This window comes from Perissodus microlepis, chromosome 20 (genome assembly GCF_051167445.1).
Source record: "Perissodus microlepis isolate ML-2025 ecotype Zambia chromosome 20, ASM5116744v1, whole genome shotgun sequence".
NCBI classification, from domain to species: domain Eukaryota; kingdom Metazoa; phylum Chordata; class Actinopteri; order Cichliformes; family Cichlidae; genus Perissodus; species Perissodus microlepis.
In genome coordinates, this window is record NC_140480.1 from 15824082 (window position 1) to 15939199 (window position 115118).

Genomic DNA, 115118 nt, shown 5'->3' on the forward strand with positions numbered 1-115118 from the left:
TGCTGTTGTAAGGAGTGAGGGAGAGGGAGGGAAGGAGAGGTGGTGGTGGGTTGGGGGGGTCTGAAGGAGAGAGTAGAGAGAGAGGCCTGGCAGACTGTGGGGGAGGCGGAGGCCTCATCTGCAGTGCTGTGTGCAGAAGGAGCGTTTAACAGCCTTTCAGAGGGGGGAAGGGGAGGGGAAGGGAGGCGAGAGGGAGAAGAAGGGAATGGAAGGGGTGGGTGAAGGAGCTGGGGGGAGGGGATGTGAAGAAGAAAAAGAGAGTCACAGAGGGAGGAGAGGAAGGGCGAGGGTGGTGGAGAAGTGGGAAGTAGAAACAGGGTAGGAAGTACTGGGGGTGTTGGGGGGGTAGCAAGGCAAGGTTATGCTGCTGGTGGTGGTGGTGTAGTGACTGGCGCCCCCTACAGCTGGAAGAGAAAGAGAGGGAGACCCTGTTTCTCTCCTCCAGCTGTCAGACACAAAGAGGTACTGGCTTCTGAGACAAAAAGAGCCCATCTACTGAACAGGGGGGAGGCTAATTGGCTGAACTGGCCACAGGTCAGTGGAACATTTTGCTCCTACCTGACCTGCTGCCCACATCCACCTGAGCGGTGAGAGCATGAGAGACAGGAGAGAGAAGGAGGGAAAGGTGGGACAGGTTAGAGGTGGTGAGGTGAGGAGCAGAGGAGAAGGAACACGTGGGCAGGTTGGACTATAACAATAACTGCGATGAAGTTGTTAATGGTGCACCCTGTGGGAAACCTGCAGGAGCCAGCATGAGATTCCCGACAATGAAAACAACATAGAAAAAGAAAAAGAGGTGGGCTGCTAAATAATAGCAAAATATGTGAATATGCCAGTGGAAGTGATGCTCTTGATGTCGTGGGTGCAAGGTTTCATCTCGTTCATCCTCTGAATATTGCATGTTGCTAGAGGTCATCTGGAGCAAGGTGCCACACAAACTGGGACAATAACACCAGCAGATACAGAAAGAGAAAGAGAGAGAGGAGGCGGTGGAGTTGTGTGGATGGGAGGGGGGGCAGGCTCAAGAAAGGCCTTGCAGACTGCGGGGGAGACAAGAGGCCTCTTCTGCAGTGCTGGGTGATGGAGGCAGGGATGCGGGTGGGGGCTGGGGGGAGGACTGTGGGGTGTGAGAGACACAGAGAGATGCTTGCAGACTTGGCCCACGACTAGCGCCTCCTGCAGTCAGAACAGTTGTGCTACACCCACAAACACACACACACACACACACACACACACACACACACACACACACACGTGTACTGTAAGAGATTCAGGGAAAGAATACAGTGAAGTTATTGAGTAAGCAATGAGAAAACAAATCAGACGAAAGCTCCCTGTTAATGAGCGAGAGAGGTCATCTACGCTGAGGCTGAGATCCGGAGTGACACGGATACAGGTGGCAAAAGAACAGCGAGTCAGCTTATATCTCATCTTGTCTTCCACTCTCTCTGTTGGATTTTCTCTCTTCTACGGTGGCCCTGAAAGGTCAAAGGTACTCTAACTTTAAAAAAAAACCCCAGCAAACAGAAAAACATTGAAAAAAGGGACACAAAACACAGTGGAAGGGAATTTGGGGAGACAGCTGTGGTAAACAGCTAATAGCGTGCATCTACAGTAAAATATCAATGGTGCAATTAAAACAGATTATTTTGCGTTGTCTTCTCCCTCCCAACACTTCTTCTTCTGTAATCCTTCATGTATTTCACCTCCATAGCTTTTCCATCATGTTAAAATCACTTCCGTTGTATTTTGCATACTTTTGTGGTGTTTTTCTGTTTGCCAGTTTCATCCCTGTCCCAGCTACAGTACTTTCCCCTGTTGTGTCCCCTTGTGTCTTGTCCCTTTAGATCAGATATGTCAAAAGCACTTCACATACAGCCCACTTTGATCTTAAATGGACTGAACCAGAGACACTTCCCTTTCTGTTAGTGGAAATGCTTTTAACTACGCATTTAACACCAATTAATAAAGTAAAAATCCAACAGTACTTCTCAGTTTTCCTACACAATAAAGAAATGTTGCTGTAGTAAATGAAAGAAATATTTTAGCAAAAATAAACGTTTAAAATTACGTTTCTCATTGCTCAAACTCCTTGAATATCAAAAGAGAACATTTTTGTTAATTCACAGTCTCTTTATTTTTCTACTGTGGACACATTGTAAAAAACTGAAATTTATATAGTCCATCACGGTGTCATATGAATGGCTGTGGGGAGGTCCTTACTGAAATCTATGCAGTCTTTCACATATTCCAAATCCATCAAGTGGGACATAATGGGGTCCTTCCCAGGCCGATTCTGGCCCATGGGCGTCATGTTTGACACCCCTGCTTCAAATGAACCTTTTGATAATAAAAGTTCACCATCGTTTTTTTCCCCCATGGAGTTACTCTGTCTCCTTTTGGGTTCTCTTTTAATCTTATGAATAGTACTTTACAAAGCCTGCACCACCGAAGGCCCAAGGATATTTAATCATTACTTATGTATAACTTTAAGGATTTATAGAAGGCTGAAGAGGTGAAAAATCGATATCACATAAAAATGAGAAAACAGACATCTTTTTTTCCTCATTCTTCAACAAACTGAAGTTGATGCTCTATGACATCACAGTTGTTTGTATAAAGAGAATGAAGAAAAATGTGCAAAACAGTGATTGTTTTTTTCTTCATGATTTCACCTCTGCCCAATAATAATGGTTATCAACAGTCCACAGTGGGCATATCGGGATTTTACATGACTCGTAGACACAAAGCAATCATAAATTCCATTCCCACTCAGAGTAAATGAATCCAAATTGTTCCTATATTAAGGAAGAAGGAATTTTCCTGGAGTGTTGGGCAGATTATTGCAGTGTATTGCAAACAGCCTCCAATTTGCCTGTCAAAACATTAATGAAACTTTGCAGGATGTTGCATGAATGCAGCTGCAGAAACTCAGCGGATGACATCATCATCTCCCCTGAGAGAGGGAGAGAGAATCAGAGAAACCCAGCAGGCTGAGGGTCTACTGCTCTGCGGTGGCGTGTGCACTGAAGAGACTGAGAATGCCCTTGCTCGTCTGTGGGCCTCCTGCACAGTAAGACTTAAGTGGAGGAGCGGTGAGGAGCTTTTCTGCTCAGCGACAATGAGGCAGCTGCTGGCGCTGCTCGGCGGTGTAAAAAGGATGTCGGCTGCATCACATGGCACATGTAGGTGCACGGGAGGGAGATGGTCTTTTGGGAGGTCTGACACAAAGATCTGTACACAGCTGGCAGGGGAGAGGGAGGTCCAAAAGGAGAGGGGTGATAAATAGGGCAACAGTCTACTGCTGAGTGTCTAGGGATTGAATTTTCTTAGCAAATGGGCAAGAAAATGCCTCCTTTTTTTAATTGTAAAGATGACATTGATTTCTTTGTTTGGTAACCAACAGTAAAAAGGTCAGAGGTCACAGCTTCCGGTCCTTATAGCAAGCAGCAGCAGAGTACAAAAACGGGACAGGGTTAGAAATCAGTAGGTCAGCTCAGGTTTGGAGAAAAAAGTTAAGATAGGAACGTGAGCAGAGGATAGAAAGTGGTTATATGAAACAATAAAAGCTGAACAGGGAGCTGCCAGGCATGAGGAGAAGAGGAAGAGCTCAGAGTAAAGGAGGATATGGAGAGAGTTGGTGTGACAGAGGATGACGCTAGGGGTCAGGGTGAGATGGAGACAAATAATCTGCTGTGGCAAACCCTAAAGGAATCGTCTGATCGAAGAAGAAAAAGAAGAAGCCTGTCAATGTTACTATTAGCTGTATAAATGTTTTTTAACATCCTTTTTCTATTACTACTACTACTCAGTAGTAGGCCAATCGCTTGGTAATTTGCCTTTGTATTTATGAACCTGTGGAACTAAAAAAAAAAAAAAAAAAAGATTAATCATTAAATTACATTAAGAAAGGCCATTTAAAAATGAGGTTTAAATGAAAATTAAATTAAATGGAAAAGTTTGCCAAGAGTTTGGGCTAGACCGCAGAGATATACCACAGTTAACATACTGCCACAGCAGGCGAAGAGCTTGTTCCTAGCAGCAGGTTGTAATCCGTTGTTTGCATCCTTAAGAGCGATCCTGTGGTGCCTTTGAAGAGTCAGATCTTTTTTTGTTGATGGCATTATGTGCTGTAGATGATAACATATTAAAAGTCTTCACAATTTTACATTGAGGAGCATTATTCTGAAACTGTTTCACAGTTTGTACAATTTTTGTTTGTTTGTTTGATGAACCTGTGCCCAGCTTCAATTTGAGTTGTTCTTTTCATTGATGTTAATGATAATGTTAATGATAAGCTAATAATGGCACATCTTGTTAGCTCAAGATGATGTTTTCTGTTCTATTATGAATTAAATCTGAAATTATTACTGTAAATCAATGTGTTCTGTTTTATTTACATTTTTAACTATTAATTTTAACTAAATGTTAACAAAATAAATAGCTCAATAAGGTAAAACTAATCCAAACCAAAACAAATACAATAAAATAAAATAAGCCCAGTACTGTACAAAGGTTCTGAGCCACCCCACATTTCTCCACTTGTTTGGAAAGCCAGAAATAGCAGTATTGACTCTACTGAAGCGTCAAAACCTCACAAACAACTGTATGTGTCAAATATGATACTGTGGGCGTCAAAGGCATTACGAGATTAAATAACAGATTCTATGTTATGGGTTGCAATGTAGAGAGTTATTGCACAAGGTATAGAAATTTTCCTGTATCTGTCCTTGTTGCAGTCAGTCAGTTAGAGAAAGTGCAGCACTAACTGTCCAGTAATAGGTGCAGAGGGTGGCCAGGATTGTCCATTATGGACAGTTTGTTTGCTGACTGCCTCTGCACCATACCTGTCCAGTTTGCAGAAATAAACAGTGGCTGAAATACACGTTGATTTTTTTATTTTTATTCTTTACAGTTAACAGTAAATTCTGAATTGCTTTTCTCTTTGTTTAGCAGTAATTTAACTGATCTCTTTTTGGTTTGACCTTTTTAGCAGGTCAGAGCTAAAACCATAACAGGGAGTGATTCCCTGGTTGCTCATTCCTCCTGATCTCCAACAATAAAGTCAATGTTGAACTGGTATCAGCAGGTGTACGATGGGTCAGGCAGTGAAACTCCTGCTGTCCTCCTCTCTGTCCCAACACGCACACGGGTTGTCCTGTCCTCTCCTAGCCTGCAGATGTCGCTGTTGAGACTACTTTCCAAAAAACAGAGAAATATTATTTAATAAATTAAATATTTAGTATTCCTCTTGTCTCTTCAAAGATAGCAGAATAGTAACTTCCTGCACCTTGTTGGACCCATCAAAGTGTTACATCATTTACTGTTTACTGGCTAAAAAACAAGATATTTTGACCTAATAGCTATGCTAATATCAGCTAATATGATATGACAATATAACAGGTAAGAATGCTTTCTACTTCTTGTCAGTAATCTTGTTCTTACCAATAGCAACAACAACAAAAAAAGAAGGAAAGAAAAAGTACCTGACATCATATTTGTCTGTAGTAGTTGTATTTATACAGGATCTTGATTGTCTTTAAAAATATATTTTCACCTATAAGAGAAAATGTTTTGTGTGACTTGCAAAACAGTCATGATAATCAGGAGTGTAGCACAACCCTGGGCTCTGGTCTTCATAGGCCCTCTATTTTTATTCACATTCAGTCATGCATCTCTCTCTTTCTCTTTCTCTTTTTTAAACAAATAATTGAGCATGTACAACAATCTGTAATGGTCCTTAACGTAGCCAGAAGTGAACTTTTTACTGTCATGAACTGCAGGACTGACAACCCACATACAGACATATAGAGGCAGACTGTAATAATTAAAGTAAGTCTTTGTTATGGCTGGTAAAATTCCACCGGGAAAATAAACTAACACAAAACACAGATGGGAGGTGAACAGACACACAAGGGCTGAGGAGAAGACAGCGGTGTTTATGTGCGAAACTTATGAAAGGGTAATCAGGGAATTGGAGCTGGAGGGTAGCAGGACACAGGTGAAAATAATCATAGACAATAAGATAGGGGGCAGGAAGTCAAATTAAACACAAAACACTAAAGTTAAGCAACTATAAAAAAAAAACCAAAACAGGGTTATACAGATACATGACAAAACTTAGAGGGAACTGACAGGAGGGTGAGACAGGGAACAATGATCGGAAAATGCAAACTGGAACTAACACTTAAAAGCTCTGCATAAATAAAAATCAAGGAATAACCAATTTTAAAAAAATATATGAATCAGTTATTTTTAGATGTTCATTCTTTGATTCTCAAAGTCCAAGAAAGTCAGGGACCGTGACATCTACAATATGCTCAGAAGTGAGAAGACTTCCCTCCACATTTGTCATCAGATTGAAGTCTACAATTACTGTACTCTCCTCATTCTCCTCATCACCCTCAGGGTAACCTCCATTATGTTCTCTCTCTCTTTTCACTTCCATCATCCTCTATCACATCTTCTTGTTACACAGACAGACCCTCTACAAGAAGGAAGCACACAGGACTGTTATTAGTCTCGTAACCTGCTTATGGCTTCATCCTGTTTTCAATCTTTTTGGTGCTAAAACATCAGAGGTCAAACCAGGTCATCAGAACACATGTAGCCACACAGTATTTCAGTAATACAGTGTGACTCAGTGGCTAGGAATACATTTAAATAACCTAAATGGTCTCTTTGAGACCCAAGACACAGCACAGCACTATTTCAAGGTGGTAGGAAGGAGATAGGAAGTTAAATATAACCACTTGTTACAACCAAAGTTTGCAGAAGAGCATCTATGAATGCACAACACATTGGACCTTTCTGGACTATTGCAGCAGAAGACCGCAAACTCATGTCAGCTAAGAACAGGTAATGGAGGCTACAGTTTGCATGTTTTCATTGTTAAAAAACAAACATTATCTGGTCTGATGAACCATGATTTCTGGTGAAAGGTTCAGATGATAGGATCACAAATGTGGTGTAAATGACATGAAAGCATGGATCCATCGTGCTGTGGATCAGTGGTTCAGTCTGCTAACTGTAGTGGTGTAATAGTATGTGGGGGGTTTTCTCGGTGCACTTTAGGCCCCTTAGCTCCAGCTGATCATTGTTTAAATACCACAGCCTCCCTGAGGGTTGTTGATGACCATCCCTTCACGACCACAGTGTACCCATCTTCTGATGACTGGTTCCAGAGGGATAGTGGTCCACATCACAAAGTTTAAGTCATATTAAACTGGCTTGTTGAACCTGGCAGTGAGTTCACTGTACTCAAATGACCTTGGCAGTCACCAGTTCCCAGTCCAATAGACCACATTAAACTGGGATGTGCTGAGTTTAATGTGGACCAATATCTCTGAGGAATGTTTCTGGACCTTTTTGAACCAAAGACACAAAGAATTAAGGCAAAATGAGGCTGCAGCACTACTAACAAGATATACAGACAGTGTGGGAGTAAAACTTAGGTAGCTGCTCTCTGTTGTGTGGGAATATGTATACGGTTAAACCTATGATGGATCCAATGAGGTTACAAGTGTGCAAAAGAAGAAAACCCATGTTTCAATAATTTTGATTTACAATTTTTTGTTGTTTTTAGTGGAACACCATCTGTACTGAAAAGCACATGACTGTATCAACATAAGCTACCCTGTATTTGCCTTCTGTTTTCCAGTCATGTGAAGAATCCTTTACCTGCATGAAGCAGGATATTATACAGAAGGGGGAACTCCAACTATTTCTTACACACATATAAGCCTTGAAAAAAAAAGTTGTGTTTTGTGTCTTTCGGAGGAAGATAAATCATTGCTGCTTTTTCCACTTAGTCAAATATGTGTATATTTCAGCTTCAAATCGAGACATTTGTAGTTTTTAAAACAAGGACATGCATCTCCCTTCGCAGTCTCTGTCTCCCTCTAGTGTCTACATGTAATATAGGAGCAAACGTCGAGATGCAAGTTTGTTATATGCTTAGTACAACTGTGCAACTTATCATTTTTTTTTAATTTTCTGAACTAAAGTGAGTGCTTTTAGCTGAAAGCAGAGGAGCAGAGGGAGGCCTTTTTCTTGTTATTTGATCAAGTACATGTGACTTCTGAAGTTGTTGCTTTTTTGTTTGTTTGTTTTTTGAAAGAGAGAAGGATTTTATTCATAGTGAAAATGTTACTCTGTAAAGTAACTTTAAAGGAATATTTTAGTCGTTTTCACTCACTGATAATAATCCTGCTAAGATTCCTTTTGCTGTATTCAGCTAAAATAGTTCTTTATCTGTTTATACAATAAATTCCAAAAGTTCCAGAATGCCAGTTTCACTTTCAATTAAATAATTATTTCTAATACGTTTTTATGTCTTATGTAAAAAAAAAAGGGAGATAGCATTGCGTGATAATAGATGTCATTCTCCAAAGATGAATGTTGTAAAATGTAAAAGCTATGCTTTATCTTGGAAACAATAATAAAGCATCACTAAGCCATGTAATAACGTCAGATGGGCTGTTTATACATTGTAAATTGATATGTCTACAACAACAAAACCTTGTAGACATTTATTATGATGGAATTCTTGGTCTGGGTCAAAACGGACCCGAAACATACCAGGTATCGAGTTTGAAAGGGTTAAGTATCTGCATTTACCGGGCAGGTAGCCAGCAGCTGCAGCAGGTACATATTGCTTTTGGCCATAAGATGTCACTATAAAATTAAAACAATCACAAGATGTAGCCAGTGCAGGAACTACAGTTTATTTTTTGTACCCATACAAATTTTACATACGCATGTAACACTTCATTCAACTATCATAAAATCTCTGTTACACACTATCTATTAGTTTTTACCGGGTACAGTATAACTGTTTAAATGATTAATGCAAACGATTTTAATTTAGGGTTTTTAGAGATATGGTCATCATTACGTTAATAGAGTGAGAAAGTGCAACATCAGTGCTTCAGTTAACATGATGGCAAAAAAACACTTAAAATGGGTATTTTATTTATGAATAACATTAAAAACAAAAAATGAGGCATTAGTGTTCATTATTGTTCGAGCTATTTGGAGCATGGTTGGCACACCGTGCCAGGACAGAGTGGGCTATTCCTGGTGAGGTGGAAGGTGCTCTTATTTTGAAGCCACAGAGTATTATAGAAACCATGCCTTTTATTTTGAAGTTCCGTATCTCCGGCTCTCCGGGCACGGGCAGGGAGAGAGAGTCGCAGGCAGAGGTAAGCCAGAGACGGTACGGTGTGGGGCTGTAGCTACGGTGTCAGCGGCAAGTATGAGAGGAGACAAGTTTACGAGCTGAAGCTGGCTGATTGACAGCCTCTGTCGCATTCTGTGGAGGGACCACTCATACCGGCGGACGTCGAGAAGTCGCGGTGTAGCCTGTGCGACTAAAAAACCCCACAACTAAAACATTAAAAACAACTGGTGGACACACGGGGTTTGTGGATAGACGTTGGCAGCGGCGGCGGCAGGAGCAGGGAGAGAGTGTGAGTGCTTTGGCGGCGTTCCCGCTGCTAGAGAAACATGAACAAAAACCACCGAGTGCCGAGCAGCCGTTCTCTGAATGCAGTGGAGGTGAAGAGCAAGGTGGGTACGGACACTTATTTGTCAGGTATCCTTCCAGTGTTTGTACTCCAGACAACCTTCGTCCTCATTAAATCCACTCTTGCTAATTTAGCCTGCTAAAGAGGCTTGATAGCGGGTTATTATGAAGCAAGGCATATAAACTTTAAGAGGAGCTAACAGTTTTGGTTTTTTCCACTGTGACCACCCGAGAATTTGGTTACAATTCTTAAAACTTTATTGGTAACCGTGGCGTAGTTTTTTGGTCGTTTTACGTCTAAAGGCTAGCTAGTTTGTGGCAAGGTGGAGGGTTTTTGTCAGCTGACTGCGCAGTGAGCCAGTGTCACCTGTCACAGCCTTCTCCGCCGTACTCTCCTGCTCGTTTACCGAGTACTGACTTCAAGTTTGACCCAACTCTTTAACTTAATCAAATCTGCGTGAAAAGTTTACTCAAATTACCAAAAGTTTATGTCAAATTACCTCGGTTAAAGGTGACAGTCGTTGCCTGTCGCGTTATTTGCCTGCGGTTACAGGTGTCACACGGCCTGCGTCAGGCTCGTGGCTCCATCCGCGCCCTGCTGAGGCTTGATCACACATAAGTGTAATGAATAATGACTATATTGTTCTAGAAGTTTTTACACGCGTCGACAAAAGCTGTCAAATATTTTCAGCTACAGCACTAATTTTGCCTCCCTACAGTAGTGCAATAGCTATTGTTATTATTTACTCAGCTATCCCGGGTTATTTAAATTCTTTTGACTCTTCTGAGTTAAGATTGTCTTCCTTATGTCCCCAACCACTTATTAAATTAACTCTGCTTTGCACTGATGTATAAAATAACTGATTAAGCTGGGAGATCATCTTTTGTCAGCGCTGAGCAACAGTAACCACAACAGCTGGTACCTCTCACTAACGCTACCAATGAGGCATTGTGCTCTGTCTCAGCTACAGAGCTGCCTAAAGATTAGGCGTCCAGAGCCATTGATCCAGTCAGTCCACAGGCTTAAACGGGTAAACCAGCAACATGTTTGTGGGGATTGTACATATGCTGAAAGCACACTGTCTTTGTAATAGCTGCATGATAAATATTCTGTGAGGTAGCTTGATAAAAGCTTTATCTGCAAACCTAGAGATACACAAAACACGTGAATAATTTACCACACGTGGTGTGCTTTGGCTTATGCATCAGCACAAAGTAGGCTTATCAGGCACTGTTTCATACCCTGGTTTCGGCCATACGTCACACCTGTGTGTGTATTTGTGTGTTCATTTGCAATCACATGTGAACGCCTTTCTGCCCCATCCCAGTTTGGTGCAGAGTTTCGTCGGTTCTCTCTGGAACGGTCCAAGCCAGGCCGCTTTGATGAATTCTACGGTCTCCTGCAGCACGTGCATCGCATCCCCAACGTGGAGCTGTTGGTGGGCTACGCTGACGTGCACGGTGACCTGCTGCCCATCAACAATGACGACAATTACCACAAGGCCATCTCCACAGCTAACCCTCTACTCAGGTTGTTCCTCCAGAGGAAAGGTATGCACAGAGGAAGTGTTTGGACAAAGTGTCCCAAGTTTTCATTTGTTCGCTTGGTTACATCTGCTTTGCATTGGAAATGCAAATACAGTCATTAGCATTGAAAAGCACAGCTTAAAAATATGGGATAGGCTATTGACTATAGCTGTGACAGAGTTATAAAAACTTAAGTGTCACTTTACATTGTCAGTTTTTAGGCTACTTGTTGTATGTTGCCATGTTCAGCTAAACAAACTACTAAACCGCTAGCCTCTTTTTTTTTCCTTATTGATTTCTAGTTAACTAAGGTTAGGGGCCTTTTCAATTCAATTCAATTTTATTTATATAGCGCCAAATCACAACAAAAGTCGAGAGGAAGAATGCACTTGAAATGAGGAGCTGAGCAAAACAACAAGAGTAGACGAATGGAGTTCACTTTGAGTTTGTCCAGTAGACTGTTCTGTATTGCAGCTTGGTAGCTGCATGGCAATTGTTTTTTTTACGTGTCTGACTGTTTTGGAAATACGGGTTTCAAGTATTTCGAGCAGTGTTTCTGTAAACACTGCTGCTGCAGTTTCTAACTTCCTTTGCTGGCTCTGGTGTAATCATTGCCAATATTTCTGCCATAATTGCTCTGCTTTTGCAGTTCCCCTTGTAGTTTTTTATCTTTTAGCTAATAAGGGAAGAAGTTGTGGCTGCTCTAAATTCATGCTCTCGAGTGTGGCTTACCTTTATTTCATGTGTATGATTACTGCAGGTCTTACTATATCAGCCTTGGTGTCTGATATTGGCATATTGCCCATTAACATGGCATTTACTGATGTCAGTAGTCAACATTAATATGTTCTGTCTCCAAGATTTCACACGAGCTAAGTGATTGTGTTACAAAAAGCTGAAAGGGTCAGGTTTTTTTTTTGTTATCATGGAGTAAATGAGGTATAAGCAAGAGCAAAAGTAAAGTAAATAGATTTGAAAACAAAATGCTGCTGTTGGCCCATAATTTCACAATCAGTGTATCCATAGTGATCACATAAACATGTTTCTGTCAGAGTATGCGTACAAAGGTTTAACCTCTCCTTTGATTTTGGAGTGTATTCCTAATCACTAAGTTGCTAAATGTGACCTGTTGAATGTGGGGAGGACCACAGGGTCTGCCTGTGCCTGTTGTGTTTAAGCCTGTGCCATATGACCCTATAGAAGCTAAGCCACTTTGTCAGAAGAAGATTAGTGGGGTCAGTGTGTATCGCTGCATGGGACTGTGTTTCAATTACATGCTCCAGACACTAGCCCCACACTGGGCTCACTGCTGCTCACATGAAAAACGCATGAAAACACTGCCTCGGCAGGCATCCCAGCCAGAACAAAAACAGAAGACAGACGCATTAATGCAGCCATAACCCCCTGCAGACCCCCTGACCTGAAACCCTGGTTTCCCTCCTGATTTGTCAGTAGGGAAACCCCCTTACTTTACCGTTAAGCACCAGTTGGTCTGAACATAAAAAGCCGTGCATTGTGTGGAAGCAGCAAATTCACAGCTTATAGATAATTTATTAAATCATATATCTGCAGGCACTGGATCTCATCTCTGATGATGGCTCTATAACAGGTTAATGGCTTGTCCATGTTGGAGCCAATGCGGAAGCTTTTTAACACTCAGTGCTTGTTTATCTGGAAAGCTTCTTACATCTTTTAGAACCCCGATCTTTTTGAAATAAGATGTCTTGTGTTCCATTTTGGATAAATAGTATTACTGAACTTAAACTAATGATCTTGTTACCATATCTGCATGTGACCCAACAGCCAAATGAAAAATCTTCATATGAACAGGTAGTTATAAATAGCATAAGGATCATGAGGTCATGATCCCTACCACAGTGTTTAGTTGTGTTTGTGTTTAGTGTACCTCACTGCATCAGTTCAGAAGTTTAGCAGTCCAGTCATCAGTTCAGTTCGAATGCTATTAGACTTCTCTGTCCTTTAAGACTGCAACTGAGTAATTATGTAAATGTCTCAGTCAGATGTGATGTGATTGGTCATTATTGCATAAGAGCAAGGCTTCAGACAAAGTAGCAGTGGGGGCCAAATTATGTTCCAACTAGGCTGGTGTGGAATAGTGCAGTGAAATCCTGCTGAACTTGGACTGGGAAAGAAAACTTGGAGCTAAAAAAGCAAAAAACTGCCCACAATCTCCACATTCAGTGATTTGGATGATTTGTGTGTTTATTTTAAAAGTGTGTCTAGTCTGTGCACTGTAGAGCTCATGCGTATAATGAGGGTTATTTTTGGCACTGAATTTTATTTGTCTCAGAGACTAAATCTAGGCTGTGCATACCCTAGGCTGGGTGCTTTAGGTTTCATCCACTCGTCGGCGTGCAGATGGTTCGATGGATACTAGGCTGCAACTGTATGTTGTTGTCTGGTTGTTAAATAATGCCTACATTGTTGTTTTTCTGCCTCTGTGCTATTCAGCCATTAATGTCTTATTGTTCACTGCTGAGAAATGGCTGAAATGTTTGTGCCTCTGTTTTTGACTACTGGTCATTTTTGAAATCGCTTCAACGCACAACACATACAACCCAGCAGCACTGGGTATTCCCTGACACCCTCCACCCCCACCCCTCCATCTGTGAACAATGTGTTGATGACTGTTGGGCTGGCAGTGAGTTGTCCACTGTTTACTGGTTGTCATGGCACCCCTAAAGAGGCCTGCTCATAGGTGGATTAATGCTGCAAAGCATGCTGGGAGCATGATTGCTAGCATTTGCAAAGACTCTTTTTGTTGAGGGTTTTTGACAACTTCACTTGTTATTAATATATCTCATGCAGTTGTAACTACTTAGAGGTGTGTCTCTCTCTCAGAGACTATGTATAAATGATAATGGGTAAAGTTGGGTTAAAGTGAGTGAGTTAGTTATTAATGCTATTAGTTGTTCTCATGTAAGCAATTTCTGTCTTGGTTGCTGACAAAGTGCAGCTTTTGGTTTCATTTAGGCTTTTTGTAGCATGTGCAGCAATGTAGGATGGTGCACTGTTCTGCTGGAGGAGACAGCTGCCATCAAGGAGTGTTGCTGCCATAAACAGGTGTGCCTGGTATGCACAATAATTAGATGGGTTGTATGTGCCAAATTAACAGTTTTATGAATGCCAGATTTCCCAGCAGAAACATTACACTCCAACCAGATAATCAACAAGATAATCAGCCTGTTTCACGTCACCTCTTAGTGGTTTTAATTCAGTGTGTAGCCTAGCCTGTACTACATTATTAACCTAATACCACCACTCTTATAAAGTAGTAAAACAAATTGTGCACTGATGTAGTTGTATTTGCAGTAAGACCGTTTTAGCCAGTACATCTGCCTCATTATTGTAGCTCTGTTTTACATTTTCAGAAGCCCCAGGATGTTTCAGTCTTGAACTTCTCCAGTTTATAGTTGGGTTGCAACTTGCTCAACAAAATGATGTGCTATTTCAGTGGTTTTGTTGGCCTGTGTATATTGAGTTAGCATTAATATTAAATACTTCTTTTCAGGGAAACAGGAAAATGAGACACACGTTCAGCCTTGTGTTTAATTGTCTTTAAACATGGCTGACAGAAGAAGTTCTCCCTCAGTTTGACAACGTGTTTGTCTGTATCAGTCATCCAGAACGCCCTTTGTGCTTGTATGCACACAACTTTCAGAGTGTCCAGGTCGTCATCCATGTAGCAGTAGCAGCTTTCAGGCAATCCCAGGGTGTGTGTTTGTTCAGTGATGTTGCTCACTGCTCTCACAGTTTCAGCTCCTAACTCTTATCCATTAACGTAAAGGGGAAAGGTATAGGGAGGGACAGAAACGACTGTATTTGTGTTTCCCAGCAGGGATTGCCTTTTAATTAGTAACCAGTGAATGAGTCACCCAGCCAGAGATGGAATATGTTCAGTGTGAAAGTACACCTAGCCTGCAAAACATGCAAAGTCTCTGAGTATGATAAGAACTTGAACCTGAATCTGCTCGGCACTGACTGGGAGTGATAATGAAAGTGCACTGAGACAGACATGGAGTGGGAATGTGACATTCACAGAAGAAGAAGGGTGAGATAGACTAAGCATAGGATTTCAGATTAAGTAAGGAGACCACAACTAAAGAGATGCACTTTTACTGTGGGTTTGAATAGAATGGATATGCTGAAGAGAGATATGGTGGCAGGTGTGAAGGATGCCATTTCCCTGAGGAGCTCTTTCTGTAAAAATAACAGAAATTAGCCACCCTTGATCTGGATGTGAGGTTTTCTACAGTGCATGATGTATTCCCCATGATGCTGTTTGTGATGAGTGAGGGGATGATGAATTTGTAGATCTTAAGGAAGAATGTGTGGAGGAGGAGCAGAGCTTGAGCTTAATAAGAGATTGGAGGATGAAAGAGAGAGGGACAGTAAACAGTACTAAAGAGGGAGTAATGTATAAGGCTTTGTTTGGGCAATGCATGTAATTAGAGATGTGGGGAGACGAGAGGGAGTAGTGTTAGTGCGATCGGAATGCAACAAGAGGTAGCAAGAGAGGGAATAAGTGAGTGAGGGAAGAGGATAGCGGGAATAGTATTAGTGAGGGAGGAATGTAGAGTGAGGCCCACGCTGGGGAGGGTGGGCGAGAGAGAAAGAAATGGAAAGGAAGAAGGGAGGAAGATTGAACGGAGGGGGGTTTGGTGGAATGTGGCCAGCTTCTGATCACGTCTGCTGGCTAGATTAGACAGGACAGCAGGCCAGGCTGGACCCTCAGCTCCACAGCTCAGCTCAGTCAACAAGGTAGACAGAGGAAGAGCAGAGAAAGGATAAGGAGATCAAATAAAAGTAAGCAGGGACATGGAGGACAGAAATGAGAGAGGTGAGCCAGATCCCTGCTCGGTCTCTCCTTTGAAACCTGACTGAATGAGACTCTATGCAGGCTGCAAGCAGATGGAGGAAGAGCAGTGGTGACAGTGGGAGGCCAGGCTCTGTTATATAGAGGCTGTCAGAATTCTCAGCTTAGGGTTGGTTAAGGAAGATGAATGAATAAATGAATGGGTAGAAGGAGGGAAGGAAATGTGTTGACTGCATGAGAAATATGAAGAAGGGAGAAACCGCACATTCAATTAGGAGAAGGAGTTGGATGACGGGGAGGGTGAGGGTTGGGCAGTTGGGAAAAGTGGACTGTTTACTGTTACAAACCACGAAGAGTAAACTGATATGGAGAGGTTATAACTGAACTGTACTAGTCGGAGAAAAGATCAGGGAGATACGCACACTGTGTTATGAGATGTGATTGAACTTTGTCGGCTTGGCACATTTTAGAAGTACGTGATGATATGTTGTAGTTGTTCTCATGAGTTGAAACAGAGAAACTTTGGACACGCGTGTTTGTTTCTGGTTTTCAAATAATTTACACAAAGAGAGAGCAGTTATTTTTGTTATAATGTGAATACCATGGATGTACTATGAAATATGTTGTTTTCCACTCAGTGTCAAGATAATTTCCTGGATAATTTATGATCTTTAGACTTTTAGTTTCACTTGCAAGCAGAAAGATGTGCTTTCCCGATTTTTAATTAAGCCATGTGTCCCCCTGGGCTTGAAACTACAGAGATATTGATCTGAAGCGTGATAACCAATATGCTTATCTGTGATTATTATTATTATTTAAAATCTCACCATTGTAGCATATTTACCCTGGCTATGTTCTGACATGCAGCTCCCAAAAGCTGTTGCCTAACCACCTTCACTGTTTGTATTTTTTCTTTCTTTCTTTCTTTCTTGCTTTTTAACAGAGTTATATGGAAGTGTTGATATTATAGGATAGGTATGAGTCTATCCTAAAATAACACTTGAATGACCATAACATATATATATATAATGGAAGATTACATGTAATTTTTTCCCTGCACATGCTGACTGTAATGAGATCCCTTTGTAACATGATTCCAGCACAAACAATATTTCCCACAGATTGGCTTTGAAAGGAGGTAGACTCACTTTTTTAAATGAGTTATGAAATCATTCCATTTTTAAGTTTCTCTTTTAAGTAAATAGTCGCTAGATAACACTCATCTGCTTCTCCAGTGAGTCTCTGACAAGCAAATTCCAAATCTCCACGTTTTGTCCTTGAAATGGTTTGTACTTTGTCACAGCATAGATTTTTGGCTTGTCATAGTAGAGAAAGTAAAATCATGACTAAAATTATTTGTGATTGGTCCCTTATTTTCATTTGAGCCAGCATAAACAGTCCCCAGACTCTGAAAGTGAATCAGCTGAATTCTTCACTTATTTTTCCTACAGTGAGATCTAAAACAGTCATCTGTAGAAAAAAGTCCCATTTGAGGCCCTTATCTAATTTGATTCTAAGAATATATTCTGTTTATATGTTTATATATCCGGAACAGTCCGGACCTCCTCCACCCCCACACCGTTGAGGAACGCCGGTGGGGGAGGCGGCGGTGTCGGCCAGGACCGTATCCCAGCTGCCAGCTTCTCGATATGACGCTCAGTCTGGTCCTGCTTTTCTTCCCGCCGGCGACGTGACACCACCGCCTGCTCCTGTTGTGTGGCCGCGAGTTCAGCCACCATTCGGGCCAGCGCCTACCCTGGCTGACCCAGTCCTGGGTCTGCCGTGCCCCCTTCCTATGTTTCGGCACCACTGTAACAATCACACAGCAGACATATCCATAGTTTCATGCTTTTCAGTGTCTTGCTTTTGCTTGTTTACACACTGGCTGTAGCTTTTTAGCTCACAGCCACACACTCCAACAACAACAATAACCAGACCTTTTATGCTGGCGAGGCACGATTGCAGATGCCATGCAGGTGTGTCCATCGCCCCTGCAGCAGCACCATGGCCCGCCACAGAGACAAAGAAGGACTCAAGCTGAGAGATGGGCTGCAGTGACTAAGAGACATGTTGAGTGAGGGTAACAGGAATAACATCTGGAGGACAAGGTCAGGAGGTATTACAGGAAAGAGAGAGGCATCTGTGTCAGCACAAAATAAATTGATGGAATTGCTGAATGCTGCAGGGACAAGACCGAAGCACGCATACATGCATACTGAGAGTGTGTGAGCTGGCAAATAAAGTGTGTTAATTCTGCATTAAACCTATTAGCAAGCTGTAGTTGTTGTACAGGGTGTGGGCCATTTATATGGATACACCGTAATAACATGGGAATGGTTGGTGATATTAAAGTCCTGTTTGTGGCACATTAGTATATGTGAGGGGGCAAACTCCTCAAGATGGGTGGTGACCATGGTGACCATTTAGAAGTCGGCCATCTTGGATACAACTTTTGTTTTTTCAATAGGAAGAGGGCCATGTGACACATCAAACTTACTGGTAATGTCACAAGACAAACAATGGTGTGCTTGGTTTCAACGTAACTTTATTATTTAGTTATTTACAAGTTTACACACTTATAAAATGTGTTCAATGTGCTGCCCATTGTGTTGGATTGTCAATGCAACCCTCTTCTCCCACTCTTCACACACTGATAGCAACACCGCAGGAGAAATGCCAGCACAGGCATCCAGTATCCGTAGTTTCAGGTGCTGCACATCCATAGACAATTGAATGAATCTGAATGACCACCATGGTCACCACCCATCTTGAGGAGTTTGCCCCCTCACATATACTAATGTGCCACAAACAGGACTTTAATATCACCAACCATTCCCATGTTATTACGGTGTATCCATATAAATGGCCCACCCTGTAGATTGCTTCATTACAGCTGATTCCCCCTCCAGTTTTGGTCTTTTTGATAAATGGCTGCTGTCAAGACAGGGTAATAAAGCAGGGCTGATGTGTGTAATGGAGAATTCATGACAGATCGTATGAAAAGGCTTAGGAGCAGGCTAATGTTCATGACCGGAGTCTTTTAAATAATGGATCTAATAAGCAATTACTCAAATTGACAGCTCAATTCTACACGAAGACTTCCTTTGCTCAAGCTCGCCTCATATCTCTACAAGTCTGCACAGCCTCCCTCCTTCCATTTCTTTCTCCTTCCCTATCAGCAGAATTAAGGCACTTTTTATCTGAGTTGTGCCAGGAAGGTATGCTCACCACACCAGGAATAGCAACCCTCTGGGAATTTACTCCTTTGAAAGTATTTTTTTTTATCACCTCCTGTCCTCTTTGTGTTTTTTCTTCTCTTTTTCTGCATTTTGTGTCTCTCCTTCCTGCTTCTTTTTTCTGTTTTTGGCACCATCCCTGTTTTTTCTCATCTGTCCAAGTTCACACTGACACACACATCACGTACTCCCCCTCTCCTCCCCCTCTCTTGTATCGTTCTGTGTCGGGAACAACGCAGCACCAGCTGTGTGGTGAACATCCAGGCTTGTCATCAACAAACCTGACTGTTTCCAGAACACCACAACCTTCATCTGCTCGTCTTTTTCTTTGCGCTGTTCTTACGCCTATCCTTGAGACATGCCATACGTTTTATATGGAGGGCTGGCTTGATGGACAGCACTTGTTAAACAGTTTTACTCTCATCTGAACCACTGATGAGTGTACAACTATCCTTTTAAAAGAATATAAACATAGAGCCAAAAGTGTTGGCTACAGTAACTGGACTAATGATGGCAGCTTTCGTAGCTCCTTCCTGATCTTGTTCTTCCACCAGAACATGGTATCAGGTTTCCCTGACGCTGCACCTGGGACAACTAATACAAGGAAGTAATGGATTTAATGTCACTGTTGTAGCAGGGAAAGCCTCTTGTCCTCCAATAATGCTGGATAATCATAAGTATAGTCACTACTGAACAGGTCAGCATCATTAGAATAAATGCAGTAATGCTTTACTAAAGACAGAAGTACATTAATGTCCATAGAAAAAGGTGCAGCTCAACAGATGCACCGATGCATAATTGTGTAATATAGCCTATTGTTTTTCATCTGTTAGTCTATAATAACAATAATAATAAAGCTGGAAATTCTGGTGTGAGCGGCTATGGCATGTTGTGATTGCCCACACATATCACTTCTTCTGTGCGAGTAATACGGTCAATTTGAGAGTACAAAGGTGGAGCATGATAGATCCAGGGCATTTAAAAGTAGTAGTAGTAGAGTGCTGAAGGCAATGATGCATTTGACCTGCGCGTGCCATTTGAAATGAGTGACCTCCTCTCCATAGGCAGAGATGTCATAGTTCTTTCAGTGTCAGGATGAAATGCATTCGTTGTTCACCCTGTGCATGCTTGTGTGCGTTAGTTACGTGCTACGGAGAGGGGTGACTGAGCATCACTGCATGTGTCCTCACTTGTGGCTATGTGCTGCTGGGTTGTCATTTTCTCCTCCACTGCTTCGCTTCCTTTGCTCCTCACTAACTCCATTCAGAGTGTGGGAAATCAAAGCAGCCACTGCATATTTGAAATACCTAACCTGTTCAGAGCCATGCCAAGTGTGGGGATAGCGATTATGCTTTCTATTCAGAGTTTGTGAATCATATCTCAAATATGAGCGCTGATACCAGTTAAACTGCATGATTACTGAGCGAGGAATAAAGCTAGGATAGCACTGGTTTGAAATTCTGGACCGAAACTTGTCATACATTTCTAGTTTTGAGCCAGGGGAAGCAAAGAAGCTAGTAAAGAGCTGTTTTAAAATCTTGAACTTGTCTATTTATTTTTTTTATTTTTTATTTTTATTTCTTTTTAAATCATGTGTGACGAACCCAACTGTTACCTTATGTTATGGAGAGAAGCAAAAAGGACTTGGGAGAACATTAAAAGAAACATTTTGATAGTGATGACTTAACTGGAAGTCGACAAGCCTTCACAAAGCTTTGATCTGATATTTTTCATAATGGAACCATAAGCAGCTATAACTGACATCTTCCAAACATTTTCCCAGTATGGTTAGTGTTGGAGTCTGTCTGTGTAGTTCTTTGGCTGAGAATAGAAGGAGATTGTGGGAAACCAACCAGTGCAGAGGCTACAGAAGCCCATTTACACACAAAATCTTCCAAAATCTAATGGTGCAGCTCAGTGGCCATGATGTTAAGTGGAATGCTGATTGGTTTAAATGGCTGGCTTGAACAGAAGGTGGAGTTTACCACAAAAATGAAGAGTTCACTTCACTGGCTTGTGTCCTCTCTGCCTACAGGACCACCAAATCACAAACATCAGAGTAGCTCACATTACTGGTTGTTCCATGTATTTGTCACACGGCCACAGATGACAGCACATAGCTGCGTATGTTGATGTGGGTCTGTATGGCTTTGTGTTGCACTATGATGCAAGGACCTCAACTTGATGCAAAAAAGAGTGTAGTGCCTAGAATATCCTCGTAGTTGAAAGATCATTCAGTAAAAAGCTAATATTCCTAGAGCATGACTGATATCAAAGATTTTTAAGCTCCATAATGATATCTGACGATTTAAAAATCACCAAAATCCAATATGTCAGCCAATGTTCCCCCCCCCCCTTCTTTCAAACATACCACAAAATCCCAAAACAAATTTCACTAACATTTTTTGTGTTTACTTTTTTAAGCCATATTAACATAATATGAGGAGTTGCAATAGAGGGTGGCTCAAGAGGTGGGCAGGTCTACTTATCCGTGGCTCCTCCAACATCCATGCTAAAATGTCTTTGGGCAAAGTACTGAACCCTGAGTTGTCCCTGATGCATCCGTCAGAGCGTTTGAACGTTAAGTTAAAGGTGCTTAGTGTTGTATGAATACGTGTGAATAGATGAAATTTGAAATCTAAGGCTCAAACCAAGAACCCAAATATTCAAAGTTTTGACTGCCAAATCATCTTTTCTCATCATTTTAAAAATGCATACCCATGGTATGTGAAAACTGAAAACTTGATCAACTTGGCAATGAATATACTAGCATGTGTTTCTCATTCCTGGCTGCACTGATTTATTGCCAATGTATATAAAATATTTCTGTTTCCTGCCCTTATAGTTCACCTCCAATGGTTTAATCATTAGCCAAATCAGTCACATACCTCTACGCACTGGACCACTGTCAAGCTCAAAATGTGTTTACCGAGGACTGAGGGAATAAAAGTGATGTATGCTCAACATATGCAAACACACTCAACAGCAAACACAGAACTACCCTTCTGAATTTCTTAAACAAAGGAAGGAATGGAGAACTTTGGGATATGGGCGACCGACCCAAAATAGACCCAAACCCTTTGAAGCAGCTGTTCTAGATGTTGTCCTTCTTTAGGTATGCTCGGGTCCAGGTTGTCTGGCAATAAAGTCATTACTGGACTAAATATTTAACCATACACTATTCCCCAAGCTCTGTGGTGAGTTGTTCTGGGCTAGCCAGTTGTAATTGTCGCTCAAGCTAATTATTATTATTTAAATTATTTCAACAGACATAAATATGATAACGCGTTAGATTTTGAGTTTTAATATACACCATATAACCCACATAATATATGTATATACATAACATAATTTATTTTTTAAAAAAGTGTGGACATTTTGTAAAAAATGATTATTATGTTGACGTTATATCGGTATCTATGAGCTTACTTCCGCAGAATGCTCATTACCAGCTTTTTTTTCTTGAGCTCACAGTTCAAAACTATTCTTATATTTCTTATATGAGGGGAGTTATTATTTCATGTCAGTGCGAGCCTTAAAACATCAAACCCATCTGAGCCTAAACAGTAACACAGGAAATCACACACAGTATTTTTTTAATACTATTTAATAGTATTTTTTAATACTAATATCTGTACTTCTTAAGTACAGAATCTCTGTACTTTTGCCACCTCCGGTGACCTGATAATTTTAAAACTTGGCCATGTTTATTATAAACATCCACCTAATTGCTCGATTGAACAGTCTAAAACATGTTTTACCAAATCCTGATTATTTTTTTTTTTCCATATTTGTCACAAGGTTCTGATCATGAAACTTTCATGAAACTTAAATTTTTTTTATATTAGATAGAGAACCTAAATAATACAAAATATGTTTTTTAAATGATGATTTCATTTTCATTTAAGTCGACAGGTTCTGTTTAAGTGATTTCTTGTCTAGCCTGGATCTGGCTAGTGAAATTGGTGGATAAGCTTTCCAAAAATATAGTTAATGACAGGTAATTCATCATTTAATAAAAGGGGGGGAATTACTTCTTTCACACAGGGCCATGTAGGTTTGGATAAAAACAAAATAGGACCTCCTTTTACCCCACATTACCTTATATATTATTGGTTTAGCAATGCTCTATTAAAATTTGTTTTGATACCATCCATGTGGCATCAGGAAGTTTGTTCTTTTCAGTATTAAATTAGACTAATCTGGGAGTTTTACTCTAAAAATAAAAAGAATAATAGAAGATCATTTCCGTAAACTTGAAATGCTGTGTAGTCTTGCCTGTGGTGCCTGCTTGTGTTTTTGCAGATTCTTGCATATGTTGCATACTGGTGATCTCATAAAGCGGTATGAGTGTTCACCATTTGATACCAAAATAGCGTTTCTTAGTTGTTCTGAGGGCCTGTGAGTGGCCCCAAGGGACCGCCATATTCTTTTTACTCAAATATAACTCTATTGTCAGGTCTGGTCCTTTCATATGGTGCAGATGGAGAGATGGTTTAGATGAAAAGACGTCTAGAAAGAGTGAAATGAGATGTGGAGCTGCGCATGACTGCACTGCAAGAACAACCTCTGTGTCGGCTGTGCAGGGAAGTGCATGTATGCGCATGTGCAAGTGTTTCAAAACATCCATCTGTGCACTATTTGCATATTGCTCTTTGGAACAAGAACCTAGCACGCATGATGAAATCTGTTTTAGCATTTACCTAGTTCTTAGAAGAAAGCTGTATTTCTTCTTCATGTGGAAATGAGCCATAAGATCAAGCCTGGCAAAGATATAGTAAAAGTGTATACACTAATTCTTGCCTCATGGGAACTGAAACATAAGACTGCCACTCTTTCTCGGGACAGTCGATCCTTTGTTTTGGCTTTCGGGATGGAGAGGGGAGTGGTGGGGTGTGTACCTGTCAGAACCTGAGAAGCTGAATCCTTATCAGACACCCGAGTGGATTTTTTCCCAGATTACTCAAATACATGCTCAGAGGGAGAAACAAACTGTGAGGGGAGAGGTATTCAGTGTAAGACTGACAGTTTTTTTCCCTTTTTTTTCTTTTCTTTTATTAATAGCGCTCTTTTATCTAAAAGCAGAGTTTACAAAGTGCTGTCAAAACAGGAAAAAATTATTAATTTGGAAAAGGTGGGCAAGTTAAAGACTCATTCAAAATAGAGATGATAAAAATATCACCAGAAACAGACAAAAATAGGGACTAGAGAAGAGGCGAAAGAAGAGTATGAAAGATGTTAATGTTTAGCTGCTTGTATACTGGTTAACTATTAGAGAGCCAAGGGTCATATTTTTCCCTCCGTTACCTTGGCCAGCCTTGGGCCTTGTTGTAATGCCACCCATGTCGGGACTTTTACGAAAAGGCAAGCATAAATAGTGCCATTAATGTTATTGTTTTTATTTTAAAAAATAAAGCCTAAAATATTTTTTTGCCATCTTTTGCTCCCCACGGCATTCAAAATGGTACTGAGTATTTTACTGGTTATCAAGTTTGAAATTATAGTATTGTTAAAAAAAACCCTACTCCACAGATGCCAAACTCATTTTACATAGAGGGTCACATACAACCCACTTTGATCTTAAGTGGGCCAGACCAAAGAAATTCTCCTTTTAGTCTGTCACAAAGTTTAACCATGCATTTAACTACCCATTGTAAAAAAACAAAAACAAAGCAACAAAAAAACAACCCTGAAATTTCTATTTCTTAATTGTTTTCTGTTATATAATATATTATTTACTTTTTAATTACTTTGGTGATTCTGGCCCCTGAGTCTTGTATTTAGCATCCCTGCCCTACTCATTCCTGGTTGTGAAATTTAAAAGTGATAACTTACCAAATTGTATCAAAAGAAAAAAATATTTAATCTGGGGCTTGTCTAACATGCTAGTCTCCCATCAGTGTCCTTTCAAAGATCACAAGCATTTGCAGACAACCAGAAAAAGCTGCTGGCCTCAAAGCAAAGTTAAGCCTTCTTCCAAAGATAGTAGCTGCCTGCAGTTACAGAATGGCAGTAGTTTAATGGATGGCACAAACAGGCAGAAAGGGAAGCTTATGGGATGTAATGCTGTTTGCAATGCAAGGACAGTGATTGCTTTCACTTTGGTTTTAATTGAGCTCTGTTTTTAGATTTCATGAGGCAAGCAGTGCCTGTCTTGCTTGCCGTGGTGGAATTGTACTGCGTTGTATGATGGTGACAGCCAAAACACAACAGTGTTTTTGTTTCAAATGTGACCTTTGTGTGATGTAAAAAGTTAGACGGTCAGCATTTGCTTTTTTGTAAGTAACATGATAACATTGATATCATTTAAGCCAGGAGATGCTTAGCTCGTCTTAGCTCAGCCTTGCTTAGCTTAATAGTTAAATATGCAACCTAACAAAAATTTGCCTACTAGCACTTTTAAAGTTCGCTAATTAAGATGTAATATTTTTTAAAATTTATTTTTTTAACTTTTGTATGGATTGGATGGAGTCCAGGAAGTCACCACAGCAAGTAATCCATAGTGTAGCACCCCATACAAATGTGTACTACAACTTTAAGTCCCCAGCCTTTGTTCTAAACTCACTGTGGATCATTTAGGGCCTAGCCTACTGCAGTGCACTGACAGGGTCATGGCTGCTATGACTCCTAAAGCATCTTTATCATAGCAGGGGTGTGTGCATAATGAAATTAATGCATCCATTAATATTATAATTCTAATTTAGAATTGCATATTCTCTTTGCAAATTAATACAATAATTATTACATTACTATGAAAATTAAATTTCTTCCCTCCAGTGGTGATAACAGCATAACTGAATGTAATGCTTTGTTGTATGCCTGTACTATTCTTTGCTCATTTTAATAAGGGCACTCTATTTATTTATTTATTTTCAATGAAGATGCATATCCAAGGCTGAGAAAACAGATGCATGTTGACGATCTGATACCAAGAATATGCCGATTAAAATCTTGTGTATTATATATTTTATCTACTCAGTTTATGAGATTGTATGCAGCATAAGTAAGCTCATTTCTGGGTGGCTGTGTGTCAGAGAGAGCTGATGGGAGTTGACTTGAGGTAGCTGGTGTGCCATTTTGCATCAGTACAACCTGAGGGGAGCTATAGGGATCAGTGTCTTGTGTATGTTTAGCACAGACGCCCTGCAGGTATGCCTCAGGCTGAGAGCAAATCATTATTCATTCTTCTAAACTGCATGATGCAACACTGTGTCAGCTTGAATAACAATTTGATGTGTAATGAGCCTAGTGTGGTATTACTGAAAAAATTAACCAGCTTTTATTAACATCCTCTTTGTTTCTCTGTTCCTCTTCTATTTCTCTACTTCCTGTCTTCTATTTAACAGAGGAAGCTGATCATGGAACATTTGGTACCGATTCCCTGACCAGGAAGAAGAACACTGTGCTTTCTGCGGTTCTTCTGCGGCCTGACCACAACAAGAAAAAACCTCCAGTGATCATCAGCCTCCCTAAAGACTTCCGGCCTGTATCGTCCATCATCGACGTCGACATCCTCCCGGAGACGCACCGACGTGTTCGTCTGTACAAGCACGGCCAGGAAAAACCACTGGGTTTCTACATCCGCGATGGTTCCAGTGTACGGGTCACCCCACAGGGCTTGGAGAAAGTCCCAGGAATATTCATCTCTCGCTTGGTGCCAGGCGGGCTTGCGGAGAGCACCGGCCTATTGGCGGTTAATGACGAAGTGCTGGAAGTGAATGGTATCGAGGTTGCTGGGAAGTCGCTGGATCAGGTGACAGACATGATGATCGCCAACAGCCACAACCTCATCATCACCGTAAAGCCTGCCAACCAGCGGAACAATATTGTTCGTAGTGGAGTAGGCGGAGGAGGGGGTGCAGCATCTGGTAGTTCAGGACGCTCATCAGACAGCGGCGCCAGCTACTACGGCTACTCGTCACACAGTGCTGCAGCCTCCATACCACCACACATCATCCAGAACTTCCCCGTCGGGGAGTTGGAGAGCGATGAAGATGAAGAGGACTTGGTAATCGAGGCAGGAGGCGAGGCTGAGCCAATCAGACATGTGGCCTCCAATCACAGCATGAGCTCACTGCCTCGTTATGAACCACACCTCAACCTCCGCACCGCCACCACTTCCACCTTCTCCATTAACACCAATGGAACCCTGCCCACCAGCGGCAGCAGTAGTTCCCTAAGCAACATCAAGGCTACGACGCCGTCCCCAGACAGAGCCATGGAGAGGGGGAGTTTGGAGGAGGATGGTACTGTTATAACGCTGTAGACTGGACATTCTGGACATTTTACACACTACACACTGGAGACCAGAGAAATAAACACTCTTGTACTTTAACACACATGGAGGGTTTATGGAGAAATCAAATAAAACCCAGGAACGTACAGTTCCATCTCACAGTGACTAAACCTGAGAAGCACAAACAAACGTCTGCATATTACATCTCGACCTACTAAATTTGTCCTTTCACATCAAACACTACACCCCCATACTTTGCTCTTCTGAATGCCAATGACCACATATTTGTGCCATAGCAGTGACAGCCCCCATTCCTGGTTCTGCAGCCACAAAAACAACAACAGAAAACCCCCCTGAAAGTGTCCACTGTTTCTGTTTATTCTAAACGCACCTGTTTTTAATCCCATAACTGTTATTCCGCCGAACTTCCTTTAGCGGGCAGAGACAGGAAGCCCATCCTCACATATTTCCTCTTTTTAAATCGCGCTAACAAGCTAATATCACCCGTAAAGCAAAAACACTGATTTTTCTTTTTGTCTTGTCACTCTGCAGCATGCTATGATCGCCTGCCTTCTCCCAGGTAACCACAGCATGAGTGCAGAATTTTCCCTCACAAGGCACAGCAAACAACTAGATGCTGAGCTCTGGGGAAGAAAAAAAAAAAAAAAAAAAAAAAAAAAAAATATATATATATATATATATATATATATATATATATATATATATATATATATATATATATATATATATATATATATATATATATATATATATATATATATATATATATATATATATATATATATATTTTGGGAGGAGAATCCCACATAGAAGAAGTATTTTTTTCTTTGTGCTGGCTCAGATGGCATTAAAGACTGCTGTCTATACTTGATGTGACAATGACTGATAATGAAAGATTGACAATTTTGATAAATATTTGCACATCTTGTCCTTGGGCTTTTCCTATCCTGTCTTTATTATAATAATAATAATAATAATAATAATAATAATAATAATAATAATAATAATAATAATAATATTATTATTAATACTATTATTAAGACTTGGATCCCACAAGTGACAGTGCTGTTTTTTACTTGACCAGTTGGAAGTTGTTGGACTAGGAAATCCTCTAGTTAATTTCCCTGTTGTATTTCATTCATATTGAACTTTTCCTTATCACGACAAGGGCTATTTCCCCTGCTGCATGTGTACAGAAGAAACAATGTGAATGGGATTTTTAATTTAGTTTGCAATAGTGTTCCCCTCTTCCTTCTTTTTGGACCATAACTCAGTACATCTAATCTCAGTGCCGTCTCATTGCAACATGTCTTGCTTTTCATTGTATTATTATTGAATTCAGTTAATCACTTCAGATAATGTAACTTAACAACTGTATTTACAGTGGCTACTAAATATCGACTTTTGGCCTAAATGGGACCAGAATATGTTGACTGTAACATAGTAAATGGTAAATGGCCTGTATTTTGTATAGCGCTTTACTAGTCCCTAAGGACCCCAAAGCGCTTTACACAACCAGTCATCCACCCATTCACACACACATTCACACACTGGTGATGGCCAGCTACATTGTAGCCACAGCTGCCCTGGGGCGCACTGACAGAGGCTGACATGAAGGAGTGGGTTAAAATGAATGGCTCACATAGTCAGAAGTGAAAAACTTCCTGGTTCCAAAGTACGCCCTGGTAGGACTGAGTCACAGTGTAACAAACACACACGCAAGGCAAAAGCTGATTCACTCTCTGTATTTGATAAAGGTGAGGCAGGGCTGGCTTGTGTACAGAATATCTTGGCCCTGACCTGCATTTTTGTGGTTTCAGTAGGATGATTTCTTGTCTGTAATGAACGTCCGTTTACTTTGATTTTTTTCTACCATTCAGTTTGAATTCACTCAGACATTTCACAATGTCTGAGTGAAGAAGTAACTCTCTCACAGTTCCTGTTCATAAAGCAGATCCACAACATTTATTGAAAGCACACTATAGATCCACCATTACCATTACAAGCTGCTGCCTCCCTGAAGTGAGAGCAGATGGTCTATTATTTCTTTCATTGATTTTTTTTTCCTGTTAAAAGTTTTAACCCTGACTTTAGCATGGATTTTATCTCACCCACAATATCATGCCTGGCACACACTGCACTTCCAGTGAAACACCACTGCACTAATGTTTATCATTTATAGCTCTGTTTATTGTTTATTACACAGTGAATCATTGACTAGAAACCTTCACACAGGTTGTGTATAACCACCCACTTGTTTATTGTAACTTATATGTGTAAGGTACTGTGTTTTGGGCCTTTTTATGGTACAGCACATGCTGGTGGGACTTGTCTTCTTTCATTCCCGATCTTAAAGCACAGCGATGAGTCGTACGTTGGATGGAAAGCTTTTAGAAGTCACTGTTAATTTATTTCCTCTACCTTTACCACAGGACACTGGGATTGTAACCACAGCAACATTTTTATTTATTCTCTAATCAGATGTCGGCATATTTTTCTTTCTTTGTACACATTTTATGACTTTATTTTTATAACTGATATATTGTTTATCTGTGATTGTTGTTTTTGGTCATAAATCTCACGGTACAGTAGATTTTTATTGTCCATTAGAGATGATTTCAGTAGGTGATTTTACGGTTCTGGCTGAAGCAACAGGAGAGTCTGTGCAAGACATGACACCATTATTGTTTTTTTTGTTTTTTTTTCATACTGTGAATTATGATTTCTGTGGAAGAAAAACATGTATTAAAGCAACCTTGAAACAGGCTAAATGTTTTACTCTGTCAGAAATTTTTTAAGTGATCGAGCAATAATTGTTGCTTGCCAGATAAATTCTATGTTTTAGACTTGTAATGAAGATTGTCTGTCAGTATTTTCATATTGATGCTTTTATTTATCTATATATATATACCTGTAACTGCTGATTGGAGGAACTGGATAAAATAGAAAATAAACTAATATGTAGCAATAGTCAGTGGTTGGATTTTGTTGCAGCCTAAATCATGGTTATGGAAGCTGGGGGTCTGTCTACAAATAAAAACTGTTACAACTGGCTGAATTTTTAACCAATTTGCAAGCAGGACTTATTAAAAATTCAGTTGCTGTTACATCCTGCTTGGTTCTTGTTCCCTCCTGTGCCGCTCCAATTAAAAAAAAAAATTCTGGAGATGCCACTGACCTGCTTTTCAGGTAGTATGTGAGGTAGATGAACTGAGTAGCATTCATATAAATACTTTGTGGAGTTTGGGCGCCATCTGCAGGATATTCCAGGACGTGAGCGAGCTTAATATTCAACATGAAAATGAGTATTTTAACTTAAGTTACAGAACTCGAAGTCTTTGAAAACGGAATGTTTATCATTTATTATGTCGGATTCGAACAATATACATTTTTCTTCCATTGGTATAACTCTATTTAACTAGGTTTGAGCGATTACCTGAGGTGCTGTTGTCAAAATCCACACAGCTGAGAATCACGTGATGTGACGTGACGTGTACCCAGCATGGCGGCGCTGAGTTGAGGTAGCAGCTCTACTGGACGGACTGTGATAGCCTGGTTTTCGTTAGCTTTTCCTTGTCACCTGCTAATTCGCAGGACCAGGCCGAAGATGACGGCCTGAGAGAGGAGCGGCAACAAGATCGAGAGATGCAACAACACCGGCCACCGCAGCAGCAGCAGCAGTACTCGCAGTCGAAGGCAGAAAACAGCAAAACCAAGAGCATGTTTCTGTCCAGGGCGCTGGAGAAAATCCTCTCGGATAAGGAGGTGAAGAGGAGCCAGCACAGCCAGCTGCGTAAAGCCTGTCAGGTGGCGCTCGGTAAGTGGGTTTGTTATGAACATTGGCTCGCCGAGCCTTATGTTTCTGTCGCGTTTCATTGAAACATTTCGCTCTGAGGTCTGCCTTTATGGTAGAGATACCCAGTTAGCTAGCGTTAGCAACTGAATGGCCTTTATCGCCTGTTTGGTTCCCCGTTGATGTTTACAGACAGATAATTATGTGTTGACACCATTCTCACTCTCAATTATAACTTTTGTTATGTTGATATCCGGCCACAGCCGCATTCTAAACGGACATCAGCAGGGTAACATGCTAACGTAGCTAACTGACGTTAGCTAGTTGTAGCTAGGTTAGCTAGTTAAACAGACCAATCCCTGTGTTGTACGTAGCACTGTCAACTAGCCAGACAGCCTGGTCCGGCTCTACACGCACACACGCTACCTAACTCCAGGATATTCTGACGTTCGTTCTTTTCCATTCAACCCAGTCACAGATAGTGTTGCACACGCCGAGCTGTTTACTTCATTACGGCATTGCTGTGTGTATTTCAGCTCAGACTGCTCTGCCTGTTTGTGTGACAGTCAGCGAGCAGTGTCTTATTGGACTTAAAAACATTAAAAGCTGCCCGGAGTGTGGTGTTGCTTTCTAATGTGCTTGTCTCTGTCGGGTTTTTTTTTTTGTTAGGTCATTGAGAAATTGGGGAAACAACTTGTGCCACAATATTAGGGTGCAGGCAGTTTAAGGACGTGTTTGAGTGGTGGTGGGCGAGGCGGGGCTGCTCTGTGTGCTCTCTGTCCGTGTTTGACTCTCATATGTGACACTTGAACACAACACGTGTTCCCTCAACGCCTCACGGCAATGTTTAGTGTGTTCCCGATATTCAGTCAATGTGGCCTTGGGCAAGTCTCATGAATACCTCAGTTTTTTCCCCCTCACTGCCACAAATACCTTGTTCAGAAAGCTAAGCTGTCTTGCATTGGTTTATACAGTACTGTGCAAAAGTCTCGAGCCACCCCTCATTTCTTTGTTTTGCATGGGAAATGGGTGCAGCAATTTATTTAAACTTACACAAACATAAATAAAAACTACAGGATATAAAGTGGAAACAGAGTTTGTGCAACTCTCATGAGCTTAAAAGTCACTATTTGCTGTGACCATCTTTATTTTTCCATGCTCTCTCAACTCTCTTAGATGAGCTTTCTTGGCATTTCTCTAAGCAGTCTTTGGGAATAGTTGTCCAGGCTTCTTGAAGCGTATTCCTAAGCTCTTCTTTGGATGTTGGCTGCCTTTTGATCTCTTCTCTGTCAAGATCATCCCACATTCCGAAAATAATGTTGAGGTCGGGTTTTGTGGAGGCCAGTCTGTGACTGATAGTGTTCCATTGTTTGTTTTTCTGTCCCGATAAGGGTAATTTGGCATACTGCAGCCTTTTCCACTTAAACCAATTCTAATGAGGCTTCAGCAAACAGTAGGTGGATTAACTGAAGGGCTGGGGTCAGGTGTATCTCTCAGGTCTTGTGTCAGGTCTGTGCTGCAATTTCTCATTTTCTTAAGGACATTATTGTCAGATACTGTTTGTTTTTTAGCCCTCCCACTTCTACTTTTGTCCTCTACTTGTCAGCTTTCCTCAAATCTTTTAAGGACACAATGCACAACATGGTGAAATACGCAAAGTTTTTGGGTTATAGTTCTGTGGAAATTCCATTGTTGGTGCAATAATACTTTGTTATGTCTGTCAAACTGTGGTATCATTGGCATTTTTCATAGATTCCCCTAAAGAAATGAAAACAAATTGTGTTTTTGGTCCAATTTAAAACTGGTTCTTTGCTAAGTTGTCATGTGTAGACACAAAGCTAGTTCATCCCTTGAGTTAGGTGCCTTCTTATGCTTGAATAAGTCACTGGTCAGTGTTAAGTGTCTTAACAAACAAAGGGTTCAGTGGTGGCTCAAAACTTTTGCACGGTACTGTATTTAATGATGAACTAGGTATGCTGAAAGAGACGATCGTTGTCAGCAGCAGCCATGTGACTAAAAAAGGGTGTGAGTATTATTCATACCTTTTTATATATTTATGTGTAGTACTAATTTATACACTTTGGAGGAATGAACTGACCTCACATCACATTCTTACTGTGTGAAAAGGAAGGAGAATCATATGTTTTTGTCACCATTTAAAGTATATTAGTCTAGAATAGTGATTATGACATTTGTAGTGAGTGTTGCACATACTAATTTCCTGTGTTTAGCATATAATGCAACTATAATTTATGTTCAACTTAGTAACCCCTGGATCAAGAGTCACACTTGTGTGCTGCGGCACGCAGCAGTGTGGCCGGTGTGCTGCAGAGCGTCCAGACCTCAGTAACATCTAACCTCCTGTGCTTTCCTCTAACAGATGAAATCAAGGAAGAATTGGAGAAACAAAAGTGAGTATTCCTAAATACAAAGCTTTCTTTTTCTCTGAAAGTTTTTTTCCTTCTTCTTGGTATTTTGGGTAAGAACTTGAAGTAAGGATTGCTTGTGAATTTCATTGTGATTGGCTGCAGTAGTAGGACTGCTTGTAAACAATGTATTTAAAATATCTATTCCTTATGGTAAAAAGGCAACATATCAAATGTTAAAAGATGACATTTTATTGAAAGAAATATGGGAAGTGACCAGTTGTTTTCCAGTTTTTGCTTGGTACAGACTTTCAGCTCCTTAGTTGTTCAGGATTAATCCAACTGCACTCCATAATTTTGAAAAATAACCTCCACATTTGATTGATCAGATCACAGGATGGTTTACTATTTTGTCCTGTTTGTCTCAAAGTAGCTCAGCCAACATTTCTGTTTTACTTTCTGGAAAAACCTGCAGCCGTGTTCATTTTCAAAAAGAGTCCATGTTGTGATTTCCACTGCAGGATTTCTGGCCTCCAAGGTCACAGCAATTTAATATTGTTGCTAACAGACTTCTTTGGATTCTGTTGTTAATATTTTGCACTGTAGACGAGAAAATCCATAAAGACACGTTTACTTTAATTTAGCAGTAAATACGTGGAGCATTGGATCTCCCTCTGTATTTACTTTTAAATGAATCAGCCTTTGTGGGATCCTGTCTTTATACCTAATCAGTTTACTTATTGCAATTAACACAATTACTCCATCAGGGAAGTTTTTTTTCTAAAGATCTGTGGAACTTGTCCAGTCTTTTAATGGCTCTGTCTCAGTTTATTGAAACATTGCTGACATGAAATTCAGAGCAAGGGTGTGTTGGGACAACAAATAAAATCCTTGTTGTGTGTTTGATATGATGTCTTTTTGCAGCTTTTTTTTAATATAGAGTTTGAATGATTTAGAAATCATTGCATTCTATTTTTATTTAGATTATGGGATAGTGTTTGCAATGCAATGTGCCTTCTGCCGTAGACGAGCCGCCTGTTCGACTGAATGTCGTTGTGCTGTGAGAGTTCTGGACTATGATAATAGGACTGCAGACTAAGAGATTTGACATAACATTTGAATTATTCACATAATCTGTGTCATTATCATGAAGTTGAGGATCTCCAGCTTACACTCTAACATTGCGTGTATAGAAATCTGCTCTTGATGCAGCTTTGCCAGTTCTCTCAGCTGTTTGCTTTCCTTTCCTTCCTCCAGGGATGGTACCGTGGTCCCGCCCAGAGCCAACTACATCGAGGCTGATAAATATGTGCTGCCTTTTGAGTTGGCGTGTCAGTCTAAGTCCCCCCGGATAGTTAGCACCTCTTTGGATTGTCTGCAGGTTAAAGTTCACTCTCTCTTGCACACTCACACACACACAAACACCTGTCACTCTCACTCTTCTTGTGCTTATGCATGCAGTAAGTAAAACACAGCAAGTTTTTTTTAATGATTATATAACCCAACTGGAGGTAAAATCTTGAAACACGTGTCTGACATTTACGCAGAACAATGGCTCTGCATTCCACGCACACATGCACATGTGCCACAGAGATGGCATGGTATTTGTATAGCGCTTTTACTAGTCTCTAAGGACCCCAAAGTGCTTTACACAACCAGTCATCCACCCATTCACACACATTCACACACTGGTGATGGCAAGCTACATTGTAGCCACAGCCACCCTGGCTACAATGGCGAGGCTGCCGGACACTGGCGCCACCGGGCCCTCTGACCACCACCAGTAGGCAACGGGTGAAGTGTCTTGCCCAAGGACACAACAACCAAGACTGTCCAAGCCAGGGCTCGAACCGGCAACCTTCCGATTACAAGGCGAACTCCCAACTCTTGAGCCACAATCGGAGATGTCAGGAGATTTTCATAGTAGCTACACTTGTATTGTTGTGCCAGCTGTAACCTGTGAAGTACGTTTACTCTGCTTTTGTGGAACAAAGGTACTGACTTACAACAGCCTAAGCAAGCAAACACAGACTTCCTTTCTTTTTCTTTTTTTTTAAACTTGTTATGTGCTCTGAGTTATTGAGGTGCTAACATCATGTGAGTTATTTGGGCTCATGGCTGTGTCCAAAATATGACTCTTCACTCGTACACTGCTCGTACATACTGAGGTTTACTGCTTAGTGATCAGTAAAGAACACCTGTTTGTTTGTTACACAGGTTCTTAATTGCAACATTCAAATTAAATTGTGGACAGTAATGTGTAGATATAGAACTGCTTAATGAACACAGACAGATTTTGAGAGAGAAAAGCATTTTGCTAGATAAACTGGTACTTTATTGATCCCAGGGGAAATTCCAGATTCTCCACAGCTCACATTTGACACAGTATCTCTTATCTATATTTATATATAGTTTAGAGCTCAAAGTGTGTGTAAATCTCTTTCAGTTGTAAACATTCATAGCTTCAGTCATTTTCAAATGTATTTGGAGCGTTACTGAGGAAAGGATAAACAGACCTGGGTTGATGTCTGTTCATCCGTCCATATACCAGTGGTTTGTATAAAGAGGTGGCTACATAAAGGTCCATATAGGGATCGGACTGTTCAATTCATGATAAATTAATGGTTAAATGAGAGATGGATAGATGGATATGTCTGCATTACAGAGCAACATGCTATATCTACCTATTGGCAACCCAATGGGCTAACGTTGTAGTTTTGGTGTTTTTGGTATTTAGAAAAAAAGACAGTGAGGAGGAAAAAAGTAGATTTTGAAAACAAATAATTATCATTTCTAGCACAACTGCACTTGCTGCTTGCATAATAAATGATTAAATCAGTTTGTGAATATTTTAATCAAAAAATAAAAAAAACTACATTCGTTTGTGCCCCGCTCTCAGGATAACTCAAGTCTGAATATTTTTAAATTCCACAATTTTCTTTTTTTTTTTAATTGTCTTTTGTTCAGTTTTGGTCAAAAGTCCCAAATATAACTTTTCATTTATATTTGCATACTATTTCAATGAGTCCTTGCACCCATTTCCCAATGAGGTGTGGCTCAAGACTTTTGGACAACACTGTATCCAAAAAGGGGAATAACACTACCTCTAGCATTCCACACCCTGCCGCCCTGACCCACACACTCTCTCTCGCCACTGCAGAAGCTGATTGCTTATGGCCACATCACAGGCAACGCTCCGGACAGCAGAACTCCTGGGAAGAGGCTGATCGACCGACTGGTGGAAACCATCTGCAACTGCTTCCAGGGACCACAAACCGATGAGGGAGTCCAGCTACAGATCATCAAGGTATACCCAGTGCTTCACCTCACATCTGGCAGCCTTCAGATCATCCAGCTGTCGTTGTTGTTTACTAACATGTCAGAGCCCAGACCGCCAAGCTCAAAGGCTTCTTTCTCTATGCTGTGTCTCTAATGTGAGTTAGGAGTAAGAGAAGATTGGTTATTGAGGTAAAACTGCAGACACATTTGTGTCTTCATCATTTCAGGATCAAAGAAAAGGCAAAGATGAGTAGAATACCTGCTGTTCCAAGTTTCCCCTAGCTTATTTAAACACTGTCAGATGTCTATCATTATATTTTTTAAACTTATGTATTTGGACCGTTGTTATAGGAAAGATGATGTCAGCTCACCCATGATATGTCACACATCATTTTATATTTTCTCATCTTTCTTAATATTTGCGTTTTAGATGGTAGGTTATCATTGCTGCTGCTTGTTGAGGTTCCGCCCACCTCCTGAAATAAACATCCTGGTTGGTCATAAAAGACAAAGTCTACTGTAAGAAGGAATCTGTTTCATCACTGTTGACAAAAGGTTTATAGGACAGATTATCAGCATCTGTTTGATTGCATAAACTGTAGAAGGAGCCTTGACCGTCATTACAGCCCATTTACACTGACCAAGTGAAACTGCCTTTAAAGATTTTAATTCTGCACCAAATATGGAGGAGAAGAGTAGAGAAGCTGTAGTAGGGAAGTCCAGCGATGATTCAGCAGCATGGTCTGAATAAGACATCCTGTGTGATAAGTCTCAACTTCCTCTTCTGTCTGTGCAGGCCCTGCTGACAACGGTCACCTCCCCGCACATCGAGATCCACGAGGGCACAGTCCTCCTCACCGTCAGGACCTGCTACAACATCTACCTGGCCAGCCGCAACCTCATCAACCAGACCACGGCCAAGGCCACCCTCACCCAGATGCTCAACGTTATCTTCACCCGCATGGAAAACCAGGCTGTCAGTCTAACACTGTTACAAAGCACTGCTGCTGCTCATCTGCTCATAAAACAGTTGCAGCCTGAAGTTCTAATCTTATTGTTCAAAAAGTAAAGTCTCTGTTAAACAGTGTAGGGCACTGTGTGCTCGCTTAAAGGATCACTGTACTGATTAGTGTTGGATTCACTGAAAATAATAAGTCATCATCACAGTTTTAATTATAGAAGCCTCAGCCTTACCTGCAGCAGTAACCAGAGTCCGTACAGTTAAGCCATGTGTACCTAATGAGCTGTAAACAGCTGTAACCTTGTCCTGTCTCAGGCAGGAACAGTAATTAGTCTGTAATAATTAGCTTCCCATTAGCTGCTTAATGGACAGGAAATTATATAGCACTTTTCTGGCCTTATTGACCACTCAAAGCACTTCAGACTACAAGCCACAGTGTAGAGTATTTTATTTATCCACTTTAACTACCTCAGATCCATTAAACTGCAGTCACAGGGAGAACATGAAAACTGAGCGCAGCCAGGAGATTTGAACATGGTAGCTGTGAGGTGACGGCGCAAACCTCTACACCACTGTACTGGCCAGAAAAACACGACCAAGACTTATACCATTACCCAAGCATTCATTTGTCCTACTTGTGGCAGACAGACAAAATGAACAATAAATATGAATTATATATATATATATATATATATATATATATATATATATATATATATATATATATATATATGTCACATCTACTTTGATAACACTACATTCAATGCATTTAGACTCGACCACCTGAGACTGTTGCAACAGTTACTCTGTCATTGTTCATTATGTAGAAGTGTTAAAGTTTAATTATAGAAATGTACTAAAGAACTGGCTCTCCGTATTATTTTTGGACTCTACAAGAGGAGCTTTGATTTATTAAATGTTACATAATCCTTACTTATCATAATCAGAGCTGAAGCCCCTCACTTCATCGTCTGCCTGAAATGAGCTTGTTTTAGTTCCTTTAAAGCCACTCTTGTTCTGATTGGCTGTCGCTTCTAAACAGAAGATTTGAACAGTAGGTAGGCGGGACATCAGTGCTCATATTCATACATACGCACTAATGCATATTCAGTGTGTGATATTTGGGATATGCCACCTTTTTTGACTTCATACACATCCAATAAAGGAAAAAACGTAAGCAGTGGGTTTCAGATCTTAAGGTGGATCTCTTGGAGAGTCGGAGCTAGTCGCCTTTATGTCTGCTGTTTACTCTTCCATAACCTCATCATGGGTCCCTTTCACATCTACTACCATTTGATGGTGGGGGGGTGTCAAAATGTCTAAATGTCTTAGCTTATCCAACCCGAGGATTGATAAGCTTGTGTCACTATAGGGAGTCCCTTCATCTTCTCCCTCCTCCACAGGCTTTGGAGGCTCAGGAGCAGGAGAAGGAGCGCCTACGTTTGCCCCAGCAAAATCCATCCCCTGTCCCAAGCAGCCGGAGGTCTGGCTCCCCCCGGTCTGACCATACGTCAACTCCTGAGCCACAGAACTCCCCATCCCCGGCAGCGAGTACTCCAGATCTCACCACCAATACCAGCAGCTCCACACACCCATCTCCAGCCCCTGATCTGGACCAGGACCAAGAGCCAGACACACCGTCAGTCAATGGGGAAGTCGAGAGTGAAAATACTCCACCTAATGGAGAAGCAGAGCAGGTCACACCATCAACAGGTTTGTGTAATAAAAGTCAAATCTAAGAAGCACTTCAAGAAAATCCTCAATGATTCAAACAGATTAGCTTCTTGAACCTTTGAATCTATAAATTCAGTTATCTCTTTATGTCAGATTCAGTGTTTGAGGAGGAGGGTGCTGAGACTTCTCCCACAGCAGCTCAGCAAGGTGACGAAGGGGACAAACCAGAGAGCAACTCGAACCCAGCAGAGAAGGGAGCGCAACAGCCAACACAGACCCACGTTGGAGCAGGTGGGATACTCCTCTAATATTCCTATTCTCTTTTTAGTGTATCCTGCATCTTCTGTTCTTCACAGTCTGCTCAGTTGTCATTGCAATGACCTGAAAACGTCTGTTCTGGCTTCTTCTCCAGGAGGCGAGCACCCACCGCACCCTGCCACCGAGCAGACAGAGGTGGCTCCCCCCAGAGTCAGAACAGAAGGTCAGCAGATGAATGGTATCATCGAGGACCGGTCTTCACTGTCCTCCACAGACATGCTGGTGAGCAGTGTCAGTGTCATCAGATGTTCATTAGTAGTGCGCAGTCTCGCTTAAAATCCGAGTGAATAGCATATTTCTTAATTCAGGAAAAAAAGTTAAGCAGTGTGACTGAAACAAACTAAATCTGAACCTCCATGTGTGCATTTACATCTTCTTAAAGCTTCTTGGGCCCTTTTCTCGACTTTGGGATTTTATTATGTTTCAGTTCAATTCTGCTTTTGGAGCTTTGTTTTAAAGTTGTTCCCTAAATGATAGCTTATCATTTAAAACATTAATGTAGCATCTTGTGCTCTGCTTTGAGCCTCTTTTAGTATATAAAGGCTTGAGGCTAGACCAATTAGAGATTTTGTTGCCTTTTTAAAGTATGGTATAGAGTGTGATTAACTCTCTTCATCTGTCTCAGGATGCTGAGGCCCTGCAGGGACCCCACAACGCTGCTCGCTTCTCTCACATCCTGCAAAAAGATGCATTTCTGGTGTTCCGCTCTCTGTGTAAACTTTCCATGAAGCCCCTTGCTGATGGCCCTCCAGACCCAAAGTGAGTCATTTTTTTATGACTTGACTGACATTGTCACATAATATTTTAACTTAACCTGGATGCTTGATTATGAATTTTAAGTTTTTGTAATCCCCATGATGATATCATTAAATCCCCTGCCCTGACACTTTATTTAGCATCTACTTGCCACACTGTAGTTTGCCCAGAAAAATATCACCGCCTCTGGCTTCTGCAGAGTGAACTTATCCTTTTCCATCCTGCTGTGACCCTGTCTTCTCTAATTACTGTAACATTAGTTGCTTGGCCAGTCAGTGTGAATAGGGCAGAGTAAAATGAGCCCAGGTAGATTAAAGAGAAGGCGTCCTAGCCTTTATCAAATACCAGGTTGAAATGAACCCCTAAACTATACATCGTTTACGTGTATGAACTTGTGTCTTTACCCTTCCTCTAATCTGCAGGTCTCATGAGTTGCGGTCCAAGATTGTCTCCTTGCAGCTGCTGCTCTCCGTGCTGCAGGGCGCCGGGCCGGTGTTTCGCACCCACGAGATGTTTGTGAATGCCATCAAGCAGTATCTGTGTGTGGCACTGTCCAAAAATGGCGTCTCCTCTGTACCTGAGGTCTTCGAACTCTCATTGGCCATCTTCCTCACCCTGCTTTCCCACTTCAAAGTCCACTTGAAGATGCAGATTGAGGTAAAACACTTGGATAGTAATATGCACTGTCTCCTGGATTGAGTCGATTGGCACAAAAAATCTTCATTTAAAAGTTAATTTAATCACCTTGAAGGACATTTGTCCACAGCAGGTGCTATATCTTTAAAGCCTGAGTATCTCATTCTCCTCGATTCAGGTGTTTTTCCGAGAGATCTTTTTGACCATCCTGGAGACTTCAACCAGCTCCTTTGAGCACAAGTGGATGGTTATCCAGACGCTAACACGCATCTGTGCAGGTACAGGTCCACTGATACAAGTTCATTATACTAAGATGTAGTTGAAAGTCGCTTATTAACAAGAGCACAGGCTTGACATTTCTGTAACTGCAGAGAGCAGTAGGAAGTGGTAGCAGAAATGCAAGTCTCAGAATAGCCTTGATAAATGATGATTTGCCATTCTCTGGGTTTTTGTTACCTATTCATCAAATGCAGAAATTTAGCTGCTATTTCAGTTGGCACTAATGAATTTAGCACAGCATTAGTTTAAGCATTTTATTGTAGCGAGGGGTTGCTCAAGGCAGTCCAGAATTTTTCAAGACATATGACATAAAAACCTCTTTGAAATGTTTTTCTTAATTCATTTTGCCTTTCTCCCAGATGCTCAGTGTGTTGTTGACATATATGTAAACTACGACTGTGACCTGAATGCCGCCAACATTTTTGAGCGTCTTGTCAATGATCTGTCCAAGATCGCTCAGGGCAGGAGTGGTCAGGAGCTCGGGATGACACCCCTGCAGGTATGTGTGCACTGTGATTCATTTCATTAGGATAATCTGTGCCAAAGTAGGGTCTCTCTGCTTAGCAACACCTGAGTGTTTCAGAGTTATGTTTAACAGCCTAGTTATTAAAAATTGTAAGCACCTAGTTGTAAGGAGGCAGAGCCATAGTATTATTAGAAAAGAAGGATGTAGCCCATAGATGGCACCCATGGCGATGTAATGGATGAAGTGAAAAGTAGGGTCATTTTCTCAAAGACTGTATTCATAGCTTGATTTGTCCCCTGCTGGCCATTAGTAAAATTGCAGGTATTTCAGACCCCTTTCAGACCCAGAGGCTGCATCCTCTGGACTTGAGTGTGTCCGGTCTATAGGATTTAGCTATAGCATTGCAGGCCATATTATATGAGCATGTGACCATAAACATGAGCTTGTATTATTCCACAGGAGCTGAGTCTACGTAAAAAGGGTTTGGAGTGTCTGGTGTCCATCCTCAAATGTATGGTGGAGTGGAGCAAAGACATGTATGTCAATCCAAACCTTCAAGCTAACTTGGGTAAGTGTTTTTTCCAAAGTGAATGTAGTAATAATGAAAATCAGAGTAGGTAGTTTAGATGCATTTATTCTTGTGCGTTGGGTTTGCAGGTCAAGAGCATCCGTCTGATAGCGAGGGGGCCGAGCTGAAGCTCCCAGAGCAGCTGGCGGGACGTCGGGACAGCATCAGCTCGCTGGATTCTGCCATCTCTTCCAGTGTTGCTGTATCCCAGGCAGACCACCCAGAGCAGTACGAGGTCATAAAACAGCAGAAGGACATCATTGAGCACGGCATTGAACTGTGAGCTCTTTTTCTCAGCCTGCTTGTGGTTTAACATGCGAATGGACCTGCGTGCAATGTTTGCACTTCCCCTTGTTCTTGTCCACTCAAAAGTTTTGTCGATTTTTATTTTATTTTCCTGCAGCTTCAACAAGAAGCCAAAGCGTGGTATCCAGTACCTGCAGGATCAGGGCATGCTGGGTCCTAAAGCTGAGGATATCGCCCAGTTCCTCCACCAGGAAGACAGACTGGACACAGTGAGGGTTACACAGATTTACAGACTTGCACACTTATTGCTGCATTCTTAATTCAAGTTAGTAAGTCCCCATCGTCTGTGCATCCACAGACGCAGGTAGGCGAGTTCCTGGGAGAGAACATCAAGTTCAACAAAGAAGTGATGTACTGCTACGTGGACCAGCTGGATTTCTGTGGCCGGGACTTTGTCTCTGCACTTAGGATGTTCTTGGAAGGCTTCAGGCTGCCAGGGGAGGCCCAGAAGATCGACAGGCTGATGGAGAAGTTTGCTGCTCGGTACCTGGAGTGTAACCAGGGGTAAGAGCCACTGTTTCCTACTACTGCCACGGGTTGCTGTCAATATATTTGTGCTTGAAAGATTTACTTCTGGAGTTTGCATTTAAATAGAACAGAGCCACCACTAAATGTTGGTATGTGTCCTCCTTTGCAGACAAACTCTGTTTGCCAGTGCCGACACTGCGTACGTGCTGGCATACTCAATCATTATGCTCACCACAGACCTGCATAGTCCTCAGGTGAGAACTGTTGATTCTTTTTGTGTCCTTGCACTCATATTATCACCAGTCATTGTCACACATTCAATTTAACTGCTTGTGGTAAATGTTCATTAAGGACTTGGATCCCTTCTGTAGGCACTGAAGAGTCAGAGACAGTTTTGTGTTGTTGTTTATTGAAGGACAGTAAGGTTATCTGTGGAGAAAATGGAAGAAAAGAAGCATTACTCAACATTTTTAACATGTTATCAGGATTCAAAGCACAGAGGATCATGACCAGATTTTAAAACTCAAGCAAGCTGTCACTGTGAGCTGTCCCATCAAGCAGAGCCCAATCCTTTAGCTCGCAGAGCTCCGTTGTGTCATTGTAGTAGCATCATTCAAATGAATGTGGGTGCTGCGCCAGGCAGTGTCTGGCTTAATGCTGCCTTCATTAAATAGCTACTGCCCCAAATTATTGCTGCTGACAGACCGCTGTAACAGAGGAAACTAGGTTTGAAATTTAAACTCTGAGAGAAGCAGGCGAGAAATACGGTGTGCAGTGATGCATGCAGACTGAAGACTGAGAGCCAGAGACTGTAATACAGCATCAGACAAAGAAAACAAAGATGTATTGTGTTTCCTGCAGAATCTGCTATAACTTACTCTTTTTTTTTCTTTTTTTTTTTTTAAATACCCTAATTGCAGATGAAAAAGTTATTTTCTTTTAACTTCAGCCATAAACAGTCCGCCACAGTGTAATCACTAAAACGTAATATTGTTTAAAATATACAATAAGGTTCTATTATTTCGAGTTTCAAGCTTTTCAGTCACTCTGTTGATCTGACATTCTGACTACTTAATGTTTTCTTATAGATATTCTCTAACTGGATGATCATTCTTAAAGTATCTTTTGCACTAATATTCAAACTGAATCTTTAGAAACCACTTCCTCTAAGGTCACTGCTTCCAGATATGTATATGATGAAACTTGTTCATTTACATGAAAATTATTTTTGATGTTACATTTTAGTAACCGGCGACAGGCGTAGCAAATGTTCCCTGAAAAGTAGAAATAGTTTATGTTCTTGTTAAGTTCTGTTTATATGCAATTAGATGTTCCTTTTAATGAATCCCTTCCTACTGTCTGCCCTGATCTTCTTTGTTTACATAGGTGAAGAACAAAATGACAAAAGAGCAGTACATTAAGATGAACCGAGGTATTAATGACAGTAAGGACCTGCCAGAGGAGTATCTGTCCTCCATATATGATGAAATTGCAGGCAAGAAGATAGCCATGAAGGAGAGCAAAGAGTTTTCAATCACTCCAAAGTCCACCAAGCAGAGTAAGTACTCCAGGATTACTCACCAAAATAGCAGAAACAGTAGAGACGCTTTATTGTTGCGCATTTTTAATCAGTCAGAAACATTAAAGTCGTCCTTCCATCAGGTGTGGCCAGTGAGAAGCAGCGTCGTTTGCTCTACAACATGGAGATGGAACAGATGGCGAAGACCGCTAAAGCTCTAATGGAGGCGGTCAGCCATGCTCAGGCGCCCTTCTTCAGTGCTACACACCTGGAGCACGTCAGGCCCATGTTTAAGGTATTTCTAATTGATTCCTCATTTGCATAACCAAGGAAAAGTTGTCATATTGTTCTTGCTCAGTGGGAATATTCATTCAAACATTCACATGGTGAATGCTGAGTTACGAAATGAAATGTGGAACAGTTTACTTATAACATCAGCCAAAGCCAATCTAATCAATAAAGAATGAAGTTCCATGATTGCACTGAAAGTGTGCACACAGCGAAGGTAGCACCGGTGGTACAATGCAAAATGCTCAGTGAGGTGAAAGGCCTAATTAACAAAAATGAAGCTTTAATGAAAACATCAGTCATCTGGACTGAGAATGTTCAATAAAGACACAAAAGATTGTTTGTTGAAGCGCATTGTCATTACTGTGACCTAACAGAAAACCAGATTTCAACCATCTTTCCGTGCTGATTCTTGCCAGATTTATATTTAACACCTTAAATTATATCAGACGATGCCCTGGAGCATTGGCACTAATATTGCAACTAGGATGAGGACTGTGAAATTAATAACAAGTAAGAAACTGATATAACTTGTAAAATGAGATGATACTTTGTGTGTGTTCCAGCTGGCATGGACCCCACTGCTGGCTGCGTTCAGCGTGGGCCTGCAGGACTGCGACGACCCTGAGGTAGCATCGCTGTGTCTGGAGGGCATTCGGTGTGCCATCAGGATCGCATGCATCTTCAGTATGCAGGTCTGCTCGTGTTTACACACAGTTTGTAGAAAACTGTTCCAACTGGTTATATTTCACGTATGATCATATCTCTAATATTTCCTTTGGAAGCAATTCAGTGCAGGCAGCGTGAAAACACGAGTATGTGTTCACTCCCTTTCTGTCTGCAGTTGGAGCGAGATGCGTACGTTCAGGCTTTGGCCAGATTCACCCTCCTGACAGCCAGTTCCAGCATCACAGAGATGAAGCAGAAGAACATTGACACTATTAAGACTCTGATCACTGTGGCCCACACTGATGGAAACTACTTGGGCAACTCCTGGCATGAGGTGCGAATTAAAATTTCTTAAAAAGCGACAGATGTAATTTAATGTCTGCATGTAGGCTGTTTCTTCGTAAATGTCTCTATAATGGTGTATTTTTATTGTTTTAATGCCTGTTTTGTAGATCTTGAGGTGTATTAGTCAGCTGGAGCTCGCCCAGTTGATTGGGACAGGGGTGAAGACGCGCTACATCTCAGGGGTGGTCCGGGACAGGGAAGGTGGCATCAAAGGCTTACCCTCCGGCACAGAGGAGTTCATGCCCCTGGGCCTGGGTAGGATACAATGGATTACGTAGAACATATGCTGCATTCAAACTGGGTCTTTAAAACATATTTTGGTGTGTCTCTGGGCTGCCTGTGCATGTGTGTGTGTATATATAAGTATGTGTTAAATGTCTTTGTTGTTGCAGGTAACCTGGTGGGAAGTCAAGATAAGAGACAGATGGCTCATATTCAGGAGTCAGTAGGAGAGACCAGCTCTCAGAGTGTGGTGGTAGCTGTAGACAGGTGAGTCAGAGTCCTCAGACACTGCACACACACATCATTTGTCCATTATAATGATTGAATGTTAAAACTACTTTGATGTTTGCAGGATCTTTACTGGTTCCACCAGATTAGATGGAAATGCCATTGGTGAGTGTGTCTTACTTTGCTGTGTAAATGATCCCCATTTGGTTTTTCATGTTTGATGTAAAGAAAATAATTCAAAGCACCTTCCAATTTAATTATTTCCAGTGGACTTTGTGCGGTGGCTGTGTGCGGTGTCCATGGACGAGCTGGCCTCGGCACACCAGCCAAGGATGTTCAGCCTGCAGAAGATTGTGGAAATCTCCTACTACAACATGAACCGCATCAGGCTGCAGTGGTCCAGAATTTGGCAGGTCATAGGCGACCACTTCAACAAGGTCAGTGTCGCAAAGCATCCACAGAGCTTGAATTTCAAAATGTTTATCAAGTACAGAGCCTTAAGGCTTGTCTTGAAGTGTCCTTTGGGTGGTGCTGCCATCATTCTGTGCACCGCCTTCTGTCCTGTATTGAACCCTTGATGACACAAATTTATTACCGCCACAGTTCTTGTTGTTTGCCTGCAAATTTTGTGTATCTACAGAATGTGCCGACAATGACGTTGTCCTTCAGTAGGACGGTTTTCAAGACTGACATTTGTCATTAATGACACTATGCACTGATATTACCCCCTAATTTCAGTCATTATATTAAGATCTGTTGCTTCAGAGTTGCACTCACAGCCACTTTATTAGATACACCTGTTCAGTTGCTCGTTAATGCAAATATCTAGGCAATCTCATGGCAGCAACTCAGTGGATTTAGATGACCCACCGACATTCACAGCATCAGAATGGGAAGAAAGGTGATTTTAAGTGGCTTTCAGCAGGGCATTGTTGATGATGCCAGACAGCGTGGTCTCTAGGGTTTACGCTGAAAAAGAGGAAAATGTCCAGTGAGCGGTAGTTCTCTGGGTAAAAATGCCTTGATGATGATGATGTCAACGGTCAGAAAATGACCAGAGTAACTCAAACGTAACCACTTGCTACAACCGAGGTTTGCAGCAGAGCATCTCTAAATGCTCAACACATGAGACCTTGAAGTAGGTGGGTTTAGCAGCAGGTGCCAGTCCTGTCGTGTTTGCCACCATCAGTATTTTTGTAAAACAGAACTGAACTGATAGCTATCTATGGTGTGTCCTTGTAGGTGGGCTGTAACCCTAATGAGGATGTTGCCATCTTTGCTGTGGACTCACTAAGACAGCTGTCCATGAAGTTCTTGGAGAAGGGAGAGCTGGCTAACTTCCGTTTCCAGAAAGATTTCCTGAGGCCTTTTGAGCACATCATGAAGAAAAACAGGTAGCGAATGCTTCTATGGGGTCATGTGAAACTGTACTTTCTCGTTTTGATAAAAGGTTATTGAAGTAAGAAGGGTTCAGAGTGGTTTACATGAACCTCTTATATTCATCAGATATTATGGATAAAAGAGGAGTAGCAGTTTGCTTACTTGCTGTGAGGCTAACAGCTCTAACCCCCCCTCAGGTCCCCCACTATCAGAGACATGGTGATCAGGTGTGTGGCTCAGATGGTAAACTCCCAGGCGGCAAACATCCGTTCAGGCTGGAAGAACATCTTCTCAGTGTTTCATCAGGCAGCATCGGACCATGATGAGACTATAGTAGAGTTGGCCTTCCAGACCACTGGCCACATTGTCTGTGAGTATGTTTACACAATAATAATAACAAGGTAGCAGGATGTTAACCATCCAAGTGCTCATCTGACAGAGACATGAGGTGTAAGTGCTGCTTTGACTTTAGTTTGAGAAGAGGGATTTCAGATCAGGACCTTATCATTCTTACTTTGCATGCTTTTGTGTCTTTTATCAGTGAACACCTTCCGGGAGCACTTTGCAGCTGCTATCGACTCCTTCCAGGATGCAGTGAAGTGCCTGTCAGAGTTTGTGTGCAATGCGGCTTTTCCTGACACCAGCATGGAGGCCATCAGACTCATCCGACACTGTGCTAAATACGTCTCTGACAGACCACAGGTGCTCACCGCCCGAGCTGGGAAAACACCAGTTTTGGTTCTTGAATCTTTTTTTTTTTTTTTTTTTTTAATTATTTTTCCTTTTCCCCCCTTATTTCTTGACTTCCTGCTGTGTCCATGTGCAGGCCCTGAGGGAATACACGAGTGACGACATGAATGTTGCCCCTGGCGACCGGGTTTGGGTTCGCGGCTGGTTTCCTATCCTGTTTGAACTTTCTTGCATCATCAACCGCTGCAAGCTGGATGTCCGCACCAGGTCGTAGAGTTTGACCCAACTATAAAACGCACCCATAAATCTGTGCAGAGATCATGAAGATACAATGCTCACTTTAACTCGACACCGAGCCCAGTCATACAAAAAAGAAAAAGAAAAAATTAATATAGCTGGCTGTTTTTCAGTGGTTACAATGCAATACTCTGTGTGCTAGTTGCTAAGGAAACAAGGCTTTTCACAGTCATACATTTTCCAAATGGTAAACAAATATAGACTAAAAATACAGTGCTCAGGGTGTAACGCACAGCTAACAGATCCACCCCAAACCTCCAGGAGTCAGAGCTGAATACTCGCTCTTTGGGCTTACAAAAACACACAAGACACTGCCAGGATTGTCACATGAATACAGACAAACCTTGAAGTCTATCGGGTACTTTTCTTTCTTTTTTAAATAACCAAATAAACAAAGAGCCTCATTCCACCAGTGACTTTTATTCTTTCGATAACTTGAGCCTACCAGTGAACAATACCCACACAGTTTTCAAGTAATGTGATCAAACATGAAGGAACACATGTGACTGTCAGACTGTCCATCAGATGGAGGTCATATATTTGCAAAGTACTTTAGATGTATAAATAAATGCTAAATGGAACAAACCAAGCCACGTATTATTATTTCTGTCACACTGCAGACCTTTACATAAAGACTCACAATGTTGGATCAGCTGTTTTAATGCATCTTTGGCACTTTATAGACAGTAACAGTTCTGTTCTGGTTGCGCCATGATGCAGTAAAACTGACGTTTACCGTTTCTCCCGACAGAGGTCTCACAGTCATGTTTGAGATTATGAAGAGTTACGGTCACACCTTCGAGAAGCACTGGTGGCACGACCTCTTCCGAATTGTCTTTCGCATCTTCGACAACATGAAGCTCCCCGAACAGCAGACAGAGGTCAGTGCTGTGTGTGATTTCAGCCGTTCAACTATTTATGTACAGAGGAATTAAAGCAATAAAAAAAGTAAAAAAACAAAAAGAAAAACCCCTGCTCCTCTTTTGTTTGCTTGCAGAAAACTGAGTGGATGACGACAACGTGTAACCATGCCCTGTATGCCATCTGTGACGTGTTCACACAGTTTTATGAGCCTCTCAGTGAAATCCTACTGGCTGACATTTTCACCCAACTCCAGTGGTGTGTCAGGCAAGGTAGGTGTTCATCATAGTCATTGCTCATTACACGCCTCTGTCCTGACAAATAACCATTAAAGCTCATGAGGCAGAGCGCTAACACCTGTTTTATTTTAGGTGTACAGGCTGGTGTCCTGATGATATATCTCATATGTAGGAAGAATACTAAGCGGTCAGAACATCTCTGCCCTCTGAAACGACATTATTTATTTTCTTTGGATTATTTTATTGATGAGGAAAAAAACTCTCCTAAAGCATCCAAATACCAATCCATCTTCCAAGTTTTATCAACCATTTAAGAGTCACAAGGGGGGGCTGCAGCTTATCCCAGCTGTCATAGAGCGGCAGGGGGAACATTAATGAGTTGAACCTGTTTGGTTTGTCAGTATTATCCCCACCCTAAACTCCAACTAACTGAGAGTTCTGGGACTACACCCATAAAAATATAAAATTTTCAAGCTCTTCTACTCATGTACCTCTGCAAACGTTTCCAATAAGCTACCATCTCTGTCCACTTGATAGTTAGTAAACATCATCTGTTTCTGACCTGACCTTCAGGTCAACAGTGGTTACTTGTGATCAGAGCCGGGTCCAGCTGCAACCAGTAATGAGTTCCTCTGTTAAAGTTCTGAGTTGTAGAAAAGGCACAAGGTGTATTTTGGCCACACCAACACAATCTCCATTCACTATGTGCCACTTGTTCATCAGATTAGGTTCCCTGTCTCTGTTCTCTTCCCTATGATTAAAATTTACCTTGAAGGGATTGCTGCTTTTTGGGAAATAGTGTTGGGATAGTGGTTAGCACTGTGGACACATAACAAAGTCAGTGGTTCAAGTCAGGGCAGTGGAGTTTGCATGTTCTCCCTGTATCTCTGTGGGGGGGTTCAGTGACATGCAGTTAGCGGGGACTGTCAAGGGTGTAGCCTACTTCTCACCCTACAGCAGCTGGGATAGACTCTCCAGCACTCCCGAGTCCCAGAATTGGATAAGTGGAAGAGAATGGCTAGCGGTTTCAACTTAACAGGGATACAGTAGACTTTACAGAGGCATAAAGTGTAAAGGGTCAGAGCGGGACTTGCAGAAAGATGTCTGAAAACTAGCAGAGCTGCTAAAAGGCATCCATAGGTGCTAAAGAGAGTCTGCAAATCACATGGTTTTGAATTAATATAGTTTTGCTTTTTTTCTCTAATGGACAGAGACTCAGAATTTTATGCTCACAGCCCAGAGTTAGAGCAGGTGATATTTCAGATATGTGTATGAACATGAATAAATGCAATGAAATAAAAGTGAGTCTTCTTTTTTGTATTTTGGGATATATATATATATATATATATATATATATATATATATATATATATATATATATATATATATATATATATATATTTTTTTTTTTTTTTTTTTTTTAAGAAAACTCATAAAAATGGTGGCACATAAAGAGGTGAGATGCAAACAAAGCTCCCCAGCCAGGCTCAAACTACAGTTGTCAACCTCTTAGGCTGCACAGGTTCACCTTGGAGCGGGCAGAATTTTCTCCTCAGTTTTTACTTCATGCACAGCTTTAAGGTTTTGACAGGCAGCGCACCCGTGTGTGTGAGGCACATGTGTTCTGAAGTTGTTCTGTCTTTTCTGCAGACAACGAGCAGCTGGCTCGGTCCGGGACAAACTGCCTGGAGAACCTGGTGATCCTGAATGGGGAGAAGTTCAGCCCCGAGGTGTGGGACATCACATGCTCCTGTATGCTGGAGATCTTCCAAAACACCAGCCCTCAAGCGTGAGTGCTGGTCCTCTATACTCAAGTTCAGTTGAAGTGTCAAAGATGGCATCACTGAGTTAATGGGGATTCAAAACTTGCTGTATGTAAAAGTTACATTGTGTTTATGCTGTCACATGATTGTGGTTTTTTTTGCTTTCCAAACCAGTTTGTTGACTTGGCGACCGGCTGGACAGGATGAGGAAGCAGCTGACGCGAAACACTTTGTAAGAGGAAACAAAAAACCTCACCAAGTTCACCCTGTGACTAAACGATGACTATGCACAGCAGCAGCTCTGCACATGCTTCATACGGTTTACTTTTAACCAATGAAAAGAACTCTCCTTTACACACAGTTTCCACTATATCAGACACTAACCTGTGTCTGTGTTCATGGTGTATTTTGTCGCTCCTGTACATTTCCAGGATGCTGATTTCGACACTCAGTCACAGAGCAGCTACGACCGAGCGCTCTCCGAGAGAGGACACAGCCAGATGTCCAGTGACGACACCTGGAAAGGCAGAAGCAATGCCAGTGAGCACACGAGCGCATGCATTTTTATTCAATCTGTAAAATGAATAATTGCAGCATGAATTCCAGTGCTCATATCTCCACACCTTTATACTTTTCTTTGCTGCAGGAGTTTCAGACCAGAGGCTGTTTGCAGGCCTGCTGATCAAATGCGTCGTGCAGCTTGAATTAATACAGACCGTCGACAACATTGTCTTCTACCCAGCCACCAGCAAGAAGGAGGATGCTGATAATATGGCTGCTGCGCAGGTAAAGCTTGGCACCTCACCCACTCTGTCAGTGTGTCACTTTTATGCATAATCACAAAATCATAACCCCGAATGAGCTGAAGAGGTGAACCAAAGAAAAGAGAGTGAAAATGTATTCCTGCTCTTCACCTTTACACTTTTAATATAAGGTGGAGCAGATAAAATGTGGGAGCAACCACAGACAAATGTTTCAGGAAAAGAATTGTTCTGTTAAAAATTTGTAGTTAGCTCGAGTTCATCCAATTAAGTGTCTACGTAGTCCCAGATGGTTTCAGTAGGCCACCAGTGGCCTAGGGACAAGAAATGACCAGTGTCCCCTTGTACAGCCTTATTTTTAAAACTATTATAAAATCATATATGCTAAAGTCTTTTCCTCCTGCCAGCGGGATGCTCTGGAGGAGTCGGAGGCTGAGGGACGTGAGTCGGGTCCAGATCAGGGCATGTACAGACACATGACGTCCGCACACCTCTTCAAGCTGCTGGACTGCCTGCTGGAGTCACACACCTTTGCCAAGGACTTCAACTCCAATAACGAACAGAGGACGGCACTCTGGAGGGCAGGTAAAAACCAAGGGAAAGCCCCCAGGATTCTCTGTCCTGTGCACGTTAGAGTTCAGAAGGTTCTTTGTTTATAGCTTTACATTAAATAGAGGAGAACTATCAGTAAATTGTGGGAAGAGTAATGTTATATCCAGCCCAGTGTTATTTTCACTTCCTTTGTTTTTTTGATAAACAATAGATATACAGAAAGGAAAGGCAGTGTGGAGAAAACCGTGATATGCAGCGAAATGGGACACGTCTTAACTACAAGCCTCTGTTACTGCTTTAACAGCTGTCATCTCTCTGGTGACCTTTCAGGGTTTAAAGGGAAATCTAAGCCCAACTTACTGAAGCAGGAGACCAGCAGTCTAGCCTGCAGCCTCAGGATCTTGTTCAGGATGTACTCGGACCCTCAGCTGCAGGACTCGTGGCCTGACATCCAGACACGCCTGCTGCTGTGAGTGAAGCACTCTCCTGCACTTTCTCACAGTGTTTCCTGTGTGTCATCACCGGTTAAATGTTAAACCTTGGATAAATAAGCACCGAGCGTGTCACTGGCAGAAAGGGCAGCGCTGCTGTTTGTTCCTGTGTTTTGACACACAGCTCATACCTCATTATAAATTTATGAATGTACTCTGTGTGCGCATTTCGTGTAATATATTGGCACGCTAAAGCCGAGCACATATCACCTCGTCATGTTTGTCGTTGTAAGCGATGACTCATGTATTGTATCAAGAACACACATGTGAGACGTTTATCATCATGAAATAGCTGCCTCTATGATAAAGATGATGCAGATTGATAATCAGTTTCCTGTAGCAACGCTGATACCGACAGCTTTGTGTTTGTCATAATCGTGTATGTGCGTCTGTGTTGTGTCATCTCTCTCAGGGTGTGTAATGAAGCTCTGGGCTACTTCATCAGTCTGACCTCAGAGAGCCACAGAGAGGCTTGGAACAGCCTGCTGATGCTGCTGCTCACCAGGACTCTGCGGCTGCCCGATGACAAGGCAGGAACGCACACACACACAGAGTACACCTCCAAATATACAATAGTAACAACTTGGGGAAAGAGTATTAGTAGTAGTGTAGTGTTAGATAAAGTATTTGTTCAGTAAAGCTTTACCTGTGCTACACTCTCCAACTCACGCTGCGTCCTCCCCACTGAATTGAATAACAATAAAAGTACAAAAAAAAAGATCAGTTCTATCCCAAGCAAAAATATGTTATTAGTTCAATCCTTTTGAATTCATTTTTGTGAGTACATATGAATTATGTATTTAGAGAATATGCACAACGATTCATGGCAGCGCATGACTTGAGGTGCCTTTCCAGGTCATTTTAGACCAAAACCAGAACCGTGCAGCCACAAGTAGTAGGAAATGTTGGCGCCGTGCAGCCAGCCAACAAACCACTGCATCAACAAAAACTAGACCAGTATTGTTACAGTGGATTGGCCGGCACCGCTTTCTTATGCAATCCCTACTTTGCGTTTTGGGAAAGTTTCATAATTCTGTGAAATTGTTGTTAAAGGCAGGAAAAAACCAGCAACAAACATGCATCACTGTCGACATATTAATTAAACACCCTGCTGTGAACGTAGTGGTCAGCAACCACCCCTCCTTTTGTATATTTTTCCAAATACACTTTTTTTTTTGGTTGTTTTTTTTTTTTTAAATGTCTGAGTCTTTAGTTAAATGTTCTCCTGTTTGTTCCAGTTCAAGCCTCACGCTTCCTGCTACTACCCCCACCTGTGTGAGATGATGCAGTTTGACCTGATCCCTGAGCTGCGGGCCGTCCTCAGGCGCTTCTTCCTGCGCATCGGCTCCGTCTTCCACATCGCTGCTGCTCATCCAGAGGGCGCGCCCGCCCGGACTCCCGCATCCTAAGAAGGCAGGTGAACAGGGAAACGGCGAGTGCTGGTGAGAAGGTGGACACAACTCCCGAGAGACTCTATACCTCTGATTGGATCGGATCACAGATGGCTGATAAAGACAAGCTTTCCCGCTGGGACTCTGCATTGAGTGTTCCTGTTTTCGGCTGCGCTCGGCAGCCAGAAACGCCTTCGCCCGGACCCCTGGCCGTCCTCTTTATCTCGGAGATGAACAGCACTGTGACCGGCACTCTCTGCAGACTGTAGTCATTTATCATCCCCCTGACTCTCATCTCGAAAAAACTGTAAACAAATAATTTATTGATATTATTGCAAACCCTTTCACAGATTTTGAGCGTTTTCTTTTCCTGCTTAATTTTTTAAATACTTTAAAACAAAAAGAAAAATGTCTATATGCTGAAAGGAAATGAAAAATCTCATTGAATTTGATTTCCTTGCATTTGTTCTAGTAAAAGATGAAATCTGGCCACCTGTGCCTGTTTGGGGAAAAAAAAGAAAAAAAGGTGATCTAATCAAAATAAGTTCCTTGTGTTAATGTCAATCCTGAAGCATTATTGAACTCTCATATCTGTGTTAATATCAAGGAGGTTGTTGAAAAGGCTGAACCTCACAGCTGCAGGAGAAACCAATCTGCACCTCTTACAACATTATCAGCGATCTTTAATTGGGAGATCTGTGTGACACGGCCATCCCGTCACGTTTGTCACCTCTTGCCTATCAATGAGATTTTACGTATTTATTTGGCTCACTTTCTTTAGTTATTGTTTGGATAATTGCTGGTTTACAGTGTATGGATGGTTTATATACTGGCTGCTTCCCTCTGCTGTGCATTCCCGCGTGTGTTGACCCAGTCAGCCTTACACTGGGGTCGACTTCTCCTGGCTTTACAGTGGACTCATAAAACCTCCACACATCCATCAGTTGGACTAGGATACTACAGTTGTCCATATCTTTATTTTTTACAGTGTGTTCAGGTATTAACATGACACAGTGTAACGACTTACACTGGATGCCTAGAACTCCCTTTAGTGTTGACCCTCTTCCACATTAGTTTGACAGAGCAAAACCAAAACTTAAATCCACAGAGGCTCCAGCATCTCTGCATCCTGGATCATTTCGAGTTTGTTCCATGCCTTGTTTTTTAAAAGAAGGATGTATGTAATTATTTAAAGTGCATTTAAATATTTTTTGAAAAGCATTCCTTCCCTCGCAACTATGGATGTCTACTTCCCTAAATCTAGGGAATATATAAATATATATAAATATATACAGTAAATGAAAAAAATACAGACTGTAAAGTTTTCAATGTAAGATACATAGAAATGAAAGTGATCTACGGTTCTATACATAATATTGTGATGTAATCTTCTAAGCATTTGGTGACGTAATCAATAAACCTGAGTTCTGATCTACTCCAGTGTCTGTTGCTGCAGTTTTAAAGCTGTTTAGAGGGTGACCAACACAGGTGGCACCACCTAACATTAAGCGCTGAGTTTGCTGACCTCCAGTTCTAATGGTAAGGGAGGCTGGTAATGCGGTGTGGAATGGAGCCGTCATTAAATTTGCTGTTATTGCACGGGCTTTTTATGACATGACCAAATAAAGCCAATTTAAACACTAAATGTTTTAAAACGTAGAAGTGTGTGGGTATATCAAGATGTCCACAGGGTGGCACTGCAATCAAACTGGTAGTCACCTTGAAGCCTGCTAGGCTTTGGGGTAACAAAGGTTACTATGGAGACCTCTCACGTCTTTTGTTATCTAAAGTGTAAAGATGCCAAACAGCTGCTACATGGGCCCTTTTATGAAAAACAAAAAACAAAGTAAAAAGAAATAAACCTTAAAGTTTAATATGTAAACAATGAAATGTGTGATAGTTGCCATAAATGGTCGACTTGAATAATTTATGTCTGTGACGCTTCAGCAATACAACTAGCGCAGTTTTAGCAAGTTAGCGCTAATATTAGCCGGCTAGCGTTAGCTGAGGCTTCCTACAAGCTAGCCTTGGCTAGCTCGTAGTTCACGCTGGGAAGCAACTCGAAAATCTCAGCGACACTGGCACAGCTCTGTTAATGCATTTGTGGCGGAGTGTTGACGTTAGAAAAAAGCAATGACCCCGCTAGTTGTAGTGAGGCTTGACTGGCACCGGTTACGTAGAAAGCGTAGCTGTGGGCGGATCTGCGGTAACCAGTAGCTGAGCTGGACCTCCTCCGCAAGACGGGCCAGCAATGACGGATAGGGTTGATCCAGCCGGGGTTTGGATTCTGAGCCACCAGACATGATTTTATGAAGACCACCCTACAAGTAAGAGTTCCTGCTCGATGTACAAGTGTAATTCTGATCCCTCTGCTGATGGCGTCGGTGAAATAACGTGAGGAGGAATGGCAGAGGGTGGATTTTCCTATCTGAATCCTGCGAGAGGAAAGAGGTCGACAGATTAGGGAAAAAACGCGCAGCGATACTTTCGTTCCCTCCACAAAGCTTTCGGGGTCAAATGTAATTCTGCTTTGTGCAAACTATACGTGTTCATTGTAATAAAAGGGTTTGCCTCGGAAAATATATGTTTTTTAATCTTGCAGTCTGCGAATGTGCGACTACATGTATATGACAGTGACAGCCATGTTCACAAGCTGGCTACAGCCGCGTTAGTACAGGCGGAGCAGTCTCTGTCATAATGGCTTACTTAGGAATCTTAGTGTTGCAATGCTAATTGAGGGGGTGGTGTCGTCTATATAAAGCAGGGTGTTGTCGCAAAGTGGCATTTTTCTAACTAGACGCGATTAAAGGTCTTGGAATGGAATTGTGTTGCGTTCACGGGATCCCCTACAGTTTTCATTAGAAATATCAAAATGTATGCGGAATACAGAGACAGAGTGGAGTTTATTTAAACTACGGTGAAAACCGGTACTTCAGGTTTGTTATTTATATGTAATTTATTGTGCTAAACGCGTTAAGGCAGATACATTATGAACAACTAGTGACAGTGCAAAGAAACGTCCCTTTCAATTGAATCGAATTGAAAAATGTAATAAATTGCATCGATCATTCTAACGTGTTGTTAGCTGTTAACATTTAAAATATCTAACGCCTGAATTATCTCTAAGAGGTTACTGGAGCGAGTAATAGCATATGTATACTGTTTTTAAGTCGTGCACGTACGAGAATTTTCGACACGATCGTGAACAGGCATCCATAAAAGCGTCGGTGTTACGCAATCGGGGGAGGGCTGTCCATGCAAAGAGAGGAGGGGGACGTAGGAGGATACGTGCAAATACAGTCCTGAGCACAAAGTACCTATCTTGTGTTCTGACAGCTTTTGTACACGTAAAGCGACAGACGGGGTTGTCTGACAGATTCGGGACGTTTTCACCGAGAGGATCCGTGTACGGAGAAGAGCACTCACCCCGGGTTTGATATCAAGAGTTGCTGGTAAGACGCTCGGGAATGATCTTTAATCCTTATATTTACATCTTTGACGGTGTTAAAACGCCACTTAATAATAAAAATGTAAATAATAATCAATATCCTGACGGTGGGGGAATTGACACAAGCTTTAAGTGCGCCACCAGAGGGAGTAGCATGTTTCAACACTGCTCTGACTGGTTAATGTGTAAAAGGACGGTTTAAATTCCACCGTAAAAACATCAGCAGAGACTCCAGTTTAACTGAACCAAGTTAATGTTTGAGTTAATGTCGCGTTCAGGCGCTACATTTGGTCACGACTCGCTGGTATTCCTTGAGGAGCTGTGTGGTGTTTACATCAGTGCTGGCCCATTAAAACCCGAGCCACGTGTAGGTAGCTGGGGACCATGTGGCCATTGTAAACACTGCTGCCTTGTGGGTCTTTATGTGCTGTTACGGGCTCTTTCTGTTACTTTTACCACCCAAATGCGGACTAAGTAGTCAGCTGGGTGTATTTCAGTTAGTTTTTTTGTGTATATGTGTGTGTGTGTGGTGGGGTTGGCAGTTTCTGCAGTTTCTGCCATAGCTCGGAGCCAGCTGACACTGTGTCGTGCTTCTATTGCGCTGTTAGGAGTATATTGTATTCTGTAATGACACCAGCGCTATTTGCATGGAACTCCTTCCCAGCGGTCGGCTACCCTGATTATTAGGTTCCGCCACGTATCAACGTAAATGTCAGTATTGCTACAGGAAAGGTCAGGCTCCCTCACGATAAGCAGACAGTTTGGGATCACCGGCGGGTCACGTCCCTCCCACGTCTTTTTGTGTGTACCAGTGAGTATGGTACGGTGACAGAAGAATACAGAAGGGGCTGGCCAGTCAACTGCTCTCAGAGTCTTTGTTTCAGGGACCTAAACTCAATTTAGAGGCTTCAGGACGGGAACGGAAATAATTAATAAAGCAGTTTGTATTACTGAACATCGCTAATGTTATTAGGCTGCTGTCAGGGATGTGAAAGTAATAACTGAGGCTGCAGGAGCTTTTCTCCACAGACTTTCTTGTTCACATATGAATTGTGATTTATTTATTTCTGTTAATGTAACCTGACAAAAAAAGATGATATATATCCTTGCCAGGCTGTATATTCCACAACCCAAATTACATGTTTTTATTTGGAACAACTCCAGATATATTCAAATTTGTGTTATACATGTGAATAATAAAACATTTCATTCCTCACATTATTGTTGCTGGAAACATAAAAAAACCGGTTTTGCCTAAAATGTTAACTGGAAAAGATTTCATTTGATAGAATCGGGTGAACACCCACTATTTCATCCTAACTTGGATATATTTCTAATCATACTAAGCTGCTTGTTCTTTTTTTCCTTTGGGGGGGCTGTTACTCTTTATTATGGCTGATACTAATGTTTGAAATAAAATATTGGCTGATAACTAATACAAATATTTTATTGTTGTTATTGTAATTTTTTGTTTGCATTTTGTTACAGAAACACAAATTAATTTGTCTTAATTTTTAAACTTAACGTTAACATAAAAAAACAACAACAACAAAACGCATGTTTTAAGGTTTGTCAGCTAAAGATAAGTATCGATATTGATATCTGTGAACTGATATGAGTCAACAAGGCCAATTCAAATATGAAGCTGATCTGTGGGTGCGTACCTGTTCGGTATGCTGACCTTTCTCCTCGGTGGTAGTTCACATGTTTTAAAAATTCCTTCGCTGACAAAGTAACCAAACATGTGTTTGACCTGTGCGTGACCTATCTGAGCAGAATGTTTTAAGTAAGAGCAGTCTGATACATCACTGCTTAAAAGAACCAAATTACTGAGGTTATTGCTGCATGTGTTTGCTAATAGATTCCCAGAATTTGAGTTCAGAGGAAGTTTATGACATTTTGTATATTTAACAACACTCAGGCTGTTTTTAATCAGCCGCTGAAACATAAACGTAAGTTAACTTGATGAGAACAAACCTGCTGGCGGAGAGTGGCAGCACGGCATCTCCCATACAGTTTTTATTACCACATTTTATTTTGCAGTTCAACACTGTCACCACACGTTCATGCTAAAGCTGTCAGAAGGGCCCATAATGCAAGCTCATATATATGCGTCGTTAATGCTTTCTGCAACCTCCAATGCCAGTAATGAGGAGGAGGCTGGAAATATGACAGAGTCAGTTTTGTGTGGAGATTTAAGGGCACGTGTGTGAGCGAGAGAATAACGGAGTACTTGGAGATGGGATAAACAAGATGTGTGAAAGCTTCCCTCAGAGGTCAGAGGTCACTGATTAGGATGTCTATGTGGAGCTTCAAGCCAGACTGTCGTTCTGATCTCGCTTCACCTTCCTCACACCTCCTTTAACTTTGTCTCTCTCTTTCTCTCTCTGACACACACACACACACACACACACACACACACACACGTGTGTACACACACATTCTCTCTGCTGTCGTCTCATTAATATCATCGCCATCTGCTTCATATGTAACAGCCCAATTAGAGAGACGCACTTTGACCCTACCTGTCCAAATTTAATTTGAAGGTTCACAGTCGTCCCTACGCTCTCCACTCTCCTTATACAGTCTCACACACACACACACGCGCGCGCACGCACACGTAATCCTGGATATAAGCAATCCAGACTTTGACCTTTCATCGTTGTGTCTCTGCAGGGCCTGAGCTGTGCAGCCTTGTATAGGTTTGGTTTTCACCCCCCAAGTGTCCCGTGGATATCAGCTGACCATGGTGGTCTGAGCAGAGAAAACGGGAGGAAAAAAAAAAGCCTGGCGCAGTGTGTGTGTACACTCTAACACAGCGAGGCTTGACCACAAGCGGAGCAGAGAGAAGAGCCGGAGCAAAGAGGAGGGGAAAACAAAAAAAGCACATTTAAATACAAAATGTCTCAAAACAGAGAACTTGTGCTTTTCTACATAAGGTATAAACTCTCCCAGAGAAACTATCCTCTCAACCACATAGTACTCAACGAGCCTTCGAACAGGACTGATGGGGGGGCAGCGGGGTTGGATGAGGAACAGCGAATAGACACACACGCCAATGGGACTTTTAATGGCACGAGTCCCGGGACCCCACCGGCATCCCCGCAGCAGCGGCAGCAGCAGCCGCCATCAACGACGGACCTCGACGCAGTGAAGGAGGCGCTCCGGGACACGGCCAATGAGTTCGAGCTGCGATACGCTCGTGCCTTCAGCGACCTTCACAGCCAGCTGCACATCACGCCGGCCACGGCCTACCAAAGCTTCGAGAACGTGATGGACGAGGTGTTCCGGGACGGCGTTAACTGGGGCCGCATCGTAGGGCTTTTCGCATTCGGCGGGGCACTGTGTGTCGAGTGCGTCGAGAAGGAGATGAGCCCCTTGGTGGGCAGGATCGTAGAGTGGATGACGGTCTACCTAGACAACCACATTCAGCCCTGGATCCAGAGCCAAGGAGGATGGGTGAGTCACACACACAGAAGCGCACATGCCATTTGCTTGTATAGCCTCTTTCATAAAAGGGCTCTTTAACATTGCGGCCTTTAATTACACAGGCAAGGTAAGCTCAGGTCGCCAGCATGGAAAATTTCCTTGCTGCCACTTTTACTATGCAGTCAGGTGGAAAATAAGGTTAAAACCTGCCCTTACTTTTCCCATCTACTTCTGGAAGTGCGCCTGCTTTTGTTGCTATAGTGATAGCGGTGTTTTTGATCATATGTGCCGTTTCCCTGTCAAGAGCAGATTTGCTCCATTGTGTTAGTTGTGAGGCTTTCCTGCCTGCGTGGCTTGACCTCTAGAGGATCGTTTTTTTGTGTCTTGGTAATCTAACAAGTCGACATGAGACAGTGGCTGGCTCCATAACCTGCCAAGAAGAGACTTGAGATTGGATCTGATGAAGATGGAAATTGGAACACACGTGGCTTCAAGAAACATCTGTCTTTAAAAGCAGTAAAAACAAGAGTGCCTGTGTGGTCAGCAGCTAGTGCAGCTGTTTTCTAATTGATCAGCATCACGCTGCTCAATGAGCTGAATCGAAGTGGGAGCTTAACAGCCTAAATCAGGGTTCTGGGAGTCTCCTGCTGCCTGCCTGGGGATCGAAGTTCTGTCATCACAGGGCAGGATAAAGTCCAAGGCTTTTACAGATAGCCCTTTGTTTTGCTCTGGTCAGTTGATCGGCTCTGTGCTTTGTTTTTTTTGTTTTGTTTTCTTTTTCGTTCTTCCACTCTCTGATCATTTTATCTGTGCAATTTTTTTTCTTCAGTTGTCTTTCACCGAGGCAGCTGCATACAGATGAAAGCTCAGGTTCCCCCCCCCCCCCTCCTCCCCCTCCTCCTCCTCGGGTTAGTTTTAAAGTCAGCCACACTGGTACGGACAGTACCAGCGTGTGTTTGTGTGTGCTCGTGCACACTTTGAGGACAGATAAGGTCAGCTCTTTCCCTTTGTCTCAGCTATTTGATGGTATGTAATAGAGCGGGAGAAGAGGGGCTGGTTATATTTATACCAGTGCTCTATAACACCAGGTCAAAGGTCGACTCCAAAAAAACCAACATCCCTGTGGCTGAAAATCTTCCAAAAAAAACAACATGAAAGATCATTGCTCTGCTGTTTATACTGTAGACGTTAAAATATGCATTTCTTTCACCACCTTACCAAGTGGTGTCAGGTTATGGAAGCGACTGACAAGGATCTGATTTGTAAGAGCTTTGCTGCTTTTAAATGCTAATAATGCAATTATTTGACTATCTGCTGAGAGATCCAATGACAAAGCACCTGTAGGTCCGAGCTCAAAATGACACCTTTTTTTGTTTTGTTTTGTTTGTTTGTAGCCACGTGGTGTGGCACAATATCTGATTAGCTTCTTGATTGAGTGCTATGAAGTTTTCCGCACTCACTTCTTGCTCCCTGTCAAACTGCAATAATGTCGCAATATCCGATTTTATTTGACAGTTATAGCCAAACTCAGTCATGGAAACATTACTGTTTTTGTATCTATAGCTGAATGACACAGTGACCACTTGGACATTAGTTAATGACTACTGTCTCCTAAACTTATACAACCTCTAAGTGCGATCACTATTAATAACTGTTTTTCTCCAAATATGTAATCAAGTGTTAGTGGCTACTCGGTACGTGTTAGATGTTTATGGTGACGATAGATGAGCCGAGAGCTTACAGGTTAATCTGATGCTTCATCTGATTTTCACATCCTGACCGCAAATGGATGTTTTCAGTGTTGTCATCACGGTCTTATCAACACATGTGTCATGATCTCCATGATCTCATAGTCGAAATGATCCAGGCACCCCACGCTCACACTCTTAAACACAAAGGCATTTTGCTTAGCAACAAGTTAGACTAATTAGTTAAGATGCTGAAGATAGAAGCTTGCGGTTAGTGGCCTGCGTGTCAGTGTAACCTAGACTCGGAGATATGAATGACTTCATCTGAAATGTACAATGGATGTCGTCTGCCAGCACTGTTTCACTTCTGCCTGATGTTGAGCACATGATGCCACTTCCTTCCATCTGTTCCCCCTTCTCTTCCATTTCTATAAGTCACTTTCATAATGGTGCTCCACTGGCTCGTTTAAGGGGGAAAAGAGCTGCTTTTGACATGTGTCCTGTGTAAGTTGCTTGTGAGCTGACACACTTTGAGTCGAGGTATTCATACTAAAACAAACTTCAGGAGGTAGTTTACCACTGCAGTTCTATCTTTTGTGCCTCCCCCCTCCCTTTGTCACAGTGTCATTGCCTTCTTTTTGTGGGTTTGTCTGTTCAAAGACAGCCTACACTTTCCCTGAAACGCACCAGAGTCTCTGAGTAAAACCCACACGAGACTCTGTTGTTGTTCTTTTTTTTTTTTTTTTTTGGTCTTTCATTTCCCTCTTTTCTTCCTTTCCTCCCCTGACGCCTCCTCACAGGGATGAAGCACAAAACCGTTGGCAGATGTGGGTATAGCTGTGAGGCAGGTGTGCCCTTAGTGTTAGCTGATGAAATATTAGTCCGCCCTAAGCAGCAGCAAGGTCACTGTTTCAGTTTCACTCAGCAATCACTCTTTCTCATCATCTTATTATCGCACGTTTTTGCTGTTTGGGAAGAACCAAACGGCTCAGGGTAGTTTCCCTAAAGTTGGGAATTTACAGCAGGTTTTAAAGCTTCAGAAACAGTCTCGCATTCATAAGACTAAACACTTATTATCAAAGCAGCTTGTTTTCCAGTAGTACTGTGCAGAAATGCAGCACAGTTTTATGGATGGTCTATGATTTACACAGATTGTTTCAGTTTTTTTCCAAGAAAAATACTCAGTGACTTAAATATCAGTAGGGCTACTACAAAGAAAGTTCAGTATAACCTGTCTCTTATCAGTGATAAGGTTTTTTGTTTTGTTTTGTTTTTTGTGGTGACAGGTGACAGAGAGCTGTTAAGCAGGGTTTTTACTGCATATAAAAATTTAGTGACAATAAACCCAGAAGTGTTTTAAAGTACTGTGAATTTCAAGTTGGATTTTAGTCACTCAAGCTTTAATGCATTTTTTTTTAAATCCATCTATGTGATGTCCAGTTTTGTGCTACGTTAGGTAACAGAAGTTATGTGCAGACTAATCCTGGCTATGACCACAGTCACCGTGTCCAGCCCATTTTGAGCCGGACAAACCAAGTTGGTGTGCAAACGAGGATTGCTCTCAGAAAATTGTAAAACCACAAGTTAATATATAAACCTGACACATTTTGAAATAAATGAGATGTCACGCATGTCACACTGAGTGAAAATTAAACGCTCCACCATCATTAGAGAGAAATCATAGCAAGAATTGTTCTTTTTGCTTAAAAAAGTGAATAAATAAAATAATATCTTCAGCTTTGGTTCTGTGAAATAAGAAGTAGTAATTTTATAGACTGAAGTGTGAGAGTTGGAATCTGAATCGCTGCTTTTTAAAACATTGATGCAAAGAAAACGTGTGACATTGTTTTGACCTGGTGGAATCAGCCAAGGTGCCAGTTTAAATATTGTAAAGTGAACGGTGTTATGATCAAGTGTCGCTGTCATAAAAGCTGATAAAGCCTCAGCCTAAATGATCCCGCCGGAGCTTATTTTGGAGCCTCCTCTGTCCAGGACGCCACGATATTTAATGGTAGCTCGGTGTGCGAGATAAATCCGTTCAGCCACAGCTTGTGGTTTTTAAAGAACAACAGGAGCAGAGCCATATATTGTCTGATAATAAACCTCCTTGGCAGACAGCAGCAGTAGAGACAGTGCTATCGACCTAATAATGCTGTTTCCAGCAGAGCAGGCAGTGGCAGTGATTACTCAGTGGAGATTGAGCCGCCTCAGGGTGGGGGTACAGGGTTATTACCAATTATAGATGAATAATATCTCAACCTGCTACTGGGGGAAACAATGTTTTTTTTTTTTCTTTCTTTTTTTTCCCTCCCTGACAGACTAATAAAGCCTAAACTCATTTAGAAGAACCATGTTGCCACAGTCTGGGGATGCTTGGCTGGAGCTGGATGGGTCGAGTGGGGGTGTATGCAGAGAAACTAAGGAAACAGAGGAAAAAAAAGAGCCCATTAGTCCAGTTGTTGTGCTTTGTACTTTTGACGTTTTCGCTAAGGTGAAGGAAAAGTTCACTACAAGAAAAATGAGCAGTGAAATCCTTACTTCAGCTTTGCTTTTTCTTTTTTTTAATCAGCCACTTATGGCTGTGCACACTATATGCCACGTTTTTCACTCGCACTTAAATGAAAGTCTGGCTTTTCTTATTGTGAACAAACCTCATCAGATCCTACTAACAAGAACCTAGTTTGTATCTACAGCCTGATGTAACGTGTAACCTCAGTGTTGTAAAGCTCTGTAATTGGACAAAAACAGTTATACACTGTTACAATTCTTACAGCTACTGTAGAAGTTCTTTGCCACAAATGTGTAGTATTACACTCAGTATATTACTCCCTCCACAATGAGCTGATGGTAAGTGACTTTTGTTAGAAACGTCAGCACCCATTTGTTTTAGAGATTTTTCTGGCAGCTATATATTTACTTATTTTAAGCAGCACAGAGACAGCAAAAAAAAACCCCAGAACATAAAATGTAATAAATGTCGACCTTTGGAAGCAAAGGACAGATAATAAACTGCATGTTTTATGACAAAAAAACTATTCTGAACTATCTCTTTTTCTCAATTTTCTGTCAGAGCTGCCCGAAATATTCAGAAAAGGTCCTCAAGTAATTTCAGTCAGCTTTTCTTTGTCCTGAAGTGTTTATGTAATTATTTCTAGTTGTAGGGTTAGAATTTTCTTTTTCTTTTAATTAAAAAAAAAAATGCTATTAGATTTTTGGCACTAAAACAAACAAACTGACTTTCTTACAGTTTGTTTCTTTGTTATTATAAAAGTGGCCTTCTGAATACAAAAGCAGAAATAGCAGGGAGTTACAGGAAGTATATTCCTGTGCAGAAGTTCCTCTGTACGTGGTGGGATTGTCCCGAAACCTACAGACAGTCAAGACGTCGTTGTGTTTTTCTTTATTTTTCAGCCTCTTGATGAGAGATTGTTAATCACACACACACACACACACACAGTGTTGATGTATGTGATTATGAATGTAGGCTGTTGTAGAGTGGTTAGACACAGAGGCTGTAATTAAGGGTCCACAGAAGGTAAGCGCATTGACTTGTTTTGACTAGGGAAACACCTGAGTTGCCTTTGTGCTGCTCTCTCCTCTGCAGACTTACTTAACCCTCGGTCTCTCTCTCTGTAATTAACATGCACATAGGATACGCAGTTAGAGCCACAGAGTCGTCTGTCAGACTGTCCTAATGTAGTGGAGCAGGAAATCGCACCCTTGGGACCTAAACTGGCTGCTTCAAAACCCCCCAACCCCTCATCCACCCCCACCGCCACCCCCCCTCCCAACCTTGAGTATCTATACCCTCCCTCTGTTTCCCTCCTGTGTCCTTCGTTCTCCCTTAAATGCACAGCTCCTTACGACAATTGAAATTTTTTTTGTCCCATATTTTTCCATCTGTGCCCTTCCTCCCCTTTTTGTCCTCCTTTTCACTCCTTTCCCTCCTCCTCGGCACCCAGCTACGTCCAGTCCAAAGACCACAGCAGCTAAATGTGTTCCAGCTCGCACATTGCCGCAAACCTCGTCAATCTCGCCATTAACCCTGTGCACCCGTGTTCCCGTGCTCGTCCTCCACATCACCCATAGCATCATCATCAACACTATCGATTCCCTCCCACTTGATCCCGACTCACTCCCACCCCCTCCCACGCAGCTGCCACCGTCCCTTCATCTTCCTTCTTCTTTAACATCTCCCTCCACATCATCCTCCTCCTCCTCTCCGTTTTATCACTAATAGCTCACATGCGGCCAATTAAGAGACACGTTTTTATATTTTCATGGCGCTTTCTTTGTTTTTTTGCATTAAGGGTGGCGTTCTGCTCACGAAGCAAAGTTTCCAGGGACTGATGGGGTGTTTGTTTGTAAGCACACGTGTAGCGTGGGTGGTTGTTGTCTCGTATATCGTATCGTTTTTATTGTATGGTGGCGCACTGCAGAGGGGAGGGGACGGCGCCAAGTCAGACTGGTCATGTGACTACCTCAGACAAAGAACCTGTGGCCACATAGACACAAACACAGAGGAAAATGGGCTATACTGGCTTTTTAGTTGCGCCCACAGGTACGGCGTTGCATCGCAGACAAAGCCTTCGCTGATATGAAAGCAACTTTGTCATTGACTTGTGACACACACAGAGACACCCCCCCTTTTTTTGGATCAATGGCGGGCACTTTTGTTGGACCGGCATCAATAACTGGCTTTTTGCAGTGGGCGGCTTTATGCAGATTGATCTCTGAATGTAGCTGCTCACCCGTGGACATGTCTCTATTGTTTCTGTGTGCATACGTTTAAGCTCGCGCATTAGTTTTTCATGATCTGTGACACTGGACGTGTGTGTTAGCGCGCGTGCTCGTAGTCAATGGTGGGTGTCAGAATCACAGCTTGAGGATGGCAGCAAACAGATTGTATGATTCAGGCGCCACCAGCTCCATGACAGGAACATTAGACAGGGACCAGTTGTGTGTTTTTTAAAGTTGTCTGGCGCTTATGTTCGTGTGTGTGTGTCTGAAGTGGGGGGGTTCTACTTGAAGAAAAAGGACATGGAGGAGCTATTCTTGTGTTGTTGTGGTAGCCATGTCTGGGAGGGGAGGGACTAAAAGCAGAATTATTTTGGTCAGTAATTGGGATCTGGATGATTTTATATCTAATCTTACATCTTAGAGCACAATGGGGGAGCCGAAGCCAACAATCAGCCAACACCTCAGTGAGGCAGTAAAAAACACTCCCCGGGTTCAACTATGGAAAGACTTTTACTTCTTCTAGAACATAAGTGTCAAACTCTGGCCCGCGGGACGCCATACCAAATTACTATTAGAACTGGCCTACTGGTATTATACAGCTAATATATATATTGTTTAGTATTAACCTTTGCTTGTTCCATATTCAGTTTTTCAGCAAAACTAGTTTGAGTCCATAAGAAAAGATTCATTCTTATATCTGGAGGAAGATTTTTTTTTTTCAATAAATATTAATGTTAGCCCGTGACTTTGTTCCAGTTTTGAATTTTGGCCCACTGTGTATTTGAGTTTGACACCCCTGCTCTAGAAGGTTCTTGTTGACCAAAAGCTCTTTTTTTTCATCAGCTTAAAATGTGAGATTCACAAAAAGAACTTCATACGAGCAATAAATAATTCAAGAAGTCATCTTTTATGGACGTTTTCTTGCTTTGTTATTGTTGAAATCCAAACCTGGGCCGTACCGTTGCTAATGCTTTTTGTGTTAGCTATCGTGTCTGAGTACTGATGGATATTTACCTCAGTTTGTGGAAGAGTGATAATTTCAGGCTTTCTACTTTCTCATCGTCTAACTAAGGAAAAAGAAAGTATTTGAAAATTCTTCTTTGATTATTTTTATATAAACACACAGTGGCTATTTCATTAGCTACTCCTTCCTAGTACTAAGCTTTCAGAACTGCTTTAATCCTTCATGCAGAGATTCAACAAGGTGCTGAAAACATTGCTTAGATATTTTGCTCAATGTTGACGTGATAGTGCCACAGAGTTGCTGCAGATAGGTCAGCTGCACATCTTCGATTCCACCACATCCGAGAGGTGCTCAGTAAAGCCTAGAGACGATTGAGTGGAAAAATCCTGGTAGATCGGGAGTTTCTAAAAAGCTCAGAGCAGCCTGCTTTGAGCTTCAGTAGATCCTCTTTACCATATCTACATCACAGCCCTCAAATTTCCAGAGTCACATTAGCAATCTGCTACCACTGCAGTGGTTGTTTATTTATTTATTTATTCATTTATTTTGCTGGGGGAAAAATCAAAATAGAACAGAAAACCTAGTCAACAGCCACCGATCAAGGGTTCTGGTTTAGATTCTTAAAAGCTATGTGATTGGTGGTTTAAGTATTTGCTTTAACAAGCAGTTGAACAGATATACCTAATGAAATGGCTTTATAATAGCTGAAAGAGCTAGTCTGTAAGTGTGTGTGTGTGTGCGTGTGTGTGTGTAACATCGGTTGGTCATGTGAGAGACGAGACCTGTGGCCCCGAAGCGTCACAAACACACACACACAGGAAAACACAGCAGTGAGATATCAATACAGACTCCTAATGAATACACGTGCTGCATCTAAACTACATCTGATTCTCTTTATCAGCGTCTTCTCTCTCTGATTTCGAAACCCAGACTGGTGTCACAGCAGCGAGGCATCTGTGCGTTCCATATCCAGACGCTGTTTATGTACACAGGACGGATATCCAGCTGTGTAATAGACGTGTGTGTGCGTGCGTCTATACTGCCAGCACTCTGCGGCACGCCGGGCTGTTAGAGCGGTTTTGCCAGACTGGTAGACATCAGACTGCCACTGTAGTGTGTCTCCAACTACCCACGCACCCCCCACCCACCCAAAACGCTGGCAGAATGAAGTAGCATGGACTTCTAGAGAGGCAAATGCAGACAGAGAGAGAAACATGAGGCTTGTGACTCAGCAAGACAAGGATGCGCATGAGATGCATGTAGGTCAGTAAGTTAAACGGGCTATGTGGTGCAGTCTGTGTGCACCGTGATGTTTCTACACATGCACTTTGAGAACAGCTGGATGTTTGCAGCGCTCGGTGGAGATGCTACATTCAGTTGCTCTACGTGCTGCTCCACTTCTGAGTGGCTTAGTGGGGAAATCAGGTCACAAGCAAACCCCCCCCTTCTCCCTACATCTTTCTCTCCAGTCTCCCCTCTCCTGCTGTCTGCTTGCCCCCTCAATTTGTAGGCCACTCTTCGTCTTATGTCAAACATATGTATATGAGAGAGAGACAGAGAGAGATGCATGGATGTATCTTATGTCTTTACATAGATCTAGTATCTGCCTGCCTCTCTTCTCTGATTGCATTTCATCCCTCACCACCCTCCTCTCTTACTGCCTTTTTCCCCATTTCTCCCTCTCTCCGCTCATATCTGTGATGAGATTATGAGGCATATCATGGGATTAGCGAGACTCGTGGCATGTATTAAAGTGGGAGAGCTGAGGGACAGATAGCGAAGGTTGATGACTATTTCATGGTAATGTGGCACCCAATCTCATATAAGGCTAAATGATGATAAAGAGCATCAAGGCCATCGTCATTGTATTCATCACAGGTTTGTTTGAATGGCCTCAGGGGCTTAAAGCAATAGAGACGAAACCGTATCTGCATCAGCTCCGAAATATTAAAGAAAAAGGAGGAAAAAAATAAGAGGGAACAAAAACTTGGAGGCTTGGAGATATTCATCTCCAGGTTTCTTTCATGTAGGCAAACTTTCTGAAAGTGAACAGTAAGTGATAGGAAGTGTGGTTTAAAGGAAAGCTGCCTCTGCCGCCACTTTCTCCTCTCTCCACATTCTTTTCTCATCATGGGTTTCCCATTTTTCTGTTTCCAGTCATTTTCATCAGCCTTTTTTCCCCCTGCAGCCTGCTTCACCCTTGTTCGTGTGTTCTACTTTCCTTTTCTCTTATTTAGTTCTCTCCCACCCCCTGACTCCCTTTTTTGTCTTTTTGTTCCGTCTCAGTCTGTTACCTCCCTCGATTTCTGTCTCTTCCAGCTCTTCCGTACAGATGGCAGGTCTCAGGGTTACGGTGTGTTGTCTGGGTGGGGTGACGGCCTACAGGGCAGTGGGTTATATCAGCGAAGACATCCTGCCACGCCGTCTTTGCTTCCCTTACATCCTCCATCTCTGCCTTAACACTCTGCCAACCTTGCGTTCTCTCTGTCAGACGTACACACAAACGTTCTCGAGTCCTTGGCCTTCCTGTTGGGTCTCAGCGGTGTATACGTACAGTATGTGTATGCGTCTGCTGACAGAATGAGGTTTTGTGGAGAGAGACGGCCCCCAGAGTGGGGCAGGGAACAGATTGGAGTCTGAGCCTGCATGTCCTGACTCATTAATCTCTTCTTTAATTCATGGTCTCACCGCCGGCTCAACACGTGCGCACACATTTACAGACACGCACACACAGTGTCAGCTCCAAGGACCAAAAGGAGAAGGAAAAGTACATACAAGCACACTGGAGCTGGCACAACACCAGCGAGTGTCACGGCTAAAGGGTGCTTTAATGATTTAATTTCCTCATTTTTCTTGCTTGCTTCCTTTTTTGCTTGGAAATAATCCAGTACATCAACCCCTCCCCAATTTAAACACTGCCACTGATGTCACATTGCAGCCAAGAACTTGAAGTTCAGTGGCTGAATCACTTCAGGAAGCTAAACATCCGTGCAGGTTACTCTCACTCTGGGACTGCTTTGTGTAAGCTGAGCATCAGTTTTCCGTAAGGCAGTGAAGAAAGAGTTTCTCTGTTAAACCTGACTTGCTTCAGAGCCTCGACAGTCAGTTCCTGTCAGGCCATTGTTAAAAATGTTTCATTGCCTCAGAAAACAGAGTAGAGGGGAAACCACATCCAGAGCTGCTTAAGAAATCAAGAACAGCTCCAGCCATATGAAACATCACGATTCGAATGGATGCGCCATTCCTCAGGAATCAGCAAGTGCAGCATATATTTTTCATATTTTCCTCTCACAGTGGGTCCATTTTCACGGTCTTGACTGTTAGCTCGAGAGGTCTGTCTTTTTGGATTTAAATTGATTCCCTATTTCCTTGAATTATGCCTGTACTTTTTAGTATTATCCAGCTTCCTTGCTTGTGGAAACTGTGAGCTTCTGGCACCAGGCGTGAACTAAATTCCTAAGATCTAAATGCGTTTGGCTCTACAATAAAGCTTCCTGGTCATGTGGAATTTTTGGCAGCTGACCTGACTTTCTTATTCCTTGAAATGCCTTAGCAACTGTGATAAGGATGAAAACGGGAACGGAAGGCCTTGAGGAGGAGCAGGAACTCATTGTGAAATGATGAAGACATTGATAAGGAGATAGGAACAAGCAGTCACATTGTTGACTTTTTTCCCTTAACGGGACTCTCATTGCTGAGTATAAAGGTTCAAACTGACGGGATAAAAGTAGTATTCGCAATAATAAATGAACAGTCTAATCATATGATGATGATGACGACAGATTAGGACCAAAGTTGGGATGTTATGCTGAGTTTTAACTGTGAGATAATTTTTTATTTTGATAATACTGATAATGAATCAAATTGTAGATTTGTTGAAAGTGACGTAAGCACTGTGTGAAAAAGGACAGCACCCTCACTCTTTTCAATGGGCCACTGTGCTGATAGAGAGGGGTCATAAAGGCACCAGCCTACGAGAAAGAGGGAGATTTTCTGTTTGAGCACTACGCTTCCTTTCGCAGTACAAAATTGTAGCCAACAGGCTGTGAAAATCGGTGCTTTCAGTCCTTCACTGGTGAAATCATTTGCAAAACACTGTGTTATGGTCAAAATGTCAGCACACAAAGTGCACACGCCTTGAACGTCAGAGATTTGCCAATACAGAGTACTGATCCAATAACAAGGGTTATTCTGTATTTGTAACTCAGAGGAATAAAAAGTCAAATCTGTTCAGTTTTGTTCATATGACTCCAAATCACAACAATATTTGCCTCAATGTACTTTTTATTGTAAGGCAAAGACCCTACAATAATAGGGAGAAAAAACCCAATAATCAGATGACCCCCTATGAGCAGGCACTTGGCGACAGTGGGAAGGAAAACCTCCCTTTTAACAGGAAGAAACCTCCAGCAGAACCAGGCTCAGGGAAGGGCAGCCATCTGCCATGACTAATTACGGGGTGAGGGGAGGGAGATGGGACAAAAGACACACTGTGGAAGAGAGCTAGAGATGATCAATAACTACTGATTTATTGTTTAGAGTGTATACACACAGAGAGTGAACAGAGGTGAGTGAGGAAGCATAACTAAGAGGAGGTTCAGGTCACCTGATCCAGTTCTGAGTAGATGCTTTATCAAAAAGGAAAGTTTGAAACCTAATCTTAAAAGTAGAGAGATTGTCTTTCTACTGAATCCAAACTGGGAGGCGGTTCCACAGAAGAGTGTCCTGAAAGCTGAAGACTCTGCCTCCCATTCTACTTTTAGAAACTCTAGGAACAGCAAGTAAGATACCATTCTGAGAGCCAAGGGCTCTATTGGGGTGATACAGTACTACAAGGTCTTTAGGATAAGATGGGGCCTGGTTAGCAGGATTTTAAGTTTCATTCTGAGTTTAACAGGGAGCAAATGAAAAGAGGCCAATATGGGCCAAATCCATTCTCTCTTTCTGCAGTGGAGCTTTTCAGTCATGTAACACTTGGCATCATTATGCTTAACTTTTGCAAACATACAAAGAAAAGCTGTTAGCATCACAACTGTGGAATCCCTCCAAACTGCTGACCCTTTCCTGTTAGCCTTTTGCATGTAAGCTGTGGTTGTAACAGTCCGTGGACTAGTGCGACACCCGGCAAAGCGAGCACAGCACAGAGCTGAGAACTGAATTGTTAAGCTAGTTGTCCCTGTAGTATAGTTAGCTAAATCCATTTACTGGATTGGTGCATCCCTTTTTTAAACATCATTTGAAATGAGGACCTGGCAGAGGTCGATCCTGATACTATATCTTTAACCTTTGGTCTGGTCACTGCTGCACAAACTGTGGTGAGCAGCTTCGAACACTTCATTTCTGAGAATTTGTATTGTTCATCTTTTCAGTGGTTAAAAGAGCCAGCGTGTCACACTGTAGTCCAGCACTTTTTGACTTAATAATTCGAACACAAAAACGTTCCATCTTAAGTTAGCTCAGTTCCAAAATGTTTTTTAGGCTTTCCTTAATAGAGCCATTCAGAGCAAAGTCACTCCAGTGTTATCTTACCTGTATGCTTAAGCATGCGTTTTTCGCATGTGCTACGTAGATGATCAGCAGTTGGTGTAGATTTCTCTTACTCTACACCTTTTAATCAAGAATATTGGGAATGGGCACTGCTTGTGTCATGTTCTTCCATCTCTGCAGAGGACTGTTTAAAATCTTTTTGCACATAGGTTTTTCTAGGAGAATGTCCTGGCAAAGGCCCCTTCCTAGCTGCTCTCTGAGCCTTTGCCCTGTGATGAAACGGATGTTTCAAAGGTTTTAGTTGCCAGAATAATGGACTGTGCTCTGGCAAACATTCACAGCTTAGAAGTACATTGAATTCAAGTACATTTAGATGGAGGGGCCTACAGAGAAATGGGGATAGATGTTTTTTTTTTTTCTAAAAAGCATTTACCACAAGTGGACTCCAAATTAACTCAATCTGGATATTTGTTGGATATATGCATATCAAGGGTTTTAAATACTCTTCCACATCAATATATTCTGTAGAATGTTTCTAATTTAAGATTGGAATTATCAGCATAACATTTTCAGTTTTCACATTGTGGAGCTCAGGAGGTTTATCTGGCTCTTAGTTAATTTAGTGCTCTTTTTGATCTTGCCCAGTCACAGTGATTCTCTGATCCACTCTGGGATGGTTTGTCACTAAGGCAGAGGTCCACATTCACTTCCTGTACGTCAATCTGATGTAAACAATGTTAATGACATCATTCTGTTTCATCAGTACGAACAGCATGTCACATTTTAGTTGCCCTGTAAACAGCATTTCATTAGTCAGATCCGTCCAACAGTGACTTTACTCAATAAACAAAAACACATGAAACAATGTGTTGCTGTACTCTGAGCCCAGAGAAATTTGTGTGTGTGTGTGTGTGCGCGCTCAAGGCCACACATTCGCGTGTCCACATTCCAACTTTTGCAACTTACAGGATGTGTTGCTCAGCTACAGCCAAGACCAGATGACTTCTTAAAGAGCATTAAGAGGCAGCTCTGCCTGTCTGTGACTCAGAGAGATCACCAGGCTGTTGCTCTTGTAAACTCTAAACAGTAATCCGGCTTTTGTTTTTCCCTTTTCAGCGTATTCAGTCACCACTCACTTGTCACTTTTACATTTCTCAGCTTTTCTGTTTTATGAATCACGTGATTCACTCATTAATGTTTCACGTGGAAACACGCCTCTTAAAGATGTGTCAGCGTTTGATTTAATGCAGCCTTTAAAAAAAGAACTGGTCTCTGTTTCCTTAACTTTCAATCTGCCTATTCATGTAAAGACTTTTGTTGATGTGCCCAGGAAGTAGAAGTGCGATATGACCAAAATCTCATATCCCGATATAAGAATTCTATCGTCCCAATAACGATATAAATCACAAAAATGTAACATTTTTTGTAAATTCTGTGACTCTCGGGCAGCTCGTCTTGCGAGAAGTGTTTCCAGCTGCGCGTCATGTAGCTGGAGTCCAGTGTTTTAACCGATGCATAAAACTATACATTTTTAGACATAAGTTGTAAAGGGCGCCGTTTTCTTTGTGAGTATTTATTACACGGCGTGCTGCGGGGAAAAGCCTGTTCTAACGTTTGAGTCTAAGGTTTATTTTTTAGCACCTGGCGGCTCTTTTTTAATTCTCATCCGTAAATAATCTGCTCTTTCACGTGATTCAGTTTATTTTGAAAAGTCTCAACAGGATCTTGAGCTTTATTGTGAAAGGTTTATGTGGAACATAAACAAGCGGACACGCGATGCTGTTACCGTCGTTGTTGCTAACCACAATGCATAAAAACAGGCGCTTGTCCGTCTGTAGTGTGGTTATATAAGAGAAAGAGAGAACTTTAAGAAATTAATATAGCCACTACAGTGACCATCAAAAAATATTGCCGTAAACAGTTTATTTTGCGACACCACGAAACAAACGATAGCATAAAATGAAACATAGACGTTTTTATATCGTCATCCGATATATATCGTTATATCGAACAACCCTACCAGGAAGCAATCCTCACTTTTATTCTCACACTGACAACCCTTTCATAACTCATGCTTGAAGAATTCTAAACATGCTCAGAGCAGTGCATAGTTATGTGTGTATGTATATCAGATATGTTTCTCAGGGTTTTGTTTTGAAGATGAGACTTGAATCCCAAATATTTTACATCAGGATTTTTAACAAACAAAACCAAAAAAAAAAAAAAAAAAAAAATCTACCCACATGTTCAGTCTCAAAAATGTTGCTGCGACAGATTTTTCATTGTCTCTTTTGCTATGATGCCCGGTTCCCCACAGAGTATGACCTTCTACAGATCCTGTAACTTTCCACTTTGGCTTATGTGCTTGTTTGTTCCCTCTCTCTGGGTGCTGCAAAGCTGGCTAATCTGAACTGTTTTTGTCCACTCATTGCTTTCACAAACACTGCAACAGCACGTATTTGTGTTTGTGTCTTTGTCAGCTTTCTGTCATAATACAGAATTTTCCAGTTTGGCAAAGTGCACTCCGCGGATTCCTCTATGCATGTGAATTGCATCTTCAGTCTTTTCTAGCGTCAGCACACTTTCGTCACAGTGGCCTTCTGTGTGTGCGTCAACCAGTTGTGGTCAGTGTGGCGTGGATATCATGTGCTCTGTAGGTTACTAGAAAGTGCACCTTGCCAGATGAGTGAGCTGTCTAGATCAGAGGTTTAATCCACACTCACAGATGACCTGCTTGTTGTATTGAGACTTGAACACATGGAGTTACAGGGTTATATTTATAAAACCAATAGTAGTATATAGTAATTAGGATAGTGATTTATAAAGTGTCAAAGAAGGTTCAGAATAGCATCACAGCAGTAATTTCCATGACATAGCAACATTACACAATGGGTTCTCTGCATTTCCACTTCCAAACCATTAAAGCTCCATATATCCCAACACTTTCTACTGGGATTCATCTTCTTTTACTTCCTGAACCTGATAAAGTAACCGCACTCAGAAATAATTAATCTTTTTGGCTGTATCGCTATTCATTAACAACCCTATTCTTTAAAAGCAGATTGCAGTTAACCGAATTCTGTTTTCTTACTCCTCCTGATTCAAGTGCGTAATCCTAGCTACCATGGCCACTGTAAGACAAACAACTTTGGGTGCCATTGATCTGTAGTGAGTGTAGGCTGTCAGTCCATTCTTTACCCCAGCTGTCAATATGTGTCCACATCTATTTAGTCTGAAGGAGGCTGTAAAACGTTGCGATAGGAGTCCAATATGAGTCAATGAGTCTGTGAAGCTCACTTCTATTTGATGATAGCGACACTGAGGAGAGAGAGTGGTGGAGGAGAGGAGGTAAAATGAGAATGAGATGATAAAAATATACATGTGATAATGTTAGATGATCATATATGGCTTGAAAGAGCTATTTTATGATCTTTAGGTTAAAAGTAACTTATAAGACATACTATGCACGTGGTCGGTTTCTAGCCACAAATATAAAATGCTGATGGGCAAAACAGAAATGTCCATCTTGGCCACTGTATCAAGATGCTGGGGCAACATGGGGGCTTCCACAAACCAGCGCCCACTCTGTGTATTTTGAATGCATTAATCCTAAATTCATGCGAATTAGTTTGTTAAAAGACATAATTACATACCAATCAATGTATATAGTTATTAATACATAATCTTTTTTGCTATTAAATAATGTAAAAATACTTACTGTACCTTTAAATTAGGATCTCTTATTATATTTTGAATAGCACAAGATTTTATTTTAGTGACTGGACTGCACTTTGTATTGGGAAATATCAGAAAAAGTTTGAGAACCACTGCTTTCAGGCAGCTTTCTTATGATTGGTCACCCCTTGCAAACAGAAGTCAACAAGTCGGTGGGGCTGCAGTTCTTCCCTGTGCTTGAGTTAACATGTAAGAGAATCTGCTTCTTATGACATCATTAAGATATCTTTTCCTGTAGTTTAAGCATTTATAAATACCATCTATTACTGTAAATAGTTGAGGTTTTAACACTTTCTGATAATATGACTTGGATATGGATATGAATGTATCACACAGTGATGCTATCGGCATTCAGTGTGACAGAATGATTAAACACAGGTCTGCTGATATTAAAACTGGATTTTTTTTTTCCAGTCCCCCCCCCCCAAGTTATTGTATTTCCATCTGTCTTCCACCCTATTTTATATAAAAAGGAAGTGAGTGTGAGGTGTTAATGTGCATCTGGTGTGTGTATGTTTATGCATGTGTGTCATGGTCAGGGGGTTTCACCATCAGGGGATTTGAGCGTTGCAACTTGTTATGGTGCAACATCAGAGCAACCGACAAGTCAGAGCTGATGAATGGGAAGCTACTGCTAATGATCGGTAAAATGCTCCTTTCTCCACATGTAGTATTGGACCATTTATCAACCACAGAAGTGGACCTGCAGGTCCAGACACACTCACATATCACACACACTAATCAGCTGCTTCCCAGTAGCCTTGGTAACCAACTGCAGAATCTCTCTCTCCCTGTGATTCTTCACTTTGCCCTCCTTTTCTCTCTCTTATATCCAACCAATTTTTTTGCTTTCATGAGCTAATCCCCCCCCCCCATCCTTTCTTCCCAGCTAACGAAGAAAGGCAAAGTTAAAGGCACAGGAAAAAGAAAGGGGGGGGAACACAGACGAGGCCTGAAAGTACTCTGCAGGCCGCTGCCTAGCACCTGATTTCCTCCGGGAGCCACACAGAGATAAAGAAATAAAGGCGTGACCGTGTGAAAAGGAAACAGGGGAGAGCAGATAAAGACAGGGTTTACCTGCCAGGTGGGACTTTAGGAGATTGAGCGTATCAAGCCAGCAGTCCTGTCTTGACATGTGCACAGTAAATTGCATGATAATTCTGGTATAGAAATAAATCTGGACCCCCTCAGGCATTCAGTTGATGGCGTTTTAAAAGTAAAACGAGGATCTGCTCGTAGATGGAGCTAACGGAAAAGTCATGCTTTGAATTATGTGTTTGAATACAAAGGTGTAGAGCAGCAGCTACAGCTGCAGGTGATTTATATTTGAATTGTGTGACCGCAGCATCCAGGTCCCTCTGATACCACTGCCACCTGTAGTAAGGCTGTGTTGTTGCTTGTGATTTATAGCATCACAGTCACTGTCTACAGTGGTTGGCCCGTACCCAGTGGTCCAGTGTCAGAGCACTAGTAGCTTGTTTTTTGTGTCAGTGTCAATGTATAAAAAAGGCATGTTTGGACCCACTTTTAAGTGTTTTTACAGGTACAGCAAGGATCACAAATTCTGAATTTACACTGCTACAGTAGAAAAATAAGAAGGTTCGGTGTTTGTGTCTTTTTCAGTTTTTGCGTGTCTGTCCGTGTCCTTGTTTATCGCTTCTGAATCACTGATGACCAACCTGTCACCATCACTTAGAGAACACGTAAAGGTTTTTTTCTGGAAATGCAAATTACAGCTAAAGATCATCTGTACCACTTGATCTGACTCTTTTCCCAAGCCTGTAAGCACATCTCCCTGCATGCTGAACATGGTAGATTCAATTAGAGCCACCCCCGCGCTTGTTTTCCTCCGCTATTGTGCTACGTCTGGTTATGATCTACATTTCTTTTATTGTCAGCAACTTCCATAAAAAGCAAACAACTGGCAATGAAATGATCTTGCTCCTCTGTCCCACAGGGGCCCATTGTTGTCCAAAAACTATAAAAATCATATCAGTCAATGACACACGGTTGTACTGGCTGACATGTTCCTTCATTACTATGAACACACACATTGTGTTTTATTTTGGGTGAGTTTCACATGTGCAGCACATAACTTCTCAACTGAAAATAGTCCCCAACAATTGTGCTATTTTATTTTAAAAATAGCCAGTTGCTTTTAGTACTGTTGCTGTATGTTTGCAGCAACAGTACCCATGCATTTTGGATTTTTAAATTCATGCCATTGCATTGTGTAGTCTTTAAACCAAGAGTTTTGTATGACATCCAGATATTGGCAACTTATGTTAGTGAAGACAAAGAGACAAAGGGAGGAGTTTAAATTTCTAGAGATGTGAAGATGGGTTTCATCAGCATAGAAAAGAAAATGTACTTCATGATTGGAACGAATATTTCCAAGTGATATGAGATGTATTATTAAAAAGTGGTCCAAAGACTGAGGCGTGGCACATATGATTGGAGTTGGCCATGCGGTTGTCTGTCATGGGGTGGCTGTGGCTCAGGAGATCCAGGGTGTCGTCTGGTACTGAAAGGTTGTTGGTTTGATCCCTGGCTGGCTGTATAAAAAATTACTTGCATGTAGAAAAAAGTGTTTGTATGATTGTGTCAATGAGACATGTTTAAGTGCTAAAGTAGAGTAGAAAAGCACTATACAAGAACCTATCCATTTACCATCTTCCACTTTGATGTTTTCATAGCCTTTGTCAATGAAGAAAAGTCCAATTTAGCCCATCTGCAACTTGTTCTGCCCATTATTGATCAGTGAAACAGTTTTTTTTTAATATTGAACATCAATGTCAGACTGGAGTGAAACAGCTGCAGTAGAACAATCAACCATAACTGAAGAAAAAACTGTAAATGTACTAATGCTGAGTGTAAGGCTGAATGTAACTAATGCTGAGTAATACTGAGAGAAACTACACAATCAGTCCAGGTTATTTCATCAGGCACTCCCTGCACCGTGACTGGCATGTCTTGATGTCAGCTGTCATCAAAAGGTGCAGCATTGTTCTCTACACCCACATTCTTCTCATTGTTCTGAGAGGCTTGACAGCAAGGGATGTGAAATGGCCAGACTGACCCATTCTTAAGAACGAATGAAAAGGCTCCAATAAAACTCTTGCACATATTACATGATGTATCCCACTGTAATTACACTACGTCATTATTGACCCAAGTAGCATATATCACTCCCTCGTGGCCACTTTGCTTTACTTTTAAAGTAGCTCAGAGTGCTGAAGATCAACTTTGCTCCAGTGCACATTTTAGCCCAACCCCTTGTATCTGTCCATGCTGTTATCTGTGGTTTGCGTTCTTGCTAACAGAAGGTCAGTTTTGTTTTTGTTTTTTTAATCTTTTCTAAAAATGCGTCATATTAAGCCTGTAGGAAGTCCTGGGTGAGGTCAGAAACAAGTATTTCATTCTTCTTGGCATGTTTTTCCGTCCCTAAAGAAGGTAGAGAGGGTGATACTGTTGGTATGCAGAGCTGTTTCAGTTGGTAACACATGACGAATGAGGCAGGTAGGATTCCAGTGAGCCTTTTAAACCTGCTTCTATTACAAATAGTTACACTTTTTATTTTTCAAATTCCACACATCATAGATCATTGTAACTGTGGTTCTATGCTGTGTGTTTATTTAGAGCAAAAGTATCAATGAAAATAGCTAACGTGAGCTGGGAATCGCACTCTCAGAGACCACAAACCACAGTGGTCCCATGTAAATAAATAGAGTTAGCACTGGTTACTTTCTGTACTGTTCAGATTTGTAACCAAAAAAAAAAGTTTGTTTAGAATGTTTAAATTTGTGGAATAATTTTGTTGTTTACCTGGTCAGTTTAAGCAGTTAGCCTGCACAGCGTCATACTCCACCATATTGTACTCTGACTAATTCAGGAGTTTAATCTAGTCCGACTTGCTCTCTGAAAAGCTTTTTTTTTATGGTATCTGGCCTGCTTTACTTCACATTTTGTTATTGTTAACAAATCCTATCTAAAAGAGCAAAACAAACAATGTGTTAGTAGGTGCTTTGAGTCTTTGTCATGCTTTCTGGGTTCTCCTTCAAGCCTGTTTAATGAATAGACTTTAAGTACTTCACACCCAGATATACAATGATGAGTCATTTATCGTGAAAACTGTGCCCTGCAGGGTTTTTTTTCTTTTTTTTTAGCAAATATTGAGAAACATCTTTTTTACTGGACTCGCTTTTTAAATTGTTATTTGTAGCACACTTGTTTACATGTGCTTTTGATGTTATATACAACCTGTAGAAATCTACCAGGTATGCACACTTTTCCTAAGGGATCAGTTTCAGGTCCACTAGTTTATTTATCTCCTTTCCATTGGACATATTGTCCATCTTTTTTGAGAATACACTTTGATTGCTAATGATGATGATGCCAAACATTTACATTTTTAGACAGATTTGATTTCATCCACTTGTACTCCAACAATATCTGGACCAAGGCTTTCCAAAGATCTTGGCTCTGAGACCAAACATCTCAAATAAAGCATTCAGCATCCAGCCTCAGGATACTCTGCTATGGTCAACTGCCACTTTAACACAGTTGACCACTGTTTATAGAATTTGTATCACTGGCTGATCGAAAGTGATGCTGTCCCTTTCAATGAATGTGTTAAGGTAGAGTAGTTAAAATGAAGTGTCTCAATTATGAAGTTTACATAAGGTTTGGAGCCAAAATGGAGAAAGCACTTTAATACATGTCAATAGTAAAACATATAAATATTATCTATTGTCACACTGCATACTGTTGGAAATTTTTTTCCTCCTGGAAACCTTCTGTTACATTTGTAGCAGACAGGACAAAGTCCCCGCTCCAGTGAATGACTTCATCGTAGAAACATTTGGGCTATTTCAATAATGTGATTTCCTTGTTAATGTTACTTAAAACTTTTGGACCTCTGAGTTCCTTTTTTGTTTGTTTGTAATGGTTCATCAGTGATGCATCATACATCAGGCAGCAGTCCACGGGGCTCGCGATCAAACAGAATAGAAACTCAATGAATGACTCAGGATCTCTTCCTTCCCCTCCACTGCTCTCCATCCCTCTCTACATTAGCCCATCCCTTCCTGGTTTCACTCTGATCCATATGATCTCTGATCCAGAAAGTGAAAGGGCTTCGGGGCATCAGCCTTAAAGGATTAAGGAGCTTTCAGACATGCATCTTCATTACCTTTATTGATCCAGTTGATATCAGATTTAATGAATTAACTTTGGTAGAGAGAGCTCTAAATCCCAGCTGATATCAACTCACTGCCCGAGAATAGTCTTCACTACTATCTGTTCAGTGAATCGCCTCTTCAAATAATGATCTGTTCGTTCACATTCAAACGTCACAAATTGAGATAAAAATACAACTTTTGCCATATAACACAACATATAACCTTCTTCTGTTCATGTTTAGATTTGTTGTTTCTATTTGGGGGTTTTTGTGGTGGTTTAGCAGTGCTACACCAGGACATGCCATTTTACTGAAAGGTTTACTGAAGATGAATAATAAATGGCTCAATGCTCAGCTTTATACACATAACCGCGCTGTTAATCATTGTGTAGTGATCTCATATAGTGTAATCAGTGCACTGATATAATGGTCCTGTCATAGATGCATTATAGTAGAGATTAAATGAAAATACCTTTGCTTTGAGCACGCCCAGTGTGGCTATGTTGCCTCTTAAAAACAGAAGGCACAAACAAGAGCTGTAGTAAATGTAAAGCAGGTGGTTTTAATATTGGCTTGAGCATTAAGCAGTTCTTTTTACAGCATTAGTCTTAGTCTAAATTACAGACAAAATGTCACTAAGTAGCAAAGAAACAATTGTCCAACAAGCAGCCTGACTCTATGAATATCCAGTTTACTGTTAACTACTTTGATTGCTGCTTTTCTTTTATATTTATCTGCAATCAGATATGATCATTAAATGCTGTCCAGCTAAAAGTTATTCTATAAACAGAGTGAATCAAATCTGGTGAATGATGCAGGTTTTTTTTTATCTTAAAGTCACAAAGGGGAACTTTTGTGTTGGCACTTTTTTTGTTGTATCAGTTCCACCAAATATTTTTAGGGTGACATGTACAATACTGATAATAAATAAATAAATAAAAAAATAAATAAAAAATAAATGAATGAATGAATATTAAATAAATACATATATAATCAAAGATACAATTTTGTTTTTGTAGGTTTTAAATTACTTTGATGCATTTCTCCATGCATATGTGCATTTTATGCACGTAAATTAGGCCATGTATAAGTCAAGGACTTTTATTATGAAAGGAAGTAACAGGAAGAAGTCCTTTCCAAGTATGTGTGGAACAAATCTGGTTTCCGGTACAGCTCGGACAACGATGGGCATCTCATCAATCAGCCTGGAAAATGTTTGGCTTTAGAGCAGTCTGGCTCTGCAAGCTTCACTTTTTATCCTTCTTGGATTTGTTTGTACTGGTATGTAAATACCTTATAGGTGCAGTACTGCCACCTCCTGGAAGTAGTGGTGGGTTACATCAAGTCAGGCACTGATAAATAAGAGAGAAACTATATATTTTACAGCCTCTTAAATCCTGCATTCTGGTCCTCTTAGGTGTAAACTCATCTTGTCACTCCCTATGAGGATTCCGTTTGTTTTAGAGATTTGTAAATTACTTTTCTACGTGCCACCGTGTGCCTGGCGTGTTCAGAAATTCAGAGAGTTGTTCCTTCAGTATGGTACAAAAACACCCTCCGTTTCCAGCGACAACACAAACTCTCTTATTTCACCTTAACAGTCTTTCTGTGTCACTGACTACATACAGAGTTTCCAGTAACAGCTCCCCACACGCCACCCACCCAACCAACCACTCGCTGAATAGAGACCCCGTGTGCTGCCTTTCGTATTTACCTCTGACTAAGAATCAGACATCTGAATGAGTCATTTTCACTTTTTCTCATTGAGTGCTCGCAATTTGGTCTTTGGCCTCTCATATCGTGCTTATTGAGGTGAAACACTGATGCTTCTGAACTGTGAACAACATGTAGCATCATCACCAGTGAGTCAGCTGAGAGGGATGGCTGTTATGGTTTGGATTAGAGCCTGACTGGCGCCTCCCTGTGGCAAGAAACCAGAAATTGTATGCTCCAGAGCAGCTCAATTCCAGGAAATGATTTCAGTGGGCGGCAATGTAGGCATGGCAGTCTGAGGACAACGGTGGGAAAGAATGTCAGTAACAACAACAGTGGTTCTGAGGGGATGCCAGAAAAGAGTGGACGACTTTGGGGGGAGGGGGGGTGGTGGTTTATTTCCCTTTTTTTTTTTATTTTTTTATTTTATTTTTTTTTATATGTGGCATTACAGGTGTCTTTTAGGGTTTTTTTTCTGTTGACCTACCTGTATGGAAATTTCCACATATGAGCGTGTGGGTGGTGATAGTCATAGCCAGCATTGGATGTCTCTGCAGGTTTTTGCTTTTTTGAGGCTGAGGGACCTTTATCAAAGGGAATTCACCTGATACTGTAGGGTTTTTTTGTTTTTTTTTAAATGGGGCATTTTTAGGAAGTGTGCATACTTGTCGGTTTTTCCACATTTGAATGCATGTCACAGAGTGCATCAGATGCCCTGCCATTAACCCTTTACACTCCGTCTTTGTCTCTCTTTCCAGGAGCGCTTTGCTGAAATCTTCGGGCAGGATGCGGCGGCTGAAAGCCGGAGGTCTCAGGAGAGTTTCAAGAAGTGGCTGCTGGTGGGGATGACGGTGGTGACAGGCGTTGTGGCGGGTGCGCTTATCGCGCAAAAACGCCTGTGAGCCCTCTCGCTCTCCAGTCGTCTCCTTCACAACCCTCAACATTTAGATGAAGGTCCAGTTCGTCTGATCATAGCTGCTGACGATGTTTACTCCCCTAACCCCTACCATCCTGCATCCCTCCCCCCCATCCGCTCCCACAGTGGACTAAGAATCCTCAAATGTTGAGAAGAAGAAAGAAGACAGATATTGAAAGACGTTTTGTTTTCCATTCTCCAAAACCAGTTGTTCCTTTCATTCCATTCTTCACTCGTTCCTACACCTTGTTTATATGTAATAGTTTTAACAAATTTGTTTCTCCATTTTCATCAACAGAACAAGCTGAAACCGATTCTAGTCTTACAGTTTAACCCAGACTTATCTAATGGCTCCAGATGTGTTGCTGTTGAAGCTTGTTTTTCCTACAGACGCCACAATCACAGCTCTGTAAAGCTCTGTATGTGCCATATGGAGAGCAAAGTCAGGGGAAAGTTTACTGTAAGTCTTTCGTAGTTTCCTGCAAGCCATCCTGATCACCGTCACATACAGCAACATAACCCATCACTTCACACATTGGGTTTTTTGGGGGGGTTTTCCCCCCTTACCCTATCTTTCATGCCGGTTGGCTTGTGTATGAGCACTAGATTAAACTGACTCATGCAGATTAGCGTCCACTAGTTTGTTGATGCGTGGTTTTTTATTTTTTGTTTTTGTGTGTTTGTTTGTTTTGTTTTTTCTTTATTTCTCAACTATTAAAATCCCACCCCGACTGGTCTGTGCTTTATGGTCATAGTTGGCCTCAGTTCGACCATCGCGTGTGGCAAATTGTCAGAATCAGTTCAATCACAGTTCATAGGAGCAGGGTGCCGTGGCTCAGACGCTCGATGTTCACCATACAGTAGCTGAAGAATGCAGCCATTACTGTAGCAATTCATGCAATAGCTAGAGCTTCATTGTTTCCAGGCATGCTTTGGCTACACTGAAAGAAGTGTCTTTAATCTTAAAGGGGACCTATCATGCATATGTCCTGTGGTGGTGCTCATATTAAATGGGGCTTCAAATTTAAGTGTGCAGAGTTTCAGAACATTTGGTCATCAGCTGACGTGATCAACATCTGTGCTCCTCCCACCATGAAAAATCAAAACACCAACATCTTTGCTATGATAGTGAAGTGTTTCGAAAACTCTTTCTCTCTGACGCGTGTAAACACATGATTGGCTAATAATTCTCCAGTTTCAGCTGCTGATTGGCTTTTTGGCGAGAGAGCCAGGGAAACAACATTAGCGTCTCAGAATTCTCCCACAGATTTTTATCTGGGAATCTTTGAGTGCCATATCTCCTCCTCCATATAATGTTGCTGCTATTAGCACAACAGCCACTCACATTCGCTGTTTAAACCTTGTGTTTACAAGAGGCAGCCAATCATAAAACTTCCCTGAAAGGAAGTGTAAGGGGGCTAAAATGGCATCAAAGCCCAGTATACGATCTAAGGACTGTGAGTCATGCCCTTAATAGGTCCACTTCAAGATTGTCATTGGGTGATATGTTTGGTACTACTTTGTTTGAACACCCCCTCCTCTATAAACAGTATAAAAAACGTCATATATTCTAACACTGCTGCAGTGTAATTCCTATGAGGCATCAGTAACAGGTGTATGAACAGTTAATCAGTAACTGACAATGTAACAGCTCACATGAACAAATCATGTATGAATGAGTGCGACTGGCCTCATTCATACATGATCAAGATCCACTTACAAGGTTTCAACTACACTTCATGGCCTTCATCACATAGAGCAAAGATGGATTCGGCAGTTCAAAAATAATCATGTGGTAAGAGCTTAAATAACAAAAGTGTTGATATAAATGACCAAATGCTCTGTATTTGACTTTATGACCCCTGCACAACACTGGAGGTGTACCAGAATTGTTGACGCAGTTATCAGCGTGGCTCTAATAGCAGTCGTCTATTGCCTGTTCATACTCCAGGTGCAGATGCTTCACAGGATTTACAGCTACTTTATATTACTATAAAGCTGCAATTATGAATCAATTAAGGTGCAACTGGTTTGATGATTGTTACTGATCTAAAAGTCATTGGGTCCAACTTCTATAATGCTGCTTTTAATTAACTGACAATGAAAACAGCCCCTAGATGCAGCCATAACTGCTTAAATAGACCATTCGTTTAAGATTTCTTTTTGGGGGGGTGTAGATGAAAGTGTTTGAGTCATTTTCACAGATTATTTTGCAATAAAATCCTAATCATGAGCTGCACTGTTCAAACACACAGCTGTTTATGTTTTTTTCCTCCCTATAGTTTATTTTCCCCACTGTGTCCTAATCAATTTTTATTTTTGAGCCTTTAGTCACATCTGACACTGATCAGTGACACACTTCATGCTTCGTGTTATCGTCACCAGAGCAAGCAGATTTATGTAGCAAACTGATGAAGCGGCTGTCCTTCAGGAGACGATGCGGTTCTGCTTCGCGTCGTCTGCGAGCTAAAGAAATGTCACCTCGTGTCTGTGTACCATCTTGAGCAAATCAGCAGCTGTCAGCGGCTGTAGGAGCATGAAACTCAAAATCTAAACATTCATATCTCATCTCGCTCAATTCCAGTTATCCACAAACCCCTCCCACCCCTCTTTTTCCACCTCCTTCGTCCTCCCCAGACGCGTCAGAGCTGTCAAACCGCCATCCGTCTCTTCTCCTCTTCCCCTCGCCATCCAGCTCCACCTCTTCCTCCCGCGGTCCCCCAGCTGTCACTGCACTTAGTCACGTGTGTCAGTCACAGCTGGCCCACCTGCTGCTTCGCAGACACATGCACGCACGTGCCAATCAGAGCCGGTCCACGGGAGATGGAGGAAGGGAAGGAGACACCTATCCATCTTTAATTTGAAGCTGAAGTCAGAAGAGTGTTTGTCGCCTGGCGTGTTGTGCACTAACAACTGCTCGATTAATTTACTGGGAAGGATGGGGTTGGGGTGGTGGTGGTGGAGAAGGGAGTACACTCATTCCCGTTCCCAGAGTCTTCCCACTGCTTCCAAATTTGATCTAATTCCAAACAGCGTCTCTCCCTCTCTCTGCTGAACAGTATGTCCTACAGCACAATAAAGCACTATGGAGCTTTACAGGCGAGTCCTGTTTTCTCATCGAGGCACTACACTCAGCCACACCTAGTAAACATTAAAGGAACAGAGTGTAATGCAAACAAGAGAGAAAAAAAGGATTTGTGGTTGAGACATCCATCATGGTGTCCAACTACCAGCTTTGCCTCCATGTTCAAAACAAGGACTCATCACTCACGTCAGATATTGGCTCCTTTATGTTACCGTCCACATATTTTTCCTGTTAATGCCCTGATTTTTGACCTGGTTATGAATATTTCACCAAAATCACACAAAATGCATAGCCTGAATAATCAGTATCGTTTGGTTTGCTTGTGTTCTCCTCACCGTCTTGTTAGCCAGGGTATGTTCTCAAACATTCCAGTACAGTATATATCTATTTTTTTAGCCCCATCAAAAGCTCCTCACAGGCTTGTCCCTGCTGTCCGGGCCCCTGACTCTAACGAGCTCTTTTCTTACCCATTTATAGATGTGTGCGTGTGTGTGCGTGTGCGGGAGTATGTGTGTGAATTTCTTTCTGGCAGAAGGGAGGCACAAATGAAGGAAGTGTGACAGCATTGGCACGGCCCCCCCACATATATATGCTAGTTATTTAAGCTGATTAGAATAGTATTAGCTTAGTGAAATATTTAAAACAGACCTGATGGCTTTCAACTTTATTTATATTTGGTGTCAAAAAATAGAAAAAGGAAAAAAAAAAGCATAACTGTGCTCCTTCAAATGGCCTTAAATTCCATCGTTGCATCCATGTGCACTGTCAGTCGTGTTTTTGTTTTTTTTCTTTTCTTTAGGACTGTTGGACTGCTAGTAGATGAAAAGAAATGCAAACAAATCAAGAAAACATTTTCAAAAAAAAGTTATCCGGTGTGTTCCTGTTGGGTCTAAATTAAAGTTTGCTGTCATGTCCAATGGTCACTTTGTATGTCTTTAGAATGCCAATGTAAAATTTGAAATGACACTGAACCTAATAAAGCCCGTTGTTGGAAGATATGCCGAGTCTCTTTTTCTGATGTCTTGGATAGTGGAGGGGAGTGTTGGAGCAGAGATGCCCGTGAACATATGCTGTTAAATATTCAGGGTATTTGCCAGAAGCTGAAATCAGCCAGAAGAAAGTTAATTTTATGCCACAAAAGACTGCTTAGTGGATGGGAGGAAATGGGAGTTGCGAAAATAAAGGTCAACCATGATGTAATGAGGCAATGGAGATTTCAGTCAAGCTTTTAGATCAACAGTGCCTTTTGTCTAAAATTAACACTGTTGTTAACAAAAAGTTGCCAACAAAAACAAAACACTCAATGTATCAAATGCGATACAAAAATTATATCATACATAACGTGATATAGCAAAAAAAGAGGATTTTGTTACAAGGGTTAATAAACATTTCAGTTCCAAAAAAAATTAGAATTTTCTTGCTATGTTTTGATGGGTTGGGTCTTAGAGGGGTAAAGACAATCTGTAATAGAGTATAGCTCAATAAAATACATTACGAAATAGTTCAACAAAATCACAAACTACAAATGTTAAAAGGGAAAAATATAAAAGAGTTTAGTGAGCCTGCTTGAACAACAACAAACACGAACAGACAGAGCGTGATTAACACAGGTGAGAACAATCAGGGAATCAGGGGAAAACAGACAGACAGGAAGTAAAACTAATACCAGACGTGAAAAAAAAAAGTAACCTTTCATAACAGGCACCATCACAAAGAGCAGACAGAGGGAGGAAGAAACAGAACAAACTGAAGGAACTAAGAGTACTAAAAATCAAAAGACAGAATTGCAAAACTGAACTCATTACTAGAATAACCGTACAGCAAAATCAGGCATCATGACTCATTCATGAACTAAAACTCACCACAGGGAAATGATCTGAAAGTCAAACACGAGAAACCAAATTTCAAACAACAGAACAGCAATGAGCACACACACAGTCAACTATCCAATAATTCATACATGAACCACACAAAACCAGAGGACTCTGACAAGTCTGCTGCTGTCAGGAAAAGCACATTTTGTTATTTCCTTAAACTGTAGCATCATGCCCTATATCCATGTATGCTTCAAGTATTGTTTTTGTTATGCAGAATTTCCATAGAAGAACTTACTAAAAGTACTTTTGCCATATTTTAAACTGATGTGCAGTCTACATGTGCGAACGCAGCCTTCTAGAGCATTTTCTTAGCCAGCCTGATTGCCTGCATCTTTATAAGTCAGACAAAAGGCTCTCAAATACTGAGAATTTAGGCTTTGTTTTCATATTTGTCAAAATAAGTGAGTCTGCCAGTAGTCTTACCTTAGAACAATAAAAACAATCCTTTAAAACAATTACTGGACCCAGATTAACTTAAAGTCATTTCCTTTTAAAATGATTTCCACTGCTGGCAAAAACTGAAATCAGTCCGTACCTTTAAGAATCTATTCATATCTCATAACCTCCTTGGTGGAGGTAAATATTCTCAGAGTTCTGATAAAGGTTAATGGCACAGTTAAGTACTTACTATACACAGGACTCCACAATAAACACTCCTGACACATGACAGACAAAAGCCAAACTTTATTTTGTTACATCAGGACGGACAAAGTTATCCCTGTGACTGAAGGCTAAAGTGGCTTTAGAGGAAGATACTGTTTGGAAAGCTAGAGGTAACAGAGTACAATTCCCTAGAGAGGCTCCATCTTTCTAGTGGTTTTGACAGTCGTAACAGCATTCAAAAACAATAGCAGCTTCCTATAGTCGAACTGAGCCACACTCTCAGGTAAAAGGTCCAGACTGTGCTACCTCAGCCCCCTGCCTAGCCCTCTTTATTTCCACTGGCCTTTTTCATAGTCCCACTTGGCAGAGATGCCCTGGATGGGGTTGATCTTCATGTCCAACATCCTCTTCAGCTGCTGGGACTTCCATTCGTCATCAAAGGTCCTGGGACGTGGAGGGTAGACTACAAGGACAAAAGAATGCAACTCACATGATGCTCCACACTCCAGTACCACCTGTAATTAACTTGCCAAACACTAATAAACAGTTGCATTATTAAAGCCTGATGTTCATCTAGCTGTGTCAGGCTCTGTTCAGGTCCTTTCTGGCCCAGCTGGTTTGACTCACTGGGAGATTAGAAAAGAGCCAGAGCCATCTTTAATGCTATTAGTTATTTCCTTAATGAAAGTCTGCTGAGAGAAAAAAAAAATGGCACTGAAGTGTGTGATGTTGACAAGAAAGGTTTGGTGTTCTCAGCCACAGGCATTGCTTGTGTTAAGTTGCGAGAGAGACTGGTTTAACTTTTTCAGACCACAAAAGTCAGATTTTACCGTAGACACTCTGCCACCAGATCACTATGCCTGTGAAGCCCAGGAAGAAGAAAATGCCCCCAATGACCGTCTTCCACTCTGCTGTCTGCTGCTTCATCTCTGGGTAGGTCTTGCAGAACGTCAGCCGATACACTGCAGGAGGGGAGGGGAAGGGGGGGGGGGTAAGATGAGTGCATCAATAACACAGCACCCCCCTTCTACTGAGCATAATGAGCTAAACTAAAGAACCTACAGGCAATCTTTTCTTCTTTAGTCAGCTGACCCCAGGGTCCTTTCTCCTTCTGCTTCAGGCTCTTGTCAGCATCAGTCAGGACATCTTTGTAGGGTTTGTCAGGCAGTGGGATGTCCACACGGTCCCAGTACATTGGCTGAGACATGTCCACTGACTCTGACACCTCTGGAGGCACAGATACAAAGATATTCAGCAGTGTACATTTGTCCCCCCTCACAACCCACTCCATCATTGATAAGCCCAGGTACCATCTTGTCTATATGTGTGTAGTTATGAAAGCACATAAGCGCCATCTGCTGTTTAACTCAGTATACTGCATGATGGGAAACCCCCCACTAACAAATCACATTACTTGACTTAAATCCATAATTCCTTTGGATCACGTCTTTTCTATGGTGGCGATCTTCGTCAGTTTCGGCCGTTACTAATATTAACAATATAAACTGCAGCCATTTTAGCATAAAATTGTTGGTAAACACTTCAGTTTTTATCAATAACTTTAAGCCTTAATTTACACCTGTGTTTGCCTACTTTTCAAATTCCACATCTCTGCCGTGATAGAAACTTCATATCTCCATGTTAGCTTAATATGTCTGAAATTGTCCTTTTTAAGTTTATGCTCTGAAAATTTAAGGTCTTGTCAGTATTTGCCGTTTTTTGTGAGACAGAAAAAACTTTAGAGATGCCATTTTACTTATACTATTAAATAAAAGTAAGATTAAAATATTTATAGTGGACCTATAAATCCCATGTCGGCCATGAGCTAAATCCCCTTTGAAAACCTCTGAAAAAGCTCACGATCTTCACCTTTGCTCGCCATCCTCGTGCTGGTAGTCACGGCAGCTGTCGCGCGCCTGGCCAGGAGGCTTCCCACGCGCCCAGTAGTCAAACGCAGCATCTAGAAACAGGTAAATGTACATTATCATCATTATGACTTTACTGGCATATAGTTATAGACACCTTAGAGACAAACCTCAGCGGTATAACTCGAGCTACTGGTCAGTGACGGTTAAACACTGGAGTCTTTAGAGAGAAGAAAACACTCAGCAGCAGCAGGAGCCGTACAAACGCTGCTGGCAGGGTGAACACGGGTGTAATTGATAAATACAATTAGGCGCTGCACTGTGTAGTGTCACCGTCACTGCAGTGAGCCAGGATGCACAGCACTAATATAATAAGGCCATAATTAGTGTTCTTAATTATGTTTACTCTGCAATGTCGCATTAACATCACTGCTATAAAACCTGGAAAAGAAAGAGTTTCATCTCTCTTTCCGACACAATTCCGACAAAAATATGGTTTATTTTGTTGAGTCCATTTACATATAGGAGATTTTCACATACTTCACTGAGTTGACTGACTTGCGCCCCCCCCAATGTAACATTTTCTAGATCTGATACTAGAGTAATAGTAAGAAGCAGTATTAATTGTCATATAAGATAAGATAGCCTTTATTAGTCCCAGAGATGGGAAATTCCCATTGTTACAGCAGCAGTAGTGGACGTGGCAGGAATAAATAAATAGATGCAGTATACCTAAGATCAACAATACTATGCAAACATAGAAGAAACTATACACAATACAAGGCAGAAAAAATACAATTTAGATATAAATAAATGTATTTATATGTATATATGATACAATAGTACAGTATGCTAATAGCCGCAGAACAGAATGTTTCACAGTGCGGTGGTTGGATGTCAGTGGCAGCAGGTATTGAATATTGCACACTAAAATCCAGGTAACTTCAAGGTTAACTCTGGGTTTTCACTACTACCAGGGTGGCTCACTTCTTACCTGGGAACATCACTGTGGTAACTGGGTTTTCAGTACTACCAAAGTGGTTCACTTGGGAACATCACTATAGTAACGTAGGGTGCAAAGCCAACCTGCTCCAGAGCATGTTAGGTTCTAGATCAGAGATTGGCAGATAAGAAATCACTGTCTACTGACTAATCACTTCTCTTGCCATGGATGATCCCTCTGACCTATGTGCATTGATGATAGGAGAGTTTAAGCTTTTCAAGAGCATGTAAAATCTTTGTGCATGCCTGATGAACAGTGGTATTGTAGATTATTAGATGCAGCTTTATTCCTTTATCTTGTCTGCATCAAACAATTTTACATCAGTTTTATTGTTCTGTCAGTATTTATGCATGATTCTGCATGACCGTTATTCAATAAAGACAGTGAAAAAACACCCTGACAGTCGATACACCTGAACATATGAACAGCAATATCTAAATTGAATACAGACTGCTGCTGCCCATTGATAGGTAACATTATTTTCTCTTGCTGTTACCTGGCACTAGAGCTGTACCATAAACAAATAATGAATCCCAATTTTCCAGAACAGGGACAGAACTTTTAACTAACTAAAATAATAAAGTACATCCAACTTAGCTAATAATCTCTAGTGATCTAGCCTACATTAGCTAACATTTCTGACACTGTTTAGAAAGCACAAATACACAGACACAGCAATGTCCCCACATTATCAGAACACTTTGAAATGTTTGCTGTATTTCATGTAAAGTGTGTTTTAAATCTGCACCAGTGATTTGGATCATGAAATTACCTCATCATCTTCTTTTTGCCACTGCAACAAAAGTCTTATTTATTAATGACAAGCCACACTGTTGAAGCAACAACGCCTGTGTGACTGTACTGTAACATCATGACAACAAGAACACGGAAGGGTTAAATCTGTTTTCATTCTATCCTGTACCATCTCTAGGAATGCAAAATGTCATAAAATATCAAAATAACACTTTATTGTTAGTACTTTTACTATATCCCAAAAGGTTGATTTTTTCATCTGGATGTAGCATTTTCAGTGGGAGAAACATTTTGTCACTCGTTCACCTGCAGGTTGGGGAAGCCTGCAGTCAGCTGAGACTGAAGAAGTCACTTGGATGAGTGGCGAGACGTTTCTCCCACTGAAAACGCTACGTCCAGATGAACAGAATCAGCCTTTTGGGATTTACTTAACTGGATGTTTGAGCATGCATCAAGGTGCTTTTTATTATGGTTTATTATCTGGCTACTCTAAAGCAAAAGATAATGAGGTGGCCAGACTACCAAAAAGAGGATTTGGCACTCTTCCAAGCCACCTTTATAAAGCACTTAATGAGATTCACCTGATTCGTCTGATTCCCTGTTGCACATAACAAATCAGAGACGGTATTTCTAGCTAGCTTTTAAATAACAATCTGTACATCAAACATTATGTAGCAGTAGTCTGATCAATAGATATTTGAGATTCCTTAAATGTAATGAAAGTGTCTGCTTAAAATAGGTTAAAATTGGGCTAATAGAGTTTTTATATTGCCCAGATGAACAGGTTGTAATCCTTAATTATTTGTCAATAGATCTGCTATAATAGATTATCTGAAAGAAGTTAACTGGATGCATTCATGAAATTCTGGGTTGTTTATTAAACTAAGATGTTATAAGGTCAAGTGAAACACTGGCAACATGTCCAGGGTGCACCCCACCTCTCTACCCCCATTACCCTGAATTGGATAAGCAGGGAAAAAAAATTGAATGGATGGATATAAGGTCAACAAGTACAAATAGGTGTCTTATTTTAGGTACTTGATGATTATGTGGACTTGCTCTACTGCATGTGGTTAAGAGAATGAAGTCATGCTCATGTTTGTCCATTTATCTGCTTTTCATCTGCTAAATAGTTCAACTTACTTTGGAAAATTCTACTGAGCTACCTGTGTTCCTTTTATACATAAATAGCTTAGCAAAGAGCCAACTTAAATTGTATCTTTAGGCATTTTGGTACTAGCACTATGTCAAAAATATATATGTTTCTTAACCCTTTAACTGTCTGACAGGCCTAGGTATAGATAAATAGGATTTTATCCCTGTCTGCCGAACCCAAACAGGGATTCTCAGGGAAGTGATTCTCAAAGTTATTAGCTGGAAGCTCGGCATGGTGTGCAGCATGTCCTTTAAAAGATTTGAGGAAACTGGACAAGTTGAGGACAGAAGTAGAATTAGCAGCCCTAAGCCCAGTTAAACAATATCTGATGAACAGTATCTGAAGTATTCCACTTAAGAAATGGAAATGATGAAAAGGATAAAAATAAAAAAAGATGGAAAAGATAAAAAAACCTGAAAAAAACAGACGAGGACCCGAAATATAGCTTTTACCCTTAAGCTGAACCACTAACTTTTTACTGAAGCCTCGCCAGAAATGGTCACAGTGGAAGGGTATTTCACAAGAAGCCATCGTTAAGGAAGGGAAATGGGGAGAAAAGGCTGAGGTATGGAGTGATAAATCTAAATTTGATATTTTTGACTCAAATCATGTGAGTAAAGTCAGGACAGACGTGCAACAGTAAGTGTCTACATCCATCTGAGAAACATGGTGGAGGCTCTGTTATAGTCTGGGGCTGCATTTCAGCCATTGGTGTTGGGGATTCTGTCAAAATGATGAAATTATGAACACAGGAATATAACATCAGATTTTGATCCACGCTCAGTGTAATTTGGGAAGTTTCTGATTGGCAATGGCTTCATTTTTCCAGAACAAATTAAATCATCCCAAAAACACTTCCAATGCAGTTTTTAAAAATATTATTTACTGTGTTTCCATGTGTGTTTGGATGTTTCAAAAATCGTTACATCTATTTCCTGTTTTGCTAACAAAATATATAGAAATGAGTTGTGGCTCAAGACTTCTGCACAGTGCTTTAACAGAAAGGCACTAAGACAGAAATTAAATCTGATCCTTGATAGTTAAAGTTTACCTAAACAAACTGTTACCTGGTATTATTTGCAGGTTCCATACCAGTGGCCTAGTTCATTTCAGATAATAACTACCTTTTAGAAGTACCTGTCCAATGAATTACATGTTTCTAAAATCTCTGTTAGGTGGCAAAGTCCCTGCAAAGTATGTACCAAGCACAGCATACACCCTCAATTTGCACATTTATCTTTTTGAGGATTTTCACAGAGGAAATTCATTCCATAGCCCCTTATCATAACCATCACAATTACATCCCTACCCCTTACCCCAGCCTTTTCTCATTTCTAAACTGAACTCTAAACCAAATTGTAACACTCAAATAATGCATTGAAAGTCTGTGTCAAAGTGAGGTCATGCCTCACTTTCCTAAAAACGCCCTCACTCTAATGGTATATAATTTAAACTGGTCCTCACTCATATTGGCAAACCACTACTCAACACCCACCCCCATACACAGCAAGTGAAAATGGTGGAAATTGGCCATGAGTCAGTTGAAGTGTCTGAGCTGACCTTCTGCAAGGGCAGAGGTAAATGGAAACATTTAAACTGTGTTACAAACACATATTTGAAAAGAAATAAGAGACTCGGTTTGTGCCTTTACAACACCTTTTCTTTCTGCAGAATAAAACTAACTCAAAGACCCACTGGCAAACAAAAAATTATACAGAGTTGCATCAACAAATCTTGAAGTTCAGTTTTTATTCTGCAAAAATAACCAGTAGCTCTGATTTACTTTAATTTGCATTAAAAGTGTGGGTTTTTTAGGCTGCTCATTTTGACACACTTCTAGAAATCTCTCAGCTCAATCTATGTTGCTTTTCTGCACGTCCGCCTCCTCTCCCTTGCTGTTTGGGGTTGTGTGAGCAGGGAGACTTGTCTATTATTTCATCTATTTCCTAAAGTGTTCCTTGCCAAACAACACTACAGCCTGTTTATTGGATCGGGCAAAGAAAGATACTCACAGTAGCGGAATTAAAGCTGCAGCAGCAAAAAGCCAAATCTTGAGAGAAAAGGTCTCTTTAGAGCTTTCTTTCCCGTTTCGTCTCTGCTCTTATCGCCACATAACACTAAGCAGGAATCAGCTGGTGGGTGGGTGAGAGAGGCTGGATGGAAAGAAGAGTGTAGAGAGAAAGGGAGGGAGGGAGCTTAGACTGAGAGTGACCAAACTAGTGCAAGTAAACAATCGAGCAAAGCATGTGATAGGACTAGCAAAGAAGGGAGCGAGGCAGAGTTTAGACTGCAGAACAAAGGCAATACAAGGGCACATTACTTCTCTGTTACTGACCCATCTCCATGTGCTTTCTTCACTGCTTACATTCAGCCAGAGTGGAGACTTTGGGCTCACATTTGTTGAGGTTACATTAGGACACACAGTGGGCTATCTTTTAGAGTACAAAATGAGAAATAAGTGCTTGTATATGAACAGTCAGACAGAGATTTCAGGAAATAAAGGGTAAAGTTCCCACGCTGGCACCAGGTCCTCATTAATCTCATAGCTGTGACAAACTGCTACTGGGTTATATGTGGTGCACAAGCTGGTCAACAGTCTCCTATGTGCAGGCAGGAGGACAGGGGTCAAATAAGGACAGACTTTTTCATAGTAACCTCACACTGCTCAGTTGTGTGAGTCTGCCAAAATACCTAGAACCCAAAATGCAGTTAAGGGGGTATTAACCTTTTAAACATTTCTTCATGAGGGGGTGGGGACATAAAAAGCACTTTTCAGTTAAACTCGCACAGACTTAAAAAAGGAAAATAAAGCAGACATGTTGTTATTAAAAAGCAAGGGAGCTAGTCGGGAATGTTTCTTTCACTCATGTTGTTTTATATAACCCTAAGATTATACGCTTTGGTTCACTGACACTATCTGAGTTTATAGTCTGGGAAATGCAGGAAAAGCTGGCTGATAATGTAAGCCAGCCAGCATGGGTCAAAGTACAGCTAGAGTTATTTGTTAAGAAAGGAAATCTTGTCACAAATTATTATCCCATCTTTGTTTAGTGTTCCATCTAAGTAGATAAAGAATTTTAAATGCACTTTCCAGAGCAAAATCAAAAAGACAAACAAAGTAAAAAAGTGCCATTTTTCTCCTAAGTTTTGGAATTCAGCCGGGTGGTAGTGTCAGGCAGGAACGCAGAGTTGGGGGAACTTCCTGCCCATGCTGCTTCCTTCCCTACCATCTGTAGTCATAATCAAAGTACACTCTCTGTCAGTTCTACAGTTTTGCATATCTGGACACAATAAAAAAGATCTAGTCGTTATCAAGTCTTAAAATTAGATAAATACAACATGAGATGAACAACAGCACATGACACATTACACTGTGTCATTACTTAACAATAACTGAGCCAAAATGACAAAGCAGTGTGTGGAAAACCTGAGCACACTTAGTACAATAACTTTTAGAACAATAATTTGATGTAATTGTCTTTTGTATGACACTATCAGTCACTCAATTGAGTTAACTGAGTTATGCTCCGCTTTCTTTAAGCCACAATCAATGGCGGTCTGGACTTTCACTTGGCCACTGCACCTATATATATGTATATGTGTGTGTATATATATATATATATATATATATATATATATATATATATATATATATATATATATATATATATATATATATATATATATATAGGTGCAGGCTGTGTAAAGATGCCCCTGAGACAATCCAGCACATAACAGCAGGATGCTAGCAGGCAGGGCATACATGGAACGCCATAACCAAGTGGCCGGCATAGTATACAGAAACATCTGTGTATGGCCTGGAAGTTCCGAGGTCAAAATGGGAGACGCCCCCAAGGGTGGTGGAGAATGACCGAGCTAAGATCCTGTGGGACTTCCAGATACAGACGGACAAAATGGTGGTGGCTATATATATATATGTGTGTGTGTATATACATATATGTATATACACATATATACATATATGTATATATGTATGTATATGTATATTGAATATTGCATCACCCCTACCTACTGTCAACTGTACTACTGCTACCTTTTCAGTAGCAGTAGTTGCCTTCACAAGCAAATTTCAACACACAGTGTGGTTCCTAACATTCATCAACAAAACAGTTTAAAACATAAATAGAAGAGTCATATATTATTAAAGAGGGTGGCATTGTGGTTAGCACTGTTCTTCACAGAAAGAAGATCCTGAGTTCAATTCCACCATCAGGCCGGGCTCTTTCTGTGTGGAGTTTGCATGTTCTCCCCGTGTTTGCGTGGGTTCTGTCGGGGTACTCCGGCTTCCTCCCACAGTTCAAAGATATGCAGTTAGTTTAACTGGAAATCTAAATTGCCCTTAGGTGGGAATGTGAGTGTGAGTGGTTGTCTGTGTCTATGTGTTAGCCCTGTGACAGACTGGCGACCTGTCCAGGATGTAGTCTAAGGAGCTTGGAAAGAAAAGCCTCTGGACTTCTTTAAGTTGCTTGAAGACGTTTTACCTCTCATCCGAGAAGTTTCTTCAGTTCTAGGGTCAAATGGTGGAGAGTCCCAGATTTAAGCCCCGTGGGAGTATCCCCCCAGAGGGACAGTGGACCCCTTAAGACTTAGACTCCTTAGACTACGGTGATCTGGATGACTAAGAACCTTCACAGACATACTGTCCAGGGTGTACCCTGCCTCTCACCCCAAGACAGTTGGGATAGGCTCCCACCCGCGACCCTGAAAAAAGATAAGCGGCAGAGAATGGATAGATGGATATTATTAAAGTAATGAGTATAGAACCTTAAAAACAAGAAGAGACTAAGGGTTTTTATTCTTAAAAAAAAATATATGATAATGGTAAATAAAAAACTGTAGTTGCAAATGATGAACTAACCTTTTACCCTTTTTGCTTTTAGGGGTAATACCAGATACACCCACTAGACAGCAGCACCACACAAACATCCTTGGACTAGCGAACTGATCTCTTTATTTGTAACCATAGGTGAGTTTGAGCACCCATAAAAAGAGTCTAAACACCCCTACGTTTCTTCATAGCACCACTAAAAACATAATAATCATATGAAATGCACTGTAGTATTAGTTTATGCCATTGTTTTTAATGGATTCATTATTGAATAAGACTTTTGTTGCTGTTGTTGTTTGCTATGTTTCATCAACTGAAACATAGCAAAAGTGCAAACTGTTCTGAACGTGGAGGTATTGCTGTGACTTATAAAGTGTCTACTTATTTATATTTGACTTTAGCTAGATCACTAGACATTAGTAGCATATTCTGTTTCATTGTTACATTAAACTTTTGGGTGGCAACACAAAGACTGAGAGGAGGATAGAGAGGGAGCAAAAAGAAACGAATGGACATGTCGCATTCAAGAAATTATGTTTGACAACATTCATGTGACAGACTACAATCTATTCTCCACTCTTGAAATTTTGAATACACAATGCTCTGTGTTGAGTCTGGACAATACAGGTTTGTATGAATTACAAAACATTTGTGTAAAACCGACTCTGTTACCAGTTTGCTCCTTGTCCAGCTGTGTGGAGAAGCAGGGTGATTTCCCACTGTCTTTACTGAATAATGGTGCTGTAAGTGCTTAATGATTTGGTGGTCTGCCTCTGCTGTATCTGGTTAAGAGACTGAAACAATGCTGTGTATGTTTGTCCTCTTTTCTGCTTTGCCACAAGTTGTTCTTTAACTTACTTTGGAAAATTCTAAAGGGCCCATCCTAAATCTAGTGAATAATATTGATTACTTACTATGAATTATTCTAAGACACTACAGTAGACCATCCAGCTAATTGGGTTGCTTCTAAATTTCGTATTTTGGGGCTTCGCCTTAAAATATAAAGTGCAACTGTTGTTGTAATATCAATCTATATAAATAAAATTGAATGGAGTTGAAGCCAACGATGTAATGTGTATGCAACTGAATCGAGATCTAAAGAGATTTGCAAACATAGTCTGTTAACATTAAGTTCAAAGCACTGTATGTGCAACATTATGGTTGATCCTAGAATCACCCCGCTTGTATCATAATTAGAAAATGAAAGCATTAAAAAAAGGCACGTTTGTCAGTTAGAGTTGAAGCAAAGCCAAGTATTTATCTTGCTGGAACTGATCCAGGCCGTATTTCACTGGTGTATAAGTTCCTTTTCAACCTCTAACATTTAAAGCATTCAGCATTTGAGAATTCAGTCACAGCGTTTCGAGTTTCTGATTTAGCTGAATAAAAACAGGAATACTATTTTTAGACCTGGATGTGACAGAGATGAAGATGTTGACTGAAACATTTATGCCTGTAGCATAACTACAAGAAAAACCATCTGCACAGTCGTTCAGAACACCACATATGTAACCAGTTAAGCTCTCTTAAAGTAACTTTTGAATGCGTGACAAAACCTTTATTTTATGGTTTCATAATTCATGAACTCCAACGCAGCTTAAAAATACTGCTTATTTCCCTGAAGCTCATTGCCTGTCCTGTTTTTCTACATCAATGTAATAGCTAACGCAGATGCGCCTGTGAGCGTTCAAGCTTCTCGTGTTGTCTGTCAGTGTCATTAAGCAGCCACATGCTGCCCGACCAGTAGGTTTCAGCTTTCAGTTCTCGAGAAGTATTTGAATCAAAGAAACGCATAAGTTTCAGATTTTCCATTTTTCAGCCAAAGCAACCTCACGGATGATAAAACTCTCGAAAATCAAGCTTGTGAGATGCATTTATCTCAGCAGACACAAAGCAGCTCTCTCAGTGACATTTAGCGAGGGTGCTGCGTCTGTCAAACGAAAGCAGCAGCTGCCAGTACAACACAAACACAGTAGGGCACGCGTCCCTGATTTAGTTATGGAAATGAGATGAGGACCGTGACGGGGCAGATATCCCCAAGCCTACCCCTTCGTTCCTACTCAAACACTTGTGCTTTATTTCCTGTGGGGTTTCAACCTGTTTTGACCCCCCCAACCCCACCCAGCCACCCTCTGCTGTCCCATTAGAATTGGAGATGTTGCTCCATCTCTCATGAGAAGCATTTGCCATCAGTCATTTCTTCTCTCCCCTTTGTCCACCACTAAGCCATCGTGCCTTTTTAGAACAATAAAGCAGCAGAAATGAGGGCTGAAGGGAGGGAATCAGCTTGGAGTCAATCTGGCACATTAACACACACAGACATCAACACGCCTCCTTAAAAACGGGCCTAACGGCAGATCTCTCAGCTGCCTACTCAAACATGTTTCCCATCTGATGTCCTGACAAAAGCCACACTCAGCACACTGATCTCAGACGGTAGCACTGACGCTCTTTGGAATTGATGGCAAGTGCTTTGTCATCAGTTATCATCTCCGTTTGTCAAGATGAGGGCTTCATCACATCTTTTTAATCAACTGAGTTTGCCCTGCAGGAAAGTGATTCTGAGAGTCACTCGCACCCTGTGATTCATGCACTCTGTAAGTTATTTTGTCATTTTGACTTTTTTCTTTCATTTCCTCATGTGCTATTGATCATATGTTATTGTGGTACAGCTTACTCAGCTGTAGGGAAGCCGCAGGGCAGAGACCCACAAGGATCGAGGACTGAGCGTCTGCTCGTCAGTCACGAGCCACAAATGCGTCTACAACAAACTCTTAATTCCTTTAACACGGTGTATGTAGGTCACAGAAAGCAAGAACTCATTCTGATTCCGTGTGGCCTCAGATCTTTCTGCCGCTGCCTGCCCTCGTGCTCTGTGTGTGTGTGAAAGCCTCAGACTCGTGCCTGGCTCCGTCTGTCACAGCTTACCCTCAGCGTGTCTCGACGTGTTTTATTTGGCCTTGTTCTTCCTGTATAACTTGTCTGGACCTTGGCAGAATATGACAGCGTGCGTTGGCACGTGAGTCTGCACGACTGTCCCCTCCACTTCTGCCCTTGCAACATTGTACATAACTGGGGCATACTCCCAATTGCAATTACTCCCACACTAGCAATATTGCTCATGCTTGCTTTCACTTCCCAGTCCCTTCTGTAATATTGAGCCTCGCTGCTTTGGGTTGTATAGGTGAGCAGTGTGCCATCGCCCCCTCGTTGGCATCCCCTCAAAGAGAACACCAAAGCATGACTAAGGATGAAAGGGACTGGGATCAAGTGCTCGTTCTGCATGCATAATCCACATTAGTAGCCAAACATACGACCTACATTTGATTTTTGGATCATTTACTGCAGTGCGTGCTGAGCTTAATTCTATATATTGCATCTGTTCATTTGCTACTCTTTAATTGGGTTGGAGTAAGCAAAATGGCCCTTTAGTCCTTCTCTCTCGCTGGATGTCTCAGCTCAGCCCTGCGGGAATGCAGATGTTTCCAGACTAAATGGGGTATATAATCCCTCCACATTCTGGGTGTTGGACATGCTTAGAATATATCAACATTAGGCATCCAGCCGGCATGCCCGAACCACCTCAACTGACCCCTTTCAACACAAAGAAATAGACCCATTCTGAGTTACCTTATGACATGAGCTCCTCACACTCACATCTCTCCTGGTAAATAGGATGCAGCATCATGGAAATCTGTTATTATGACCTATATTTATATTTTGGAGTTAAATCAGCTCTAGCAGCAGTATGAATAATTGCAGGCAAAATTCTGTGAAATACATTTGACTGCTTGATTGATTATCTGTCCCCATCAGTCACTTGTCAGCTATATATGCATTAATTAGCTAGCAATGGATACAGACTTTGGCTATAGGAAAAGGTCATATATTTAGCTTAGTCTAAGAAGCTTGACATATTTAGTTTAGCCTCACTGAGCTCAGAACTCAAGAAGAATTCTAGTCTTTCAGTTTCTACACTTCTCTCTGTGCTTTTATAAGGCAGATTCATCATAGATGAACATGTATACTGACAAATATCTTTGCTTCAGGGTCAGATTCCTCCTCAGGGCCATAGATTCGGAGGCCCCTGACCTCATCTCGTCTGCTTCCCAATGAACTGCAAAGCTTCACATTGGAAACAGCAGCAACATCTGAAAATAAAATGATCCTGAGGTCACTTTGCTCTTCACGTATACATTTCATACTTTGGCTGTATTCTTCAGTCCATGAAGAGCAGACTTGACTTCCAGCTCAATGTCACCACATTCCCTGCTTACACTTTATCTCTTTATCTTTTATAAAATACATTGGCGACATGATCATGAGTCGTCTTACAGCACGATGACCCAGGACAGATTCTACATTTGACCCTGAGAGTTTCTTGTCCCTCTCAGTCCTAGGGAGGAGTTTCATTTTAACAGCATATTTTGGTTTGAAATGAAAAAGATAATTTGATTCGTTTTAACTTAGAAATCAAACTCATCAGTAGCTTGTTCAGTAATGTGCTCCTCTCAGTTCGCTCCCAAATTTCTAAAGTTAGTTCTGGTGTAGTGTGATAACATTGTTTCTGCAGGCTTTGTGCTGTCTTGATTTCATTGGGCAAGATCTCTCACCCACATTTTGTGGTTTGGCTATTTTCTCTCATCCAGGAAAGCTGATCCAGATTTGCTGTTTGTTTGTCCAAAAGGAAATCACACTGAGAGAATTCAAGTTACAGGAGCACATTCAAGTCGCCTTTAAATATATTTAAGTTACTACAAAACTCATCAAATGGAGGTGTTCAGTGAGAAGAAACGCCCTCCCCAAGATATTACTGCCTGATGATAATTAATTTAATTAAACATGCTCATTGCGATTAGTTCAAATGCAACCGAAGCAACAGGGTTAATGGAATGCTAATATTCAGCACAATGCTTTAAACTCATAAGCATAGATTCATTCTTCTTTATAGGAAGTTTCTTAGAAGACTTTTATAAGAAGTACAGGTATGGAAAAATGGCAAATCTTCCCATAACTATTTATACTTGTACTGAGGCATACTCAACGTGCTGCAGTCCTCTGGTAGTCCCAGCTCAGAAAAAAATCACATTTGGAACATGAATACAAACCAAAACAGGAAACAAAGCAATTGCTGAGGTTTTTCACATTTTTTTGCAAAACCAACCGAGGCAGCAGTCTCCCTCGCTCAGCAGTCATGACCTCATGTTAGCATGTATGTGCAAGGACGTTCGTATGAACTGATGTTTAAGTCTGGCCAAACAAGCAACCTTGCTCTCTTGACTTTCTTTGTGTGTGATACATAAAGGGTTGTCTACACCCAAGACACTCATTCATCATGCATCTCTGATGGTTGGTTGTTAGCAGACATTTTGGTATGAAGTTGCCTACAATATAATATTTATCACCTTGCCAAAAGGCTGATTCTGTTCATCTGGGCGTAGCGTTTTCAGTGGAAAAACTCTTCGGTCTCAGCTGACTGCAGGTTTCCCCAACCTTATAAACGGTACATTGCACAATGACTGAAACTAGCAGCACTGGGCTTTGATCGGTAGTTGTTGATCAATGGTCATGAGAATTTGCATATTAATGATCAAGGAACTGACCTCACAGCCCATTGTTCAGTCAGTGGTGCTAGTTTACTTACCTGGATGACTGAGCATGCATCAAGACATTTATCACCATGCTATAAGTCAGTGACCGTTATCCTTTGGTCTCAAATTAGTAGTTGCTTCAATCTCTTTCCTCAGAGTTGATTAAGTTTAACTCAGGACCTGACCACTTTGTCGCCACTTGTTGTTTCTCCTGCCGCTGCTTGAAGTCGCAGAATTGCTTTCCTTACTTGATTAGGTAATCCAAATTGGCATTATTTTAATTTATGTTACTATATTACTATCTGATAGTTTAGCATGACTGATAGATCATACCACTAGAACATTTGATTAATTAGCTAAGAGTCACGCTGTGTTGAGCAGTTTTTAAAAATACTGGCGGTGGCCAGGAGCACCCCTCAGCCTCCTAGTAGATGCACCTGCGGTATAAATGTCAAAATCCTACATGGCTTTGTTCTCAAGTTATCGCATTCACAAACTTGGATGTTCAAGAAAGCCGATACCTCATCAGCCTTTTACGATTGAGAGGTAAAAACCCATGATGTGAACTTTCCTTAACTCTTTACCCCAACAAAGCTAGTGAATCAACCGACCTATAATTCAGTTTGTCAACACATGTACGTCAACGAGAGGTGAAAACGTTGGACCTGTGAGCTGCTGCTGGTCCTCGGTGAAACTTTCCCCAAACTTCAGCCTCCGGCCTAGCTCACAGCTTTGCTATAAATAAGTTTGCCATTTACTTTTTTGTGTTGGAGTCTTTGCTGATGAAATGACTGGAAAATTTGACCTAATTCCCATCATGATATCAGGAATTGTAATCAAATAGAAATGTATCAATAGTGTTTCTCTTAGAAATCTGAATCCTGTCGCAATTAATACATCTAAACAGCATCACTGTTATTTACTGCTGACTAATGTGCTATGAAGAAGAAGTAAAAGGAGAAGTAAAACTTGTGCACAGCCTTTTGATGTAAGTGGGTCACACAAACAAAATAATGACTAGTGGAGCTTGTGAAGATTCAGAGTCTGGTTAGATGTTGTTAAGACTCTGGACTAGTTGGTTTTCATGGCTTTACTCTGTTAATATGCTTGTGGGGTTGTTGTGTGGCTTGGTTACCGTGGCAATGGTGGCCCGGTTTTTGTCTATGTCCTGAAAGCTGAAAGCCTCTGTGTCAGGAAACCTTTGGTTCCCATGATTGATCACCTGTGGACACAATACCAGGGTCCTGACCCAATGGGGTTCCTATCTACGCAGTAATTAACTTAATACCAATTAATCTACAGACTCTGCTGTCTTCTGTCAACTCTGGCTATTTTGTGAAGGGGCATGGATGTGCAGGACCTCAGGTAAATGTGACAGGAATAAAACGGCTCCAAGCTGATGCAGTTAGTGCTAATGGATTTTCTTTTACAGATGGACAAGAAAAAGAGCTTGGGACTGAACCTATGCAACCCATTCACCTGTTAGTTTCTCTGATGCAGAGCTACTAGATGAGGTTGAAGTATCAAAGAATATGAGATGATATTTAACGTTAAATCATGATCATCTGTTTATTTAAAAGATAATTATTCATGTGTCCTGCTGCTGTTTTTGTGATGAAATATTGCTCAAATGAAAGAGAGGGTGGCATTTACGGTAACATGTGCCGGGCTTACTGTCGCCAAGTAACAAAATGAGAACCAGAATAAATGAACTGGCTTCATAATATGTCGTTTGTCTTCAACCTCAGATGTTAAATCACAGTTTCAGCAGTGAAACAAGTCCACTGTTGACACTTCATTAGGCTTCTGCTGATGGATGATGATCTTGGGGATAGCGTGATCATCACTTATTAAAATTTAAGATTCCTTGTTTATGGTGTCACTTGCACTTAGAATAGCGGCATGTGGGTGTGCACGCTCATGCACATACACACTGCCACTGCTCACAAGTGTGCACTCTTTAACTTTTGACTTAGCTTCACTGCTCCATCATCATCACAAAAAACGTAGTTTATCCCCTCAGCTCCTGGTTTCCTCGTGCGCGTGTGTTTATGTAAAAGCGAAAGTGAATATCAGGTGTGCAGTGATCATATCAACCAACAAGCTACAGCCTGAACAATACGGTTGACTTATTCCTAGGACTTGTATGGTAACCGTATAAGAACACCTTGACATGCTTCCAGGGACGTGATTGTGGAACAAATAACATTAAAGAATTTGTTTGTTAACACAGTTTGAAATATTCCATCATGAATACCCTTTCAAATAACTAGCACAATCACAGCAGCGTGGCATGCAATCACTTCATCTTTCGTGTTTTTGCATGTTTACAAGTCACTGTCAAATCCTTTGAATATGCCACGAACACTCAATAAGATAAAGTTCCTGTTCAAGTGTTTGTTTGTTTTTAGCACAGCCAGTCATGTGTAACACATTTACCCCCATGAATAAACAGGTTCTCAAAACCAACTGGACCAACTGGATTTCCACTCTCCATCGTACCTGCTCTCACTTCCTAGTTCTTACATTTAAAGTCCCTGCTCTCACCTCCTAACGCTCCCCCCCTCTTTCCTCTGCCTTTGTCTTCAGCCAGCAGTAGCACAGTTTCCACTGGCACCCTGTTGGTCAACAGTACTGGAAGTGGTTTTATTAACATCCGTCCATCCAATCCAGTATGAAAATCTCATTCTCGATGAGCTGAATGTTTGATTTGGCAGAAATTTTATGCTGAATGCCCTTCCTGAAACAACACTCCCCATTATTTGGGCTTGGGACCAGCACTAGTAGTACACTGGCTTGCAGCCTCCGTGGCTGGTTTGTCTCTAAAAAGAAATGCTTTTGTATCCAGGTTGCCAAGCAGGTGACCTGGAGAGATGCTAATGTGAACTGGGCCTGAGGTCGTTTGAGCTAGTATGTTGCAGGGTTTTTGACTCATATACGATACATATATCATACATTATGGATACATACAGATAGCGTGCCAGATATCGTGTAGCTCTGAAGTGTGTTGTACCACTGTGTGTTATAAAATTTCTTTTAAGACTAAAGGAAATGAGAATAGGTATAACAGAGAATGTAACTGGACTTTTGATTATAAAAATAGTTTGTTGTCTTCCTGTTAACCAAAATAGTTTTTCCGTACAGGTTTTCCCATGTTTTGACTTTCAGTGACCTGGTGCTTTATTTAAATTCATTCCTGCTTCTGTCATTTTTTCCCTCATTCTTTTTCCCTTTTTTTGCACTTGCCCAGTTATTTTCAATGGTGGCTTGTTTGCTCTGCAGTCACTGTAGCAATGTAAAATACACATCCAAAATACAGAAAACTGGAGCAGTTTTCACTTCGTTTTAGCAGCATTTAATTTTTTTAATGTTTTTTTCCCCCTTCTAACTAGTGCCTTAATCTCTGTGAATCTGACTATTATAAATAAAAAATAATATGTTGCCATATGAACCACAAACATTGGGACCTTGCAAGCTTTTTATTTGTAGTTGCACAACTTCTCCCACCAGCTACGCATATCATTTTCTTTTCATTATTCATTTTCATATGATCCATAATTCATGTCTTGTTGAAGTGACTCTATATGCACGCAGCTGAGAGTCTGCAGGGGGGGGGGGTGTCCATGCTTCTGCTGCAGTGTAGCACGTGCCACACACTCCACATCGTATGTCCTAGATTAACAGGGAGGCAGAGTGGAGGGTCTACAATTGAAGAAAATGCACTATGATAGGGTAATGGCTGTGGAATGGATGATGATATGGGGGAAGGTAGAGACTAGCAGAAGACAGCCTAAAGAAACAAGCCCAGAGTAGCTCAATGGGAACACAATATTAATATTGTGTCAGGATTTATCAAACAAGGCTACATTTGTCCAGTTTTGGTGAATCTGCAAGTCAGTGCCTTTGTTTTCTGTTCTCGGTTAGCAAGGAAGGAAAGCACATGGTTTTCTGCTGTTTAAGCCTATTTCTACTCGATCCTGACATACCTTTCGGCTTTTAAGAATTGTGAAGACGTATCCAGTAGATCAGAAGGTCCAGAAATAAGCCAAACTGTCTGCCAACCGACAAACATGGCAAAATCCCAGAGGCCTTGTTAACGACTAGCATTACATGCCTCTCGAGGAATCCGATCATAAGTGAGCAATTCATAGTAAATCAGTTCACATCTGTCATTAGCTCTCACAGCCCGTGTCTATATCTGTCAGCCAAAGTATTTGTTTAAGTCTTCATTGTGCCCCCCAAAATAGAGGTCTTCTTAGGTGTCCTATGGTTTATTGACTCCAGAACATTGGCTGCAGATACTTTTGAGTCTTTGGGATGCAGGTGCGGGCCTCTGACACAATGAATACAATGAATGCTCATTTGGTTTTGAACAAACAAACAAAACAAACCAACTCACATTATCTGTGTTTCCAAATTTGTGTTTTCCAAATGTGCTTCTGTTCGGCTTCAATGTGGCCAAACACACATCTGCATACACACCGCTAACAGACATCTGATCACTCAGGCCAGAAAATCTTTGACACAACTTGGACTCATTCACACTTATGGTGAGATCAAACCAGAAGCATCTTAATGTCGAGTCTAAACAGGATTTTGTTTGGTTTCCAATACTTAATGGGAACGTCGATGCTGCTGACCTGTAGCCACAGTATTTCTTCTTCTGTGCTGTTGCAGCATGATTGGATAAGTTCATGAATGTGCAGGTGTACATGTTTTCCTGATTAATTTTTGGCACCAGAGATCACAATGAGTAACCTGCACTTCCATGCTCAGTGCTGCTTACACGTTTTTTTTTTTTTTGTACTCAAGCCTGTTTGAAAAGGTCTGACTGTTGAGAAATACACTGCTTGCTTCATATCTAGCAAACAAACATGATGAGGTATTAACTTGGATGGGAATGATGGAGTAACAGATGGAGCATGACTGGCACATTGGTGATGGCTGAGGTTTCCTGTTCTCATTTGCCTGCAATGTGTCCATCATCAGACATTTGTCATCCAGCCAAAGTTCCCTTGAGAATAAAAACTTGGCCTCTTTTAAAGGCAATTACACACCTCAAAGAGCGTTCACACTTCTACCCTAAGCCCTCTTTTTGTCCCACCAAACAGCAATCTTGCTCCATTACCCTTCTCCCAGAAGTACAAGTTTATTGCAGTGTTATGGAAATTTTTAGAAAGTGTGTCAAGCATTTTGCATTTTTAGTGTTTGCTAATGGCAGCCGCCTGGCTGCCGAGTAGAAACCAAGTGAAGTTGTGTGACCTGATTTTCTTTAATTAAGAAAAAGGTGTTTGAGGCAGCACTTTTCTTCAAAACTTTTAAAGAGGTGACGGCAAAGGCAGAGAATGAGTATTATTCCAGGTGGAAGGTGACTGGAGAAAGAGGGAGATGAAAGATTGGAGTGATTATGACTTATCTCTTCAGGGTGTGAGTATTTGTCTTAAAGGTGGTGGATGGGGTTAGGAAATCTCCCTCGACTCCCCTGGGCTCTGACCCTCAATCTGCTGTTAAGCTAAACTCCGTATCCTGCATCCAGGGTTAAAAATCCCCAAGTGTGCAAGTGGGGAGGTCTGTTGAATGGGGATCCCCATAAAGCCTTTAAAAGCCTGTGTGTGTGTGTGTGTGTGTGTGTGTGTGTGTGTGTGTGTGTGTGTGTGTGTGTGTGTGTGTGTCAGACCTCCAGAGATGTGTGGGGGTCTTCAGGACATGTGTCAGCACACAAGCACATGCAGGCCTGACCTATAACCCAGAGCGTCTAGTCTCACCCATCCATTCCCTCCCTCTATCCTGCTCATCCTTCCACCCTCTCCTCTTTTCCTCTCTGGGGATGATTCCTCGCACTGATGGAGGTGTCGAGCAGCAGCTGTTTGTCTGCAAAGAAGAGTTAAGTAGAGCTGGTCAAGGGATAGATATATGGGAGAGGGAGGGGAGCAAAGAATAATAGAAAAATTGATCTTATTTATGAGTTTTCAGTAACCTTTGGCACAGATTTGCATTGTTGTCAGATATCCTTGACTTCAGTAGCCCCTTCAGTAGCCCCTATAGCAAATTAGTTATAGATTTACTACCATTTGCTTCAAATGTGAAATGCTGTGTTTAATAATCAAAAACAGGGATAATCTTGAGGAATCATCAAAGTTCTCTTACTTACAGGAATAATCGTCACGTTTTGGGGTAATTTTTTTAACTAGCTAAGGAGCAGCCCTGGTTAAATTATCTTTAACCAAAGAGTGGAAATGGAGAAATGGATAACCAAGCACAGGAAAAGAAAAATCATCAAACCAGCGGTTTGAAAGATGACTTCTTGTTTGTGTGATCCGTTCTGAAGCTGAGGCATAAAAAAACAGCAAGTTGTGGTTGTGTGCCCACCTGTTCTTCATAACTCCAGGAAGGAAAGGCTTTTAAATAAAACATTTCCATTACCTTATAACTCCCTATTACACCAAATGTTCATTTTACAGTGACATGTAAGGGAATCATTAGTAAGTTTTAGGTCACATTCAAACCTGCATTAGTTTGTATTGTTGTTTTGTGTGACTCGTTTTAGAACAACAAACAAGCTTTATTATTTGTCACATACAGTATTATCATACAGGGTACAATGTGTAGTGAAATGTTTTTGTGTCCGTGCTGTGGACAGGCTGCAGACATAGCTGCGCCGTCCCAGGGATTTTTTTTTTTTTGTGGTTAGCATGAGGGATCTAGCCAGGACCCTTACTGGATACTGGGTGGGAATCGAACTTGCGACTCCTGTTCCAAGACATGCAGTCTTACCACTACACTATCCAGCTGCCAGAAGATAGTTTGGTGTGGACTCGAGCAGTCACCTTAAGACCCTTTAGGTAGAGAGGACTCAGGCTGATCCCAGTGAGCTGAAGTGTAGTCAGATACACTACATATAAAGTTATACTATGTTAGAAAACACATTCTCAGGGACACATTAAACCTTCCAGTTTATGAACCAGGTCTACTTCCACGTTATACTCTATGCTGTTTACAATAATGTATAAATATCTTGCTTGTGTTAACCGTCACCAATCTAACTATAACTCATTCATACAGCCATTCAGCATTCTGTCTTTACGCATATGGGACCCCCCCCCCGGCATCTGTGATGTCCCAGAAGGAATCTGCCACCCTAACCCTAGGAAATCACCATCTGTCTTGGATCACCTGACCTGAAATGGTCAACCTTGACCTTTACCCCTCCACTCCTTCACATGTGCCTGCTGAGCCTGCACACACACAAGAACTACCTAACTGTGCATAGCTGGACTGGCCATCGGGCATACCGGGCATTTGCCCGGTGGGCCGCTGGCGATTTTTTGTTTTTATGGGCCGATCGATTTTTTTTTTTTTTTTTTTTTTTTTTGGGAAGGGTATAAATAATGAAAGGTGTTGGATTGGCCAATTGGTCATGATCGACTCTGGGCTGGACCAATTACAGCCGAGGAGGTCGGATGCACCCTCCCCCTTGTTTAGCAATCTTATAGACGAACTAAAGAAAATGGAGAACAAAAAAAGGAAAGGAGGTGCAGAAAAAAAATAGGGCCAAAAAGAAACAAGCCCTTCAGGCAGACGCTGCCAAATGTGTAAAAATAACTGAATTGTTTGGCGGTAGCTATGGCATAGCTTCCACAGATTTAGCAACATCAGCAAGTGGTGGAGGCCAGCAGGTGGATAAGGGAAAGGGGAGGCAAGAGGAGGAGAGACCCGAGGCGGCCGCCGGACATAGTGGCAGAGGAACTGAACTTCAGGTAAGAAGTTATGACCTGCTGTCTATCTGTGTCAGATATAAACCAAGTTTAGTTGTAGTTTGTTTTCGTTGTGCTGACTTTTTACAGTCGCTTAGAATAACTGGTACTGCGTACCAGCTAGCATGACGGAGTTTATATACTGCTGGGCGGGTGCTATGAAGTTACTGATAGTAAATTTTATTTTATGCTTAAGGTTAGTTTCTCAAACTCCTCAAAATCTTAACAAATTGTGCCAATCCTTACATGTTGCACCAGGCTGATTTATCATCAAAAGTGGAGAAGTCTGTGACAGAGGAGACAGAAGAGCAGCAGAGAGAGATGGAGCAAGAGA

The 115118-nt window shown here is 41.4% G+C and overlaps 4 protein-coding genes across 5 annotated transcripts; 3 read left to right on the forward strand and 1 right to left on the reverse strand.

Moving 5' to 3' along the window:
- Positions 1 to 9171: 9171 nt before the first annotated feature.
- On the forward strand, positions 9172 to 28022 carry pard6b (par-6 partitioning defective 6 homolog beta (C. elegans)). The gene is made up of 3 exons (XM_084917465.1): positions 9172 to 9570; positions 10855 to 11077; positions 26473 to 28022. Exons 1-3 carry the CDS (start codon positions 9508 to 9510, stop codon positions 27390 to 27392), a joined length of 1206 nt encoding a protein of 401 aa, XP_084773591.1. The 5' UTR covers positions 9172 to 9507; the 3' UTR covers positions 27393 to 28022.
- Positions 28023 to 30852: 2830 nt separating this feature from the next.
- On the forward strand, positions 30853 to 56384 carry arfgef2 (ADP-ribosylation factor guanine nucleotide-exchange factor 2 (brefeldin A-inhibited)). The gene is made up of 39 exons (XM_084917849.1): positions 30853 to 31200; positions 33557 to 33587; positions 34800 to 34923; positions 36703 to 36849; positions 37618 to 37797; positions 39186 to 39495; positions 39610 to 39747; positions 39869 to 39996; positions 40400 to 40533; positions 40953 to 41187; positions 41345 to 41444; positions 41805 to 41944; positions 42371 to 42479; positions 42569 to 42758; positions 42883 to 42994; positions 43084 to 43289; positions 43423 to 43507; positions 44640 to 44811; positions 44916 to 45067; positions 45627 to 45755; positions 45905 to 46063; positions 46182 to 46329; positions 46467 to 46563; positions 46649 to 46689; positions 46792 to 46961; positions 47767 to 47918; positions 48102 to 48274; positions 48446 to 48606; positions 48731 to 48861; positions 49643 to 49772; positions 49889 to 50024; positions 51642 to 51780; positions 51929 to 51986; positions 52186 to 52294; positions 52401 to 52540; positions 52923 to 53100; positions 53398 to 53536; positions 53971 to 54088; positions 54797 to 56384. The coding sequence occupies exons 1-39, from the start codon at positions 31029 to 31031 to the stop codon at positions 54965 to 54967; spliced, it is 5544 nt and encodes a 1847-aa protein (XP_084773975.1). The 5' UTR covers positions 30853 to 31028; the 3' UTR covers positions 54968 to 56384.
- Positions 56385 to 57115: 731 nt separating this feature from the next.
- bcl2l1 (BCL2 like 1) lies at positions 57116 to 90331 on the forward strand. Of its 2 annotated transcripts, none has more exons than XM_084917850.1 (3): positions 57116 to 57276; positions 61074 to 61856; positions 86091 to 90331. In XM_084917850.1, exons 2-3 carry the CDS (start codon positions 61299 to 61301, stop codon positions 86232 to 86234), a joined length of 702 nt encoding a protein of 233 aa, XP_084773976.1. In that variant the 5' UTR covers positions 57116 to 57276; positions 61074 to 61298; the 3' UTR covers positions 86235 to 90331. The 2 variants fall into 2 exon arrangements, with proteins under 2 accessions (XP_084773976.1, XP_084773977.1); XM_084917851.1 differs by lacking the exon at positions 57116 to 57276 and adding an exon at positions 57283 to 58401.
- Positions 90332 to 91874: 1543 nt separating this feature from the next.
- Positions 91875 to 98751, reverse strand: cox4i2 (cytochrome c oxidase subunit 4I2). The gene is made up of 5 exons (XM_084917853.1): positions 98603 to 98751; positions 93683 to 93773; positions 92876 to 93040; positions 92644 to 92775; positions 91875 to 92276 (listed from the first exon to the last, which is right to left on the reverse strand). Exons 2-5 carry the CDS (start codon positions 93771 to 93773, stop codon positions 92143 to 92145), a joined length of 522 nt encoding a protein of 173 aa, XP_084773979.1. The 5' UTR covers positions 98603 to 98751; the 3' UTR covers positions 91875 to 92142.
- Between the last annotated feature and the right edge of the window lie 16367 nt (positions 98752 to 115118).

Bases quoted from the DNA above. Each gene is read 5' to 3' on its own strand.
- cox4i2 (XM_084917853.1), bottom strand. From the start codon at position 93,773: ATGCTGCGTTTGACTACTGGGCGCGTGGGAAGCCTCCTGGCCAGGCGC. The intron at 92,776-92,875 runs GTAGGTTCTTTA...CCCCTCCTGCAG, and splicing joins TAAAGAAGAAAAGATTGCCT to TGTATCGGCTGACGTTCTGC. The intron at 92,277-92,643 runs GTAAAATCTGAC...TTGTCCTTGTAG, and splicing joins CTGGTGGCAGAGTGTCTACG to TCTACCCTCCACGTCCCAGG.
- arfgef2 (XM_084917849.1), top strand. From the start codon at position 31,029: ATGCAACAACACCGGCCACCGCAGCAGCAGCAGCAGTACTCGCAGTCG. The intron at 48,607-48,730 runs GTGCTCACCGCC...GTCCATGTGCAG, and splicing joins ACGTCTCTGACAGACCACAG to GCCCTGAGGGAATACACGAG. The intron at 49,773-49,888 runs GTCAGTGCTGTG...GTTTGCTTGCAG, and splicing joins TCCCCGAACAGCAGACAGAG to AAAACTGAGTGGATGACGAC.
- pard6b (XM_084917465.1), top strand. From the start codon at position 9,508: ATGAACAAAAACCACCGAGTGCCGAGCAGCCGTTCTCTGAATGCAGTG. The intron at 9,571-10,854 runs GTGGGTACGGAC...GCCCCATCCCAG, and splicing joins CAGTGGAGGTGAAGAGCAAG to TTTGGTGCAGAGTTTCGTCG. The intron at 11,078-26,472 runs GTATGCACAGAG...TCTATTTAACAG, and splicing joins GTTGTTCCTCCAGAGGAAAG to AGGAAGCTGATCATGGAACA.
- bcl2l1 (XM_084917850.1), top strand. From the start codon at position 61,299: ATGTCTCAAAACAGAGAACTTGTGCTTTTCTACATAAGGTATAAACTC. The intron at 61,857-86,090 runs GTGAGTCACACA...CTCTCTTTCCAG, and splicing joins TCCAGAGCCAAGGAGGATGG to GAGCGCTTTGCTGAAATCTT.